The following is a 144179-nucleotide window of genomic DNA, read 5'->3' as shown; positions in this document are numbered from 1 at the left end:
ATTAAATTACCAATGACATTTTTTACAGAACTAGAATAGAAATATTTAAAATTTGTATGGAAACTCAGAATCAGATTGACTAGGAAGAGAAGGAGCTGACATCAATGTAGGCTGCTTCCCCACAAGGCTTTGTACCAAGAATGTTTCTTTCCATTTTTCCTTCCCTCTCGGACCATTTTTTTTTCTTAATTCTTACACCAGAAAGGGCTTTATCATTCTTTTGCTCACCCTTTGCTTTCCCCTGGCCTGGAAAGATAATGTTATTATTCACATAACTCAGGCCACTATAACGAAAGGTAGTCCAACTTCAGCCAGCCGTTGGATTTGCTACGATGCTGAGGACCCTATAGTTTTGCCCATCACAAACTTCTAGTTGATTTCTGATACCTCTGTTTCTCCCAAACAAGAGGTAAACACTTCACGGAGTTCCCATTGTGGCTCAGTGGTTAACCAATCTGACCAGGAACCATGAGGTTGCGTGTTCAATCCCTTGCCTTGCTCAGTTGGGTAAGGATCCGATCCAGCATTGCCATGAGCTGTGGTGTAGGTTGCAGACGTGGCTCAGATCCTGCATTGCTGTGGCTGTGGTATAGGCTGGCAGCTACAGCTCTGATTAGACCCCTAGCCTGGAAACCTCCATATGCTGCAGGTGCGGCCCTAGAAAAGACAAAAAGACACCCCCCCCCAAAAAAAAGAGGGAGAGAGAGATAAGCACTTCTGGGGAAGTGGAGACACAGTTACATGAAATACATAGGTCAGCTAGCTTAACGGTATCACTCAAGGTCAGCAGTTTATGTATGTAGGAGACTTAGCTTCCTCCACTGCCTTTTAAAAAAACTTGAGATGCCTCCTATGTACATTTTTTTTTTTTTTGGCTGTACCTGTGGCACGTGGGATTTCCCAGGCCAGCGATTGAACTCAAATCACAGTTCGCTGTAGTAACATTAAATCCTTAACCCACTGTGCCACAGGTGGAAGTCCTATTCATTATTCTTGATATTTTAGGAAAGCTACAATGTAAACTGGAAAATAAAATATGCATCTATGCCATAATATCCAAGAAGCATTTTAATCCAAGCTCCACTAAAAATCCTGACAAGAAGAGACATTGCATGATTTTAGAAAAATAAAAAAAAAAATGAAAGTCAATAGGAAAAAAATCCTGAATGTCAAATTATCACCAAAAGGTGGTGATGCTAGTGAAACTGCTTCTTGACCTAAACATGGAAGTTACAACAGGATTGACAGTACTCAACACTCAAGGAAATATCTGACACAGAGAACTACTTTTGTATTGTGGGCTTCGGTGGGCAAGGACTAGTACGCATTTTGAATACAGAGATGCTAACATAGTACTTGGAATAACAGTAGCTGCTCAAAAAGTATTTGTTATATTGGCATGGTCCTTTTATAATTAATGTAGTAAATTCTTGGCAGTTCATCTCTTACACAATATTTTGTACTTAGGTTATTATCTATGAGCATTTTGCACCCCATCCCCTAATCCTCAGTAGCACTTAAAACTAGAAAAATATTCAACTCTCCCACCTTCAATGCAAAGGATTGCATTTGTTTTGTTCAGTGCTGTGTCCTCAGTACCTAGGACAGTGCCTGGCACATAGGAGGTACCAATAAACATTCTTTTCATGACTGGATAAATGAATAGAAAACTATTTGATTCAGCTGTAAAAAAATATTTACTTTGCCTTATGTTAAAAAGAAAATATTAGTTTAAGAAGACATGAGATAATGCTATTGGAAGTGGAGGTGAAGGTGGGGGAGGGGATGTAAACAGAACCACACTCTCAGTTTCCTTGGAAGTCCATCATTTAGTTAACACCTAAATGGAAAAGTCAAGAAATGGCAATGTAAGCATTTTTCTTACATGACAGTAAATGCCAGATGGAAGCCAAAAGATCTGAATGAGATGCTGCTGGGGGTGGGGAGTATTAGGGCAAGGGGTGCCATTTTTCTTTATAAACCTTGTATTAGGTTTAAATGTTTTGAACAATGTATACAGATTGGTTGGATGATGTTTAAAAGTTAATGAATCAAAGATGACCTTGTTAGGATGCTTTATAAGATGTCATTAAATTCACAGATTGGTTTAATATTGTTAAATCTAGGCAACTTTATTTCGGTACTTTCTTTTTATTATTAAACTCTTTATTTTGAAATAGAGATTCACATGCAGTTCTAATAAATAATACAGAGAGATTTTGTGTACTTTTTACCTAGTTTCTTCTGATGATAACATCTTGCAAAACTATATTATGATGTCACAACCAGCATATTGACAGATAGAGTGGGGACACAGAACATTTCCATCACCGCAAGGATCCCTCATGTTGCCCTTTTATTGCTGCATTCTTCCCCCCAAGGAGAAGAATTCTCTGGCCCCTAACCCCACCCCATCCTTAACCCCTAGGAAACACAAATCTATTCTTCATGTGGGTAATTTTGTCATTTTAAGAATGTTATATATATAGAATCATAAATTATTTGACTTTGGCTTTGGGTCTTTTTCCCTTATCATAATTCTCTGGAGATTCATTCAGGTTAATGCATGGATCAGTAGTTTGTTTCTTGTTAATGCTGAATAATATTCTATGGTATGAATCTGCCATAGTTTGTTTAACCAGTCACTCACTGAATATCTTTCAGCTACTACAAAAAAGCTATTATGTATCTTCTTATATGGATTTTTGTGTAAACATAAGCTTTCATTTCTCAGATATAAATGCCCAGGAATGAGGTTTCTGGGTCACGTGGTAGTTGCATGTTTAGTTTTTATAGAAACTGCCAAACAGTTTCTCAGAATGGTATTACCATTTAACATTCTTTTTTTTTTTTTGGTCTTTTGTCTTTTTTTTTTGTGGTTGTTGTTGTTGTTGTTGCTATTTCTTGGGCCGCTCCGGCGGCATATGGAGGTTCCCAGGCTAGGGGTCGAATCGGAGCTGTAGCCACCGGCCTACGCCAGAGGCACAGCAACGCAGGATCCGAGCCGCGTCTGCAACCTACACCACAGCTCACGGCAACGCCGGATCGTTAACCCACTGAGCAAGGGCAGGGACCGAACCCGCAACCTCATGGTTCCTAGTCAGATTCGTTAACCACTGCGCCACGACGGGAACTCCCCATTTAACATTCTCACTAGCAGTGTACGAGTGATCCAGTTTCCCTGCATCCTTACCAGTCTTTGGTATTGTCACTATTTTTATTTTAGGCATTCTGATAGATGTGTAGTGGTTTTAATTTACATTTCTCTGATGGCCAAAGATGTGGAACATCTTTTCATGTGCTTATTTGCCATCTCTTTGGTGAGATCTCTCATGCCTTTTGTCCATTTTCTAATCAGGTTATTTTTGCTTTGTTGCCTTTTGATTTTTCTTTGTATATTTTAGACTTTTCCTTTGTCAGATATGTGGTTTACAAATATATTCTCCAGTCTATAGCTTGCCTTTTCATCCTCTTAATAGATTCTTCTGCACAGCAAAAGTTCTTAATTTTGAAAAGTCCAATTTTATCAACTTTTTAAAAATGGATTATATTTTTGGTGTTAAGTCTAAGAACACTGCCTAATCCTAGATCCTGCAAATTTTTTATTTTTTTTCCAAAAGCTTTATAGTGCTAAGTTTTACATTTAAGTCTATCATCTTTTTTAAGTTAATTTCTTTTTCAGCTGTGAGGTTGACGGTGGGGTTTGTGAGGGTTTTGCCAATGAACATCTGATTTCTCCAGCACTATTTGTTGAACAATCTATCTACTTCCACTGAATTTCTTTTGTACCTTTGTCAAAATCAGTTAGCTTTTTTGTGGGGGTTTACCTCTGGGTTCTGCACTCTGTTCCATTCACCTAAGTAACCAGCCAATAACACAGTCCTGATTACTGGGCAGTATTTTAAGTATCTGTATCTTGAATCTTGAAATCACATGGACTAATTCTTCCTTCTCTATTCTTCTTTCTCAAAATTGCTTTGGTTATTCTAGTTCCTTTGCATGTCCAGTTTCAGAATGATCTCAATTGGAGAAGAATTGATAGCTTTACCATGTTGAGTCTTCCAACCCACAAACGTAGTATGTATCTCCCTTTATTTAGATCTTCTTTGATTTCTTTCATCAGTGTTTGGTAGTTTTCAGCATTCAAATAGAGTAGATGTTTTGTTTGATTTATAACTATTTATTTTAGTGATTGTAAGTAATGTATTTTTTCCAGTTTTATAGAGGCATAATTGACAAGATTTATTTAAAGTATACAATATGATTATTTGATATAGGTATACACTGTGAAATAATTACCACAATTAACACATCTGTTGCCACACAGTTACCTTTTTGTGTGTGTATGTGGTAAGAAAGCTTAAAAATCTACTCTCAGCAAATTTAAAGTATATAATGCAGTGTTGTTAACTATAGTTAACTCACCCCAAAACTTATTCATCTTATAACTGGAAGTTTGTATCCTTTGACCACTTCCTCCTGTTGCCTAAACCCAAGCCCTTGGAAATCACTATTCCACTCTTTACTTCTCTGAGTGTGATTCTTTTTTAATTCCACAAATTGGTGAGATCATACAGTATTTGTCTTTGTCTGGCTTATTTCACTTAGCATAATATCCTCCAGATTTATCGATGTTGTTGCAAGTGGAGGATTTCCTTCTTTTTTATGGATAATTATATATAACATTTTCTTTGTCTATCCACAACACTTAGGTTGCTTCCTTATCTTGGCTATTGTGAGTAATGCTGCCACAACATGGGAGTAGAGATATCTCTTTAAGATACTGATTTCATTCCCTTCAGATATATACCCAGAAGTGGGACTGCTGAATCATACAGTAGGTCTGTCATAAATTTAATTTCAGTATTCTTGTGCCTTTGCTGGTGTATAGAAATACATTGATTTTTGTATTTATCTTTTATCCTGTTAACTTATTAAACTCACTCATTAGTATTAAGAGGGTTTGGGGCATTTCTGCATATTTTTTAGTATTGTCTGTATAGACAATCATGTCACCTGCAAACAGGGACAGTGCTATTTCTCCTTTCTCAGGCTGAGTGACTTTTATTTCCTTTTCTTACCTTATTGTACTATCTAGAACCTTCAGTACAATGTTCTGGCAAGAGTAGGCAATCTTGCCTTTTCCCTAATCTCAGGGGGATAAAGTATATAGTCTTTCCTCATTAAATATAATGTTAACTGTGCTTAAATTTTGGATCTTCCAGAAACAAAATATATTTTAAATTACCTAAGAGGGTAATTCCTTTCTCCTAAACCCTTGGGAAGGCACATTCTCAAGATTAAAATGTACTTGTTAGTGAAATTAATGGTATGCAACTATTTAATTATTAGTAAACAATATATATAAAATGAATATTTATTCAATTGATGTGTTAATACAAAAATCCCAGAGAGAGAGAGACAAAAGGAATAAGAATAATGGAAACAATGTACAAGATTATTGCTACTATTAATTAGCATATTACTTTGAGAACTTAATGCAGTTTGTGCTGACTGTGGATCTGGATGAGGTCTCTCTTTGCAGCTAGGAACAGTCCTCATAAGTGAGAAGAAACGCCTAGTAAGTAAAGCATAGCACCAAAAAAAGTATAATGTTCATTGTAGGTTTTCTCTAGATGTTCTTTAATGAGTTGAGGAAGTTCCCTTTTTTATAGCCATACCCATGACATATGGAAGTCCCCAGGCCGGGGGTTGAATCCAAGTTGCAGCTGAGACCCACATAGCTGCAGCAATGCCAGATCCTTTAGCCCACTGCACAGTGTCAGGGATTGAACCTACACCTCCATAGCGACCCGAACTGCACCATAGTGGGAACTCTGAGGAAGTTCCTTTACGTTGTTCTTTTTTCTGAGAATTTTATCATGAATGAGTGTCGAATTTTTATAAAATTTTTGTCGTCAAATACATACAATCTAAAATTTACCATTTCAAGCTTTTTAAAGTGTACCTTCCGTGTCGTACAGTGTACATTCACGATACCATTTTGCAGAGAGGGAAACAGAGGACTAGGGAGGGAGACCTTGTCCAAGGCCTCCTGGCGGGGGGGCAGAGGGGGAGAGTGGAGCTCTGCCCTCCACTACACCAGCACTCACACAGGTATATGAGCTCCCCCAGGAGGGGCCAGTCCCCAAGTCTGCCAGGGGTGAGGCTGGCAAGGATTTGCCCTGGGGCAGGCCAAGGGGCAAAAGAGAAGCAGAAACAACCTTCCAGTCCCCTATTTAAAAGCCTCTTCTAGCTTCCTGTCTCCAGGAGAAAGTCTTACCTCCTCAGGCTGCATCTAGGGTCCTTCAGCCTGACTCTTTTAAAAACATCAGCCAGGTCAACCCTTGCTCCAAACCCTAAAGTCCTGCACTTAGAATGGAACCCAAGCTCCACCTGCATCCTCGGTAATGAACAGTGCCCAAATGAGGCATGCTGTAGATACATTGACCTATCACATGTCATGGATAGATGGAGGGACAGATAGGTAAAGAAAGACACTCTGGTGAAGGGCTTATGGTTAAAGGTTTATTGATTATTATTTCGAAGCTTATGGTTAGTATTTGAAATTTCATATCTGTTACTATCTTGCCATCTATCAAACACACTTAAAAAGGGTAGATCCAACATGAAACCTTCCACACTGTGAAGGGGAAGAGATATGCTGTTGTGTATGTGTGTGTGAGAGCGAGGGAGACAGAGATAGAGACAGAGAGACAGAAGGAGAGAGACAGAGGCTGAGAGAGTACTGATCAGGACCTGCCCCTGGATGCACTCAGCCTGGTGCTGCCCACATCCAACACTTTCAACTCAGCCAAGGGGAAGGTGGGGGTGGGAAAGTGTCACTTCTCATTTCCTTTGACCAGCTCAAGAAGAAACAGAGCTCGGTATTCTGAGAGCCTCATAATTAAATGAATTAAAATGTTTTCCTTCACGGTGACTTTGCCAACTCCCGTCCACCTCTCCCTGGCCCTGTTCCCAGCAAGGGGATAGAGCTTGGGAGGACGCAGAATGACATGCTGTATGCTTCCAGAGCAATTAGCTTGTGCATCGTCATTTTGGGGAGAGATTTATGGCTGGCTCTTGGAGCATTCCAGCCTAGACCTCTGTAGCCCAGATTTGTCTGCTGGGGAAGTTCCTGGAAGCAGAGCCTTAATATTAATTCCAATTACAGTCAGATGAGAGCCCATTCATAAGGATTGCCTTCGATAGGCTCCTCTCATGCCACTCTGGCCTGACCTTGAGCTACCATTGCTGTCACTAGCCTTTGAGAGGGAGGAAACCACCCTGGGCACTGCTCAGGGTTCCCGGCAAGCTGAGAAGGCAGGCTATGGGGGTGCTGGGCTTTAAGGGGGAGAGCTGAGGATGCATGAGGAGGAAGAGTGTGAAGGACATCACATATCAGCATCTTTAGTTTGGGGACAGTCCCCAGTGCCCTCCCTAGATTCTTCTGGAAGGTTGGCAGTGCAGAGGCACTGCCTGGGCTCTGAGCTTTCTCAGGCCCTGGGACCACCTTTTGACCAGGTTTCTGAAGTAGACCCTCTAGTCCCAGAGCAGGGACCCAAGTCCTTGGTGGACCTAGGATTCACTGCAGCCACAATAAAGGGTCCCAGGTTGGGCAATGGGGATAGCCTACTGTCTGACTTCCAGTGCCTGCTTGCTGAGCTGCCCCTGAGGGGTCCTGGGTGAGTAGGGCTGTTGGTGACTGACACACACTCATTATCACATCTGAAGATGGATGTTCCTCATGGCATCAAGACCCCAAGGACTAAATATAAACTCAAGGAAGCAATTACCCGAGTATTGATTATGGATTAGGCTAATGACATTACTAATTACATCTAAAGATGTGTATCCATTGCACCAGACTGTTAATGGCTTGCATGAGGTATTAAGGTTGCTAACTGGGAAAAACAGCAGGTTTATCACCAGCTATAATTACAGGGTCCCTGGAGAAAGAACATGGCCAAAGCATGCAGCCTTCCTTTCTATGAACCCATCTTTCCAAGGACCCCCTTGGTGGAGGCCTCAAGAGCCACGTCCGCCATCCAAGACTGGAGTGAGTGCCCTGGGCAGCCAGTGAGTTGTGAACTGTGGCATGGGGCCCTCCTCCCTTGCAACTGTGGTGGCTCATAAGAGCAGGGTCTCAGCCCCTTCCTCTAGGACAGGAAAGTGGAGGATGCTTTGGGCTCCTCCAGCTATGGGATTTTCTAATGCTTTCTTTCTCTCTCTGCTGGGAGCACTTGTTCCCTTTCCCATCTCCACGCCTACCTATGCCTTACTTGCCTTTGGTTTCTACTTAGAGTCCTGGAAGCCTCCCCTGTGTTCCCCTGACTGGACCAAGCCCCTCTCTCAGCTCTCAGAGGGGCCCTCCTGAGTCCATCTTCTTCTCCCCTGAGCATCTGCTCAGTCTGAACAAATCTGATTGGATAAGAGTTAGGGGACCAGGTATAGTTCTAGTTATTTATGTGTTTAGGTTTTTAACAATGTCTGGGCATTCTATATACTTTGAGTATTATAGGATCCTACTTTTGAATAAAATCTTTTCCTCATTATATTTTCTTTTAAGTTATTCGTTTTAATTACTCAAAGACTACATGAATACATTTTTCATTAAAAATTCAGACCTTGTAGTCAGTCTCCCAAACCAATAGAAAGAAAGGCAAAAATAAACAAATTGGACCTAATCAAACTTATAAGCTTTTGCACAGCAAAGGAAACCATAAACGAAATGAAAGGACAACCTATGGACTGGGAGAAAATATTTGCAAATGATGCAGCTGATGAGGGCTGAATTTTTAAAATATCAAAACATATCATGCAACTCAATAACAAAAAAACACAAACAACCCAATCAAAAAATGGGCAGAAGACCTAAATAGACATTTCCCCAAAGACAACACACAGATAGCCGACAGGCACATAAAAAGATGCTCATCATCACTAATTATTAGAGAAATGCAAATCAAAACTAAAACGAAGTACCATCTCACACCAGGCATTAAAAAGTCTACAAATAAAAAATGCTGGAGAGGGTGTGGGGAAAAGGGAACCCTCCTGCCCTGTTGGTGGGAATGTAAACTGGTACAGCCACTGTGGAAAACAGTATGGAGGTTCCTCAAAAAACCAAATATAGAACTACCATATGATCCAGCAATCCCACTCCTGGGCATATATCCAGATAAAACTATAATTGAAAAAGATACATGCCCTCCCATGTTTATAGTAGCACTATTCACAATAGCCAAGACATGAAAACAACCTAAATGTCCATCAATAGATGAACAGATAGACACACACACACACACACACAATGGAATACTACTAAGCCATAAAATGAAATAATATCATTTGCAGCAACATGGGTGGACCTAGAGATTATCATACTAAGTAAGTCAGAAAGAAATTTACTTATATTACATATAATATCACTTACCTCTAAAATATGACACAAATGAACAGAAACAGACTTATAGACATAGAAAAGAAACTTATGGTTACCAAAAGGGAATGGGATAGAGGAGGGATAAATTAGGAGTTTGGGGTAAGCAGATAAAAACTACTACATATAAAACAGAGGAACAGAGTTCTCGTTATGGCACAGGGGAAATGAGTCCAACTAGGAACCATGAGGTTGCAGGTTCGATCCCTGGCCTTGCTCAGTGGGTTAAGGATCCAGCATTGCTGTGAGCTGTGGTGTAGGTTGCAGACGTGGTTCAGATCTGGCATTGCTGTGGCTGTGGTGTATGCTGGCAGCTGTAGCTCTGATTCAACCCTAGCCTGAGAACCTCCATATGCCGTGGGTGTGGCCCTAACAAGCAAATAAATAAATAAATTAATTAAATAAAATAGAGGAAAAACAAGGTCCTACTGTATAGCACAGGGAAATATATTCAACAACCTGTAATAAACTATTAAACCATGATGGAGAAGAATATGAAATGTATATTGCTGTACACTAGAAACTAACACAACACTATACATTAACTATACTTTAATGTAAAAAAAAAATACAGGAACCTGTATGGATACACACACACACACACACACACACACACACGCACAAAACCAAACCCTCAGATCTTATAGGTAAAGTTAGATCCCCTCTTTGCCACTATTTACAACTCCAGAGGGGGCACAGGTGTAGGTTGGTATGGATGTTTCCAGACCATTTGTGTGTCTGTGGACACACATTTGTACCTACAGAAATAAATGATGTTTTGCATGGTGGGTGGGTGTGCCTGTTGTATGGGTTTCTTGTCCCACATGCAGAACCAGACCAGAACAAAAAAGATGTGAGGACAATCTATCCTCACCACAGATTTTTTTTTTCACCGTGTTGATAAAGAATGAGAAATGATAGCACTGGACTATCATTAAAAATATTGTGGGACTTCCCCTTTTAGCTCACCAAGTTATAAACCCAACTAGTATCCATGAGGATGTGAGTTTGATCCCTGGCCTCACTCAGTGGGTTAAGGATCCGGCATTGCCATGAGTTGTGGTGTAAGTCGCAGACACAGTTCAGATCTGGCGTTGCTGTGGCTGTGGTTTAGGCCAGTAGGTGCAGCTCTGATTTAAGCCCTAGCCTGGGAACTTCCATACGGCACAGGGCAGCCCTAAAAAGCAAAAATAATAATAATAATAATAATAGTGTGGATGGTGACATAGTCCCAATTGATGAAACTAATTCAGGGATCACTACACAGCACTGCCAATAGTTAGCATTTCCCCCCTGCTGGAACACACACTGGAGTATTGGGGTACTGAGATCACAGGCTCCTGATTCTCCCTCCTTCTTCCCCCACTGAGGTTCTGCCCACTATAGGCCAGGACCCAAATCTTACTCTTCCCCGCAGTGGCGCCTAAATCGGCCTGATGTATGCAGTAGATGCTCAATGAATGCCTGTCAAGGACATGGAATGACTCCAAGGAGAGCCATGGGAGAACAAGCAGGCCCCAGCCAGTGGCACCAGTCAAGACGCTGGCACAGCCGAACAGGGACATCTGATAGAGGAGAGTCTATTTATAAAGGTGGAGGAGGGCAGAGAGCAGTAACCTCTTGAGGTGTGAAGGGATAAGGACAAGGTGTGGCCATCACCTTGGAGATGGGGTTTGATAGAAGCCAGACACTTGGTAGAGGGTGCCACCACCTGCGGCAACCTGATGGTGGAGGAATTGGGAGAAGAAATGCTCCCAGGTCACTCTCTGCTACCTGCTGGTGCCTCCTGATGTCTAAGTCCAGCAGGAGCCAGAGGCCAAGGAGCCTCAGGGGGACAGAGGTACAGGGGCAACATGTGTCACTTCTTTCCTTAGAGCCACCCATGGTGTGAGAGGAGGAGGGGGAAGGCTCTGTCCTTGACCACCCAACTGGCCTACAGCCCAAGTCTGAATGACATCAGGATCTCCAGGGTTCTCTACCTTTTCCCTCACGGCTGCCCAGCAGCAGTGGGGGATGGAAGCATACCTGGGCATTTGGCCAAGTGCAAGAGGGTGGGGAAACTGAAGCATACTCCTGTCCCTCTATAGCTAGTGACATTAGTCGGTGACATCCCAGGCTTGTCCTGCAGGTGGAGGGCGCCAAAAGTTCAAATAACTCACTGGGGAGGTGGGGTGAGGGATGGCGTCAACAGTAGAGGCTCTGCCAGGAACCCTCCTGCTGGTTTTGAAGGGGCCTCAGCAGAGGACAAGGCCTCATGCAGCTGTCTGAGGTTGTGACCCCAGCACTGAGCTCCGGGTCTGTGAACAGCTGGGCTGCTTCTGAGTGTGTGTGGAGTGACTGTGCCGAGGGGAGAGGCCAGGCCCCTGCATGTGGGGCTGCTTGGAAACTGCAGGTAAAGGGCATCCAGCTTTCAAGAGGTGCATCCTTTCAGCAGAAAGGCTGTGGAGACACTTCCCTTTCTCAGAGGAGGAGGACCCCACCCCACCTCCTGTCCTGTTTGGGCTGGAGATCAGCCCCCTCCTGTCTCCTGTAGCCCTGGCACCTCCCCTCCACCTGCAGGCCATTCTCCTCCTCTGCTGTCTCCAGCCTCTCCCCTCCACGCCACCTTCCACACAGGAGTCTCCAGAACAAAAGTCCAGACTCCACTCTGGAGCTATCCTTGCTCCCTCTGCCTCAGAATAAAGCACAGAGCTGGCCTAAGGGAGGGAGGAGACTGCTGGCATACCAGGGGGCTTGAGTATGCAGTGTGTCCTGTCATGTTGAGACGGTGGGCTGAGGCCGGGGAAGCTGAGGTGGTGGCCTCATAGCCCTGAGTGTCCCACCAGCCTTCGCACCTTGCCTCACTGCACTCCCTTCACTGTTTCTTCTTGTCCTTTCTGTCCCCTCCAGCTGCCAACCGCATCCTGCTATTTAGTAAAGTATGGTCCTATGGCCCTATCTCCCTTCACAGTCAAGGCATCCCCCACTTTCTCAAGGCCCCTCCTGAGATGTCACCATGGCCCCTACTTCCCTCTGACTGGCCACCTCTCTGCTTCCTGCAGAAAGAGGCCAGTGACCAGAGTGGCACTGATCCCTGAGGAAGGTTCCCGCAGGAACTGACTGCAGATGGTGCCCAGCTGTGCTCAAGCCCTGCACGTGGTTCTGAGCAGAAACTTTCATCTACAACCAACAGCTCTGGATGAGCAAGCAGAGGAGGCATTGCTAGGCTGGGTGGGGACTGAGTGCCAACATCTCTCTACACAGGGACACAAAGGCCCCAGGACAGCTTGTGGACATGGACTGCAACTATGCCCAGTATATTGTGAACAGTAACAAGGGCAGGACGAGTGCAAAGACCAGGAGGGAGGGCGCTTGTGTGAGTGGTTACAGGCTTCATTATGATGGTGCAAGCGCTCTCCTCTCAGCTGCCCCTGTAGGACCCGCCCCTCCCTTAAAGGACCCGCCCCACTGGCCTGGTCCTCTCACCCCCACAAGCCCCGCACTCCCCACCTCACTAACCTAGCTCTTGCCTGGGTGATGAAGAATTGGCAGGCTATGGAGGGGTTAGAAAGACCAAAATCCTGGATGCTGAGAAGCAGTGAGGAAAGGACGAGGGGTGTAGGGCCAGGGGTGAGTTTGGGGCTAGAAGGGAGGACAGGAGATCAGAGAATGAAAGCAGGGCCTATGCCAGGAGCCCTTTTATCCATTTCGAGAGAAATTATCAAGATTAGGATATAGCTGGCCACTATTTGCCAAGGTGAAGGGGCCTGAGGACTGCGGGGAGCTGTTTCTCCCTTTTGCGAAAGGCGAGCCATGACTAGAAAGAAAGGAAACAGCAGGGATGGGGCCTCAGCCAGGACTGCCCAGCCGGTACTCAACAGGAAGGAGCTTCCAGGCCTTCTGTATCCCATTACCTTACTCTGAAATACTCTGGTCCACCAATGGAGAGGAACCACAGTGGCCAGCTGTCACCCCAGGGAGGACCCCACCCTGCCCACTAGCCATCCACCTCCACAGCATCCCCAGGAACAGGCTCTGAGCTCTTCCCCATGTCACACCCTCCCACCCTCTAGTAGCCCTGGAATGACCACCCCTGGGAGCAGCAGTTCACAGGATTATGTTCTATGAATGAGTGACTCACAAAGTCCTTCCATCATGTACATGGGAAAAGGCTGCACCCCACCTCCCCTTTGCTCACTGTCCACATTTCTTCTTGATTTTTAATGCAGACTCACCAGATAAAAGGCTGAGAGGTTCTGCAGCAAATGAACATTTAACTGGAGGTCATGAAGTATTTCCTACATTTATTTGATCACTAAGTCCTTTCTCATCTAACACATTTTTGAAGAGCACTAACTAAAGTGCAGATCTGATCATGTCTTCAACACTCGAGTGTCTCCTTGGACCTGACCTTTCAGCCCCAGACGGGTACCCTGTTGGCCTTCGTCCTTCCTGCCTTGCCTCCACGACACAGGTCCTTTGCCTCACTTGTTCCCCAGGCCATCCCGAGCCCGGGCCTGACCTCTCAGCCCTGGTTCATCTCCAGGCCCATGGCCTGGCGTCCATGCACTCTTTAAGCAGCACATGTTTCATGCCTCCTTTGCCCTTGTTCCAGCCCTTCTCCAGCCCAGAGTGCCCTCTCCCATCTCTTCCTCATTCCATTCAATTCTAACTCATCAACGAAGTTGCAAATGCTGGCCTCCATGAAGCCTTCCTTGATCTCAGTCAGGATCACTCGCTCTAGATGGGTAATGTTTTTTGTTTTTTTTTTTATCCTCTTCTAGCCTTCAGCTGAGTGTTTGCCACATCCCTTGGAGAATCATCCTTGAGGGAGAATTCCAGAATTGGTTCGACTCTATAACCCCAATTCCATCCCCAGGATCTTGCCCAAGACTATTCTTAGTAATATTTCTGTCAGTCCATCAGTGTTGTTGGCATCATTTCTCCATTTCTCCCTTTTGCCTCTGGGAAGAGCCCCAAGAGGCCACGGGTTCCTTTCACAGGAGCACCAGGATTATGGTGTACTCATGTGCAAGCAGAGAGGAGTCATGTATATAAGAATAATGAATGTTGCTGATTAAGCCCAGGGGCTCCTTAGAACCATGCATTTAATAAAGTTTGGAGTCAGCTCTAGATGAGCCATCACTTAAGGCACCCATGAGACTGTACCAGTGTCAGTAGAGGGCTTGAGGGTCAGCACAGTGTGCTCCGTGACAGGTGGTGAGAAATGCAGATGGGAAGGAGATAAAAGACAATAAAATAAAGGAGTCTGAAAAGGACAGAGGAATCCTGATGTGTCCTCTGGTATTCAGACATTTTGGGGACATACAGGAGAGTGCTGGGACAATACAGCATGCCCTTTCCCAATGTCTTTCTGATGGTGCTACTCTGGCCAAGGTCAGTGGGGTGAACTGCGCTGCCTTGAGAAAGACTTTAGGGCAGGGCCAGGTCCCTACAGTGAGTGGCAAGGACAAGCAGGGCTAGTGCTGAAAGTGGTGCAGATCCCTTACAGCCCCATGGGCTAATGTGGGCTACATGGGAGCATCTGCCAACTGCAGGGAAGAAGTGCATTCGAGAAGTGTTGGAGGAGGTGAGGGCAGAGGAGGGTGGGCAGGGCTCTGCCTCCACCCACTCCCCACTCTAATCACTGGTCACAGACCCCCAATGGTCCTGCAAGCAGAGCTGTGTGTGTGGAGGTGCACCTTTCTGAAAATGAGCTTCTGAGCCCAGAGATCATCCCAGGCCTTGCTCCTCAGTGTGTGTCTTTAAAGCAGCCACATCATCGGTACCATGAACTCACCCAGCTCAGCCCTTCCAGACCAGGATCTGCATTTCCCCAGGAGCTCTGGGGGATTTGGGGCAAAGGTGTGAGAAGGGCCCACCTCAGGTGCTGTTTGGCCAATGTGACCTCCACATTCATCTGACAGGCTCCTTGAGATGCAAACCCATCTTAAGTATTTGGTTCTCTGCATTCCACCCAAACCACCATATATGTTGGCTTGAAACCTAGAGAAGTCGGTGCTCAACAAGGAAAAAAACAAAGTGAATGAAATATGGTAACAGAGATCAGGACTCTCTTAGGGTCTTAAAAACTGTGGTCACACCGATGGTGAGAAACTATGATCAGCTATTTGCACTGGCATCTCCACCGTAGGTCACTTGCCATTAGAACCAGAGCTGGACAGGAACCCAGGGCCCTCTTCTCTCAACTGGAGGAGACAGCAAGGCTTGGTTTACCCCTCCACCAGTGAGTGAAAATCTTGCTTGTTTCAGAGGCTTTGGAGAACATCGCCTGCCCATGTGACTGCATGCTCAGAGCTGCCAGCTACTGTCATGGTCCCATTATGCATGTTGGGATTCTGACCGGAAGAGTCACACTCCAGAGAGGCAGCTGTTCTCATCCGCAGGTGGAGTATCTGCCTGACGTCACTGGAGCTGGAGGCTGACAGTCCCCTGGACAGCCAGGGATGAGGGCGGTGGCCTTCCAACAGAGCCACCTGCCACAGCCTGACAGATTGACGCAAGGAAGGTGGAAACGGTCTGTTCCTGGCCTTGTCCGACCAGTGGAGGAGAATTGAGAAATGTGTCTGGCATTGGTGCCGCAGAAGAATACATAAACAGCCAACTCGCTTACTGGAAAAGAAATGAGCTAATATGCCAAGCCAGCCTGAATCTTAATGGGCAGGCCATGCAGTGGAGTGGGAAGGCCAGCAAAGGCCTGGTCTGTGCCCAGGATTGGGGGTGCTGAGTGCCTTCTACCTCAAGCCCTGCCCCAGGAACAGCAGAGCCCCTTAGAAAGGAGCAATGGTTCTGAACATGACTGTCTTTAGGCCAGGAGTCAACCTGGAAGGGTGAAACGTACCCAAGAAAAAATGAGGCTTAAAATGAGAGTGGTCAGCAGGAGCCCAGGCCGTGGTGACCCAGCCCACCTGCTACCCTTTGGGCAGGAATGAGCCAAGAAAGTTCTGATGACAATGAAGCCCACCTATGTACTTTGTGAAGAAGGCCTATCACTCTTTTTTCCTCTTTATACCAATAATATACATTATTCAAAAATAAATAAGCAAAAAAGAGATGGAAACCCACACGCAGACACAGAGGATGAGTGAACACTTCACCGTGGCCACTTAGACCTCTGTGTTTCTGACGAGCTCCTAGGTGATGCAGAGGCTGCTGGGCCAGGGACACACTTCAAGCAGCAAGGTTCTGCAGGAAGTTTTGAAAAATGCCTGAACATACATTTTTGTTCTAAAAATTTTCCATAGAGTACATACTATTTGTAACAAGACTCAATTACAACTTATTGTGACTCCTTTTCCATATCGAAAATATACTTCAATAATACATTTTAACGGCTATACAGAATTCCATCGTACATAAGTTCCAGAATTTATTTAACCAATCTCTTACTGTTGGACGCATGGGTTGTTTCAACCTTTTTTTCCTATTATAAATAGCACTTGTGACTAAACCTTATTATGCATCCTAAATGATTTCTTTAGAATTTCAATAAGTAAAGACATGCATACACTTGAGGTCTTCCATGAAGGTTACTAAACCACCTTCGAAAAAAGTTTACCAAAAAGCATAGCCTCCAGCAGTATACTAATCACTCCCATTCAAAACAATTCTCAGAGTTCCCATCATGGTGCAGGGGAAACAAATCCAACTAGGAACCATGAGGTTGTGGGTTCGATCCCTGGCCTCACTCAGTGGGTTAAGGATCTGGTGTTGCCGTGAGCTGTGGTGTAGGTCACAGACGCAGCTCAGATCTTGCATTGCTGTGGCTGTGGTGTAGGCCAGCAGCTACATCTCCAATTGGACCCTAGCTTGGGAACCTCCATATGCCGTGGGTGTGGACCTAAAAAGACAAAAAATAAATTAATTAATCAAATAAAATCAAAGAATTATCCAGTGAAGTAAAAATCAAATGATACTCCCAGGTTCCTGTCTCTGCTTTTGTTATGTCAGGAAAGTCATATCATTTCCTAATGGGAAAACACAGGCTCTCACTCCCTCATTTAATCCACATTTACTCACCACCTCCTATGAGGTGAGGCATTGTGATAGGCACCAGAAAGGCACAAACCAATGCAGTCACCATCCAGAAAAGAACAGAGACCCCATAAAAAATGGTCTGTTTTTAAAAAAAAAAAATTTTTTTTTGCTCTTTTTAGGGCCATGCCCATGGCATATGGAAGTTCCCAGGCTAGGGATAGAATCAGAGTTGCAGCTGCTGGCCTAAACCACAGTCACAGCAATGCCAGAGCAATGTCTACCACAGCAGCATCTTCAACCTTCACTGCAGCTCACGGCAACACCAGATCCTTAACTTACTGAGCAAGGCCATCGAAACTACATTCCCATGGACCCTAGTTGGTTTCATTGCTACAAGGCATAACGGGAACTCCTGTTTTCCTACTTTTTTTCCAAATACTCTAAGATCTCAAGAAGTTTACTTCCTCAGAAGGACCTACTGAGACTCTCTATTTGTTGCCTTAGATTTGCTGACAAGCAGGGCAGTGACCCACACACAGTCTCCATCCCAAGAAACCAGCCCAGTGGCTCGCCTATCCATTTTCTGCTCCTGCCGAACCTAGTTAGTGCCCCTCCCAAGAGTCCATCTCAGTCCTCTCCTGTCTCCACCATGCAGACTTTCTGCTCCTCTGATATCCTACATGCTCAGTTGGTGCATGTCACTGAGGTACCAGGCTGTGCTGGGACTGAGGGAGAAAGCTGTGCAAGGTGATAGGAGGCTGCTAGGGAGAGGGCTGGAGTGCCCAGAGCCATGTCCATCAGTTCTAGGGGAACTGGTGTGCATGGTGCTGATCCCAAATGCCTCAGGACCCAAAATGCACTTAGCATGCATGGACTGAGTCATCCTGTGCCACCTTGGATGCTGCACCAGTTCCCCTACCTGAGCGCCCTCAGGGCTGTGTAAGATGGGGAGGGCTGTTGCTGAGCTCTCTGAGAAGGAAAAACTGTACTGCCAAGGGAGGTGGCAATCCAGGTAGAGGCCATGAATTTAGGCCTGGAGTATGACAGGCACAAAGGGACACCCAGAAGTGGTCAGCCTTAGAAATGCCCTTAGTGGAGTTCCCGTCGTGGCGCAGTGGTTAACGAATCTGACTAGGAACCATGAGGTCGCGGGTTCGGTCCCTGCCCTTGCTCAGTGGGTTAACGATCCGGCATTGCCGTGATCTGTGGTGTAGGTTGCAGACGCGGCTCGGATCCCGCGTTGCTATGGCTCTGGCGTAGGCCGGTGGCTACAGCTCCGATTCAACCCCTAGTCTGGGAACCTCCATATGCCGCGGGAGCGGCCCAAGAAATAGCAACAACAACAACAACAAAGAACAACAACAAAAGACAAAAAAAAAGAAATGCCCTTAGATAAGGTCCCACCAAGAGGACTTGTCCCTGACATAGAGGGGAAGGGAGAGCAAGATGTCTAAGGTGAGGGACATTTCCCCTTGGGTATTAAAGGGGATAGAAAAAGCCACTTTGGGGAGTTCCCATTATGGCTCTGTGGTAATGAACCTGACTAGTATCCTTGAGGACATGGATTTGATCCCTGGCCTCGCTCAGTGGGTTAAAGATCTGGCATTGCTGTGGTTGTGGTGTAGGCTGGTAGCTCTAGCTCCAATTCAACCCCTAGCCTGAGAACTTCTGTATGCCACAGGTATAGCCCTAAAAAGAAAAAAAAAAAAAAAAAAAAAGCAGAAAGACATTCTCAGATAAAGGAAAACAGATAATTTGTCACCTCCAGATATACCATTAAAAACTGGCTAGGAATTCCCATCATGGCTCAGTGGTTAATGAACCCGACTAGTATCCATGAGGACACAGGTTCGATCCCTGGCCTTGCTCAGTGGGTTAAGGATCCAACATTGCCCATGAGCTGTGGTGTAGATCGAAGACACAGCTCAGATCCCAAGTTGCTGTGGCTGTGGTGTAGACCAGCAACTGTAGCTCTGATTTGACCCCTATCCTGGGAAGCTCCATATGCTATGGGTGAGGCCCTAAAAAGACAAAAGACAAAAAAATATTGGCTAAAAGATGATGTTAAAATATGGAAGAAATTATTGAAAAAAGGAATCATGGAACATCAGGAAGGAAGAAAAACAGAATAATCAGAAATATACAAAAAACAGACTATGCTTTTTCTCATGAGTTTTACAAATCATATTTAATGACTGAAATAAAAATTATAGCATTATCTGATGCTCAACTACAGTATATAAAATTAGAGAAGGTAAATGGACCTAAATGGAAGAAAGGTTTCCATATTTCACTTTAAGTGGTAAAACACTGATACCAGTACTCTGTAATAAGTCACACGTGTATATTGTGATATATAGAGCAACCAAAACCATTTCTTTTCACTATACAAAGAAATACATTCAAAAGCACTATAAATAGATGAAAATGAAATACTAAAAATTACACAAGTAACCAACAGGAAGACAATAAAGTAGAGACAGGAATGAGAACCAGAGAAAACAAACAGAAAACAAATAATAAAATGGCAAGCTTAAGTTTTAACATATCTATGATTACCTTAAATGTAAATGGTCTAAATACGCAAACACAGAGAGAGATAGAAGGAGTAGATACAAAAATAAAAACCCACAGTTCAACTATCTACTATTTAAAACACATACACACCTCACTTCAAATTCAATGACATAGGTAGACTGAAAATAAAGTGATAGAAAAAAATGTACCATATGAACATTAGTTTTAAAAAGCAAGAATAACTATGTTATCCAATTAAGTAAACTTCAGAGCAAAGATAATTACTAGAAAGAAAAGAGATGTCACATAATGAAGAAAGAATCAATCCACAAGGAAGTCATAAAAATTCTAAATATATATGCACTAAAGTCAATGCCTCAAAATACATGAAGTGAAAACTGATAGAGCTGAAAGGAAAAACAAAATATCAACAATTATAGGTGAGGATTTCAATACCTCCCTCTCAGCAACTGTTAGAACTACTAGACAGAAATCATTAAGGATACAGATATGAATAACAGAGTCAACCAATAGGATCTAACTGATAGTAATAGAATGCTCTATCCAACAACAGCAGAATATACCTGTTTTCAAACACCCATGGAGTAGTCACCAAACATACCATGTCCAGGGCCTCAAAACAAACCACAACAAATCTAAAACAACAGATATCATACAGATTATTTTCTCTGACCATAATATAATCAAACTAGAAATCAATAACATAAAAACAATAAGGGGGGATGGGGAGGGAGTGGGATGGATTGGGAGCTTGGGGTTAATGGATGAAAACTATTGCTTTTGGAATGGATTAGCGATGAGACCCTGCTGTGTAGAGCTGAGAACTATGTCTAGTCACTTATGACGGAGCATGATAATGGGAGAAAAAAGAATGTATACATGTATGTGTAACTGAGTCACCATGATGTACAGTAGAACAAAAAATTGTATTGGGGAAATAACAATAAATAAATAAATAAATAAATAAAGTTAAGGGGAAAAAAAAACAATAAGGAAATTTCTAAACATATGCAAGTTAACCAACCCAATTCTAAATAACCCATGGTCAAAGTTGAAATCCCAAAGGAAATTTTTAAAAATGTATGAATGTGAATGAAAGTAAAAATACAATATGTCAAAAATGTGAGATGCCACTAAAGCAGTCTAGAAGGGAAACTAATAGAGAAATGGCCTCAAAATCAATAATCTTGGAATCTAGTAAAGGAAGAGCAAGATAAACCTAAAGCAAAGCAGAAAATATAAGAGCAGAAATCAAAGAAATTTAAAACAGAAAAGCAATGAATAAATTAATAAAATAAAAATCTGATACTTCAAAAACATCAAAAAAAAAAACTCTAGTAAGACTGACATGGATAAAAAGAGAGAATACACAGATCACCAATATCAGAAAGAAAACAGGGAATTCACAGAAGATCCTTCAGCCATTAAAAGGTATTATGTAAGTCCACAAATAACAAGTGCTGGAGGGGTTGTGGAGAAAAGGGAACCCTCCTGCACTGCTGGTGGGAATGTAAACTGGTACAGCCACTATGGAGAACAGTTTGGAGATACCTTAGAAATCTATACATAGAACTTCCATATGACCCCGCAATCCCACTCTTGGGCATATATCCGGACAAAACTCTACTTAAAAGAGACACATGCACCCTCATGTTCATTGCAGCACTATTCACGATATCTAGGACATGGAAACAACCCAAATGTCCATCAACAGATTGGATTAGGATGATGTGGTATATACACACAATGGAATACTACCCAGCCATAAAAAGAACAAAATAATGCCATTTGCAGCAACATGGATGGAACTAGAGACTCTCATACTGACTGAAATGAGTCAGAAAGACAAAGACAAATACCATATGATATCACTTATAACTGGAATCTAAAATACAGCACAAATGAACATCTCCTCAGAAAAGAAAATCATGGACTTGGAGAATAGACTTGTGGCTGCCCGATGGGAGAGGGAGGGAGTGGGAGGGATCGGGAGCTTGGGGTTATCAGATACAACTTAGAATAGATTTACAAGGAGATCCTGCTGACAACTTAGAATAGATTTACAAGGAGATCCTGCTGAGTAGCGTTGAAAACTATGTCTAGATACTCATATTGCAACAGAACAAAGGATGGGGGAAAAAAATGTATACATGTAAGGATAACTTGATCCCCTTGCTGTACAGTGGGGAAAAAAAAAAGGTATTATGGAGTTCCCTGGTGGCTCATTGGGTTAAAGGTTGGCATGGTCAGGGCTGTGGCTTGGGTTTGATCCCTGGCCTGGGAACTTCAGCATGCTGCAGGTGTGACCAAAAAAAAAAAAAAAATACTATGACCAACTTTAGGCTCATAAATTCAACAATTTAGAAAAAAATGAGTCAAAGAAGAAGTTTTGATGTAAAATTTTAAAAATACATAGAATTGCGTGAAGAAAAAATACTCCATATCAAAATATGTGAGATGAACCTAAGCAGTACTAAAGGGAAACTTATAGCACTAAATGCTTATATTAAAGTGGAGAAAAGCCTCATTTTGCAAATGAATGAAAACCAAAACTGCCAAAACCCAAAAAAGATGAAACGTGTAATTTGTATCCTACAACAAATAACAAAATTGAGCTTTAAATTTGTAATTTTAAATATCCTGAATAAGAAATCTCCAGGCCCTGACAGTCTCACTGAAGAATTCTCCTAAATATTTAAAATAGGAATAACACAATTTTATACAATATCGTCAAAAAAATACAAGAACCAGTTTTCAAATCATTTTATGAGGCCAGTACTACCATATAAAACCAGATAAAACCAGTATACAGAAAGAAAACTGTAGACTAATAGCTATCATAAATTTAGACACAAAATTCCTCAACTGATTTTTAGCAGATCAAGTCTAGCAACATTAGCAAGTGGGATTTATTCCAAGTATGCAACGTCATCAATTACACCGACAAATTAAAGAGGGAAAATAACATGATCTTATCAGGTGATGCAGGAAAAGCATTTGACAAACCCAACATCCATCCATTAAAAACAAAATCCCCAAACTCTCATCACATTAGGAATGGAGAGGAATTACTTCAACTTGATAAAGAACATCTTTATCATACACAACTACAATCACACTTAATGGTGAAAGATTCTTTTCCTTAATATATTCACTCTCACCACTCTTATTTAACACTAGAAGCACTAGCTATTGCAATGAGGAAAGAAAAAGAAATAAAGGCATACCAATTGGAAAGAAAGAGATAAACTGTCCCTATCTGCAGATCATATGATTGTCTACATCGAAAATCCCAAGAAACCTACCAAAAAAAAAAAAAAATCAAGAACTAAGGAATGAGTTTAGCAATAACTAATATCCTTTATCTCAGGATATAAGATCAATGCACAAAAAGTAATTGTACTTCTATATACTAACAATGAACAACTGGAAAATGAATTTCAAAATGCAATACCATTTATAATTGCTCCAAAGAAATACTTAAGCAGGAGTTCCCGTCGTGGCTCAGTGGTTAACGAATCCGACTAGGAACCATGAGGTTGCAGGTTCGGTCCCTGCCCTTGCTCAGTGGGTTAACGATCCGGCGTTGCCGTGAGCTGTGGTGTAGGTTGCAGACGCGGCTCGGATCCTGCGTTGCTGTGGCTCTGGCATAGGCCGGTGGCTACAGCTCCGATTCGACCCCTAGCCTGGGAACCTCCATATGCCGCAAAAGCGACCCAAAGAAATAGCAAAAAAAAAAAAAAAAAAAAAGAAAGAAAGAAAGAAAAAAAAAGAAATACTTAAGCATAGACTTAACAAAATATGTACAGAATCTATACGCTAAAAATTACAAAATATTGATGGAAAAATCAAAGAACACCTAAATAAATGTGGAGACATTACTGTGTTCATGGACTGAAACACTCACCATTGTAAAGATGTCATTTCTCTCCAGATTGATTTATAGGTTTAATGCAATTCCTATCAAATTCTCAGCAAGATTTTTTATAGGCATAAACAAGCTTATTCTAAAATTTACATGGAAAGACATAGGTCTCAGAACATCTAAAATAATCTTGACGAACAAAAATAAAGTAGGAAGAATCACTTTACCTGATACTAAAGTTTTACTCTATATGCAGTAATCACAGCTGTGTGGTATTGGTGGATGGACAGCCACTTAAATCAATGGCACAGAATTGGGAACCCAGAAGCAGACTGACGAATATAATCAACTTACTCTTTGACAAAGGTACAAGAGCAATTCAAGAAGGAAGAATCACTTTTTCAACAAATGGTGCTGGTGTAACTGGATATCTATAGTAAAAATTAATCTCCATTGAAAAATGAAGTTTTACAAAAATTAACTCAAAATGGATCCTGGACTCAAAAGTAAAATGAACACCTATAAAAATTTTAGGAAAAAATAAAGGAGAAAATCTCCATGGTCTATGGTGAGGCAAAGATTTTAGACTTTGCACAAAAACACAATTGATAAATTGGACCTTATCAAAATAGAAAAATTCTTGCTCCGTGAAACAAGTTAGAACTAAAACATTAGAGAAAGGTTCCCTGGTGGCTCGGCAGGTTAAGGATCTGCCACTGTCACTGCTGTGGCTCCAGTTGCTGCTGTGGCATGGGTTCAAGCCCTGACCCCAGAACTCCTGCATGCTGTGGGCATGGCCAATAAATAAAATAAAATTAAATTTAAATTAAATTAAATATTAGAGAAGAATAATAGTAAAATGGTGTGCAAGACAGTGATCTGAGATACTTCTTGAGAAGAGGTTCTTAATATTCATTAACTTTAGCCTTTTAATTAGAAAAACAAGTTAAAATACAAAGAAAAAGAAATAAAATTGCTTTTATTTGTAAATGCTATAATGGTGTACACAGAAAGCCCAAAAGAACCCACAGATAAATTGTTAAATGAATAAATGATTTTAGCAAAGTTGCTAGTTAAAAGATCAATATAGAAGTGACAGTTGCATTGTTATATATCTGTAACAAACATGATTTTAAGTTTTTAAGGGACATCACATACAAAATTTTAAAAAAATCAAATACATAGGAATAGGGAATTCCATGGTAGCCTAATGGTTAAGGACTGGGCTCTGTCATTGCTGTAGTGTAGGTTCAACCCCTGGCCTAGGAATTTACACATGCTGCTAGTGCAGAGCGAAAAAAATACACACACACACACACACACACACACACACACACACAAAAGGAATAAATCTAACTGAATGTGTGCTGAAGCCCTATACAGAAACACAGCACCTACGTAACTGGAGGGATATAGCATTTCCTTAGACTGGAGGATTTAATACAGCAAAGATGTTAATCACCCCCACACTGATCTACAGATTCAATGCAATCAATTGCATCCAAAATCCCACTAGGGTTTTTAGAGGGATTTGACAAACTAATTCTAAAAATATTTAGAATGGAAATGAAATGGCCCCCAGATAGCTAAAATGTGCTTTCAGAAGACAAAAAAAGATGAGGGGACTTGTTTACCAAATATCAGTGAAAATCATACGGTCTTGGTATAAGGATAGACAAAAAGATTAGAGGAACAGAAGAGAGAGGCCAGAGACAGACCCATGCACCCACAGGCACTTGATTTTAGTTGCCTTTGTAGCCAGAGAACAAAGGATGGGGTTTCCAATAAATGACCCTGGGACAGCTAGATATACAGATGGGAAAAAAAAACAATGCTTGACTCCTACTTCATATCATACATAAAAATCAATTTTAGGTGTATTGAAGATAATATAGGAGAATGACTTGGGTGGTGGGGAAAAACCTCTTAAACAGGATACTAAAAGCACTAACCATAAAGAAATATTGCTAAGTGTTGGACTATATTAAAATTAAAAATGTCTGTTCATCAAAAGATACCACTAAGAGAGTGAAAAAGTAACCCACGAACTGGGAGAATATATTTACAATACATATAAACAAACAAATTACTTTTATTCTCTCTATATAACCTACTGATCAATAAAGAAAAGACAGGCAAATCAAAAGAAAAACAGCCTAGAAAATCAAACACAGAATTCATAAAAAGGATATGCCAGCATTTAGTATACACATGCATAACTGCTCAATCTTATCAGTAGTCAGGGATATGCAAATTCACACCTTTCAAGCCACCATTACACATTCAAGGAAATGGTTAAAATTTAAAAGACTGACAATATCAAGTGTTGGCAAGACTGTGGAGAACACGGCAGGTACTCACACTACTATTTTTGTACAAATATTTTGGAAAACAGATGGCATCATTGACTAAAGTTTAATATAAACACATCCTATAATCCAGAAATGTCACTCTTAGATATATTCCCAAAATAAATATGTGGTCATGTTTCTCAAGAATCTTGTACTAGAATGGTCACAGCACCGTTATTCATAATAACCAAAGACTGAAGACAAGCCAAAGGTTTACCAACATTAGAATGGCTTGATCATGATAGACTCATTCCATAAATTATTATACAACAGTGAAAATAAATAAATTACAGCCTCAGGCAATAATGTGAATGAATCTCACAGGCAAAATTCCGAGTGTAAAAAGTGAGATATATGATAGTTCATACTGTATGACATTTTTTTTTTTTTTGTCTTTTTGCTATTTCTTGGGCCACTCCCACGGCATATGGAGGTTCCCAGGCTAGGGGTCAAATCGGAGCTGTAGCCACCGGCCTACGCCAGAGCCACAGCAACGCAGGATCCGAGCCACGTCTGCAACCTACACCACAGCTCACGCAACGCCGGATCGTTAACCCACTGAGCAAGGGCAGGGATCGAACCCACAACCTCATGGTTCCTAGTCGGATTCGTTAACCACTGTGCCACGACGGGAACTCCTGTATGACATTTTTAACACGACATTGATGAAAATAATACATATCAAATCCTGAGGAATGCCCCTGAAGAGTACTTCCAACCCTAGATTTATAATCTTTAATGTTATCTATCTCTAAAAAATAGAGTCCAAATGAGGAGGTTAATAAAAATAAAAAATAATAAGAGTGTTCTCTTGTGGTGGAGCAGGTTAAGGATCTGTCTCTGCTCACTGCTGTGGCATGGGTTTGATCCCTGACATGAGAATTTCCACCTGCCATGAGTATGGCCAAAACAAAGAATAAATCTCTAGATGAGAAGAAGGAAATAATCAAGATGAGAATGAGCATTAATGAAATAGAAACTAAAGATAAAAAGAAAGGATCAACCAAATGGCAAAGGTAGTGCTTTGAATTTACTAATAAAAATAAACAAACCTCTAGAACAAATTACCTAAAGAATGAAAAGAGAAAATATTAGCCTATAGGAACTCAAGGGAATATAATTTTATTTTTATTTTTTTGGCCACACCCAAAGCACGTGGAAGTTCCTGGGCCAGGAATCAAACCTGAGCCACAGAAGCAACCCAAGCCATTGCAGGGACAATGCCAGATCCATAACCCATTGTGCCACAAGGGAACTCCCAAGAGGATATAATTTTAAATATAACAGAAAAATATTTAAAGATAACTATAGGGAGTTCCCTGGTGACTCAGCTGGTTAAGGATCCAGCTTGTCACATCACTGCTGTGGCTCGGGTCACTGTTGTGGCACAGGTTTGATCCCTGGCCCAGGAACCCCCACATGCTGTGGGAAAGGCCAAGAAAAGAAAGATAACTATAATCATTATTATGCCAATGCATTTGAAAACATTTACAAAATGGACAAAAACTTGAAGAAACAAAAATTTTTAGTCTCACGAAAAGATAGAAAATAGGAATATACCTCAAACATTGAGGATTCAAAAATCTACTCAGGGGAGTTCCTGTCATGGCACAGTGGTTAACAAATCCGACTAGGAACCATGAGGTTGCGGGTTTGATCCCTGGCCTCACTCGGTGGGTTAAGGATCCAGCGTTGCTTTGAGCTGTGGTGTAGATCGCAGGTGCGGCTCAGATCTGGTGTTGCTGTGGCTGTGGCGTAGGCCGGCGGCTACAGCTCTGATTCAACCCCTAGCCTGGGAACCTCCATATGCCCTGGGTTTGGCCCTAGAAAAGGCAAAAAAAAAAAAATCTAGTCAGGACCAACAAAAACAAAATCAGATCCAGAGAGCCACACAGCTGTATTCATCCGATGCTTTCTGACATAATCTCCTCTCAGTTTGTGGACAAGGGGACTGTGCCTCCACTTGCACTAGAAGACAGACCTAACCATAATGCCCAGGGTCTCCCTGGGCAGAGGCCCCCAGCTGGACCTCCTCCTCCAGCACTCTTGGCTTTGTTTCTCATATTGCAAACTCATATTCCTGCCACCAAGGGAGGTAGTGAGGCAACCATTCACCCACTTGGGGAACCACCAGCCACACCCAATATCTCCACTGTCTCATACTGCTCTCCCTATGAAGCGGCAAATTAGCAAATCTGAAGGACATCCTTTCATCCGTTGTCCTCTCGTTGGCTCTGATGGCCACCTCATTCGGCCCCTTCTCCCCTCCTGCTGTCCATGTCCCCTGACTCCATCCACCGGGACACCTGGCTCTCCCCTCCACTGCCCCCCAGCTGCCCTCAGCCTCAGCCCTTCTCGCTCTGGGCACTCCCAGGGTCTCTGGACCTTCAGTGTCCAACTCACTAGGAACCTTCCAATCACAGTGACCCCAGCCTAGGCTCCTGCACTTCTGTCTCACCTAATCAAGAACACCTTCTGTTCCATGGATCCAGCACAGAGCTGGTCAGGGCCCCTGAAGGAGCAGATGCCATTTATCTACCTCTGGACACCCAAGCTTAAGTGGTGACCTTGGGCAGGCCTTTGCCTCTTCCCAACACCTGTTGGGTCCCCAAGTCCTTGATCTCACCTGCTCCATGCCTCCCCGTCCCCCACTGCAGCCATCTTAAGGGACTTTGATGCCTGGCCTTGATCACCAGAAGCCTCCTGGCTGACCTCTGCCTCCCCCACCCATTGTCCTTGGGTACAGCCTCAGGACTTTTCAGAAGTCCAATCTGACCCAATGGGCCCCCTGGATCAAACTTATCCATGGCTCCACACTATGCAAGAGTCCAGTTTAAGCTCCTGGGCAAGTCTGTCCCCCTCTGAGCCTGGCCTGCTTTCCTGGCCTCTCCTCTTACACCCACACCCTGCCTTCTGGCAGGAGGACCAACCATCCCAGTTAGGTACCAGATGGAGTGCATTTCTGGCCCATGGAACTTTTGTTGCTAAAACCAGGGAAGTCTCAGTCAGAGTGACAAGCTGTTCACCCTGTGCCTGCCATTGTCCCTGCCTCCTGGTCTTGTGCTGGCTGTTTCCCCCACCTGGATCACCCTCTTCCCCTCAAGACCAGCTCATCCCACTCCAGGACGCACTCAGGGGAGCCTGCTGTCCCCCACCCCATCCCCTTCCCTGTGGGGCGGGGCTCCTGTGTGCTCCCACTGTCCTGAGAACTTGATGCCTTATCCTGTAGGCTCTGGCTCCCAGGAGAAGGGACCATAGTTTATAACACTGCATCCCCCATCCAGTTAGTGCCTGCGGGCATGGGGAGGCATTTGCTTACGGCTTAATAAGCATGAAAGATGGATTTGGTGTATCTTTGACCTCAGCCCTTGGCCTCTCATGAGGGAAGCAGAAGCATGGAGAACCTGGTAAAGCTCAGGGCCTGATTCTCATGACTCACATCCACCTACGGAGAGGGGGACGTGGCAAGAGGGGCTGCACAGATGCCCCCTGGAGGCAGCTCTTAGGCTGGGCTGTGAATGCAACTGCCGCCCCCCAGAACCCGGGAAAGAGTGAGGCTCAGGGAGGGGCCCTGATGCCTTAAGGGTCAGCCCTGAGTCCCTGGGTGTGGAACAGATGCACAGAGCCTTTGGAAACTCAGCTCTAGGAGGGAGGTGTAGGTGGCATAGGAGGGACCAGGGTGACCCCAGATTCCGCTGTCCTCTGACATGAGGCTGCCTCCAGAATCCTGAAGGATTCGGGGCTTCTGTCCCTGCCATGGCCCCAGTCACCACTGTTTCTGGCTGCTCCAGGGTCACTTCCAGCTGTTACCACTTAAGCAGGGACAAAGGCGGAGAAAGCAGGTGAAAGAGCTGCCCCATGAACTTCTGAGGGTGATTGTGGGCCAGGATCAGACCAGTTCCCAGGCGATGGCCACCAAAGTGGCTGAAGGGGCCACCACGCTGGCAGTGGGGACTCTCAGACTCACATTGGCTAGGGCCACAGATGGCTTACCAGGCCCTTGGGGCTTGCCTGGGGCTAGGCAGGCTGCAGGTAACACTGTGGGAGGACCAGTTGAAGGAGCATGGGTGGGCCCTAGGAGGCTGGCCATGAAGCATGATGCTATCATGTGGAGAGGAAGATAGAAGGGGATCCAGGGAGGACAATCTGGAGCAGGATGCTTCAGGCCCTCAGAGTCCTGCAAACTTGCCCTGCCCTGGGCAGTCTGCCTCAGTGCCTCCAAAAACGAATACAGGGAACCACTGGCTCCTGGGTGGGGCTGGCAGCTCTATAAGCCCCCTGCTGCTCCACAGGCCTCCTGGGCTTCTTTGGCCTTTCCACCTGGCCCCTCACCCTGGGAGGCAGGCGGTGTCCCCAGTTGGCCCTCCTTGTACCCTGAGCAGGGGCATGCCCTTCCCCCCACACTCCCATCCCCATCATAGCCCTTCTGCTACCTGCACAGTCCCCAACCTCTGCACCTCTCCTTTGCCAGTTCACAACCCTTCTCCCCCAAGAACCCCAGCCCCACGAGGACAGAGAGGTAGCTGACCAACACCTGGATCCCTAGACCAGGATCCAGCACGGGGGTGCTCAGTAGGTGTTCGTTGGATGAACAAATATATTTTCCTACTTAATTCCAATAGGGCTATCCCATCTGTTTTGTTTGTTTTTCATAACTGGCTGGGGGGTTCTGATCACCTTCCTATCTGTAGTACTCAGGGTTCTCCTGAGGAATAGAACCAATGGGAGGTATGTATAATAGGAGCCTGATTATGAGGAGCTGGCTCCTATGACTACAAAGACTAAGAAGCCCTGGGATCTGCAAGCTGGAGATGCAGGAAAGCCAGTGGTATGATTCCAGTCTGTATCCAAGGCCTAAGACACGGAGAGCTGATGGTGTAAGCCCTAGTCCAAGGACAGAAGAAAACCAATGTCCCAGCTCAATCTGCAGGCAGGAAAGGAACAAAGCCTCCCTCCACTTTTTGCTCTATGCAGGCTTCAAATGATTATACAAGGCCCACCCATGTGGGAAGAGCAATCTGCTTTACTCGGTCTACCAGTTAAAATCTTAATCTCTTCCATAAACACACTCATAGGCCTACCCAGGAATGATGTTTAATTTGAGTGCCCCATGGCCCAGTCAAGTTGACACATAAAATAGGCCTCCACAATATCTTACTTCTCCATATCTCATACTCCTGCCTGGTCAAGTGTCCCAGTGAACTGTCTGTCCTGTTGAGAGAGGCTGTCAGAACTTCAGGCACATTGTCAACCAAAAGGACCCCCCTCCACCAACTAAATGCCAGTCACAGATTATACAGGCTCATGTGGCCCTAGGAGGACAGTGCTGAGAGGGTAGGTTGCACAACTCACTAGCACAGAGCTGCAATTTGAACCCTGGTCCAGCCCGCTTAAGGCCAAAGCTCCCAACCACTGGTCCACTGACTCTCAAGGGGCATGCCAGCCTGGGGCTTCCCTGGTCACCTGATGACACCAGGGTAGGTGCTTCAGAGCCCTGCATGTGACAGAAGTGATATACATCCAAGGGACTCTAACCCACCTCTTGAAATCCAGTAGCTAGTGGCTTTTATATACATATAAATATTTATATATATATGTATATATATACACACACACATATATATACACACACACACACACACACCTTTATTTATTAATGAATTTGTGGCAACTTACAAATAACACAAACATAGGAAAACTGAACATCACAGCTAGACAATGGCTGTGTTTGTGTGTGTGAGTGTTTATATAACCATATCACACAAACGCCGATTTGTTCGCACATGTAGGCACATGTGTGTGTTTCATCCACACACCCACACAGGTCTGCCTAGTCTTCTAGAAATGGAGCAGGCACAGCCTTCTGACCATCAGCCTCTGACTCGCCTTGCATTTGGAAAATGTATTTGATGGGAAGGTCCAGGAAAAGAAAATGGCAGTACGAGGCTTCAATGATTTCTTAAGGACATGTTGCTAAATGATTTAATCCCTTCCTGAGACACTGCCCATGAATTGATGACCTCTGCTTTTCCTTTCTCCAGTCTGATGAGCAATGGCTTTTCTGACAGGCCAGTAAATTTCCCCCATTGCTTCTGTAAAGGAAATTTTTTTAAAAGATGATGAGGGGGAAGTGCTTTACTGCCAAGCACTCTGCACCCTGCCCCCTTTCTTCTCAGAGCATAAAGCTACAGTGGAAGGAAGGACAAGCCGGTGGCCGTGCTCCCAGGATGAGCCAAGTCCCGTTAAATTGAAACAAATGAAGGCGACTTCCAGATGGTGACTCACACACAAAGGAGGCAGGAGACAAGGGGACGGCTGGCTGCCTTCCGGAACTGCACCCAGGCTCGGCAGTGAGGCCAGAAAGGAGCACCTCCCAGCCTCTCATCCACCCAGAGCACCCTGAACCCCACATTCACATCTGAAGGGGTGGAGGAGGTCCCAGGGGGACCAGAAGGGAACCTCACTCTCCTGCCAGAGCCTGTCATTCCAACAATCACATTAATCTGACAACCATCTACCATGCCTCAATGTGGGCCAGCCTGTGCCAGGGACACCTCTACCAGGAAGTCCTCCAAGATGCAAGCCAAGGAAGTCTGTGCCAAGGCCTGGAGATCAGCAGTCCATGAGGGAAGGCTTGTGGGGAGGGGGACAGGGCATGATCCGTGAGACTGACCTTGGCCAACGCACCCCAAGGGGAGGGTGCAATGGGCAGGAGGCTAAGATGGTGGGTGCCAGGGTCTAGGGAAGGGACGAGCTAGGAGGGGTCTTGCTCAGAGCCTGTGACTCAGCCCCTCCCTCCCTGTCTTTGTACAAAACCCTTCAAGTGCTCCCACCCCATCTGTAGGGAATCCTCCAGGGCTCACCCAGTGCAAATCAGGGTAGAGGGCCACGCCGGACTGCAGTGGGACCTCCCTTCTCAGGTGTGGGTGAGTTCTACTGTAGCTGCCCTCCCAGAGCTGTCAGGAGCTAACCCACCTGGTCCTTCGGATCCTAGGATGACTCTCTGTGTCCCCAACCCTTGGCCAGGGGCTGACTTGCCCTCTGGGGCCTGAGAGGGAATAAAGCATGATGCAGTGTCTAGGCCTCCATTCCACAAGACTTGGCCCCTGAGACCAGACAGGCTCAACTGGCCTCCCAACACAGGGTGGGAAACTGAAATAGGACAGGGACAATCCCCTTTCACAGGCAAAATCAGGGCCATGATTCAAGGAGCAAACAATCTGAATCTCTAAGAAAAAAAGTACAATTAGAAGGAAAACAAACTGAAAATATTTCTATCAAATATAACTAGTTTTGTAATACATAAAAAATTCCCTCAAATTTTAATGAATTCAGCAAGTCCTTGATGGATAAAGGCACGATGGGTCTGAAACAGATAGTTTACAAGAATGAAACACAAATAGCAAAAGAAAAGATGAGAACAGAAACTAGAGCAGATGTCCAACCACAGAGCAAAGAAATTCTGATCGAGAGCGATACCAAGTTAATGTCTTGGAGTTCCCACTGTGGTGCAACAGGATCAGTGGTGTCTCTGCAGTGCCAGAATACAAGTTCAATCCCTGGCCCAGCACATTGGGTTAAGGAGCCAGTGTTGCCACAGCTGTGGTATAGATCGCAGCTGAGGCTCGGATATGATCCCTGACCCAGGAACTCTACATGCCATGGGGTGGCCAATAAAGGAAAAAAAAATGATGTCTTAATGCCAAACCCAGCAGTGACAAGTCTGAGGTTCAGGGACAAGCATCTGGGGTGATGGTCCAGTAACTGGCCCATCCTTCAGGCTGACCCGACATATTACATACATTCAAATGCTCCTCCTCTAGTGCTCTAATTCTACTTTAGGGTGATTACCCTGTGGAAATGATTTAAGAGAAGGGAAAAACTCTGTGCACTAACAGTCTCACTGTCTTCATCAGGGGAAAAGAAAATAGGGACAATCTACCTCCAGCAAGCGGTAGGAAGGCCACTGCCAGGCATGAGCTCATGTCAAGCCCAAGGCTTCTCTTTCTGGCACAAGGTTAGTGAGCAAAGCACAACACAGATGTGCCTCCTGTCACCTCCGGTACAGCCAAGAACTAAAAGCAGTGACAACTGATAAGGGGCAGAGTGAGGGTTATTCACGCTCACTTGCAACGCTCTGTGGATGTCTAGTGTCCATGTCATATGACACGCCATAAAGGTGTGTGCTTCTTGACACCTGCTCCCTGGTAGCCAATCCTAAGGCCATCTGTCCCACTCCTTCCCAGTCCACAAGCTACACCCATCCTGCACAGAGAATCCTTCAAGGACACAATCACTGCCAATCACTATTTATGACCGACCTCCTTCCAAAAAAGATGTCCCACAATCAGCAATAATGGGAGAAAATGTACAAAAGTTGAGCCAACAGGCTGATTCAATAAAGAGAGAGACCAGGTGCTCTATCAGAAAACCAGGCCAGGGAAAGTATGTCTGGAGTAAAGCATAAAACTCGGCATTGAGGAGTTCCTGTCGTGGCTCAGTGGTTAACGAATCCAACTAGGAACCATGAGGTTGCGGGTTCGATCTCTGGGCTTGCTCAGTGGGTTAAGGATCCGGCATTGCCGTGAGCTGTGGTGTAGGTTGCAGACTCGGCTCGGATCCTGTGTTGCGGTGGCTCTGGTGTAGGCCGGCGGCCACAGCTCTGATTGGACCCCTAGCCTGGGAACTTCCATATGCCACAGGAGCGGCCCAAGAAATGGCAAAAAGATAAACAAACAAACAAAACTTGGCATTGAGCTTCCTGGAAGCCAAGGTAAAAAGGGAAACAGGATATATTATAATCCTCATTATCCAGAACAAGCATCCATAATCACTTATTGGGAAAAGTCAGTGTTTCCCCAGCCCACTCCACAAGACCCATTACTGTGGGTTTGCTCATTTAAAGGGCCTAAAAATACCCATGGGTCTCCAGTGGTTTCCTGGCTAACATAGGGATGTTCTCCATGTGACCTGTCCTTACCCCAGTCTCATCAAAATGCCTTGTTAAGGTCTGGTTCTCTGACATATTTCTTTCTTTCTTTTCTTTTTTTTTTTTTTTTGTCTTTTTAGGGCTGCACCTATGGAGGTTCCCAAACTAGGGGTCAAATTGGAGCTGTGGCCACTGGCCACAGCCACAGCCACAGCAACGCCAGATCTGAGCCACATCTGCAACCTACACCTCAGCTCCCTGCAATGCTGGATCCTTAACCCACTGAGCAAGGCCAGGGATCAAACCCACAACCTCATGGTTCCTAGTCAAATTCATTTCCTCAGCACCATGACAGGAACTCCCTGACACATTTCTGTGGGAACACCGTCATGTAATCAGGATAGGTCCCTTACTTTCTGGATTAATCCAAAAGTGAATAGTGACAGAAATGAGGGGCAGTCTTGGCCACCAACCCTGGTTCCCTGACACAGCCTTGTTTTTCCTTCTGTGATAGGTAGTAAATGACAGACCAGAAAGTAGTGCTTGGGCTCCTGGGCCAGGAGGTGAGGGGATACCTGCCTCTCAGGGTAACTGGTCCCTTCTGGGGCACAGAAAATCTTGCTGTCATGTGGCCCAGAGGACTCAGGCAGCAACAGGAAGGAGGGGCTGCCAGCCCTCCAAGCTTTCCCCCAAGGTCTCAGCAAGCAATGGCTGGTAGGTCATAGGGATCCAGCTCTTCTAAGGAAGTCGACCCCGCCCCACACTGATACCCCTTTCCTCTCACAGCACAGCCTTACAGAGGGAGGGGCAGGGGCCTGAACAGACTTGGCTTCAATCCCAGCCCCACTTCTGGGTCAGCACTGTCATCAGGGGCGGGTCACCTGGATGGGTCACGGAACCTCCTGGAGCCCTGTTTCCTCCTGTGCCACCAGGGGCGTGATGGAGCATAACCTGCGAGATTGTTTTAGGGAATCAATGCTCTGTAAAGCTCCTGGCACTTCGTTGGCTCTCAACACGTGGTAAGGGTATTTCTTCTAAGTGCCTAGGTTCCATTCTGAGCCACAGAGTGAGCAATCACCCCGTCTCTTGTTTCAGGCCCTGGGCTCACAGAAGCATTAAGCAGGAAAGGGAGAGAAGACACAAGAGGACCGGAATGGAACTTGGGAGGTGGACAGGTTCATGGAGGGAATTAATGACAATGTGGCCGAGTCATCACCCACCTCACCACAATCACCTCCATGTCCAAGGCCCCACCACTTCTCTGTCCAACTGGCAGCTACTCTGTATGATCGGATAGCAGGGCTGTGGAATAGCCTGAAGCCAGTGTGATATGTCTGGGGACCTTCAGCCCATATGCAGATCCAGGCTCTAAGGAAGCCCCAGGGGATGGCTAACATCGCTCAGCAGCTCCTTCCCAACAGCTCCACTGGCAAAAGCCACAGAGTGCTGCCAGAGAGTGCAAGGAGCGAGGCAGCCAGGCCAGAGGGAATTCCACTCGCTCACAGAGAGGATCATGTAGGACGGGCCCTGGAGCCGTGCCCTGGCCGCTGTGATGCTCCCAGTGAAGTTCTTCACTCCCCACAGAACCCCCTCCCGCACCATCCTCACCTTCAATCTCTAGGCCCTGCCTGGCTGGGAAAACTCAGCCCCTCAACTCAGCCCCGGACCCTGAGCACCACCCCACCCCTGTCCTGCCCCACACCCTCGCTGCTCCCCCAGCTGCAACTCATACTCATCCCCAGAGGCCTGTCCCCACATCCTCAGATGGCATGATACCAAGGTGCCTGAGGTCAGTCCTGAGTGCAGAAGTTGGGGGTGCAGGGAAACCAAGGAGCAAGGTCACCCCAGCACCCCCATATCTACTTCCTGGAACATTTCACCCCATCTCCCCTCTCATCCAGACTCCCAATATCTGTGAGGACACACTCTGGACAATCCTGGGGAGAGAACCCAGGGGAATTAACACAACACTTTGATTCTGATTACAGCTTATTACCATAATGGAGAGAATTTTTGGCCTCTCCCCAACTTCCCTCTCTTCTTAAAATCTTCAATTACAAGCCTAACCTTGATGGAAAATGGCCATTGTCTGGAATCTTCTCCAAAGTACTGATTCCTCATTGCTGAGTGCTTTTTTTTTTTTCTAAACAGATAAAGACTCTCAGTGATTCTGAATAAAATCAGAGCCAAGGACCTCAAAGCACTGAAGGAGAGCGGCCACAAGACACTCTGGCGAGGCCTTCCCCATGGCTGCCCCACCCCCTGCAATGGGCACTGATGTGGGTGGTGGAGGGTCTCTGGGGCCCGTCCAGCCTGGAGAGAAGCCGTGAGCCCAGGAGCAGCGTGGTCATCCAGGGAGCCAGGCCCGGCTGCCAGCAAAACAGCTGAAGTCTTGAGGAAACTTCCTGATTGCATTAACTAGGTGGCACCACCAGGATATAATCAAATCTCCCTGGAGGATGTGGCTTCCAGAAGGGCTACTGCACACACGTGGCAGATTTGAGGCAACCAGGGCCCGACAGTGCAGGAGGGAAGTCCGGTGCTGGGGACCCAGGGCCACCCCACCTGGGATCAAGGAGAGTACGGAGCCAGCAAGCAGTGCCGGTTGCCAAGTCCCATGAAGCAGCCTTTCCCAGTGGTCATGTGTGTAGACACTTGGGATGCAAAAGCCCAGTTACCTGTTCAGCGGCCCAACATCATAGGCCCTCCAAGTTTTATAGGTAAGGAGGGCTGCCTAGAAAACCTGTGTGCTGCAGAGGGTATGCATCTGAGTCACCCCTTCTATCAGGGCCCCCTGCTCAGGGCAATGAGCTCTGGACTCTCTTTGCAGCTCTTCCAGCTCCCCCATCCCAGCTCCAGCCTGCCGGCACCTCAGTGGGACAGGACCAATCACACCTGCTTCTCAGGACTATTGTGAAAACCTGGCACAAAGATTGTATGATGTAGGGCTGTGGGTGTAAGCCTCGGAGCTCCGGGGCTGAGGCCAACTGTGGTGCTGCCACCTAGTGGTTAAGAGACCTTGGCCGATCTACTTAACCTCCCTGGGGTCAGAATCCTCATCCGTGAAATGGGGATAGGATTGTCTTGAGGTCTGAAATAACAGAATGCATGTAAAGACCTAAACACAGAGCCCAGAGAAAGCACCCAGTATATGACAGTGGCTGTTGCTGACTGTTATTAAAAAGAGAAAACAAGACCATTTCCACTGGAGTTAGTGGCTGGGGCTGGGATGAAAAGGGATGGGGAGATGATCTCAAGTCTACTTCTTCATTTTGCAGTTTCAGCACCACAGTAGGACACAATTCCTACTAACCCAATCCCAGAAGATAAAGGCATACACCCAAGGCCAACATCCTATAACGATGCTTCCTATTTTCTTCTCTAAGAACACTTATTATAAAAGTTCCCAGGGCAAAGCCTCCTCCACTGTTGGTGGGAATGTAAGTTGGTATGGCCAATATGGAAAACAGTTATAAAGGTTCCTCAGAAAACTAAATATAGAACTACCATATGATCCAGCAATCCCATCCTTGGCATAAACCCAGACAAACTCTCAAAAAGATACATGTACCCATGAGTTAATGCAGCACTATTCACAATAGGTAAGATATGGAAACAACCTAAAAGTCCCTCGACAGAGGAATGGATTAAGAAGATGTGATACATACATGCAGTGGAATACTACTCAGCCATAAAAAGGAACAAAAATGCCATTTGTAGCAACATGAATGCAACTAGAGATTCTCATAGTAAGTGAAGTAAGCCAAAAGGAGAAAGACAAAAGCCATAGGACATCACTTATATGTGGAATCTAAAATATGGCACAAATGAACCTATCTACAAAACAGAAACAGACACAGATATAGAGAACAGACTTATGGATGCCAGGGGGAATGGGGAGGGAGTGGGATGGACTGGAGTTTGGGGTTAGTAGATGCAAACTATTACATTTAGCATGGATAAGCAATAAAGTCCTACTGTATAACACAGGGAACTATACCTGATCTCTTGGGACAGAGATGGAAGATAATATAAGAAAGTGAATGTATATATGGGTCACTTTGCTGTACAGCAGAAATCAGCAGAACATTATGAATCAAATATATTTTCATTAAAAAAAAAGAGAAAAAAAAACCAAAGTTCCCAGGGAAGGTAACTCCACATTCCTATGTCCTGACTATGGTGAGAAAGTACATATGAGAATTTCTGGACATAGATTTGTTGGACAAATGCACAAATGCAGGGAGGAAGGAACACACACGTAGAGATCAGGACACAGACCTACCGATGTGCACAGGGGCAGCACATCGTGGGCCTCTGTACCCAGCAGGACTCCTAGCTCCCGTCCTGGGCCAGCCTCGTCCCGCCCTCTGTCCCCCTTCACCCCTCCTGTGGCCTCCTGCCCTGGGGCTCCCGCCCTTCCCTGACACCCACAGCTTCCTGTGTCTGCTCCCAAGATCCTGGAGCCTCATCCTGAATGCATGTCCACCTCAGCAGTTCTGGGAGAGGGCACATGTCCTGCTTGCCTGTGCACAGCAGCGAGGGCTCAGCTCTGGAGCCTGAGTGCAGATCCAGCTCCGCCATGTGGCCTCTCTGTGCCGCTGTCTCCTTGTCCTTCTGTGAGTCCTGGACTCACTGAGGAGCCTGGGCTTGGCACAGGCTGGGTAGCTGCACTTGACACGAGAGGCCTGGCATTCACTCAGCACCCAGGGAATGTGTGGTGACTAAGGAGCACCTTGTTTCTTCAAAGAGGAAAGGAAGAAAAGAGGACCAGAGATGGCTGAGATGGGGACTTGAGTGTGGCCCTGAAGGATGGACAAGCAGGCAGGGGAGGGTACAATTCAAGGTTTGGAGACAAGAGGGCATAGGGGTGTGTGTATACATACGTGTGTGTGCATGTGTGCCCACACGCATGCATGCGATTGTGCGGGAAGAGGGCTCAGAGTGCACTGTGAGTCTCATAGAACAAGATCTCTCCAGGACGCCATGCTAGGCCCTGGGGAGACCTTGACAGCAAAATGCACACAGCGGTCCACCTTCCCAGAGCTGAGAAGCCTAGTCAGCTCTGTACCTCAGGGGAGCCCAGGGTGCTGAGGGGCTTATGGGGCCCCCCTGGATGGACCCAAGGAGACTCCTGGTAGTGTCTCTGTTAAATGGGAAGGTAAGTGGGCACAGGGAAAAGGGCTGGGCTGGGGGAAAACCAGATGGAAACAGGGATGCCCTTGATCTGGTTACTAACCTCTGTACACTCCAGAGCCTCACCAGTAAATGGGGTGACCAACTCTGCTTCTAGAACGAGGGCTGAGAGGAATTCCTGCAGAGCACCTGAAACTGGGCTCAGTGCATGGAAAGTTCTCCATTAATTCTGGCTGTGATAATGAGGATGGAGATAGCAATGCAGGGCAGAGCATGGTCCATCCTAGAAGGTCCACACCAGGAAGCCACAGGGAAGCCCAGAGGCAGAACCCTTACACCATGAAGAGCTGAATGCTGATGACAATCAGAATGTCGAGCCACGGGGGCAGGTCTCAGCAACACCAATATCAGGACTAAGAAGCATTGTAAGAGAGAGATCTAAGTATTAAAATTAAGTGGTTAGGAGTTCCTGTTGTGGCTCAGTGGTTAATGAACCTGCCTCGTATCCATGAGGACGTGGGTTCGATCCCTGTCCTCGCTCATTGGGTTGAGGATCTGGCATTGCTGTGGCTGTGGTGTAGGCCGGCGGCTACAGCTCCAATTCAACCCCTAGCCTGGGAATCTCCATATGCTGTGGGCACGCCCTAAAAAGACAAAAAACTAACAAATAAATAAATTTTTAAAATGAAGTAGATAAGTCAAGATTACTTAGAGGTGTACCCTTCCATGATTATAACCACAGAAAAATATTCAGGCTTGGGGAAAAAAAAAAAAGCATAGAAGAGTCTAAGAAATTTCAGGACATGGCCTCGGGAGTTGAGAATTTTCTTTTTCCCAAACCTGCAGCAGCAGGTGCTGCTTGTACCCAGGATGGTCTTGGAGGTCCCTTGATTTCAAATGCTGTGTCTCACCTAGCATTTCTCTTACCTGACTCAGAGAGCCTGCAGGTATGAGGCATCCAGACCTCAGAGAATATCTGGGTGGGGACAGTGGCAGGAGAAGCCCCCAACCAGCTGTCTGCGTGTTCTGAGGGGTCCTCAGAGGCCTGAAGGCAGCATTTCACCCAGCCCTGCCCCTCTCCACTCCCTCACCCCTGCTTCCTGGGACCATCCCCAAATTAACCACCTGCTCACAAGCCTTTTAAGTTTTCCCTCTTTTTCTACGTTTAAAGATTTCATCTATCTGGAATTTATTTTACATCATAGTGTAAGGAGTGGCTTTATGCTTTTTCAGTGGACCAACTAGTTGTCCCAACCATGCTTGTTGAATAACCCATCTCTCTCCAACTTCAGTGGTCCCTTGAAATGGCAACGTCATTGCCTTAAGCCCGCTCATCCACACTCCATGGCCTCATTCTAGGGTTTCTCTTCTGACTCTTGAGCACAGTCCACTCAGTAGCCTCCTTCTCAAAGGTCAGCCTCAGCCCAGGTGCCAAGATTCCCTCCCGGCAGCCTGTGCATTTCTCGTGCCTCTTATTTTCATTCCCTCCTCCGACTGCTCCCTCTATCTTCTCAGTCACACTCTCTCCGCCTCCCCTGAAGCCTGGGACTGCCTTGCTCCAGCCCGCAGCACTGCTCTTTTCTTACTATAAGTCTTTCTTCCCCAAACACAACCCCCATGATGCATCTGAAACATGGCTTCTCTCCTGGGCACCAAATGCCTGGTGCCAACTGCCTTCTTGGCATCTCCTCTTGACTTCTCAAACTCCAACCCACGTGCAAGCACATACACTCACAGACACATCCATGAAAACACACACATGTGTGCACATTCATGCACCCTGCACACACTGTGTACGCCGCACACACACACACACACACACACACACACACGGTTATGCTAAAAAATCTATTTTATGTAGAAGAACCTCTGGCTCAAAGATATGTCCAAAGTCACACAACTACTGAGTGGCAGAACTCAGGTCTCTATACTTTGAGCTCAACTCTAGGTGTTTTTTAACAGCAGATTTACAAAAATACAGAGTTCCAAATATTGGCGAAATAAAATGAGACACGCTTTGCAGTCAGCCCAGTGCCTGGACGTTAAATAAGCTCTAAATAAGCTCAAACCGTCGTGATTAATAAGGATTATTCTCACTGTCAGCGGTAGACAGGATCACCCTTCCCTCGCAGTCAGGCGGAGGCCCGCCTGCCGTCCCTCTACATTTGCTTGTCTATGGCGCCCCCTCCTGGCCTCTGCGTGTAGCTCCCCGGGATGAAGGCGGCGAGCGGAGCCCAAGGACAGCCTGAGCTCTCTTACCCCTAAGACGTCGAAACCTGTCCACGTCGGAAACGGTCCTCCTCCTCCTCTCCCCAAGTCGTGAGAGGAAGAAAGTCGCCCGCTCTTCTGGGAGCTGGGGGCGTCCTCCATCTGAACACAAAAACGCGCACTTTCACTTACGGACACGCGGCGCACTCTGACCTTCTCGCACGCACGCACGCACGCTCACACGCACGCACACCTGTGCACTCAAACTCTTTCACCTGTGTGGCCCCATTCACTAACAGGAAGGCACACAGTATCAAGGCTATGATGACCGCGTGGGTTTATATTACAAACGGGAAAAACGAGGCCTCAGAAGACAATACACTGTGTTCAGTCCAGTTCCATAGGGTTTGTTGCCCCGGCAGCAGGGCCAAATGTTAGGGCGACAGGAAACATGACACTCTGGTCCATTCCCGAGCCCCGCAGGCTGGCTGCAGTCGTGGAGGACCCTGGAGAACCCTGCGGCCTCGGTCAGTCACAGTTGAGAACCTTGTCCAGGACCTTCACATCCAGGGGAGGAAGCAGGTGTCTCCATAAACATGCAGTGAAGTGTTAGGACAGATCAGATGGGCAGTAAAGTGCTAGAAGAGATCTGGATGGACGCCTGTGTGGAGCCCACGGGGAACCAGAATGCCAGTGGTCAGGGGCTGGTAGAGGTCACTCTAGACCTGAGCTCGAACAACAAATGCCATTGGTAGTCGAGGAACAATAGGGCACAGTGCGTGCACACGCAGGGGTGCTGAGGCTTGGGTGGGAGGAAAAGTACTGGGATAAACAAGATGGTAAACTAAGCTCCTTTCTGGCAATCCCCATCCCTATGGAGGCACCCAGGGAGGGTAGCAGCTACAGTCACTGACACTGGGCCAGGCCCCTCTTAACAGCTCTGTCAGTTGTTATGCCCCCCACCCCAGCCAAGCTTTAAATACTAGGATTCCCATTTTACAGTTAAGGACTGAGGCACAAGAAGGTTTAGTAACCTGCTTAAGGCCATGTGACTTAATGGCCGAGGCAGGATTTGAAACAGGCAGAGTAGCTCCAAAATCCATGACTTTTTTTTCAATTGGAATAAAATATACATAACATAAAACATACCATTTGAACCATTTTTAAGTGTCCTGTTTAGTGGTATTAAGTACAGTCACAGTGTTGTGCAAATATCACCACCATCCATCTCCAGAACTTTTTCACCTTCCCAGACTGAAACTCTAAAAGCATGAAACAATTCCCCATTCTCATTCCCCAAGGCCCTGGCAACCACTGTCCTATTTTCTGTCCCTTTGAATTTGCTTTTTTTCTAGGTGCCTCATATAAGTGGAATCAAACAGTATTTGCCCTTTTGTGTCTGGCTTATTTTACTAAATGTAATCTCTCAAGGTTCATCCATTTTATAGCATATGTTGGAATTTTCTTCCTTTTTTAAGGCTAAATAATATTCTGTTACATGGATACACCACATTCGTTTAATCCATTTATCCACTGTTGGACAATTAGGTTGCTTCTAATTTGGGGCTATTGGGAATAAAGCTGCTGTGACTACGAGTTTGCAGATATCTGCTCAAGTCCCTGCTTTCAGAAAGTCCACATTATCCCTGCTAGAACCACCATGCTGGAGTTGGCTCTCATAAGCCTCAGAGAGATGTGAATCAGTTTGGGAGAGCAGAGGAGGAACCCCACCAGAGAAGAGATGGGGCTTTCTAGACACCTTGGTGTCAGAGCAGCAGCACCCCCAGGAGGCCTCCTGGAACTATCACAGGAGCCTGTGTTCCTCTCCCTCCCTGCTAGGACCACCTCCACACTGTGAGGAGCTCAGGCCAGGTGGGAGAGCAATAAGATCCATCACAAAGAAAGGACGTAGACAGTGTTTCAGTTGCAATAGCAGAGGTAGGACCCCCCGCCCAACCCAGGTGAAATGCACCCCACCCTGCAACTCCCACAGACAATGCTCACTGGGCTCTGAGACAAGGGAGTGCTTAACCGGCAAGACACAACGAGAGCAAATGAAAAGGTGCCAGTCCTGGACCACAGGCACCTGTCCTCTCCCCACTCCACCCCTTCAGCCTAAGCAGAGAAACATCTTGATGCATTAAAAAATGCACTAGCTCCAGAGCTTTCAGCAGACAAAGCAAATGAGGCTATTACAAAACAGAAGAACAGATCAGAATCTAACTCACTTTTCCAGAAAGATTTGCACCCAACAGAGAACATATGTTCTTGTCAAGCTCCTGCAGAGCATTTGGAAAGGTTGATGGGTGAGCAAGGGGACCTCAGCACCTTTCACAGATCACATTCTTTCACCAGGACAACTAGAAGCAGTGAGAAGGTAATGTTAAAATGCATGTTGGAAACAAAATTAATTTCCGGGTGGGAACTCTAAAATGTTAGGATCTGAATAGCAATAAGGTATTCATATAAAAATTATGGAATTCAACAAAATTGGGGTTTAGGGGGAAATCTATATCCTCAAACAAATTTGTAATAAATAGGACAAAACAGGAAAAAAGAGAAAGGCAACTTGGGTTTAGGAGAAAATAAAAGATAAAATAAAAAACTCTTTAGAAACAGACTACAGACTGTCTCTGACTTACAATCGTTCAACTGAATGATTTTTTAACTTTATGACAGTGTGAAAATGATATGCATCTTGTAGAAAAGTACTTTAGATTTTGAATTTTGCTCTTTTCCTGGGCTGGTGAAACGCAGTATGACACTCTCTGTCGTGCTGGGCAACAGCACCCAGTCAGCCATGTGAGCACAAGGGTAAACAATTGATAACTTACAACCTAGACAACCATTCTGTTTTTACTTTCAGTACAGAACTCATTATATGAGTAATTTATTCATCTCTTTATTATAAAATAGCCTTTGTGTTAGATGATTATGCCCTACTGTAGACTAAATGTTCTGAGCATGTTTAAGGTAGGCTAGGCTAAGCTATGATGTTTGGGAGGTTAGATGTATTAAATGCACTGTTGACTTATGATATTTTCAACTTAGAATGAGTTTTTCAGGATGTGACACCATCGTAAGTTGAGTAAGACCTGTACAATAAGACCATGACCTATCAAAACCTGTGCATATGGCCAAAGAAGGGGCTTTTTTATAGCCTTAAATAGATATATGCCCATATGCTTAGGGAGTTCCCATCATGGCTCAGTGGAAACAAATCCGACTAGTATTCATGAGGACTCGGATTTGATACCTGGCCTCACTCAGTGGGTTAAGGATCCGGTGTTGCCATGAGCTATGGTGTAGTTCACAAACGTGGCTCAGGTTCCGAGTTACTGTGGCTGTGGTGGAGGCCCGGCAGCTACAGCTCAGATTCAACCCCTAGCCTGGGAACCTCCATATGCTGCAGGTACAGCCCTAGAAAGAAAAAAAAAAAAAAGATATATGTACATATACTTAAATATAAGAAAGATGTAACTGAGCTTTTTTGAAAAAAAGGAATAAGAATAAACTTGTTTAATTTTAACACAATAATAAAAGTAGACTTTATAAATATAACCCCAAATGAGTTCTTTGAAAAGACCATTAAAATAACAAAACTTTGGAAAATCAAGGAAAAGTAAAGTGGGAAAAAGTACAAAGTTAAAAACGTGAGATTAAAAAAAAAGTGATATGGGGAGTTTCTGTTGTGCCTCAGTGGAAATGAGCCTGAATAGTATCCATGAGGATGCAGGTTTGATCTCTGGCCCTGTGGGTTAAGTATCCGGTGTTGCCATGAGCTGTGGTGTAGGTCACAGATGCAGCTCGGATCCTGTGTTGCTGTGGCTGTGGCATAGGCCCGCAGCCACAGCTCTGATTTGATCCCTAGCCTGGGAACTTCCAGATTTTTAGGGGATGTGGCCCTTAAAAGAAAATGTGTCATATTAGGGAAAAAATTTATAATATTTATAAACAACCACAGAAATTATACCCAGAATATATAAGGAGGTTTTACAAAATCAGTATGGCGAAAAACCTAACAGAAATATGAAAAAAGAATATGCACAAATTATAGAAGATATGAAAATGGCCAATAAACACTTGAAAAGATGGTAAAGCCCTCAGTTATTTAATAAAAATGCAAATTTAAACAATAATGACATAGTCCTCGTACCCACCAGACTGGCCAAAATTAAAAGCATTGAACACATGCATCACTGGCAGGAATCGGAAATGGGAAAATTCTGGGGTGTTTTTTTTTTTTTTTCAGATATTTCCTCTTATCTGTTGATCTTTTCCTCTCCTTCTGGCACTCAGATAAATATGAGCGCTTTCCCTTCTCACCTCCATCCCCCCTTAATTCCCCATCTCCTTAGACCCCTCCTCATCTTCTAAAAGTGCCCCCGACCAGATCCTCATTCACTCTTTTGTTCTTCTGCCCTTTATCTTCCCTATCGAGTTCATCATTTTGGCACTTACATTGTTCATACCCATTATCCCCAGCTGGTTCTTCTTCATAACCGCCTCATCTAGCCTCATCTTTCCAATATCCTCCTGAGGCTATTTATTATGCACATGTAAAATGCCTTTCCTGCCTTGTCTATTTATCTGCTCCCTCTGGTGTTCAGTTTGTGGTCTTCTCCTCTCGGAGTTTACCCTTCTCACGTGTCTCATCTGGGCCACTCACTTTCCCTGACGAAGGTCAGCCACCTTAGCTGGTCAGGTACCCTGGGTGGGTGGGGGAAGGAGCAGGGAGCCTTAGCCCCAGGCAGCGCCTTCCTGGTAAGTTAAGGGAAAGTGGGCAGGGCGCTTCTCCAGGCAAAGTGTAGGGTGAGGTTACCTGGCTCAGTGTCCCTTTTGGCTCATCCTCATAGGTCTACTCTGGCCTCAAGGAACTTCCCTGTCCTTTCAGCACTGGCGCTCTCTCCAGGGGCTGTCAACCTGCATTGTAATTGACTGTCCCCTGGGACAGGGAGGTGCTAAACCACTGTGGCATTGCCAGGATGCCTGTGTCTGTTACTGGATCTGTTCCTCATGAGAGCAGTGTGGGTGCCAGGGCGGTGTGTGTAGGAGAGGAGCTGGTCCAGCCTGGCCCTGGGTAGGCTAAGCGGCCACTTCCACTCTGGAATGTGCTTCCCCTCCCCTCCCCACCCCACCCCACTGGGCTCTGCTTCCCTGGGGATTTCTCGTGGGTTTTCAACTTCACTGAGCTCTATCTGTAATTATTCCTTTTGTGGCACCTCCAAGGTTTGGGTTCATAGACTAGAGCCAGGAGCCCATATTAATTAAGCACCTTATTAGGAACAAAAAGCGAAATTTCAAAACAAAAATCACACCAGATATTTCCATGGATGAAGAAAATAGATACATGCAGACATTGCCTGCATGAATATTACACCCTTCCCAGGGGCGTTGTGGCAACATCTTCTAAACACCTGAGAGACTGAGCATGAAATGTCATGGGGGCATCCCATGACAAGACAGTGTAGACTCACCTGTTTCTGCTCCTTCCCCCTACATGTGACTAAATGTGCTGGAAATAATCTGACAGACAATTGTCAAAGGAATATGTAAGGTGGAAAGAGGAAGGCAGAGTGGCTGGGAAGAAGGGGACTTGAGGAATGACACTGCACTGAGTTTTATTTCATCTTCCATTGTCTTAATTCCTTTGGGCTGCTGTAACAAAAATACCATACACTGAGTGGCTTAGACAACAGAAATTTCTTTCGTACTGTTCTGGAGGCTAAGTCCAAGTTCAAGGCACTGGCAGAAGGTACGGGGAGAGAAGAAGAGAGACTAGGCAAAGAGATCTTAGACTTGACACCAAAAGTATAGTACATAAAAGGAAAAAAGGATAAATTGCACCATATTCCATCAAAATTAAATTTTTTTCATTTTGCAAAAGATCCTGTTAAGATAATGAAAAGACAAAAAAAAAAAAAAAGGAAAGAAAGAAAAGACAAATAACGGATAGGATAAAATGTTGTCAAATCACATACCTAACAAAGAATTTATGAAGAGCTCTCTGAAGTCAACATTAAGTAAACAAAATTGAAAATGTGCAAGAGATTTGAATAGATATTTGACCAAAGAGAATATATAGATGGCAAATAAACACCTGAAAGGATGGGCAATATCATTAATCATTAGGGAAGTGAGAATCAGAAACACAATGAATTATAACTACACACCTACTAGAATGGCTTAAAAAAAAAAAAGTGTTACCAAATGTTCATGTTCATACATTGCTGGAGAGAATGTAAAATGATACAGCCTCTGGAAAAGTTTGGCAGTTCCTTTTAGAACTAAAAATAGGCTTACAATTTGACCCAGAAAATGCAATCTTGGGCATTTACACTGGAGAAATGAAAGTTATTTTTACACAGAATCTTACACATGTATGTTCATAGCAGCTTTGTTTTAGCCCCAAACTTGAAACTACTTAAATGTCCTTCAATGGTGAATGCTCAACAAACTAGATATTATGGAATACTACCTAGCATGAAAAAGGAAGAGACTATTGTCACTTGCAACAGTTTGGATGAACTCAAGGAAACTATGCTGAATGAAATAAGCTGATTTTAAAAGGACACGTACTATATGATTCCATAAAGTTGTGAAATAACACAATCATAGAGATGGAAAACAAATAATTGGGAGGGGATGGGGCAGGGTGAGGGGAACGAGGCTCTGAAGCGGTAGCATGAGGAAGCTGTGTAGAGGTGGTGCTGTGATGTATCCTAATTGTGTTGGAAGTACAATAAACTACACATGATAATATTGCACAGAGTAACACACACAAACACACACACAAATGAATACATGACTAACTCATGAAATCTGAATAGGTTATGTGGGTTTTACTAAGGTCAATTTCCTGATTTTGGTTTTCTATTACAGTTCTGCCAGATGTTCACATTGGCGGAAGCTGGGTAAATGGCACAAGAAACCTCCCTGTACATGTTTTGGCAATTTCCTGTGAATCTATAATTATTTCAAAATGAAGCTTTTTTTTTTTTTTTCCCCCTTTAGGGCCTCACCTGTGGCATATGGAAGTTCCCAGGCTAGGGGTCAAATTGGAGCTACAGCTGCCAGCCTACACCACAGCCATAGCAATGCATGATCCAAGCTGCATCTGCAACCTACACCACAGCTTACAGCAATGCCAAATCCTCAAACCCACATCCTCATGGATACTACTTGCGTTCATAACCTGCTAAGCCACAACGGGAACTCCCTCCTAACTTGTAATTCTAATTCACTTCTGCTGTAACCACCTGCCTTTTTTTCTAAATCCTACCCCTTGTAACCCCAATGCTACTGGTTGCCACATCAATTATTCATTCCTAAACTCATCCCAGCCTGTTTCTTCAATCTTGCCTTCTCCATTGACTCTTTACAAATAGTCATGGGCAGCCTATTCCATTGAAAACAAAACAAAACAAAAACCCCATAACTTGATATACAGCTGCCAGCCTACACCACAGCCGCAGCAACTGGGATCTGAGCCATATATGTGACCTACGTGGCAATGCTGGATCCTTAACCCACTGAGTGAGGTCAGGGATCAAAACCGTATCCTCAGAGACACAGTGTTGTCCCTAATCTGTTGAGCCACAATGGGAACTCCCTACTTGAGGCCTTTAAAATCAAATAACAGCAGGAGATTTGGAACAGGACACCATGATTCAAAGTAACACTGAGCTGGTGATGAGTTTCACCATTTTCATTTCCCAGTATCTCACTGTTATCCTTACTCTAGGCAGCCTGAACTTGGAGGCGGGTGGAAGTTCAGAGAGCACCCAGGTTCTGACTGAGAAGTAAAGTGTCTCCTAACACCCAGAGAGGGTGCAAGAAATTCCCCTCTTCTCTAGTTCATTTTCTCCTGCCTCAGCCCCCTGCAGCCCACAAGCATACCCTTTTCTGCTAGATGGAGCATGATCCGAGTAGGGTGGATTTGGGTTTTTTTTAAATGATTGTTTTCTTACTCTTGACTCTTCTACCCCGTAATGGTAAGGAAAATGCAGCATCTTGTCTAAAAAAGGAGAGCCCAGGGGACTGAAAAGTACCAGGAAACTATGGAGTGGAAGGAGTTCTGAATCGAGACCTCCAAAAGTTGTTAATGTGCTCTAAGACACGGGGAAAGACAGGCTACCCTCTTTGTTTACGTCAGTCACGTGACTGGCTTCTGTGCACTGGACCTGCTCAGCTTTCGGTCAAGTGACCATGTCAGCAGGATCATTCGGGTTATCTTGGGTGCTGGTCTGCGCATGTGGGTTGGATGAGGTGATGTTGTGTGAGGTGTATGAAAATACTGAACTAATGGAAAGAATGCTGGACCTGGCTGTGTTTCATCTTGATCCCTTCTCCTAGATGATTCTACCCACTGCGAGGGAGGTGTTGATGTCTTTCAGGAGTGTATTTAAGGCCCAGAAAGTTTTATCAATTCAAGCTTCAGAGAGTATTCCTAACCACCTCCCTGGTCTAAAGCATAAAAACAGTATCTAGTGTTAACTAGCTATTATACTAACAGGCAAAACATGTGAAATAAGATATAAAATGTCCATTAGGGTCAATGATCAAAGAACATAACATATAATAGACAAAACCCCAAAAATAACTATATACATTTCTCCAAAATTTTACCTTAAAGCCAAGGATTCAAGTTAATATTTTTCCCCCTTTTGGAAGGCTCATCATGAAGGTGGTAGAATAAGTAATTATCAAACAATCAACACTAATGAAAACTACTAAGCCAAAATTAACAAGAAAATATTTTAATGATATTTTTGTAGCACAAAATTAAACTGAGAGAGGAATGTGAGAGAATCTAGAAAACCATAAATTATATTGCTTTATTTGACATAACCTAGATGCTGAGGAGGAACAGGTGTCCTATCAACAGTCTCCATTTCTCTCCTCAAAGGCACAGTCTGGGTTCTACAGTCAACAAAGAGGTCATATTTGGGCTCCAGTTCCGTCCTGTTATTTACAAGTACTACAATATATGAAACCATTCATCACTGCAGACTCAAATGACAGTCTATCTGTCTGGAGCTCACATCGACTGCTCCCCAGACCCCTTCAGACTGGACTTCTGATTTCTTTTTTCCTTCTGACCCTGAATTCGGAAGAGTTTCTTCCTGAGATCCTTCTGTCGCTTCAGTTTCTCTTCTTCCTCCTTCTGCTTCACTTTGAAGTGTTCTTTGTTGTGTAGATGCCGTTGCTCCTTGGCCTTCTTCATCTTCTGACTATGCACTGTACTCAGAGCATCCAGCAGCGCAAGGATCTGACAAGGGTAAAACCCAGTGAGCATCAGAATATTCTCACAGTTATAGCATGCTTTCCATCTAAGTTTCAGGAGGCCTAAACACCACAGCTGACTGCATCAAAACTAGGACCAATTCATGATCCAAATGAATATCAACCTAGTGAAAATTTATTCCGAACTAGGAAGTTATAATTTGCATGGAAATACAAATAGGAGCATATTTACTTGGCAAAATACTTAAATAATGGCCTTGACCACAAAACCATCTTTGTTACTCTGGGTACTATGTACAGCTAAGAGTGATTTGCCAGCTGTGTGCCTATTATTCCCCATTAAAACGTATAAGGCAGAACATGACTAAACAAAAGGGAAATGGACTCTGGCCTTTCTTCTAACTTCAGATCTAGTGCCTTGAATAAGTCTGGCCTTTATCTTTTCCTGATGAAAAATGAGAATGCAGTAGAAATGCCAAGTGTATTACTGAAAACATTATTTTCACTTCTAAAAGCAATGTGCTGGAAGCCATCCCTTGACAGTACCTTCCTTTCATGAGGCTCCCGTATGACGGCTGGTCTCAGTCTGTCCTTTGGAGTCTTGCCTGCCTTTGCTTGGGTCTTGGGCTTGCTCTTAAATGGCAGGGCCTTCTGCAAAGCTTTTGGAATATGCAGTGAATTAAAATGTTTCTTTTGCCTTATAATTGGCTGGAAAAGAAAAAGAAAAAGAAAACAAAGACTGTGAAATATCTAAATTATCATCTAGTGCATTAAAACTCACATAAAATCTTCTCAATGGATTGATTTTTCCACAAGATTAGTAACATCAGAGTTTCCAATAGATCATCATCAGAAATGAGGACTCAGTCATTCATCAAATATAAATTGCCTTGATGAGCATGCATAGATAGCCACAGCCAAAACAAAGGAATATAAAGAATATACATATTTACAATTCTTCCAAGAAATCAACTGTGCACATTTCTGTAGTATGGACAATGGGGTCTCAACAGAGCAGATGAAAAGATCCAAAATTTCTACTAATGGAAAATGAAGGCCTTATGTTGGGGGACTGAAATGGTTTTTTTCTAGCCTAATCTAGCTTTTCATCTTGACTATCAACCTCTCTGGATTTAAGGACATGGTTCTTTCTCCAGGCAGCAACCAAAGTGTCCCCATCCCTGATTCTCATTAAGAAGTTTAACTTCATTCTATTTTTAGTAGAAGGCTAGCTGAGAAAAAGATTTAAATGACAAATGAATGCAAAACTCCTCTACATTCAGTTTTCAAGCTAACCAAATTCTATGCTTAATTGAGATGACCAAAATTTTTAACTGTCTCAGAAGCAGTTCAAAGTTTTGCCCTAAACCTTTTCCAAGGTTGACAACTATATAAATATTTCTTCTATACCCTTAAATTTATTGTTAAAGACATCACCCTCTCAATATTCTCTGTTTAAGAAACTTTTGAAAGAACTCAGAGAAATCTCTTTTTCAAAAAAAGAGTAAGCACCACATACTAGACAATAGGTACTCTGTCCTGAAGTATACAGTGTGTGTGTGTGTGTGTGTGTGTGTGTATTTTGGTGTTCTTGTCTTTTTAGGGCTGTACCTACGGCATGTGCAGGTTCCCAGGCTAGAGGTCAACTCAGAGCTATAGCCACTGGCCTACACCACAGCTCACGCAATGCCAGATCCTTAACCCACAGAGCGAGGCCAGGAATCGAACCCATGTCATCATGGATGCTAGTTGGGTTCACTAACCGTTGAGCCATGATGGGAACTCCAAAGTATATTTTAAGAGAAATTCATGGCAATATGATCCAAATTTTATTAACTGCTTTACAGAAAAACTAATTCGTGGAAAACTTCCATTTCTAGCAGAATGGAAGACTGAAACCCTGAACTACCCTCTTATTACAAAACAATTAAATCTTCTGCATTAACAAATCTTTTCAAATGCATTGTTAAGCTGTGAATGAAATAATGGAAGTTCTCAGAGGCCAAAATCTGAATGAAAATGATATTTGAGACAGGAACAGAGAACTTAAAAAAGACTAGGAGTTCCTGCTGTGGCACAGTGAGTTAAGGATCTGGTGTTGCTGCAGCTGTGGTGAGGAACTCTGTCACTCAGTCACTCAGAGTTGGTCTCTGGCCCAGGAAATCTCCACATGTCACAGATGGGCCCGAAAAAAAGGAGAAAAAAATACTAGGAGTGCCTGGCGGTTCAGCAGGTTAAGGATCACAGCAGTGGTGTCACTGCTGTGGTTCTGGTTACTGCAATGGGGCGGATACAATCCCTGGCCCAGGAACTTGTACATGCTGCAGATGCAGCCAAAAAAAAACCCCCCACCGATGAGGCCAACTACTGGAAACGATGTGGAACAGCTAGAAAACTAATAAGCTGTTGGAGCCTAACCTGGTATGAGCTCTGAATACTACAACCATCACACACTGCTGTTGAACACATGTACCCTGGCAATCCCACCCACAAGGATCTACATAACAGAAGTGTGTGCACATGTATGCCAAACAAGTTGCATATAACTGTTCAGGGCAGCTCTCATGATAGCCTAAACCTGGAAATACTGTCCCTTGATGGATAAACTGACACTGTCATACAATGAAATTCTACTCAACAATAACAAAAAATAAATGTCTGCTATATACTAGAACATGAATGAATCTCATAATACTGAAGGAAAGAAATCAGGCAAAATACTATATATTTTATAAAACTCAAAAAAAGGTGGAAGGAATTTACACGTCAGGAACTAAGATGATGGCTGGTTTGAAATGGAGGTGGGATAGTGAGTGACTGACTGGGAGAGGTCACAAGAGGGCTTCTTTTGTGCTAGTAATTCTCTTGCTTGATCCAGGTGATGGCAACTTTTATGTACTAAAATTCATTGAGTTGTATATACTTTTGATTTGTGTGTGAATTTCTGTATGTTAACATTTCAATAAAAAGCTTATTAAAACTTTCAAGAAAACACATACTTCCACATTGTTTCAATAAGAATTAGCACATTAATGTTTTTAAAAGTAATATGTGTATATGGTACAAAAAAAATAGTCTGAGGTGAAGACCACCACTTTTCCTGTGTTCCTTCCAAAATAGTCTACGAATATACGACATGTTTATTCAAATTTAATGTTAGACTTTCTACTTGAAAATTCAAACCATGAGAATATTACAGCATATCTTCTGGATGACACTATCTATAGAGCACATGTGTGACTATACCTTATACAGAGAATCTTTGTTGGGTTTTAGTTTGATGCCATGGACAAGCCGGAGTTGACCAGTTGTCCGCATTCCTGACCAGGTGTCTTTCTCACCAACTGGTTTCAACAAAGATGTTACAGGGTTATAGAAGGCTGGAACGGAGACAGGATACCAAGTTCTCATGAAGACAATATCTGGAAAGAGAAGAAATTTACATTAACACTTTCTTCCCTCCCACCCCTTTTAAGGCCACATCTGCAGCATATGGAAGTTCCCAGGCTAGGGGTTGAATTGGAGCTGTAGCTGCCGGCCTATGCCACAGCCCTAGCAACTCGGGTGCAGTTTTCGGCAACGCCGTATCCTTAACCCACTGAGCAAGGCCAGGCGTCAAACCCACATCCCTATGGATACTAATTGGGTTCTTAACCCACTCAGCCACAATGGGAGCTCCATATTAACATTTTCAAAAGATTCATATTCATCTCAGTAAATAAGAGAACAAAATACTGACCCCAAACTTCTCCAGCTAGATGCAAAGTATTTGAAGAGAGACTTTGCCCAGTGAACTACTCTTTCATTGGGTGTGTCAATCATATCCACACCCATAAAACTTTCACTGGGTGAATCACATGGCTCTAGACACAGCATGACTTGGCATAATACCCAAGATGCTCCAACTAGGGAGAGCTATAGCTGACTCCTGTTTCTAAAGACTTAAAACTGCCACCTGTACTTCATACTGGCTAGAAGCCAATAGTGAATGGTAACACAACGTTAAAAACACACCACAAAGGATATTTACCACTCATCAGCAATTTATCCTCAAAGGTGGCCCGGAAAGCTCCTTCTGGAGCCCTGAGTGCCTTCTTGATCTGTCCCCTTATTCCACTGACAGTTCGAATCACAGCACCTTCAAATTTGGCCACTTCCAAGGCAGAATTAAACATTCCCTATAAGTATATATATAAAAGAAAACAAATATACATACAAAGTTAGATATTTTACCTCTCAGTTCATAAATATATCCTTGGTTAAAAAACAAAAAAAATAATTCATTGGAATTACTAGGTCAAAAGGAATACAATTCTATTTTCCCTCAAATAAAATATTAATCAAGATTCTATTGTAGGCACTAACATGCTCATCACTACCTTTGTAGAAAAGAAGATCAAAAAGATATTTATTGGACTGAAGTGGCCCCGATGGCCTTTGCCATCATCTCACAAAGCTGGACTACAGCTCTTATCCTATTACTTAGGTGTACACACTCAGAAAATAAAGAGAGCTGGATAAATGCTGATGGTAGTATTCCCTTATAAGAACATTTCGTGATCGATCATCTTAACTCTGTGTTTTTAATGGAAACATCCCCTGCTAAAGAAATTTTCAGTAGGTGTTGCCCAAACTACCCTTCTATGATATACTGCATTAACAGAGTGTCCATTTCTCTGTACCCTTGCCAACAAGTACTTCTGCAAATTGCTTTGTCTATTTTTCTAATGATCTGTTTGAAAATGCTATGATTTTCCCCTCTCTTAATACAAACCGAAAAGGTAGGAAACAAAACCCAGTGAATAGGATTACATATTTTCAATATTAGCTCTGCAACAGCCTCATATGGGAGTAAAAAGTAATAGCCTCAATCACCAAATATCTCTATTTTACTTCACCTAAAGATTTCTGAACATATTAAGTAACACAGAGACTAATATATAGAAGTAAACTAAAAATATCAAAGACTAAGATTATGAAAGATTTCAAGCACTTTTCAGACTTATCTCTTAGACCTATATTAGAATTCATTACTCCTTTAACAACATATTAAATACGTGAATACACAGATATACAGACCTTAATGAATGAAGTGTTCTTGAAAATTTTATATGGAAAGCCAGTTAGCTTTAATTTCTTCACAATTTTTATAGATTTATCCAGATCAAGGACAACTCCTGTGGCAGCTATCCGGAAATCAGGCTAAAAAGGAATCCCCAAAATCTGATACAGGAATACTATCAGCAGGAGAAAAACTTATTTCTCTCTAATGCAATAAATTACCAAAGTGCATTTCACTTACAATCACATAAGAAAAATGAGAATATCTGAACATGCAAAACAGTATTTTAACAAAATCTATTTGATAGTATAATACTGTAATACTATTATACTATACTACTGTCTGAGGGTGATTTCATAGTAACACAGTTTCACAATGATGCATGAATGAAAAGGAATATGAAAATCTGGTTACAATGTTTGAGAAATTAAATTTTAGACATTCAGGGTGGATTCCAATTGCTCATTATTCAGTTTTCTGTTAAATGGAGCCAATAAAACCTGCTCTGATTGGTCAAATGAAGACTGTGTGAACATACTTTGCTAAACCAGCATTACTGGTGGTAGTCTTATGTCTAGTAGTACCTGATGTATATACCACAACTTAGCAGAGTGCTAAGCTCATAGTGAGCACTGCTAAAATATTTTTAGCATGTCCATAAAAACATAAAAATACAGAAATGTCATCAGTACCATTAAAATTCTTTTACTTCCTTCTTCTCCACTCCCATACTTTACTTAAAAAGACGTACGAATATTGAAAGCAAAGAGAAGTTTACTACAAATACTAAAAATGAGTAATTTTCAACTTAAAGTTTCAGGTACATATTCCATATTCAAGACATATTTCTGAAACTCAGTCTATAAAATAAAACATCCAAGATAGTTACCATTATGCCACTGACAGACTGTATTGCCAAGAACCCAGTACCCTGTGGAGTGATAGGACCTTAAAGAAAAAAAAAAAAAAAAAAAAGAAAGAAATACATTGAACCATACATTCTGGATTCCATTTTATATATAGACTCCAATCCAAAAAAGAAAAATCTTATGAACTGGGATTTCATAAAAGGAAAAAAGCAAAACTATAATGATAAAAGCTTAAAAGGTTTAGGAGTTCCTGTCGTGGCTCAGCGGTAAGGAACCCGACTAGTATCCATAAGATGCAGTTTTGACCCCTGGCCCTGCTCAGTGGGTTAGGGATCTGGTTGCCGTGAGCTGCAGTGTAGGTTGACTGTTACAGCTCTGATTTGACCCCTAACCTGGGAACTTCCGTATGCCACAGGTATAGCTCTAAAAAGACCAAAAAAAAAAAGAAAGAAAGAAAGAAAGAAAGAAAAGAAGAGCCTTAAATTAACCTACGAGCAAGTTTATTCTAATTCCTTTTTACCCCAAAAGGTTGCTCCACAATGCATGTGCTGTGGGGTGTATTTCAGAAGCCTCTGTCTTCCATTGTGGTCTTCAATATAATAAAGCGGGATAGTCTGGAACCGCCTCCACCCAACAGAAAAAATGATTGGATCTCGGGACTTGAGGATTTTTTTATACCAACGATGTTTCTTCAGACGCATCTGAGGGGAAAGGGATCTCAGTAAGATTACTGGTGCCAAGTACGTCCAAAGAACCTCAATTATTAAGCACGCAGCAAAGGGCACCTACCTGTACATATCCAACATTGCCTTCACTATTGCCCAAACCACCCAAAATAATTGGGTAATGGGGGTCAAAGTTAAGCACGAATTCACAGGGTACATTTTCTATCTCAATTCGAACATACATCCCAGGTCGAAAACCCTCATACTGAACTCTGGCTTCATCATCTTGATCTTCAAATTCCGCCCGATTAATCTATATATAAAAGGGGGAAAAATTAAAAACCCATAATGCTGTTGTCATCAATAAATATAAGATTACCATTTTCAAAAAAGAGCAATTTCTAAACAGAGGAACCATGTATAGAACCCATATTCAGTCTTTTATCACAGCTCTGCACTGTTTAATATGGTAGGCCAACATGGCTATTTAAATTGAAATTTATTAAAATTAAATGTAATTGTAACAATTCAGCCTCTCAGTCACATCAGCCACACTTCAGGTGGTCAGTATCAACATGCTGGCTAGTGGACAAGGTATAGGACAGCAGAGATACATACTTCCACTATCACAGGAAGTTCAACTGGGCAGCTGTTATAGATTATCCATGCCTCTATTTAATGCCAAACTTTACTTGCATACTAGATCATCCACTCTTGTTGGCCTTTATACCAACAAATCTTGCCTGTTATTTCTCTCATCTTAAAATCTTTTGATTCTACTTCCTCTCACTATTGCCTCATTCCTCTGCTTATCTTTGAAGCAAAATGCCAGAGAAGTCTTCTATCATCTGGCTCCAGTTACTCTGCTCCTATTCTCTTAAATACCCTAAAATTGGACCTTAACCAACGCTCCACTGAGATGCTTGCCAAAGTCACTACAGGCCTCCACATTCCTAATCCAGTGGTCCATTCTGTCTTCACTGCAATTATCAGCAGGATTTGAAACTATCACTTCCTTCTACAGTGGTTTCCAGCAGAGCTAGTGTTTTCTTGGATTTCCTCTATCTCATGAGCACTGCTCAGTCCCTACTCCTTCTTCCTCCTCTCTGCCCAGCCTGTTGGAGCATCCAGTGTCAGTCCTGGTCCTCTCCTCTCCTGTCTCTACACTCACTCTCCAGGTCATTCCATTCACCTCATAGCTGTAAATAGCATCCAGATGTTGAGGACTCCATATTTAGGTCCCTGGCCCCAACAGCTCTCCAGAACTCCTCACTGACCACTTGACACGTCTCTTGTCTGAAAGATACCTCAAACCTAAAAGATCCAGGAGTTCCAGTTGTGGCTCAGTGGTAATGAACCAGACTAGTATCCATGAGGACATGGCCCCGCTCATTGGGTTAAGGATCCAGTGTTGCCATGAGCGGTGGTATAGGTTGCAAACACGGCTCAGATCCAGCATTGCTGTGGCTGTGCTCTGCAGCTCTGGCAGCTGCAGCTCTGATCAGATCCCTAGCCTAGGAACTTTTGTATGCTGTGTGTTCGGCCCTAAAAAAAAAAAACACCAAAAAAAGCAAAAAAAAAAAAAAAAACCACCAAAAAACCCCTAACAGATCCAAACTTCATCTTTCCAGATAGACTGACATCAATGAAAGGCTTTCCCATCTCATTTATAACAACCCAATCCTTCCAGTAAGCCATCCTTAGTTCCCCTCTCACATTCAATTCACCAAGTAATCCTATTTATCTTCTTTTTAAATGCAGTATATCCAGAATTTGACTCTTTCTTCTCACCACTACAACACCCCCACCCCCTCCTCAGTGTAAGTCACCTTTATCTTACTGAACTCTTACCAGGGTAACCCTTTCAAAGGTAAGCAGATCATGCATGTCTCTCCTCAACTCAACATGACCCCCCTCCTCCTCCCCACTCATTCAGAGTAAAAAATTCAAAGTTCTGTACAATGCCCACAAGGTTCTAGGTGAGTTTAAACTGCAAATGGCCCAAAGCAAAGACTTCAGAACCAAACTTACATTTCCTAGTTGCTTCTATCAAAGGTCAGTACACACCTGGAGTCACTAAGTTAATGATTGACCAGCAGATACTTCTTAGATTAGATGAAGGCCTAGGGTGAGCAAACCCTGTCAACTGCATTTCCACAAATCATACACTTAATTTGCATAAGACATATTAAGATATGCTCCAGCTTACAGGGCTTCTTGGTGGACCCATTTGTCAAAGCACAACTCAAACACTCGCCATCAAACTGTGTACACATCTTTGTGTTTCCTTCAGAGTGAGTTCATCAACACATACAGATGCTCAGCATCCCCAGACAGCAGGGCCAGACATCTCCCTTTCAGCATTCAACAGGCTCCCTCTACCTCTGCATCTGACCTCACCTTCAAAGTATCCTCTGAACTCTGACCAAAGTGAGTTTTCAGAAAACCTTCTCCAGAGCACTGGTATGTGCATAAGCCACATAGGCCAAGAATCACATGTCCATTCAAATTATTCAGTGAGGGTTTCAGGAAGCAATAATAAGAATACTAAGGCAATGCATGCATGCATGGAAAACACACTTTCTCAGATCACTACACTGTTAGACCCTCAAAAATGGTGGCTGCGTCTCAGCCATTTCTGCTTCCTTAATATTTAATGCTTGGTACAAAATAGACACTAGTATTTTTCTGGTGAATGTCTGACTGAAGAAACAACTGGATGAGTGCATGAATAAACACACCCATCTGCATCTCGCTCTAGGAAACCAAACAAGAGGCCCAGAAGCAGATCAGGGAGCAGAGATATAAACAGTTATGTATTCACACCACATTACAGCTTGGAGATGAGGCTGACGACAAGAACTGAGTTTCCTCACCTGTGCTTGTTTCTGCATTTCTCCTTTAAGATCATCAAAGTATGTGCTTTCTCCTTCATCATACTCTGCATCAAACATCTCCTTCAATTTTCTCTTTTTATCTAAATGCTTTTTTTTGGCACTTTCCTCTGCGCTGGGGTCAACTTCTTCTTTAACTTCTTCCTCTACATCTTCAACCTTAGATTTTCCGAAGAGAAAATTTTGTAAAAATTTGTGGATACCTTTTTTTAAACATTAAGGCAGATTTTAAAAGTTCTATTTGGATTGAGCTGCAATAATCTTAGTTATGATCATCATGAAAGCAAAACAGCCCTTAGCTCTAAATTATATGTATTGCAACAAGAGACATTTATTTAGACATCTGCATTACAATTAACTGCCATTCCTTAATATGGCTGGGAATACCAAACATGAATAAAGATAACAGCAAGTGTCCCCAACCCAGATAATGTTCTAAAGAAATATTAGGGTGAACAGAGAATTCTTTTTTTTTTTTTTTTAAATGGCACTTAAATTTAAGAAGAGGAGAATGACAGCAAAACTAAATGACTAGAAACCACTGTGGCACAATGGGTTAAGAATCAACTGTAGCAGCTTGGGTTACTGTGGAGGCACATGTTTGATCCTTGGCCCAGGCTCAGTGGGTTAAAGGATCCAGCACTCCTGCAGCTGTGCCATAGGTCATAGCTGTGGCTCAGATTCAATGCCTGGCCCAAAAACTTCCATATGCCATGGGCGTGGCCATAAAAAAATAAAAATTTAAAAAATTAAACTAAATGACCAAAATTCCCAGTGTCTGAAGAATCATAACAAGTAGAGGTAGAAGGTATTACCCCCAAAATCAAGAACAACAAATAAACCAATAGCTTTTGATCTGTCCTCACCCTCTTTATTTTTAGGAAGGAATTCATCTAGTCTGTAATCTCCATAGATAACCAGTAAGATTTGCATTTCTCAATATGGGGCCTTTTGCAAAACATACTGACCACAGATCAAAGACAAGTGGCTGAGAGCCAGCCACAGTCACGTCATACCTCAGCATCCGGGTCTGATTTTCCCTTGTGCACGTCCCCTGTTTCCAGGTCTTCAAAGTCACCATAGAGCTCCTCTGGGAAAAGAATATCCAAACAACGCCTCTGTAAGTAGGGCCTGCCTGTGACACTCCAGTACCACCCAGAACCAGGTAGACTGTGTGCTCTGCATCTCAAACTCATTTTTACTGTTCTTAATGCAATGCACCCCTGAAGAATCTTCCAATACACAGGCTTCTTTTTCTTGTTACATTGTCAGTATTTCATCACCTGTTTATTAGGTTTTAAGTAAATGAAGCCAATCCACTTTTCTACACTTCAAAATTCCACTTAGCCAAGAGCTATATATATAGGTGATGCACATTCTGTAGCAGAGATGCCCACAGAGGTGGCATGCATAGCGCTTTAGATGAGTCATCAAACTAACGGTTCAAAGAATGACTTGAGAAGCCGTGGCATGATAACAGCACATGTGAAAAAGAATCTCAATAGTAAGATTAACACAGCACAACCATGTGACATACCTGAGTAAAATCTTAGATTACCAAAAATACAGCATTTAAAGTAATACTGGTGTCCAAAACAATGCCAAGCCCATAAGAAGGGATCATTTATTTGTTTTTAGAGCTCTAAGTTTTGTATCCTATCCTTAAAAGACACAGACAAGATAAAACTCCTTTGGGAAGCAACATTTAGAAGGGTATCAAAAGGTATGCTGTGGTGCAGTTTCTGCTGTGGTGCTGTGGATTAAGAATCCAAGCAAAAGAGATGCCCCCAGAATAAGCAAACTACCCCATAAGCCAAGATAACTTTCCCTGACCTAGGCACACCAGGTGGCACAGCCGAGAGAAGCTCCTCTGTTTCCTGACACAGTACCAGCAGGGCCAACAGCACCAGATAAACCAAGCAGACCAGAACAGTGCCACAAAGGCTCTGAAATTGTCATTGGAACCACAGCCCTTGAAGTGGACCAGTACCTGTACACTAAACCTAAATAGGAAGAGTGCATGTTAAAATTCTAAAATTACATAGGACCCAGGGTCTCCAAACAAAATATGTGGATACAACAGAAAAGCACCTGTCATGCCTAGAACCAGGAAAATCACTGTTTGAATGTGTAAAGACTGAAAACAACACTGAAATCCATCAGATGTTGGAACTACCTGACTAGTACCTTAAAGTAACCATTATAAATAAAATTACAAAAGGAAAAAAAAATTCTTCAACAAGCAACTACAAATCTTACAGCAACAACCAAAAAAATTGAAAACCTCAGGAAACTTGAGGCCACATAAAGAATTCATTCAGTCTGAACTGAATGAAAAAACAAAACAAAACAGCCTAAAAAGAAATGAACAGAGCCTCAAGGACCCATAGGATAGACACAAAAAAACAAATATCTGTTTTGTTTCTGAGACTCTGTCATCAGAGTCTCACAAGTTTGTGGTTAAAAGAAATAATGACTAAAGATTCTCAAATTTGGTGAAAAACATTAATTTGCAGGTTCAAGAAGCTGAGAAAATCTCACAATAAACCCCCCAAAATTCACACCAATTAAACTTCTGAAAACTACAAACAAAAAATACCTTGAAAGTAGCCATAAAGAGATGGCAGAATACCTATAGAGGCACACAAATTACAATGACAGCCTATGAAATCACAGACGCCAGCAGGAAATGGCATATTTTTCATTTTAAAATTTTTTGGGAGTTCCTGTCATGGCTCAGTGGTTAACGAACTCGACTAGTATCCATGAAGATGCGGGTTTGATCCCTGACCTTGCTCAGTGAGTTAAGGATCTGGCACTGCTGTGAGCTGTGGTGTAGATTGCAGATCCAGCTCGGATCCTGTGTTGCTGTGGCTGTGGCGTAGGCCAGCAGCTGTAGCTATGATTCGACCCCTAGCCTGAGAACCTTCATATGCCACATGTGCGGCCCTTAAAAAAAAAAGACAAAAAAAAAAAAAAAAAAAAGGCATTTTAATCAGTTGTGAAAAGAACAAATAGTATTGGAAAGAACTTGGCAGCCATGTAGAAAAAAATATCTAGGCCTCCCACTCCCACTAAAATAAGTAGTAGAAGGGAGTTCCCGTTGCGGCTCAGTGGTTAATGACCAGTATCCATGAGGATGCAGGTTTGATCCCTGCCCTCACTCAGTGGGTGAAGAATCCAGTACTGCTGTGAGCTGTGGTGTAGGTCACAGACGTGGCTCAAATCTGGCATTGCTGTGGCTGTGCTGTAGGCCAGCAGCTGCAGCTCCGGTCCGACCGCTAGCCTGGGAAATTCCATATGCCATAGGTGCAGCCCTAAAAAGAAAAAAGAAAAAAGAAATAAAATAAGTAGTAGATACATCAGTGATTAGAATGTAAAAGAAAAATGGGAATCAGGCAGTACAAAAAAAAAACAAAAGTTTTTTTTCTCTCTTTTTTTTTTTTCACAAAAGACCTTTTTAAGACAAATCCCAAAAGGCATTTAAGGCAAAACTAATAAATCTAACCTCATTAAAAAAATTCACAGAAAACAAAAAGACAACTTACAGAATGGGAGAAAATAGTTTCAAACGATGAAACAGACAAGGGCTTAATCTCTAGAATATATAAACAACTTATACAACCCAACAGCAAAAAAGCCAATCAACCAATGGAAAAATGGGCAAAAGACCTGAATAGACATTTCTCCAAAGAAGATATACAGATGGCCAACAAACACATGAAAAAATGCTCAACATCGCTGATTATAAGAGAAATGCAAATCAAAACTACCATGAGATACCACCTCACACCAGTCAGAATGGCCATCATTAATAAGTCCACAAATAACAAGTGCTGGAGGGGTTGTGGAGAAAAGGGAACCCTCCTGCACTGCTGGTGGGAATGTAAACTGGTACAGCCACTATGGAGAACAGTTTGGAGATACCTTAGAAATCTATACATAGAACTTCCATTTGACCTCGCAATCCCACTCTTGGGCATATATCCGGACAAAACTCTACTTAAAAGAGACACATGCACCTGCATGTTCATTGCAGCTCTATTCACAATAGCCAAGACATGGAAACAACCCAAATGTCCATCAACAGAATGGATTCGGAAGATGTGGTATATATACACAATGGAATACTACTCAGCCATAAAAAAGGAATGACATAATGCCATTTGCAGCAACATGGATGGAACTAGAGACTCTCATACTGACTGAAATGAGTCAGAAAGACAAAGACAAATACCATATGATAACTTATAACTGGAATCTAAAATACAGCACAAATGAACATCTCCACAGAAAAGAAAATCATGGACTTGGGGAATAGACTTGTGGCTGCCTGATGGGAGGGGGAGGGAGTGGGAGGGATGGGGAGCTTGGGGTTATCAGATACAACTTGGAACAGATTTACAAGGAGATCCTGCTGAGTAGCATTGAGAACTATGTCTAGATACTCATATTGCAACAGAACAAAGGGTGGGAAAAAAATGTATACATGTAAGAGTAACTTGATCCCCATGCTGTACAGCAGGGAAAAAAAAAGACGTCAAAAAAAATTCACATAAAAGAATCATAAAGTTAAAATACAAGTATTAAAATAAGTGAGTAAATGTGGCTGGCACCTCATATCACAAATGGCTAATTTCTCTAATATATCAAAAATGAAAAAAATATCAACAATAACCCAATAGAAAAACAGGTAAAGCATATGCAAAGACAGGATGGAAGGAAATACAAATGGCCCCTTAACACACAGAAAGGTGCTCAAATTGACAGAGATCCAAGATTTTGTTAGCAATTTGTTCATTAATTGTGACCAATGTACTGTCTGTATGTAACATGATCATAACAGGGCAAACTGAGTGTGAAGTTTATGGGAACTCTGCACTATATTTGCAACTTCCCTCTAAATCTAAATGATTATAACCTTCTTTTAAAAAATTAGGCAAAAGACTTAAATGTATACCTCACAAAGGAAGATACTAAATTGGCCAACATGCACATGAAAAGATAACAATGTCATCATCAACAATGTCATCAATTAAAGCCATAATGATACTATTTCATACCCACTAGGGCATGAGCTGAAATTGTCCTCCCCTGCTGGAGAGACAGGATGATCCTCCCACCCAAAACTGGGTTTAGATATTGAGCCAGACAACACACACATGAATCAAAAGTATATGGAATGATTCATAATTCACACTGTGAGATTTTTAAGGGAGAGTAGGGCAGACTTCCAAGCTAATTGAAACACAGTTTGGGAGAGAAGGGAGGGAAGGGAGAATAGCATGGGTTGTTAAGGCTGGTTAGGAGGTGGGGCTTCGATGAAGGCATGAGGGTATGTGATTTGAACTTTCTTCTGGTGCCAAAAGAGGAGCACTTGTTTTTTTTTTTTTTATCAGCTTGCTCAGATGTAGGATATAAAGGTGGACAGGAATGGGGCTTAAGAGCTGTCATCAGTCAAATATTAAAAATGAAGTGAGACTATATAAGTTTCTTACAAAGTTGGGTGTCCATCTACCCACCCCATAGCTCTTATCATTCTACTCCAAGGTGTTACCAAGGAGAAATGGAAACCAAATTCCACAAAAAAGACCTATACATGAATGTTCAGAGCAGCCTTAATTGTAATAGTCAAAAACTGGAAACGACCTAAATGGCCATCAAGAGAGAAAAATGGATAAACAACTGTGGCATATCTGTGCAACAGACTACTCAGCAATAAGAAGAAACAAACTATTATACAAATTAATCTCAAAAACAGTATGTTAAGTAAAAGAATCTACAGATAGAAGACAGGGTGTTTTATCATGCAATTCTAATCTACATTGAGAGAAAGCAGATCATTGGTTGTGCTGGGCTGCTGTGATGGTAGGAGTAGGAACTTACTGCAAAGGACCATGAGGGTGCATTCTATGGTGACAGAGATACTTTATGTCCTGATTGTAATGGCAGTACATGAGCATATATAATTGTCCAAACTAGCCAAACTATATTCTCAAAACAAGTATATTTAATTGTATGTAAAATATATCTCAACAAGGTTTATTAAAAAGTGAAAATATTATATTGAGAAAAAGAACACAGACACTAAAGAATATATACTGTCAGACTACTTTTCTATGAAGTCCAAGGCCAGGCAAAATAAATCTAGTGATAGAAATCCAAAAGTGGCTGCCTGGGGTAGGGCTTGGAGCTGACTGCAAAGGGCACAAACATTTTGGGGGTGATGGAAATGTTCTTATTCTTATTTTGGATAACAGATATAGTTGCATATAATTGTCAAAATATATCAAGTTGATGGAATTCCCACTGTGGCACAGTGGAAAACTGTGGAGGCCCAGTGCAGTGGGTTAAAGAATTGGCACTGCTGCGGCTGTGGTATAGGTCTCAGCTGCAGCTTGGATTCAGTCCCTGGCCCAGCCATAAAATTAAAGAAAAATATGTATGTATGTATGTGTGTATACATGTGTGTATGTGTGTGCATAAAGTTGAACATTAAACTATACTTTAATTTCTTTAAATGCTTTCCTTAAAAACAAACCCCCAAAATTTCCTTTTCTAATCCTACAACCGACAAACAGAAGTAAAAGGAAAAATCAAACCTCATTAATTTTTGTTGTTGTTGTTGGCACCTGAGGCACATGGAAGTTCCTATGCCAGGGATTGAATCCAAACCACAGATGCGACCTATGCCACAGCCGCAGCAATGACAGACTTAACCCACTACATCAGGCCTGAGATTGGAATCTGGGCCTCAGCAGCAACCCAAGCTGCTCTAGAGACATAACCCACTGTACCAGAGAGAGAACTCCCAAAAGCTTCATTAATTTCATCAACCCAAGCTGCTCTAGAGACATAACCCACTGTACCAGAGAGAGAACTCCCAAAGCTTCATTAATTTTTTTAACCAGTAGAATGAAAAATAAATTCAGGAGTTCCCGTCATGGCTCAGTGGAAACGAATCAGGCCTGAGATTGGAATCTGGGCCTCAGCAGCAACCCAAGCTGCTCTAGAGACTTAACCCACTGTACCAGAGAGAGAACTCCCAAAGCTTCATTAATTTTTTTAACCAGTAGAATGAAAAATTCAGGAGTTCCCGTCATGGCTCAGTGGAAACGAATCTGACTAGTATTCATGAGGAGGCAGGTTTGAACTCTGGCCTCACTCAGTGAGTTAAGGATCCAGCATTGCCACGAGCTGTGGTGTAGATCACAGATGCAGCTTGGATCTGGAGTTGCAGTGGCTGTGGCGTAGGCCAGAGGCTGCAGCTCCAATTTGACCCCTAGCCTGGGAAACTCCATATGCCACAGGTGCGGCCCAAAAAAACCCCAAAAAATTAAAAATGAAAAATAAATAAATAAATAAATAAATTCAAAAGTTATGGATCTAACAAAATAGGTAACTTGCAAATCTATCTAAAAAAGAAAAAGAAAAAAAGGGACAATGCTAGAAATGAGAAAGTGCAAATAACAGATGAGAGCTTTATTCTATTATAAATTCAAAATTTCAGTGAAAAAGTCAAAAATATTATGAAGAATGGCCACGAAAATGTTAAAACATAAACACAAAAACTATAACCACCACTGTAAGAAAACCAAAGTTCTGACCAATGATCATAGTAGAGACTGAAAAAGTTTCTTAGGAAGCCTTTACATATACATGCATATCTGCCAAAAAGGCTTAACTAAATCTAATCATGGCACCTAAACAAGAATTACTTTCTATTTTTAATAAATGCATACATTTTATGGAAAGCTTCCCAATCTTCTTCAACACCCATATCTAATAAGTCAATTAATCTGAAGGAGAAAACAAGATCGTTATGAAAGGAGGAACTATAATTTAATTCCTAAGAGAGTTCCCGAAAGCATTTCACAACTGAACTAATATTTTTGGCTTGACCATTAAAGATATGGAAGAAAATAAGATAGAAATAAAACAGTCTGAAAAATACAGCTCTTTACTTACCATCTTCTGCTAAGATCTTGGCTGCATCTTTATCCTCTTCCCACTTCCCAGTCACAAAGCAATCTCTGATACTGTTCATAACCTTATACAGAAAAGTCAGTGCTTAGTTGACAGGCTCCCATCATTCAACAAATAACTGCTTTTAGAAGTAGTAGGTAACAACTGGTCTTCAAATACTTTTCAAAACAGTTCTGTGGATAGTTTCATTCCAAGTGAGCCTATGAAATAACTTTATCTTTGATGTAGACAATATAACAACAGAGATAAAAACATAAGTATCACAACATTAACCATGGATAGGGAAAATACTGTTAGCCCACTGATTTTTACTTATAAACAGGTATTTACTAATTCGTTAAACCAGATGTATCTTGGCTGTCTGAAAACTTAATTTCTCTAGCCAATGATAATACTCTGACAAAGATAAAATGTCTTGTATAAGCACAATAGTGCAGAGGCCTGATGAGGCTCCCAGTCCTAGATCTGTCAGATCATCCAGTGTATACATGCAGTGGGTGTTCTCAAATACACACTAAAACTTGTACAAGACTTTGTTTCAGAATGTTTTCCAGGGAACCTGACCTAAAACAGCACACATCACTCACTGCTAAAGCCTCAAAAACACATATAAAAATCTTCACATAGGTCCTGGCTTTCAATTACATTTTGATCATGATTCATATTTTTCATACATGATTTCACTCTCAAAAGTAGCCTTGAAGCTAGCATGATTACACTGGATACAAAAGTAAATTTGCTCATTTACTCACTCCTTCATGCCTATAATCCTTCACTAAATATTTACTGTACATCTACTCTATGCCAAGAAGCTTCACAGCACTGAATGGCAAATTGTTTCAAGAAGATCCTTGTTTTCATGAAGTTTAACAATTGACTTAAGGGAACTAGGGACCAGATAAGTTTTTAAAAATAGACCCTCTGTGACAGAAACACTCAAATTTAGAAGGGAACTAATAAAGGGCATCCATTAAAAACCCAAAGCTAACATCATACCTCATGGTGAAAGACTGAGAGCTTTCCCCCTAAGATCAGGAATAAGACAAGGATGTCTTCTCTCACCATTTCTATTCAACATTGTAATGAACACTCTAGTCAGTTATTAGGTAAGAAACTGAAATAAAAGGCATCCAATTTAGTAAGAAAAACCATTTCTTTTTTTTTTTTTTTTTGTCTTTTGTCTTTTTGTTGTTGTTGTTGTTGCTATTTCTTGGGCCGCTCCCACGGCATATGGGAGGTTCCCAGGCTAGGGGTCGAATCGGAGCTGTAGCCACTAGCCTACGCCAGAGCACAGCAACGCGGGATCCGAGCCGCGTCTGCAACCTACACCACAGCTCACGGCAACGCCGGATCGTTAACCCACTGAGCAAGGGCAGGGACCGAACCCGCAACCTCATGGTTCCTAGTCGGATTCGTTAACCACTGCGCCACGACGGGAACTCCAGAAAAACCATTTCTATTCACAGGTGATATGATCTTGTACATAGAAAATCCTAAGAAATCTACTGAAAAAGTATCAGGATAAATGAGTTCAGCAAGGTTGCAAGATACTAGATCAACAGACAACAATAAATTTATTTCTATACACTAGCAATGAACAATCCAAAAATTAAGTTCAGAAAACAACTCCTTTTAATAGCATCAAAAAGGATACAATACTAGGAATAAATCCAACAAAAGAAGTGCAAAGCTTATGCTCTTATAACTACAAAACATTCTTGAAAGAGAGGTCCTAAGTAAATGCAAACAGATTAGAAGACTTGGTATCATTAAGATATCAATCAATACTACCCAAAATTCAGATACAATGCAATTTCTATCAGAATCCCAGTTGGTTTCTTTGTAGAAATGGAAAAGTAGATTTTAAAATAAAGAAAATCCAAGGGATCCAGAAAAGACAAATCTTTAAAAAGAACAAAGTTAGGGGATACACACTTCTTGATTTCAAAACTTACTACAAAGCAGTCATAATCAAAATATTATGGTACTAGCATAAAGATAAATGGAATCAATGGAATATAATTTAAGAGTCCATAAATAAACTCATATATCTATGGTCAAGTGATTTTCACCCAGGGTGCCAAGACAAGACACTGGGGGAAAAGAACAGACTTTTCAACAAATGGTGCTAGAACAACTGGATATCCACACGCAAAAGAATGAAGTTTATCTCATCTCACATTAAATACAAAAATTTAACTCAAAATGTTTCAAAAATCTAAATATAAGAGCTAAACTATAAAACTCTCACACAAAACCATAAATCTTCGTGATTTTAGATTTGGCAATGGTTTCTTGGATTTGATACTAAATACACAAATGACAACAAAAATATAGAGAAATTGGACTTAATCAAAATAATTTATTTATTCATTCATTTATTTATTTTGCCTTTTAGGGCCACACCCATGGCATATGGAGGTTCCCAGGCTAGGGGTCTAATTGGAGCTGTAGCTGCTAGCCTACACCACAGCTCACGGCAACGCCAGATCCTTAACCCACTGAGCAAGGCCAGGGTTTGAACACGCAACCTCATGGTTCCTAGTCAGATTTGTTTCCACTATACCATGATGGGAACTCCAAGGACCTAATCAAAATTTAAAACTTTGTGCTTCAAAGGGCACAGAAAAGATAGCCTAAAGAATGGGAAAAAAAATACCTGCAAACCATATGTCTGATAACAGATTTGGATTCAAATATAAAAACAACTTACGCTCAATGACAAAAAGACAAATAACCCAATTTTTTAAATAAGCAAACAATATGAATAGGGATTTCTTCAAATAATGTATACAAATGGCCAAAAGGCATATGAAACGATGGCTAACATCATTAGCCATCAAGGAAAAAGGCAAGTCAAAATTACAATGAGATTATTATTTCACACATCCTAGAATGGTTATAACAATAAAAAAAACAACAACAAAAATAGGCAATAACAAGTTTTGGTGATGTTACTCCAATGTAGAGAAATCAGACACTATATACACTGCTGGTTGGAATGCAAAATGGTGTATTCACTTTTGAAAGTGAAAAAGGAGAACACATAAAGAAAAAAATAGGAGTTCCCGTCGTGGCGCAGTGGTCAACCAATCCGACTAGGAACCATGAGGTTGCGGGTTCGGTCCCTGCCCTTGCTCAGTGGGTTAACAATCCAGTGTTGCCGTGAGCTGTGGTATAGGTTGCAGACGCGGCTCCGATCCCGTGTTGCTGTGGCTCTGGTGTAGGCTAGTGGCTACAGCTCCGATTCGACTCCTAGCCTGGGAACCTCCCGTATGCCACGGGAGCGGCCCAAGAAATAGCAAAAAGACAAAAAAAAAAAAAAAAAAAGAAAAAGAAAAAAACAACTGTTTTCAGCAATCATACTAACAGAAGCATGTAATGCTATTCTGACACCTCTGTGTATAACTAGTATAAAATAAATGAGTACTTAGACACTTCTAATTTAATCATCTTCTGGTTCAAATAAGGATTAACTCTTCAGTGGAAAAACAGATATATAAACTGTAAGACAAAAAGGTTAAGGAAAAACTCCATAGTCCTGAATCTAAATTGAAAATGTATATATGAATTCCTCCAGCTCTGGTCAATGAAAAGACTTTAAAAAAATGACCAACCCATAGCGATGAGTATTCCTAGGCCTAGACTGTGATTCTGAAATACCATTTTGTACTAAGAAAAATCAGGACTACGGCTCCTTCTACATCTGGCATCAGAAATGTACAAGATGATGCTGGAACATCCTATCATATCAGATAGCAACAAAGCAATCAAGGACCACCAGAATCATGTCAAAAGAACTCAATAGCCAATCTGAAGAGACTCCCACTAGCCACAGATGAGATACATATGATCATCAGTAAGGATAACAAGTACAGTGGAAGGAAACACATCAACTATATTTAAATCCATCAGTTAAAAAAAAAAAAAAAAAAAGTCACCTTTGAGAATCATTCACAAAACTGATAAAAAGAATCAAGCATTTATACTGCTTCTATGGAACTGAGCAACTAAACAGTAGGTGAGAAGTTGTTTCTCTTGATAGAATGAACTATTCCAGCTAATAAGTACAGAGAAATTTGAAATACCACAATTTTACATCCTTACTAAATTAATTAATTGAGGTATTGAGCATCAATAGCTAACATCACAGGTGATTTTATGTGTCTCCTAATGAAAAAAACACTGCTACCTAGCAAGCAGTCTTGCCAAAAATTAAAAAAACAACCCCCCCCAAAAAAACCTAAATCTAATCAAACTTCTATATATGTGCTGTCCAAAGGGGAGCTACAAGCACATGGCTATTTAAATTCTAATTAATTAAAGTTAAATAAAACAAAATCAAAATTTTAGTTCTGTCTCGCAACATTTAAAGTGCTCGATAGCCATAAAAGACTGTTTATTATGAATCATCTCCATCATCACAGGCAACTCTATTGGTATTGCTCTGTACCAATTTATAGAAATATAGAGAGGAGTGGAGTCTGACAAACTGCACATGGGGATGCAACACAACCCAGGAAATCCAGAATGTGAGAAGCTCAATACATCAACTACTTGGTTTCTTCAACAAGTGAAAAGATAAGGGAGAAAAAAAAGAAAGAGATGGGTGGAGGTGAATACTATAGATTAAGAGATTTGAAAGGCATAGAGAAAAACAACAACAGCCTGGTAAAGCTAAACTTTGGTGTTTATTGACGCATACTTAGAAGATGAAATTATAAGGAAAAGAAGGAAATGATGGTGGTTCCTTCTGCAGGGAGAAGACTCTCACCGGGGTGGACACATGGTGGTCACAGAGACACTCACCATTAATCTATTAAGTTAAACAAAATATTTCTATGTGGGTTTCTCTAACCTGTATTAAATTTGACCCCAAAAATGGTTACATAAAATCTCACTATGTGCTACCCAGTGAATTAAAATAGATAATATGACAGTGATTGGGCCTCCCTGAGGATGACATTTCAGGTAAACTGAATGATCAAAAGAAGCCAGCCTTGGGAAGATCAGAAGAACATTCCAGAAGAAAAAACATAAGGTAAGAGATTAAACCTGGCAAATTTGAAAACTGAATGAATCCTCCAGTGTGACTAGAAAATGATGAGCAGAGGAAGAAAATTTACCAGTGTCATGGATTTCTGTTTGCTTAACAATAGTAGAAATTATATATGTTAACTCAGGGACACAAGGTATCTCCCAATTATAAAACATCGAATATCTCAAATGTATGAAAACTTATGTGCAATGCTTCAAAATAAAGATTAACAATACCATTTACACTAAGAGTTGAACATTCTCCTTTTCTCCACATCATATGTACATGGTCTGACTAAGCTCATAACATATCACTGCTTAGGATGCATTAAACATTCACTCCAATATGTGGAGAATTGTCCTGTTATGTTATAAAAATAAGAAGCTAATAACCAGTAGGCAATATTGAAATCACATAATCTCCTTTTAGAACAATTACCTCTCTCATAAGTCAAATATACTATTCATATTCAGCCTTACCTCCTCTAAATCCCAATCATGGGGTGCCTCCACATGAAATCTGGAGCAGTCCAAAGAGTCAGCCTTGTGCTTACACTCTCTGGCAGGCTGGCTGACATGAAACAACCCTCCAAGCTCTTCTCCGGTATCACCATCTTCTTCTTCATTATCCTCTGTCACTAGAGACCACCATGATGGAAAAGTGAGATCAAATCTACCCACTCTAGGACTGAGGAACTGTTTGCAGTAGGAATGGTTGTGCATGAGCACATCAGCCACAGACACAGACAGGTCAGGGAACTACTACTCAACATGACTGGTGGACTTGTGCCCTCCTGCAAGGCAGCAGCCAAGTGTCCATTGAGAAGGGAGAATACTGGGGGCTGGGGCAGAGCACAGACATTGAAACAGATCTTCCAATGATCATAAAGAGCTTCTCTTGAAGAGTGCTGAGTCTAATCACTAAGAGTACTTAGACAAAACCTGAATGGAAATCAGTAAACACCAATGCCCGACTGAATACTCCTAGCTCATATATACTCCTTGGCCTTGTTCTAATCATATAGTAAATACGGGCCAGTATATTAGGTTCAGCACTTTATTTTTTGCATTAATCATTCAAGCTCTCTCCAAAAAGAACACATAGACACACTTAACAAAATATAAAATCAGAGACGGACAAAAGGAAAAAACAGAATGAGTTATAAGGAGCACTCATTCTCAGAAAGGAAAAAACACTCCTACAAGCAGAATTATTTTTCTGGTACAAAATTCTACAAAAAAATTCTCATGAAGGACTTTCTATAGGGGGTACAAAATGACATAATGGAGAGTATTCACATCAAAAGTTTTATGACAAAGCCATAAATCTACTTCATATGACTGATTTAAGTCCTCATGAACTGATGATTAAAAACATCTGCCAAATATAAACTGTGATAGCAGGGACTGTCTTATGGATGTCGGAAGTACCACCCAAATCCTCCAACCAATTTCCTCATCCCCTTTTCAGAAAATAGTCTAAGTGTTTCTAGATCTAAACCAGAGCTCTTTTACCTGTCCCATAAATGAGCTTTCGAAGGTTTGGAGTTGCCTGTTGCTGCCTCAGAAAGGCCTCAGCTGCCTTCCTGGAAAGGTCTTCCTTCCACTTGAGGGCACCTGAAGGACCAACAACACACCAGTTAAGTCTGTTCATCTGTCCTCTCTGCTTCAGGCTTATTCATCCTAAAATCCTTTTATGAGGTGTAATATTTGAACAGTTTATAAAATCGCCAAAACAGCAGGATCCCAAATGTAAACATTCTACTTGTAGAACATTTTCAATGCCACATTTATAATGGCAGTTAAATTAAATTTAAGCGTACCTGAAGTTTCTGTGGAATAATTATTTTCTTCCTTGTAATCTTCTTCCTCTTTGAGTAAGTCTTCTATATCACTGGTCTCATCAACTAGGTTCTCTGACCCTAATTTCTGACCACTGACCACTTGAGAAGGCTTTGGAAACTTTTTCCTAATAACCTCTTCATTTTCTGAATCCTCCTCTCTACTGAGAGAGGAGTTTTCTTCAGATTCGTCTTCAGATGCAAATGCCTCTTCAGCTGTGCAATGACCCGAATCTGATGTAGTAAGGGTTGCCTTTTTCACTGTCAAAGACTTCTCCAAATTCAGCCTATTGCTCAAATCATTAGTTTCTAAGAGTCCTGGCTTACTACCTTTTCTAACAGCCTTAGATTCTAAAATATCCTCCTCTTCTTCTGCAGTGGAATCCTCTTCTTCACTGCTTTCATCAGCTTCCTCTGCTTCTTCTTCCACTGAGCTCCTCTCAAGGTCATCATCACTATCGGCAAATGCTGGCAAATCTACCTCAATATCTTCCTCCATCTCAAGTTTTTGCCGTTTGATACCTTTACCAGGCACATATTGTTTATCAGTCATTTCAGCATCTTCCTCTTCTTCTTCATCATCACTAGAGCTATTTTCCAATTTGTCACTTTCAGACATTTCTTCATCATCTTCATCATCACTATCTCCAGATTCATCCTCTTCATCCCCAAAAATGGCTTTCCGACGCACTCGACCAGTTTTCAAATCCATTTGCTTTTCCTCTTTTGGCATCCACACCCTATATTACCAAGAAAATGCAAAGTAATTTGATTTGTACAATAATTGGCTAATCCAGAAATGGCAAGTCAATAAATGTGAAAAGTAATAGAAATAATGTCAAGGAAAGATTTTAAATAACATAGCATTGAAAGGAACAATTTAATAAATACTGATTCCCTAATACCACTATTCAGAAAAAACTTACAAAGAGAATAAAGAAATAATCTTTTTAAAAAATCTAATTTTAGAAAGAAACTGCTTAAATGGAAGTGAAGGTTTAATAGATATTTTAGAAGACCCATCATTTCCAAGCTTGAAACAGATAACCCTCAGAAAAATGGTTGACTCCAGGTCCAAGACAGTGAAAGTAGGCATTGAAAAGAATAATGACAAGAATGGGATAATAACAAATGAAATTTTTTAAAAAAAAGTCCATCAGTCAACAGTGACACTAAAATAGAGGGGTGGAAGTGAAAACTCTTTGTTAAAGAATGCCAGCTAACAAATTGTGAAGGAATATCAGATTAAGAATATTGCCATTTTGAAATCACAAAGGCAATACTTGAGTTCCTGTTGTGGCTCAGCAGTAACAAACCTGACCAGTATCCATGAGGATGCGGGTTCGATCCCTGGCCTGGCACAGTGGGTTAAGGATCTGGCACTGCCATGAGCTGTGGTATAGGTCACAGACACAGCTTGAATTCTGAGTTGCTGTGGCTGAAGGCCAGCAGCTGTAACTCCGATTCGACCCCTAGCCTAGAAACTTCCATATGCCACAGGTGTGGCCCTAAAAAGAAAAAAAAGAAAAAAAAATATTTTAAAGGCAAAACTTGATAAAGAAGAATCACCAATATGCCAAAACTAAGGGGAAAAAAAAAAAAAAACAAACTATCAAGGTATTTAATGCAGTAGTATTATAATAAAACTGAAAAAAATACAATTAGAAAAATACTGAAAACAGTACTAAAAGAGAATGGAAATTGTGAGCATTTCCTTTTTCTACACAGAAAAAGGAAATGCAAGAAATAGAAAATGCTCACAATATAGATATAAAAATTTTGGAGTTCCCGTCGTGGCGCAGTGGTTAACGAATCCGACTAGGAACCATGAGGTCGCGGGTTCGGTCCCTGCCCTTGCTCAGTGGGTTAACGATCCGGCGTTGCCGTGAGCTGTGGTGTAGGTTGCAGACGCGGCTCGGATCACGCGTTGCTGTGGCTCTGGCGTAGGCCAGTGGCTACAGCTCCGATTCGACCCCTAGCCTGGGAACCTCCATATGCCGCGGAAGTGGCCCAAGAGATAGCAACAACAACAACAACAACAAAAAGACAAAAGACAAAAAAAAAAAAAAAAAAAAAATTTTACATGTATTATGACTGTAACTAGGTTAGAGTATCCATGTACAAGGATGATTAGAGGAATATTCAAAAATGAAAAGTTATTAACACTGATCATAATAACAGGGATCTTTCAGTGACATTTCTTATCTGCCAGGCATCATGCTAAATACTTTATATGCAGTATTGTATTTAATCATCAGAACTCCTGTCTTAGGAAATTAAGGCCTAGAGAGAGTGATTTCCCTGAGCTATTAGGTCTATTACACTTAATTACCATGCTATACCATCTGCTAGTTAAAGGGCAGCAGATAAATTTTTCCAAAAATTTTTCCTTGTGTTTGTATAGACTTATAATAAATTACAAACTAGATAACGCAATCATTTTCAAAATAATTTTTACTGGAAGTTGTAAATAACTACAATAAAACCAAAACACCCACTATGTATAGGTATGCAACCTCCAAACTCAGACTGAAGATAATTCACACAAGCCAGAGATTAGTAGACATCACAGGAAATATTACAACACACTCTAAGTAAAAACTATAGAGACAAAATATGTGGCTTCCAGACAGCCACCTAAACAAGTTCCCTGACTCTGCTTGTTATTTTGGCTGTTAAAATAAAGCCAAGCGGCCTCAGGACTCCTAAGAAACAAAAGAAACCTATAGAAGGTTTCATGATATTTATGGGATATTCTAAGTCTGTTAAAAACTGAATCCTGTATATTATTTCAAGAAAATACTTCCATGTAATATCACATAAGTGAAGAGCCCTCAGACACACATGCAAGTACAAAGCAAAGCAAAAAACTCAAAACCTGGACTGAATCCCACCAAAATGTTTTATGACAGCAGAATGATTTACATATAATCTTACATAATATAGTATTTTTTAATAAAAAATAGAAAAGTAGCAAACTTACCCTTGATTATCTATATCCTCTGACCCCAGTGGTTTGGAATCAGAAAAAAGTGTCACTCTACTGGAAGCCATCTTGGCATCAATAGTGGAATGGGTGGAAATGAGACTCTGGACCAGTTCATGAGTGGGCCTCACCTCCTCCTGTCAAGGCCAACAAAAAAGGGGAAGTGAGGAACACACAAGGGTTCTGAAGAAAAACACTAATTTCAGTCAGTTTCTCAAAATTACCCTAAACACAGTTACTGAGAACATTTCTTACTACCTCAAAAAAAAAACTAAAAAGAATTCTTAAAACAAAACCTAAAATTGACCTGTTTTCATTAAACTTTTCCTAAATTCACAAGAATATATAATCTGATAACCTAAATACTGAGTTGCCAATGCTACAGAAAGCATTTACAGAAAAGTCTCATTTTAGAATAAAGAAATAAAAATCTGGAATTATTTTTTTTAAATGTTAACTTTTGATAAAAAAATTGTACTTCAAGGAGTGTATGCATAAAAAGATCCCTCCCATCCCAGTGAGTGAAACTGCACGTGTAAGGGCTGGCTCTAGCACTGCTCAAAATCAGAGGAAACTGGGAGTGAGCCCTATAGCCCTCCAAGGACTGGTTCAGTAAGGAAAGTTTATCTATACAATGAAATTATCATACAGCCATAAAAACTGAAACAGCTCTACAAATACTAACAGGGAAAAACGGAATCACATACTCTTTAGCGTCTCCCCAAAAGTGCAAAAGTATTTATAGTTGGATTCTATGTAACAAATACTACTTCTATCACTTTCTCTCACACACAAATACCATATACATGGTATTTACATATAATATATAATAATCTAAATATATAATATAATCTAGATAAATAAGTACATATCTTTAGAGAGAAGCAGAAAAAAAGGCAGTGACCCAGAAAGCTTGAAAACATATCAATTTTATACAACGAGAAATGGGAAAAGAGGCACCAAACTGCTTCCAAAGCTCACACAGGAAGATATGGGATTCCCTGTGTGTCTTGGCAGCAGGGAGGTATGCAGGACATGACTTTTCTTTCTGTTTGGTGCAATTAAGTATTCCTGTACATTTATGATATGCATTGCGGCCTTTATCATACAAATGAATAAAAAGCTTCAGTAAATAAAAGCTGACTACACCAATTCCCATGACCTCTCTCTCACCGATTCCTGGAAGCCATGGCTGCCCCCAAGGTCGACATAAACAGCGTCTTTGTCATACAGCACACCACCAACTCCAGAGAGAGGTGCATACACCAACTTCTCCTTCTCATTTAAACAGCGCTTCTTTTGTTGTTCAGGAAGTGCACAGGGGTCGGGGAGGAAACTGACATCACTTACAGCAAAATCTCCTACACCTGGAAAACAGACATAGGGAGATGGCTTTAGCTAACAAGTGACTGTTAGCAGAAATGGTCCACAGTTGGAAGACTTCGACCACTACAAGGGCACTGTGTGACACTAGCACTGTGCCTCTCTGGCCAAACGCCACCATCAAAGCAGAGGTTGATCAACTCAATACTTTTGCCAGCCAACACAGAGCTGAGTTAAGTCTTAAAACCTCCAGCAAGGTGGCTCTATCTCACTCGCCCCAATTTTCCTGAGAAATCAAGTCATCCCAAGAGTTCTACAAATATAGTAAATTTTACAACCAAAATATACCTGGTATATGGATTTGGCTTTTATTTTTCAAGTGTGCTCCTCTTAAATAACCATACAGAGACACCTTTCGGTCACACTTGATATTTGTTCGAATATCTTCAGGGTTTGTCAAATCTTCCATCCTAGAAAAATAAAACTGAATTATATCACAGAAGTGAATGTCAAAGTTCTTATTATTTCTCTTCACATTTCAATGATTCTTCACATTCAATAGTTCACTAAACATATTCTTGAGAAAATATAGAAATACGGAAGCACAGTCCACTATCTACCACAGGGAAAGGAGCAAACATATGATCCTCCCTTAGGCTCTACAAGATATACATTCCATAATAAGCGAGACACCAGAAATGAGAAATGGCATGCACCTGGGGCTGAGAAAAAAATAGAGAACATATCCAGAAAAACCCTGTATGGAAGAAGATTAAGCTTTGATCTGAGTTTTTCAGTGTGGCTTGGATTCTGGCAGGTGGAGAAAGGGTTTTCCAGGCTGAGAAAAAAATATGAAAAAAGCATAAAGTAAGGAAAGCACAGGACACATGTGAGTGACTAAAGCACCATGCGCCAAAGACAGCATCATTGAAAATTAAGGATAAAAAAGCAGGATGGAGGCACATTCCGTAGCCTTAAATATTTCAAAATCCTCACATTTTTCTACACATTTCACACTTAATTTACTCCTGAAGCATCTGTAAGTAATGATGCAAAAAAAGGAGATATTTTCCATCAACTACATCTGTCTCTCCAACATTCAAAAACAAGACAAAATAAGCTTTATTACTGTTCTTTTTCTAATTTTTTTAGCTTTGAAACATATGGGTCAGGAAGAAAAAGTTTACATTCACTTTTTACCTGTCTGCCAGGATATAAGGGTGAGAAGTTTGCCATGTAAGAGGCCTAAACTTCATAACTGTAATAAAACGGCCCAGATTGTGAATTTCTTGGTTTTGATATTCTCCGTGTACCATTCCAGAAAGGTAAAACAGCTTGGCACCCTAAATATTAAGAATAAAAAAATTAAATTTTCAATTAAATCCTTATCGATACTGCATCAAAATAAAAGCCTCTAAATAAAAAGTAATCCTGGAGTTCCCCTCATGGCTCAGTGGTTAATGAACCCGACTAGCATCCATGAGGATGTGGGTTCAATACATGGCCTTGCTCAGTGGGTTAAAGATCTGGCGTTGCCAAGAGCTGCAATGTAGGCTACAGGTGCAGCTTAGATCTGATGTTGCTGTGGCTGTGGTGTAGGTGGCAGCTACAGCTCCGATTGGCCCCCTACCCTGGGAACTCCATATGCCGTGGGTGAGGCCCTAAAAAGACAAGGAAAATAAATAAACAAACAAGCAAACAAATAAATAAAAATAAAAAGTAATCCTAAGAAAGGGAGACTTCTAGCAACCCACTGCACCAATGTTTCCAAAACTTCTCAGGCTTCTTTCAGGACTCATCTTATTAGGGCTTTGGAGGGACAGAATTGCAAATATATTCAGTTTCAAGTCAAGCAGCGGTATCTGTCTGGAGTATGGCACAGAAGGAACAGTGAAGCTCCTGGGCATAGAAAAAATTCTATGCCCGATGGGACATGGCAGCATGGGGAAGAGGAAGAAGTGGCAGTATGAGTGCACTGGTCCTGTAACAAGGAACAACTTTGGACAAATTCTGTTAAACCACAAATCCAAAATACTTAGAACCAGACACTGTCTAGTGCTAGGGGATGCAGAGACCAATGAGACACACTAAGAAGCCCAGAATAAACACCATTTCAAGGAGATACTCCAGGGACTATGAACAGATATATTAAGAAAACGAAGGAGGTGATCCTGTAGAGATATTTGTTAATCTCTCCTACTCATTTCATTTTTAAAGGATTATAGTGTTAGTACTCAATAATTAATTCTCTTCCTACCGGGTAGACTTCTGTCCAGAACCTGTGTTTCAGTCGCTTCTTTGTCTTCTTCAGTTGCTTATTATACTTGAAGGAATCTAGGTGAGTGAGAACGCCCATAATTTTAGGAAAGCCATGTACTTGACAGATGTTTAGAAACTCAAATGTTTCCATTTCAAACCCAAAGCTGGCATCTATAAGCATCAGAACCTAAAAACAGAAGACACAATTTCTCAAGGAAGCTACTCAAAATAGACCATTACCAAACTCTGGCTCATTAGCCAAATCTGGCCTATCACTTGTTTTATAACTCAAGTTCAGCTGGAATGCAGCCACACTGACCTGTTTAAACATTGCCTACAGCTGCTCTTATGCTTCCACGGAAAAATTACACAACTGTAACAGAATCTGGGACCCACAAAGCCTAAAAATATCTACTATCTGGCCCTTTACAGAAAAAGTTTTCTAACTCCTGCTCTAGACTAAAGAAAATGCTACCCTTTGACTTGCTCCAAAAGGCAACCTTGAGACAATATCAACCACAATTCAAATGTGAATATAGGAGTTCCCATTGTGTCTCAGCAGAAACGAATGTGACTAGCATCCATGAGGACACAGGTTTGATCCTTGGCCTTGCTCAGTGGGTTAAGGATCCAGCGTTACCGTGAGCTGTGGTGTGGGTTGCAGATGTGGCTCGGATTCCACGTTGCTGTGGCTACAGCTCCAATTCAACCTCTAGACTGGGAACCTCCATATGCAGCCGCAAGTGCTGCCTTAAAAAGACAAAAGAAAAAAAGAAAAAAGAATGTGAATATGTAAAAAGTAAGACAGGAAAGGATGAGTTACCTAATTTAGCCCTTACCTGAAAAGTTTCTCCCTTCAGGAAATAAAGCTTTTTGTAAGGTATTTTTAAGCCAAATAAAAGATCTCTAACAAGGAAACAAAATAACAGATCTCTGACATCCAAAAAACAGGACATGGTATTCCATGAAAAACATCAAAAACATAAAGAAAACCAAACATTTTTGTTTCACTCTCCTCAGGAAAAAAAAAAACATTTTCCACTGGGAAGTATGAAGAAGGAAAGCTCAACCTTACAAGTCAATTTGTTACCTGCAATTATTCAAAAACTAAAAAATGGCTACCAGTTTAGAATTGAGTCAAAGGATAGTTATGGACAGCAATCTATAAGAAAATACAAGTTTTTTTTTTTTTAATTTATACTCTCCAAACATATAAAACAATTTCATACTTGCAACAATTTCATACTTGACTCCTGGAGACATAAGATATCTCTGTCTTCATCTTTTTGCAGCTAACTAAAAAAAAATATTTTTAATTAAAAAAAAAAAGTTAGGAGTTTCCATTGTGGTACAGCAGAAACAACTGGCTAGGAACCATGAGGTTGCGGGTTCGATCCCTGGCCTCGCTCAATGGTTTAAGGATCCAGCGTTGCCATGAGCTGTGGTGTAGGCGGCTAGCTATAGCTCTGACTGGACCCCTAGCCTGGGAACCTCCATATGGTGTGGCCCTAAAAAGACCAAAAAAAAAAAAAAGTGATTAACAGATGTACAATTTCCATATGCTGAGTACTATCCAGATTTTCTATTATAAACTCTGACAACTTCTCAAGGGTAATCCATGTACTTATTTTATCATAATCATTAAGAACAGAGTTTCTTTCATTGCAGCACTATTTATAATAGACAAGATATGGAAACAACCTAAATGTCCATATACAGATAAATGGAGTAAGATGACGTGGTAATATATGGAAACTATGCAGCCATAAAAAAGAATGAAATCATGTCATTCACAGCAACATGGATGCAACTAGAGATTCTCATACTAAGTGAAATAAATCAGAAAGAGAAGGACAAATTCCGCTTATACATGGAATCTAAAATATGGCACAAATGAACCTATCTATAAGACAGAAACAGACTCACAGACATGGAAAACAGACTTGTGGCTGTCAAGGGGGAGAGGGGAGGGAGTGGGATTTGGAGGTTAAAAGATGTAAACTACCACACTTGGAATGGACAGACAATAAGGTCCTACTAGATAGCACAGGGAACTATACACAATCACCTGAGACAGACCATGGTGAAAAATAATATTTAAAAAAAAATGTATATATGACCTAGACCCTTAACTAAACAGCAGAAACTGGCACAACACTGTAAATCAACTATGCTTTAATAAATTTTTTATTTTAAAAAAAAGGAAAAAAAAAGAACAGAGTTTCTGGCACTATCAAGAGCATAATTCCCTTGCTATACAGCAGAAATTGACTGAACATTGTCAATCAACTATAATAGAAAAAATAAAAATCTTAAAAAATAAAAAAGAGAGCATAGTTCCCACATTCAGACAAACTGCTTAACTTCTGGGAGCCTCAATTTCATCACATATAAACTGGAGATAAATTGTAGAAAACCTGTTAGCAAAGTGTCTAGTGAGAGTCCAAGAAATAGTACTATTATATATTTGTATGTATGTATGCATTATCTTAGGAGCTTTTGTTAACTACATTTATTACAAGTATTCTCTGTCCAGTAGTTTGCTTTTAGATTTCAGAATACATTTCATTATGCACATTCTATTTTTATTATAACAATTATTATCCATCATCAATTCAAAAATCCTGATGAGACCATTCTTTTTAATAATCTTAAACCTTTCTTCCCTCCAACATGGGATAAAAATAACCTACCACACTGCTGTAATTCCCCATCAGAAACACATGCTGCCCCAATGACTTACCAAATCTGCTACTTTAGCAAGATCAATCATCATGTTAATGTCACACCCACATTCAATAATGGTGAGTCTACGTTTTTTACCTAGAAGTGAAAAGATGAAAATCTTATTTAAAAAAAACTTTGGGAGTTCCTGTCATGCCTCAGTAATAACAAATCCAACTAGTATCCATGAGGATATAGGTGTGATCCCTGGCCTCGCTCAGTGGGTTAAGGAGCTGGTATTGCCATGAGCTGTGGTATAGGTCACAGAGGCTGTGCAGATCCCATATTGTTGTGGCATAGGCCAGCAGCTGCAGCTCCGATTCAACCCCTAGCCTGGAAATTCCCACACATTGCAGGTGCAGCCCTAAAAAGCAAAAAAATTAAAATAAAAAAAATTTAAACCTTGGAAAAATCCATTAACTCCAATTATTATTTTTAATTGCATCTAGTAAAGCACCTTAAATACAAGAATATACCAGAAGTTCATTTTTATAGAAGAAAACTGATCAAATAAATAAATTCCACTTTAGTTTTCTTGCCATGTTCTCTAATTTAAAAATAATACCAAAAGTCTACCCATATGGGAGTTCTCTTGTGGTACAGTGGGTTAAGGATCCGGCATTGTCACTGAATCAGCTTAGGTCATGTTGTGGCAAAGGTTCAATCCCTGGCCTGGGAACTTCCACATGTCAGGGGTGCAGCCGGGTAAAATTCAAGTGGAATGATATCTGTGATCCTGCTATTCAGTGGGCCAACACTTTTATCTCTATCAAAGTTTTCCTTATTCTCACTACAGCTAAGAAACCCTCAAACCTAGTGGAACAGAATGTTCATAGAACAAACATTATTCTAAATTAAGCTAAAAGAAATCAGTCAAAATGGTGAGAATGCCTTAAAGAAAAAGCCTCACTCCACCTATATTATTGGTAATAAGAGATTCTACCATTGTCATTTGGGAATCTGTTTCATCTTCCCTGAGACTTTAGAAAGGTCACCATTTCCAGAGCAGTCAACTTCTCACAGGAAAAAGAGAGGAAAAACCCCCTCACTTCCACAAGAAGGTAGCTTCATGAGGAAAGCAGGTGCGCCTGCTGCACAGCAGGTACTCACTCTCTGTTAAATGAAGTCGCTCACCATGACCAAGCCGGCCTGCCCAGGCCTGCCAAGCCTTTCAAGGGAGCACAGCTGGCAAATCCATGTAGCAGTCAGAATAAGGTATACATCTACACCATTATTATCTCTGGGAATCTGTCCTTTTCTGAAGCTACAGCCACCTTAGTAAAAGTACAAGATTGGTAACATGAAGTGACAATACGACTTCAACATTTACCAGTCAAGAAAATGTTCCACCAAGTCATACATGTGCCTCAGACAACAACACCTGCCATGTCAGTCTATGACAGCACCTCCTCCTACCTGACACAATTGTTACAGGGCCTCTGATCTCTGTCAGCTTCTGCCTGGTAAAGTTCCGAATGAGGCACTGGATCAAAGTGCTCTTTCCAACTTTTGGAGGCCCCATCACCACTACCACTATTGGTGGTGGCTCTAGTGGAGTTCGATCAACCACTGGAATGTGATGTTTTTTTGTTTTCAAATCCTGAGTCCTATTCGTTAAAAAAAAAAAAAAAAAAAAAGTAAATTCACTTTCAAAATATTTTAAAAGGTATCACCCCTAGAAGCCAAGACTTTAAAGAGAGTAGAACTGACAATATGTTAATATAATTAACTTGTTAACTTCTGACCCCAATCCAAATAATCACTTCAGTAAATACACATAACTGACTTTAACAGTACAGTGCTGAAAACTATACACACCTTAAATCTGATTGCTTTATTAGTTGATATTAGTCATTTAAAAGAAAACAAAAGGCAAACATGGAGGCGTGTATCATAATAAATAAGAACAGAGGCTTTGGAGTTAAATTTGGCTCTCCTACTAAGAGAATTTAATTCAATAATGTTTAAAGTACACTGCCTTTAAAGTATATATAATAAGAACTCATCAAATAGAGCTATTTAATACTACATATTACAATTATATGAAACATTTCCAGAAAATAACATAAGTACACCTGTTCCCTTAAGTGTTTACAAACAAACAAATTCTATAAAGAAACATTCATAAGCTTTACTCTTGGGCAAAAACAGTGAATCAATGTGTATATGCTGGAGGCAGAGTAGCTTCCTTAGGAAAGACTGCTCATGTGTTAGAAAAAGAAATATGGCATGCATCTCCACATCCTTCAGAAATGGAACAGACTGATGAAGTCAAATATTTGGAGAGGCCCATACTATTAAAAAGGGATAAATGGAAGAGCCACTAGACTCCAGCTAAATATACCTGTGAAAGGATCTTGCCATCCGCACAGCAGACTGGACAGCAAAAGCTTTGGGGTTTCGTTTCCGGGCATCTTCCTCATCTCCAAGTTGAAGATCCTGCAGATGCCGTTTCTTCTTCTTTTCAGCTTTGGGCCCACTGTTTTTCTTTCTGTGTTTCTTCTGGTCCTTAGTCTCCATAGTGGCTTTTACCAATTCACAAGTAACTCTAACCTATATTGAATGGAGTGAGGGCCCGGGAAGCACTTTACAATCCAGAAAATACTGAGAAAAACAGTAAATTTCACTTACTTCTTTATGAAGAGTTATGTATTTGTTTACCCCACAGAAGTGGAAACTACTTAATATTATCTCCAATTTCACTTCTCTCCATTATGTTGTAAACTAGTTACCTCTGCTTGGGTTACTTTTTATTTGTCTTAAATGTCTACATCAGCACTGTCCATTTCTACAATGATGGAAATATTCTGTATCTTTCAACATAGTAGCCACCAGCCACATGTAGGTACTGAGAACTTAAAATGTACCTAGTGAAACTGAAAATTTTAATTTCTAATTTACTTAATTTTAATTATTTCAATTCTAAACATAAATTGCCATGACTAGTGGTTACTAACTCCACCCTAAATATCAGTTGGACTAATGAAGTGGCTTCCAAATTTACGCTATTTATAATATGTATAAATACTGAATTGTTGAATATGTAAAAATTGTAAGTTATAGTAATCAACTATATACATTTAAAAAACAATGATAGCTACATGTGTGAGACATGACTGACTCTGGGTGATGCCTGGATACTACATGGATTTGCAGAAACCTGTACAATGATTTCTGAGAGTCCCAGAACTCATGACGCGTAAACTGGGAACAAGCAGATTAGAGAGTTTTTTAGTAAATCAGGTAGCATACAATCTAAGCACTTGCTTTAAAAAGGGGGGTGGGGCCACTTCATTCGTTTAAGGTAATGAATTAATTTCAATTCAATAAATATTTGTATCTGGAGTTCCGGCTGTGGCACAGTAGGATCCAACACTGCCGCAACTGCAGCTCAGATTCAACCCCTGTCCCGGAAACTTCCATATGTCGAGGGTGCGGTCATTAAACAAATAAATAAATATTTGTATCTGCCTATAATGCAGACACTGTGCACTAGAGAAGGCTACCGCTATGATCTGAACTAGTGGAGCAAATCCAAACTAATGTCTTCTGTGCCAAGCTGTAAAGGGCCAAATCAAAAGGCTCACAACTATTGGAGGTCAGTCACAGATTTCCCAGGGACGCACACTAGCGGAAGTAGAAAGTTCACATATACCAGCATAATGTCAAAAAACACTAGCCTGGAGTTAGGAGAGCTGGGTTCTAGGAACGCTTTGACTAAAGAGTTGTATGATTAATAGCAGTATGAGACATTATTTTTTCTTCTCTACTCTATTTTGGTCCTGAAATTGTACTGATATTTTTCTCCTATTTTTCGGAGGAGTTGGTGAGGAAAGTACAACTTGGAGTCAGCCTATCTGCTCAGTGTGACACCTGCTAAGACTACCCCGCCAAGAAACGACCTCTCACCTCTCCCTGCCACCTCCCCTCCCGGTCCCGGAATTCATCCACTACTTCTCTGACAGGTACGAAATATGTGTGTCTGGGGCATGAGGCGCTCCTCGGGAGCAGAGACTTTCCAGGAGAGCCGAGAGAGGACCTTACCACGCGGGGAACTCGCAACGCCCCCGGAACCCCAGCCCCCAGGACCCCTTCGCCGCCCCACCCCAGCCGCGGCCGTTACCTGGCTCACAACTGCTCCTGTTCCTCACGCCCGCATGGACAGCACCGGAAACGGAAATGCACCCTACCAGGCGACTCTACACGCCGACGGGAAACAAGGAGGCAAAAAGAAAGAGAACAGCGGAGGGACGATTTTTCAGAGGAAAGCCGAAAAGGAGGCTCGTGATTGGCTGAGGGCAACGCAGGAAACGCCTCCACGCAGCTCTCCCCCCAGGAGTCCCGCGTCTCTCTCCTCGCTGCCGCGGGGCGCTGCGGCGCTGGGTCTCGGAGTCCCTAGCTCCTCACAAGCCGAGTTCACTTGGAGGTGGTGCTGACGGTGCGGTCCGGCTCTCGTTCTTTGGTTTGGTACAAAAGCCAGAAATAATATTCTGGTCACCCTGAGGTCACTGCGCCTGTCTACTGAAAGCCCCAGGCGCCACGTCCGACTGGCCTAATAGAAGAGCACTCGGTTGTGGGTCGCACAGGTTGGTCAGCCTGCTCATCCTTAGAGATGACAAAGCTGGAGATTTCTCGGACGTCTTTAGTGCTAGGACTCTCTTGCTGGGACAAACAGACTCTGAGGGCAGGGATAGACCCTGACCCAGTATGAAATGCTTTGGCCTTTCTCTGTTACTGGAAAAAGAGATTTCGCTGGGGGATGCACTTCTCGCAGTTTTCTTGGAGCACAACTTTGCCTTCCCAGGGCTCTGCCCATTCCTACCTCTCAGGGGAGCTGGGGTGCCCTACTACCTAGACAGCTAGGTACATTTTAAGAAATTGAATCTCCCTCTTGGAGGTTTTCTTTTCAGTATCCCACCATGATCATACCCGAGGATCAGTTCGTCTACCTCACAAAACTAGGGTCACCCGTACTTCATGCCTTTTCACAGCAGACTTGTATTTTTCTCAGCATCCCACAGGTATTCCCTTTGTGTACACTCTACGCTCTGGGCCGTGCTTGGGAGGCTGCTGTACAGGACACACACTTCCCTCATCTGTGAAGAGCTTGAATTTTGTGCCACCCTCCAGCACTATTCCTCTCACTTCCTGGAGATTTCACTATTCAGGTACATAATCCAAACCTCTTGGCTCCATGAATTCCACTCTTATCCTCTGCCTTATTTCAGACTCTCACATTCTCTGTGATCATATCCTTGACTTTATCCAGTCCATGGAGTGGAACTCCAGAAACATCTCACTCTAACCACCACCTGCTTTCTTTACAGGTTACTCCCTCTTAATGGTTGAAATTAAGACTTCATAACCCTGGAGTTCCCCTTGTGGCTCAGTGGATTAAGGTTGCAGATGGTGCTCAGATCTGGCATTGCCCTGGCTGTGGTGTAGCTTGCAGCTACAGCTCTGATTGGACCCCTAGCCTGGGAACTTCCATATGTTGCAGGTGTGCCATTTAAAAAAAAAAAAAAAAAAGACTTTTTAACCCTACCCACCCCTCCAATCTGAATCATACCACCTTCTTCCTTTGATAACTTCTCCCTCCATAGTAAACTAGCTAAACTTCACAGTCAATCATCATCACAGTGTCTTGCATGCGTCCTCAACTCCCTCACCTTCCTGTCACGTCATCATACATGCTTGGTAAAATGAGAACCCTGAATAAACCCAGTTGCCTATCTACTCCATGCTACAGCAATGCAGCTAAACATGGCTGGAGGAAAACCCAGAACCATGCTGATCGCCCTCATTTCTGAAATAGTTCTGACTTTGCCTCGTGTGTGCCATTCTTCCAAATGAGTATTCATATCTCCTCTTCTCTCTTCAATCCTGCCCATCACCTCTCCTTTCCTTGCTTCCTACCTCACTAATGGAAATAGAGACACTCACCCCCAAAGATTTCCACCCACCACATCCATCCTAGTCCCTCTCTGCTGCCTGCCTCTTACTGGGGATGAACTACCACTGTGCCTACCTAAAGGAATTCTGTAATTCAGTGCTTGATCCCATCATACCTTACTACTACAGCCAGTCTATTCTCTCCCCATCATCACCACTTTTTACTGGACTAGTCCCATCATACAGCATGCAGTTATTTCCCCATCTTCAAAACAAACTACTCTTGGGAGTTCCCATTGTGGCTCAGTGAGTTAAGAACCTGACTAGTCTCCGTGAGGATCCAGGTTAAATTCCTGGCTTCACTCAGTGGGTTCAGGATCCGCGGTGCGCAAGCTGTGGTTTAGGTCACAGATGAGGTTCAGATCCCGCATTGCTGTGGCTGTGGTGTAGGCCAGCAGCTGCAGCTCCAATTCAATACCTAGCCTGGTAACTTCCATATACCACAGGTGCAGCGGTAAAAAAGTTTTAAAAAAAGACCTCTTGATCCCATTTCCTATACCTTTCCTCTGCTCCCCTCCTATTCTCCCTTTGATCCACTTTACTCCCAGAATACCACCTACCACCCTGGCTGCTCCTTCTCTGTGGCCTTTGCTGGTTCTTCCACTCCTGCCTGACCCCATAAAGTGAAAGCCCACAGGGCTCACCCTTTGATCTTTTTCTCTTCTGTGTCCATACTTATTACTTTGGTGATTTCATTCTGCCTTTTAATTTCATATGTCATCTGTATCAGTTATCAATTCATTGTAACTGCTGCAAAGCCATCTAGCATTGCCTACTGTGCAAAAATGGAGTTAGGCCCTTTAAATATTTTTCCATTGACACTAGTGTGATGTTAGGTTTTGTCAATAGTGGGTGATGGAGAGACTTTGCAGGAGGAAGCAGTCTTTCTTCCTGGTTCTGTTTGGCTTCCTGGACAGGCATCTGCACATGAGTAACCTTCTCCAGGACCAGCTCCTCTGGTATGTGGTGGCCAGCAGAGTCCAGTGGCCAGTAGTGCCCACTCCCAGCACTTTTGTCATGGAGTGACTCTCCTGAGACACCACACCTTTCCCCAGCAACTAGAGAGGGATTTCCCACAAATTCCAGTGGTGCAGCACAAGTGAGACACCTCCCTGACACTGGTGGGCCATGGCCATACCCCTTCAATGAGGTTGGGATCTCAGCTGGTGGGGATGGGAGGGTGGAGGGTGAGGGGAGAATTTCTTCCTGGGCTCTCCCTCTCCACCCTGGATAGTGGCTGCTTCTCACATCTGCTATTCTTAGACTCTTTAGAGTTCTGTCTACTTCTCACTAAGTCCATGGCTCATTGCTCCACTTCCCTTTGAGTTAATAATTCTTGGTTGTTGTTTTTTTTTTCTCGCACATGTAAGTCAATAATCTTATACTCCCCTTTTATCATTTGTTGTAACTTTCTTAAAACAGGAAATTTCATAGGCCATGATATGTCACCAATGACATTGTACAAAATACATTATAGAAAGAGATTGTTTACACATTAGCAATAGTGATGTGGATGATTTATTTTGGAACCCACTACTACAAATTCACTAATGGGGAATTAAAGGCCAAAAATATGCCGATTTGTAACAAAACACTGCAGAATAAACCAAATATTTCTCACCATTCGAAACAAAACAATAACAGTATTTGCTAAGCAGTAAAAAATAGCTTTCACATTTTGCATATGAAAGACACTTTACATTTCATCTCATTTATTTCTCACAAACCACTACCAGTAAGCTGTATTTTTATTTACCAGTTTATTACTAAGGAAAATAAGGCAAAGAGAGCTTTAGTAGCTGGTGATTACGTAACAACGTCAGAATCAAGATTTAAACCAGACAGTGTGACACTAAGGCTAACACAGGAGAAATGAGAAACTAAGATTTCTCAAGAAAATATTGCAAGTACACTGAAAACTAAGCATCTGTGTTACAACTATTTCTGTAGTAAGTATCAGAAAATAGAATCCAAACTGGATTAGGCAAAAGGAAAATGGATTAGTTAACAGATCTGATAGGCCCAAGAATATAAATAACTTCAAGAATAGCTTGATTGGAGTGGGGGATAAATTAGGAGTTCAGGATTAACATATTACACACTACTATATATAAAATAGATAAGCAACAAGGACTTACTATATAGCACAGCAAACTATACCCAATATTTTGTAACAACCTATAAGGGAAAAGAATCTGGAAAAATATATTCATATTATATATAATATATGTAATATATATCCATATTTTTTTTCAGGTACACATGAAACCAACACAACATTGTAAATCAACTATACTTCAATTTAAAAAATTTAAAATTATAGCTTGATTTAAGGGCAAACATAATGGCACCTCTCTCTATTTGCAGTTATGTTTTTCTTTATCATGGATTCTGTATTTAGGCTTCATTTGGTATCAGGATGGCTCTCGGCAACATTTTACAAGGTAAAATTCCAAAGAGGAAAGGGAAAGAGAGAGAAGATGGCAGGAGAGAGAAGAGGGGAAAGAGATACTTCCACATAAGTCCTAGCATGTAACTGCTGAATTGTTGTAAAAAACCATCCTGTGGTTGGAGTTCCTGTTGTGGCACAGCAGAAATGAATCCAACTAGTATCCATGAGGATGCAAGTGTGATCCCAGGCCTTGCTCAGTGGGTTGGGGGTCTGGCATTGCCATGATCTGTGGTATAGGTCGCAGATGAGGCTTAGATCCCAAGTGTGGGCTGTGTCTGCAGTGTGGGCTGGCAGCTGTAGCTCCGATTAGACCCCTAGCCTGGGAACTTCCATATCCCACACAAGCAGCCCTAAAAAAGCAAAAAACAACAACAGCAAAACAAACAAACAAAAAACATACTGTCGTAATTCTTAGTTTTGTTTTTTGTTTGTTTTGGGGGGACTTCTGGCTTATTTGTTTGGCCACATCTGTGGCAGGCAGAAGTTCTCAAGCCAGCAAGCCAGGGACTGAAGCAAACCCCAACCACAGCAGTGGCCTGAACCACAGCACTGACAATACCATATCCTTAACCAACTGAGCCACAGGGAACTCCAATAATTCTTAATATAAACCTTTTCTGTTCAAATCACTGTGTGGTTTCTCTTTCCCTATGGGGCCCTGGTCAATACAGTATCATTTGCCAACAACAACTAAATTTGTATCAATGACTCAGACCTTCTCTCCTGAACTCCAGCCACCTCCCTGACATTTGGACATCTAATAAACATCTCTTATGTAACATGCCCTAATGGTCTCTCTCAAACCTGCTACCCAGATTTTATCTCAATTGATGACATTTTGTCCATAACACTGATTAGGCCAAATGTCTTGGACACAATCTTGTCTCCTCTCTTTTTCTTATTGAAGTATAGTTAATTTACAATGTTGATTAGTTTCAAGTGTACAGAAAAGTGATTGTAATATATAAATATATTACATATAATATATTACTGCATATAATACATACAGTACTATACAGTAGACTCCTCATTGTTTCTCTATTTTATATTCAGGAGTGTGTATATGTTAATCCAAAACTCCTAATTTATCCCTCTCCCTCCTTTCTCCTTTGGTAACCATAAGTTTTCTTCAATGTCTATGAGTCTGTTTCTGTTTTGTAAATAAGTTCATTTGTATCATATTTTAGATTCCATATATAAATGACATCATATAATATCTGTCTTTCTCTTACTTACTTAACTTAATGTGATCATCTCTAAATCCATGCATGTTGTGGCAAATGGCATTATTTCATTCTTTTTGTAGCTGAGTAATATTCCATGATATTGCCACATCTTTATCCACTTATCTATCAATGGACATTTAGGTTGCTTCCATGTCTTGGCTATTATAAACGGTGCTGCAGTGAACACTGGGGTGCACATATCTTTTCAATTATAGTTTTGTCCAGGAGTGGGACTGCAGAATCATATGGTAACTCTATTTTTATTTTTTCAAGGAACCTCCATACTGCTCTCCATGGTGGCTGCATCAATTTACATTCCCACCAACAGCAGAGGAGGGTTCCTTTTTCTTTTTTTTTTCTTTTTTTTTTTTTTTTTTTGTCTTTTGTCTTTTTGTTGTTGTTGTTATTGTTGCTATTTCTTGGGCCGCTCCCGCGGCATATGGAGGTTCCCAGGCTAGGGGTTGAATCGGAGCTGTAGCCACCGGCCTACACCAGAGCCACAGCAACGCGGGATCCGAGCCGCGTCTGCAACCTACACCACAGCTCACGGCAACGCCGGTTCGTTAACCCACTGAGCAAGGGCAGGGACCGAACCCGCAACCTCATGGTTCTTAGTCGGATTCGTTAACCACTGCGCCACAACGGGAACTCCTGGGGTTCCTTTTTCTCCACACCCTCTCCAGCATTTACTACTTATAGACTTTTTGATGATGGCCATTCTTACTGGTGTGAGATGGTACCTCATTTGTAGTTTTGATTTTCATTTCTCTAATAATTAGTAATATTGAGCATCTTTTCATGTGTCTATTGGCCATCTGTATGTCTTCTTTGGAGAAATGTCAAAAGGTGTTCTGTATATTTTTTTTATTGGATTGTTATCTCCTCTCTTTTTCTATCCTCCATACCCAACCTATCAGGAAATTCCTGTTTATCCTACCTTTTAAATATAACCAGAATCCAATCACTTATCACCATCTCCAATACTCCCACTCTGGGATGAGCCCCATCTACCACATATGGGTTACTGCATAACCTCTTAGTCTTCCTGCACCCACCCTTATGCTTGCACAATCACTTCACAAGGCAGCAGCCAGAGTGATCCTGTTAAAACATAAGACACTGTTGGCGATTTAAATTGGTATAAACACTTTGGAAAATGGTTTGACATAGATATTACTCCTGAGTATACACCTACTCTATAAGCCAGTGACAGAAATATATACTGAAAGACATATACAAGAATGTTCATAGCATTGTCCTAAAGTCCATCAATAAAAGCATGAATGAACTGTAATATATTCAGACAATGGAATAATATATAACAATGTAAATAAGCTACCATGAGCAACATAGATGATTATTAGCCAAAGAAGCCAGATAAAAAGAACATGTTGTATGATTATATTTATATAAAGTTTGAAACTAGGCAAAATTAACATATGGCAATAGAAGCCAAAATAATTTTTAGAGGAGATGTATAATTGGTAGGGGCCATGGGGACAGCCTCTGGAATGCAAGTGATGTTCTATTTCCCCATCTGGTGCTAATTGATGTGTGTGTTTATAAATATTTATTGGGCAATACATGTGTACTTTGAGCGCTTTCTGAATGTATATTTAATTTTTAAGTTTATAAAACAACGTGTAATATCATGTCATTCCTCTGCTCAAAACTTTTTAATGACATCCATTTCATTGCAGGGAAAAAAACCCAAATCTTTGCAGTAACCTCCCAGTTTTGCAGACTTTGGTTTGGTGCCCCCTTCTCAGACCTCACTGAGATGCGGGCATGTTCCTGCCTTTGAATCTTTGCATTACTTTGTCCCTCTTCCTCCAGATATTCATGTAGCTAATTCCTTCAACTCTTTTAAGTTTTTGCTCAACTGTCCCCTCTGTGAAGGCTTTTGTGACTCCCCACCTTCACTCCCCAGCTCTCCCAGTGCTATTCACCTGATCTATTTTTCATGGCATTTATCACTTTTTAAACATACATTCATGTACTTAACTATCTCTCTCTGCTGAAAGCAAAAATTTGTCTGTTTTATTCACTGACACATCCCAAGTGGCTAGAACAGTGTCTGGAATATATAATACCTATTTGTCAAATAATGAATGGATTTGAAAAGAAAATGTGGAGGCATCTTCTGACATTGTTGCAGTGATCCCCACCCACTGATATTTACACTTTTGAATTTGTCCTTGAATGTGAAGCCAGACCTACCGACTTGCTTCTAATGAATGGAATCTAGCAAAAGTGATGAGATGTCACTTCCATGGTTAAGTTATAAATGACTAACTTCTTTCCTTTGGGTATACCTTCTACTGCCATCTCAGCTTGCACACTTTCAAGAAGCAAGCTACATGTGGGTTGGCTCAAATGATAAGGAACTGAAGGGTTCCTCTCAGTGAGGGACTGAGGCCCTCAGGCTAACAGCCTGCACAGACGTGACTCCTGCCAACAACCACAGTGATTGAGCCTGGAAGCTGATCTTTCCCTAGGAGAGCTTTGAGATGGTTGTAGCCAGGACGGCAATCTGTGAGAGACCCTGGGCCAGAGGCACCCAAATAAGCTGTGCCCAGATCCTGACCTACAGAAACTATGAGTGTTGTGAGCCACTAAGTTTGGGGGTGATTTGTTACATAGCAATAAACAACTAATATAGAAAAAGAAAAGATGAAACAAACAATATTGATAGAAAGAAGTCAGAGAAAAACAATGAATGTTTATTAAACACCTACAGTTTAACAGGCACTTGCAGGTGCTTTTAATATGTTATTTTAAAAATGGGCATGGAGGCAGGGGCAAGATGGTGGAGGAGTAAGATGTGGTGCTCACCTTCTACAACAAAAACATCAAAAAAGCTCATCTACATGTAGAAAGATTCACACAGAACATATACTGAACACTGGCAGAAGACCTGAGACCTCCAAAAAGGGAAAGAAATCCTCCACATAGTTGGGTAGAAAAAAAAAAAAAAGAGGGCGAGAAAGAGAAGATTTAAAAAAAAAAAAAAAAAAGGAAATCAGGATGGGACCAGCACTCCTGAGCTGAGAGGGAGCCATGAAAGAGAAAGGAATCTGTATCCTGGGAGGCCACCTAACTGACCCAGAGACTAGCTGGGACAGAGAGGGAACCTCAAAGCCTCCAAGAAAAAGCACAACAGCTGAACTGAGGAAGACAAAGCAGAAAGAGAGCTGCACAGACCATCGGTACCACTGCCTGGGACACCATACCTGAGACACTCAGGAGAGGGCTGGGCACTGAGACTCAGGCTTTGAAAGTCAGTTCCAGGGAGAGGACTGGGGTTGGCTGTGTGGAGACAGCCTGAGGGGGCTAGGGAGCAGTGCGCCACAGGTTGGGGAGCTAAGCACCACAGCTGAGAGAGTGCATGAGGAGTCCCGGGCCGCAGGAGAAACAAGATGCCATTGTTGGGGCACTCAAGAGATGGAATGGCAGGCCCACGGTAGGAACATCTTTCTCTGCAGACACAAGGGCTCTTGGGTGGCAGGGTGCCTCTTGCATGGGCTGTGGGGGTGGATGTAAACCATCACAGCCATCTTGAACTCCTGAGGTGGGCATGGCTGGCCACCAGAAGGCATCCCACAAACAGGCACCACCTTTGGCTCCAGTCACCTCAGGGGTCGCCAACGAGGAGGGCCCTGCAATCAAGAGCCACCTGTTGCCGTCACTCCCCTGGGAATGCAAATGCCCCTCCACTGCTGCTGCCAAAGGCTCTGGGCACCACCTCCACTTCCATGAGGGTCACTGACACTGCAACCAGGAGCAGCCTGTGCCCCCACCTCCCTGTGAATCCTTGTCATTGTCAAGGGCCTGGCAACTAGGCAGAGGCTACAGGCCCTGCCATTGCCTCCATCTCCTTGGAAGCACGTGCAGGCAGTACACCAGCATACCCCCATCAAGGCGATAACAGCTTGCATCCAAAACAAAAGCAGGCTTCACACCAAAAAATAAAAAATAAAAATAAAAAATAGTGAGCCTTCACAAGCTACCCAGGGATGCTCCAGCATATAGCACATAAACAGCACTCCAAGACTACAGTAGATAATTGTTTTAAAAAATATATAAGCATAGATGAGGAAGTATAGGAACCATTTGCAGTTAAAATAATAGAATTCCCCTGAAGGAGCAATGAAACTGACCTTTGCAGTCTAACGGACAAAAAGGAGGTAATAAAAAACTGAAGGAACTAAAAATGAATATCAATATAATGCAGATTACTTTTGACCTAAACCACAGCTCACGGCAACACCAGATCCTTAAGCCACTGAGCAAGGCCAGGGATTGAAACTGCATCCTTATAGATGCTAGTTGGGTTCCTTACTGCTGAGCCATGATGGGAACTCCTGTTAACTTTTTTTTTTTTTTTTCGTCTTTTTGTCTTTTTCTAGGGCTGCAGACTCTGCATATGGTGGTTCCCAGGCTAGGGATCTAATAGGAACTGTAGCCACTGGCCTATGCCAGAGCCACAGCAATGTGGGATCTGAGCTGCGTCTGAGACCTACACCACAGCTCACAGCAATGCCAGATCCTTAACCCACTGAGAGAGGCCAGGGCTTGAACCTGCAATCTCATGGTTCCTAGTCGGATTCGTTAACCACTAAGCCACGACAGGAACTCCTCCTGTTAACTTTTTTATAAAAGTCATTCTAACAGGTGTGAGGTGATACACCATTGTGGTTTTGATTTGATTTTCCTTGATGATTAGTAATGTTGACCACCTTTTTATGTACTTGGCCATTTGTATGTATTTGTTGGAGAAATGTCTATTCAGTTCCTCTGCCCATTTTAAAATTGGTTTGGGGATTTTTTTTTTTTTTTTTTTTTTTTTTTGCCATTGTGTTAAATGAGTTCCCGACATACTTTGGATATCAACCCTTTACCAGATATGTGATTTGTAAATATTTTCCCCCTTTTCACAGGTTGCCATTTCATTTTCTTTTGTCGTGCAGAAGCTTTTTAGCTTGATGTAGTCCTATTTGTTGATTTTTGCTTTTGTTGCTTGTACTTCAGGTGTTATATCAAAAAAAAAAAATCATTGCCAATGTTAAGGAGCTCTTTCTCTATATATCCTGGGAGTTTTATAGTTTCATGTCTTACATTTAGACTTTAATCCATTTTAATTTTTGTAAGTGGTGTAAGATAGTGGTCCAATTCCGTTGTATAAAGTATACTTTGATTCCTTTCTCTTTGTGTCTATTATAGTTTTTGTTTTGTGATTACCAGGAGGCTTACTTGAAACATCTGACTGACATAAATTTAAGCTAAAAACAACTTACTTCCATTACATACAGATGCTATACTTTTTAAGCCCCCCATTTTATGATGTTGATGTCAATTTACATATTTTAATATTGTATATCCACTTTATTATTTTAGCTATAGCTATTTTCAATGCTTTTGTCCTTTAAGCTTTTTACTGGAGTTAAGTGGTTATAGTGTTAGAATATTCTAAGTCTGACTTACAATGCTTACATTTACCACTGTGTTGTATATTTCCACATTACTAGTTAGCAACCTTTTGATTCTGCTTGATAACTCCTTTCAGCATTTCTTGTAGAAGAGGTCAAATGATGATGAATACCCTCAGCTTTTGTTTGGAAAATTATCCTACACCACAGCAATGTAGGATCCTAGCTGCATCTGCAACCACAGCTCATGGCAATGCCGGATACTTAACCCAGTGAGCAAGGCCAGGGATTGAACCCGCATTCTCATGAATACTAGTTGGGTTCATTATCACTGAGCCACAACAGGAACTCCCCTGCCTTCATTTCTGAAGGACAATTTTGCTGGATAAATTATTCTTTTTTTTTTTTTTTTTCTTTTGGCTGTGGCATGTGTAAGTTCCCAAGCCAGGGAGCAAATCCTTGCTACATCAGCAACACAAGCTGCTACAGTGACAATGCTGGATCCCACTGCACCACAAGAAAACTCCCACGGCTGAAGTATTCTTGACCGGCAGTTTTTCTTTCAGCACTTTGAATATATCATCCTACTCACTCTCGGCCTGCAAGGTTTCTGTTGAAAAATCCACTGATAACTTTATTAGGGTTCCCTTGTATGAGAGAAAACTTTTTCTCTTGCTTTTTAAATTCTTTGTCTTTAATTTTTGCCAGTTTTATTATACTGTGTCTTGGAAAAGACTATTTTAGATAGAAATTATGGGGTGGACCTAATGGCTTCATGTATTTGGACGTCCAATTCTCTTTATTGGTTTGGGAAGTTAGCCATTATTTCTTTAAATAAGCTTTCAGTCCCTTTCTCTTCCTTCTCCTGGGACTCCAGTGATGCATACATTGTTTTACTTAATGGTGTCTCATTAGTCCCACAGTCTTTCATTCCTTTTCACTCATTTTTCATTTTGCTTCTCTGATAAATTTCAAGTGACAATTTTTTGAACTCACCCTTTCTTTCTTTATGGCCCCATCTACTGGTGAAGCTATTATTCTTCAGACACAATGTTACTTAGCTAAAATTTTGTGGGGTTTTTTATGTTTTCTCTTTGTTGAGCTTCTTATTTTGATTCTGTACCATTTTTCTGATTTCATTAAATTCTTTTTTTTTTTTTTTTTTTTTGTTGTTGTTATTTCTTGGGCCGCTCCCGCGGCATATGGAGGTTCCCAGGCTAGGGGTTGAATCGGAGCTGTAGCCTCCGGCCTACGCCAGAGCCACAGCAACGCGGGATCCGAGCCGCGTCTGCAACCTACACCACAGCTCACGGCAACACCAGATCCTTAACCCACTGAGCAAGGGCAGGGACCGAACCCGCAACCTCATGGTTCCTAGTCGGATTCGTTAACCACTGCGCCACGACGGGAACTCCTGATTTCATTAAATTCTTAATATATGTTCTCTCGCATACTTTGAACAGTTATGTTGAATCCTTTAACAGGCATCAGGCAATTGATGAATCTATTTCTTTGGGATCAGTTGCTGTAAGTTTATTGTGTTCCTTTGGTGTTGTCACATTTTCCTAATTTTTCATGGTCCCTATATCCATGCATAGGTGTCTGTGCATATGAACATGAAGTCACCTCTTCCAGACATTATGGACTGAATTTAGGAAGGAAAGACCATCACACACCTCTAGCCAGAGCCTGTGCATCAGCCAATGCGCCTACAGTTGGCCCAGGCCCTTGCCAGAATGTTCTGTGATGCAGGTCTAGCAGTGCAGGGTGCCAAGTGCTGGAGTGTGTGGCAGCTCTGTTGTGTGTGTGTAGGGGGGTGATGTCTCACTGGCTCAGGCCTTGCAGTCCAGGGCCTTGACAACTATGTAGTCCTTGATGAGTGCTGTTGGGGTCTACAGTGGCTGTAAGGACTGATATGATTCTCAGCAGCACCTCCAGGACTAGCAGCTGGGCACCAAGGCAGGCAGCAGGGGTGACCAGAGGCAGTGTTATGCGTACACTCAGCTCCGGGAGACAGCTGTAGTTGCTTGTGAAGTGGCAGGAGTTGGCTGCAGATACACACATAGTAGTGAGGACCAGGGCCAGCAAGGGCCTGGGCCAACTGTAGGCACATGGGCTGATGCACAGGCTCTGGCTAGAGGTGTGTATTCCTCTGGCTGTAGGATCCTCCTGCAGGCACATGCATGGCAGTGAGGCCAATGAAGGGAGTCAAGCCAGGAACACGTAGGTGCACAGCTGGAGGGGTAGCTGTAGGTGAGCCCAGTGGTGCAGACCAGTGATGAGAGGGCTAAATCTGGGCTTAGCAGCAGTTAAGGAAGCCCTGTTGCTGTGCACACCCGTGGCTGCAGGTTATTGCCACAGGAACATAGCAGTGGATGTTGGTGACAGAGTTCAGGCCAGCGGAGTACAGGTGCAGAGCTGATAGCGGGGCTAGCTGCTGCTGAGCCCAGTGATCCAGGCCAGTGACATGAGCTATGGCTGCATCCAGGTCCACAAGTGTTTTGGGGACCTTTGCCATCTTGGTGCTGTAACTTGAGAGTTTTGTCTGTTTCATTTTCAAATAACTCCTAATCAACTGTAAGACTAACTTATATCTATTGATTGAATGAATATATTTAGAATTTACTTGCTTGGAGTTCCCATCGTGGCACAGTGGTTAACGAATCTGACTAGGAACCATGAGGTTGCAGGTTCGATCCCTGGCCTTGCTCAGTGGGTTAAGGATCTGGTGTTGCCGTGAGCTGTGGTGTAGGTTGCAGATGCAGCTCGGATCCCAAGTTGCTGTGGCTGTGGTGTAGGCCGGCGGCTACAGCTCCGATTAGACCCCTAGCCTGGGAACCTCCATATGCCGCGGGAGCAGCCCTAGAAAAGGCAAATAAATAAATAAATAGAATTTACTTGCTTATCTTATCTAAGCCCTACAACTCTATAAAGTAGATACTGCTAAACTAAGGTTTTCAGTGGTTAAATTGCCCTATCTACACTCACAAAAATATTAAGAAGTAGAATCTGGACATGTACTAAAGACATAACTCCAAAGTCCACGCTTGAACAGTGTGCTTTACTACAGACTACCAACACCCCATAGACCCAGCTCTTACCAGACAGCCTTTAACCCTTCTCAATCACATTCAAGGATGTTACTTCCTGCCATATATAGGTGCAGAAAGATCTGGAATTGAGGCCTATATATTTTACTGCACATGTCTGGGTATTTACACAGGGAGCTTTCCTCAAAGAAAGTGACAAATGCAACCACAGCTTATCCCTTGCTCCATTCTAGTCCTTATCCCCTCTCCTCTGCACTCTCCACTTTACCCTGAAACACAGACCCTAGCCTATCCTCAAAGGCCTTTATTTGAAGGTAGGTCTAGGGCAGGCACTATTATGGACATGAATTAAAACATTAATGGACCCAATTGAGAGGCATTTGGAGAAATTTTGGATCCTACCTACTGTAAGCCTATTTCAACTCTTTCTCTCTGACTGCCAAATTCTACAGAATCCAAAAGTGCAAACTTCCTTTCCAGTTCTCTGTCCCAAACCAGGTCTCCAAAAGACAAAGGCTAGAGCTTCAGGAGGCTGGAGACAACATTGAACTGCACAAGAGCCAAGAAGAGGGCTGCACCTTCCCTTCCCAGTGTCATCAGAAGCCCAGTTCATCACACTTCTGGATTCAGTACCCATTAGCCTCTATGATCCCTCCTTTAGGGCTCCCCCCAATAATCTCTTCTAAGGACATGGTTTAGAAATGGGCTGTAATTACACTCTGAGTCTATACTACCATAAACAAATATATATCACAAATATAAATTTCCTTTACAAATATAGGTAAAATAGTTAAAGCTGAAAACAGAGGCCAACAATTAAAGAGTGTCATATCTATGATTACCAGGGTTTCTCCTGGGTTGCAAAATACGTTAAACTGGAAAAATTACACAAATATTAAACAAAAATAGAAAAAATCCAAAAAAGAAATACAATCCAAAGAAGACCTCTCCTCTCAGAGTTAACATTAAGTGCCAACTTACTTTTTTACAAAGGGTATGAGGCTGTGTGACTATCATTTTCAATGAGTATATAGTGAAGATCTTTATTTGGTAAATATATTTTAATAATATAAAGTGTCTCCCTTATGCCCGTGATGATAATATAGTCAAGAGGTTCACAAATTCAAAAACATCTAGACATAAATAAGAAATATATGGAGTCCATTCAAAAGAAAATATTCAACTTTACTGAACAATAGTTTAAAAGATTTGAGTAATAAGAGGTACAAATCATTTTCCTGAATAAGAAGATGGATTATTTATGGCACAACATTCCAAATAAAATTTCAACAAAGTTACAAATTTTCACATTTTTTTGTTCTGTTGCTAGAACAAATTAAATTTTATGTGGAATAATGGGAAGAGCCAAATATTTTGTGAAAATGCAGACTAATGCTTACCTGAAGATATGTCTTTTAATAGCTGTAATAATCTAAATATTTTAGTTCTGAGTCAGGAAGAAAACATGTAAAGTCCTAAGATTGTGTTAGAATTTAGTATGTGATAATGGTAGTGTTTCAAAGTGGAGAGAAATGGGCCTATTTAATAAATGGTGCTGGGATAACTGGCTATCATAACTGGCTATCTCTCTAGACAGCATTCTAAGAATAGAGGTTTACCTCCCATACTACAATGAGTACATTTTTGTGTGGATTCTTTTTTCTTCTTTTGTCTTTTTAGGGCTGCACTCACAGCATATGGAAGTTCTCAGGCTGGGGTCCAATCAGAGCTTCAGCTGCCAGCCTATACCACAGCAATGTGGGATCCAAGCCACATTTGCAACCTACACCACAGCTCACAGCAATGCCGGATTCTTAACCCACTGAACAAGGCCAGGGATCAAACCCATGTCTTCATGGATACTAGTCAGGTTCTCAACCCGCTGACACAACAGAAACTCCTGTGTGGATTCTTAATCGAAATAAAAATTTAAACTATCAAAGTATTCAAAAATTATGAGAACTTCATAATTTTAATGTTGCGAATGCATGTACAGACAAAATATGATTGTTTGAATTTATGAAATCTGAACTTCAAAAAAAATCCTTCCATAGGCACATTTTAGAGTACACTCCAAAAGAATGAGAAAGTATATTATGTTGATATGCTAATATAAAGTGGAAAAAAGCAATTATGTATATCTTTCATTGTTGCTGTAAAAAGAGGTAAAATATGTATATTTAGACTCATATTACAAAGAGCACATAAGCCAAGAAAGTACTGTAATAATCTTTTATGACCAGTATTATAAAATGATAAGCACATCAATTAAAATGAGGCTAAAGGCATGAACCAATATTAAGAAACTGAAGAACAATCAATAAATAGCATTAAATTGCTCAACATGTCTAGAAAATCAACCTAAGAAATATTTCATTATGGCATATAAATAAGGCTGGAAAAAACTGTAGATTAGGATCCAATGTGGGAATGGGTAGAACTCACAATTCTAACCTTCGGATGGGAGTAACATTCGTACAGACTTTCTGGGGTCAATTTCACCAGAACTAAAAATGAACTCACCTTATAATTCAGAAAATACACTTTTAGAAAGATTCTAAGAAGAAAACTCAGACCAGTGGAGAAAGACATATGTTCAAAAGCATTCCTCTGAAATGTTACTTATGATAGTAAAAATAATGGAAGCCACCTAAGTGAGCATTGATGGGGTATAGGTAAAATAGTATTGATCCATAAGATGGATTTCTATGTAGTCATTAAAAATGATCATGCAACAGCAGAAAAAGTGGAAAAATCTTAACCACACATTGTAAAGTAAAATATAGAGTTTATAATACATATATTATCCTAATACTGTGTATCCAAAAAGAATGTTGAAATATAAGAAGCCAAACCAAACCAACCTAAACACCACAGATAAAACTATAACCCACAACAGTATTTTTTTCCACTAATTTTCTCATATATGTAAAACTGAAGAATACATCTGAGAGTAAATCTATAATTCCTGTGGTATATTATATAAACATACTTTATTTGTATTTTCTGAGCATTATTTTTCATCATTACCTAATATACTAACTGCACAATGTTTCATGGTTAAAGTTCTTCAGTTTTCCACAGTGTTTGACTGCTCTTCAAAAGCTACTGATGAAATGTTTTTCATCACTATCACTAACATTACCAATTTTAAAACTCTTGGATATACTTTTATAGGAATTTTTGTAACACTTTTAATATAGTAACATAGACTATGCGAACCACCAAATCAAGTGAAAAAAACTGCAAAACCATAAATAGTATAGTTGTTTATCCATAGCCTATTAAAAATAAGATTTCTCTTCAGTAGCAATTATAAATACAGCCTGCCAATCACTGGGCATGCCTGCTTTAAAATTATCTATTTCCAGGCCAAAGAATATGGAAAGCTCCATGTGGTGCAGTGGATTAAGGATCTGGCATTGCTGTGGTTGTGGTGCAAGTCATAGCTGTGGTACGAGTTTGATCCCTTGCCTGGGAACTTCCACATGCTGCAGGTGTGGCCAAAAAAATAAATATCTGGAAATGGCATGTACGATTTTGCATGTAATACAGGACTTTATTGATATTTTGATAGTATTCCCTTTTTTTGGGGGGGGGGCTATATCCATGGCATGAGGAAGTTCCTAGACCATAGATCAAACCCACACCACAGCAGTGACAATGCCAGATATTTAATTTGCTGAGCCACCAGGGAACTCCCTGAGAATATTCTGGATGGGTAAATTCAAATGCACCCAAACTAAACTTCCAGCATATTATAAATTCTCTATGTAATAAGTATATAAGGATTAAAATACATGGCAAAATTGGAGTTCTTGTGGCTGAGTGGAAATGAATCTGACTGGTATCCATGAGGACGCAGGTTCAATCCCTGGCCTTGCTCAGTGGGTTAAGGATCCGCACTGCCGTGAGCTGTGGTATAGATCACAGATATAGCTTGGATCTGGCATTGCTGTGGCTGTGGCATTGGCCAGCGGCCACAGCTCTGATTCCACCCCTAGCCTGGGATCCTCCATATGCTGCAGGTATGGTCCTAAAAAGACAAAAAAAAAAAAAAAAAAAAAGAAAAGAAAGAAAAAAGAAATAAAATTCATGGCAAAAGCCCAGGATACATGCTAAATAAAAAGCTATTTCAGGGGAGGTAACTACTTGGGGGAGAGACTGAAGAACAGTCATCTTTTATACTCCAAAGAGTATGCTCTCTTTTCCCAATATGGACTCTGATATAATCAATCCAGTCCTAGGAAAACTTGGAAGTTAAATTACCCCAATGGGCAGCAGTCATGGCTGCCACACTTCTCCAAGTTCCTTTTCTATTTTAAGGAACATAATCAAAGACTATCAAGAGCAAAGCATGTTTTCATTTGGGACTTCGAGGAGTTCTGAACCACTCTTCTTATCCTTTATGAACTTGATCTTCATTTGGGGCATTAGACAACAGAGAACAACTCTGTGTCTACTCTTTCAGGTGGGGATAACCAGCCCTATTTTGTAGATGAGGATATTGAGCCCAGAAAGTATCAACCATTCCATACTATGAACTCCAGACATGCTAGGAAGGAGCATGCAAGATACTAAGCATCCCTTCTCTACCTCCCCAAGAATCTGAGGGGAATGAGCTCTCAAACAGTGGTGTCTAAGAATAGATATCAGCTCCTCATTGTCTGAAAGAGGAGCCTGAGTATGAGAGGAGGGGCAGGCTGGGAAAAGGGCAGCTTAGTTCCTCAGATAAAAGGAAGGGATGTGAGATCATGCAGTTGTTAGTCACTGAGGGGCTATGAAGATTCAGTAAAAACAACTGCTCCCCCATTAGAGCAGTTCTCACTGGGCTCTAGTAACACTTGCTTCCATCCTTTGCCCCTTAAGGAGTTAGAATGGTAATGGCTTCCTGGTGATTAGTCTCCAGATGCTTCAATATCCCTCGGAACAGTAGTTTCTGGCCCAAACCACTAAAATAAGTTTGCCATTAAAATCTTTTTAGGAGTTCCTGTCATGGCTCAGTAGTTAACGAATCCCACTAGGAACCATGAGGTTTCGCATTCGATCCCTGGCCTTGCTCAGTGGGTTAACAATCTGGCGTTGCTATGAGCTGTGGTGTAAGTCGCAGACGTGGCTTGGATCCCGCATTGCTGTGGTTCTGGCGCAAGCCGGTGGCTATAGCTCCGATTAGACCCCTAGCCTGGGAACCTCCATATGCCCCAGGAGTGGCCCTAGAAAAAGCAAAAAGACAAAAGAAAACCCAAGAAACAAAAAACACAACTGAAACTCAATGAAAATAAGAGGAATTCAACAAGATAAGCCTTTCCAGAAAAAAAAGAAAAGAAAAAAAAAAAAAAAACCCCAAACAGATGAAGTAGGTTCAGGGCAATTACAGCCGCAGCCTCCAGTTGGGGGCAATAAATAGGGGCAGCGGCCGAGGACATCTAAGACACCCATGGGGTGAAACCTCCCAGAGGCTATGGTTCTACCTTTCCCTGACAAATACGGGAGAGCTATGAAGTAATAGGGCATAGGCAAGGAGAGGCCAAATTCAAGTCAGAAAATGGGCCCAATTCCCAAAAAACATGTTACACACATATATAAACTGCACACACACACAATATCCAAATGGCTAATTCCCTTCACTCTTGGCCTCCCCAGTGAGGTCTTTCCCTCTCCACACTACATAAATTCAAGCCATCTTTCTGACAACATTTCCTCTTTTACTTACATTTTAAATAACACATCACCATGTGTTCTCTTGATATGGCTGCTAGTAGTAACAAGGACGTCATGGTGACTTCTCAATAAAAAAAAAATCTAGCATGGGTTCTCACTGACCTATCTGGTAACAAAGGGTCATTCCTAGATGAATACAAATGTGGGACCAGGAAGAAATATTATCAACTAGAGTAAATGACAATTCTGTGCTCACAAGAATAGGTTATACCACTACAAAAATGTAGAAAAGTTGCAACAGCCACTATAATTTTTAATTGGGGGGGGCGCCCATGGCACATGGAATTCCCAGGGCAGGGATCAAACTCATGCCATAGCAGCAATATGAGCAGTGGCAATGCCAGATTCTTAACCTGTTAGCCAGCAGGGATCTCCTTATATAATTTTAAAGTATATAATAAAAGTTATGTCATATCAAGCCAACAAGAAAAACGATGAATTAATTAAACAATGCAGGGAGAAGTGGAAGAACAGAGAGCTGCAAACCTCACACAACATATAACAAGAAACACCAGGGAACCATTGTGGCTCAGTGGAAACGAATCTGACTAGTATCCATGAGGACACAGGTTCAATTCCTGGCCTTGCTCAGTGGGTTAAGGATCCAGCGTTGCTGTGAGCTGTGGTGTAGGCCAGTGGCTACAGCTCTGATTTGCCCCCTCATTTGGGATCCTCCATATGCCATGAGTGCAGCCCTAAAAAAAAGAAAAAGAAACACCAGTATGGTTATATAAATAATTTAACATTTAACGTATCTGTTTCATACATGTCAAAGGAGTCAGGCCTGCCACAGTGCTCAGTTCTAAAAGGAACTTACTTATGACAACACAAAGCAGAATGAAGCGGAAACACTTAACTTTCAACTAGTACAGTAACTTTATTTCTAATATTGAGCCTTTACATAGGAATTACAGAAATTAAAAAAAACACTGTGCTGCTCATTCTCTAATAGTTCCACCCAGACCTTTTCCTCTACCTCCTTGGTGCCCACTTGGGCTCACCTGCAGATGGTATCTGGTTGCGTTCCAACAACTTGGTGCCATAATTTTGGTAGTGACAATACCTCCTCTATGATGTGGCCCCTCCCCCATTAGAGCAGTTCTCACTGGGCTCTAGTAACACTTGCTTCCATCCTTTGCCCCTTAAGGAGTTAGAATGGTAATGGCTTCCTGGTGATTAGTCTCCAGATGCTTCAATATCCCCCGGAACAGTAGTTTCTGGCCCAAACCACTAAAATAAGTTTGCCATTAAAATCTTTTTAGGAGTTCCCGTCATGGCTCAGTGGTTAACGAATCCGACTAGGAACCATGAGGTTGCAGGTTCGATCCCTGGCCTTGCTCAGTGGGTTAAGGATCTGGCATTGCCATGAGTTGTGGTGTAGGTTGCAGATGCGGCTCGAATCCTACGTTGCTGTGGCTCTGGTGTAGGCCAGTGGCTATAGCTCCGATTAGACCCCTAGCCTGGGAATCTCCATATGCTGCAGGAGTGGCCCAAGAAATGGCAAAAAGACAAAAAAAAAAAAAAAAAAAAAAAAAAAAATCTTTTTAGTTGGAGTAGAATCCTGTTTTTTACCAGAATCATGGCTATGGTTCAGCCATCCCTATATTAACGTGTCAGAAGAAATAATCCTTCCCTAAAATTTCTGTATAGGAAAGAATTAGTCTCTATTATGGGGGAATGCCTTCAGCTCTAAATAACAGACATCTCTAAGAATAAATAAAAAGCCACTAGTGCCACAGTATTACAAAGTCCTAATAGACAGTAGGTCCAGATACACTTGTACACCTCAGTGATGTCACCTCTGAGCCAGATTTTTCCCCATCTTGTGTACTGTTATCTTTAGGCTACTGCCCTTTAGGGCCATATACTATAATCTAGTATAACATACAAACATGGAAAAGGCCAGCAGAAGATAATCTCTTATGTCATAACAGTATTTTACCACTGAGATCTTTCCCCAAAGCACTCCAGAATATTTTCCAAATATGTCATTGCTCACATGTACATCCCAACAAAATCATTCAAATAGAATTTTCTTTTTTTTTTTTTTTAAGGGCTGCACCTACAGCATATGGAAGTTCTCAGGCTAGGGGCTGAATCAGAGCTGCAGCTGCCAGTCTACACCACAGCCACAGCAATGTGGGATCCGGGCTGCATCTGTGACCTACACCATAGCTCATGGCAACACCAGAGCCTTAACCCACTTGAGTGAGGCTAGGGATCAAACCTGCATCCTCATTGATACTACTCAGGTTCATAACCCATGGAGCCACAACTGGAACTCCCTAAAATAGTATCTTCATAATTAACTTGGACTAACCTGGATTTATTCCTAAGTCATCTGGAGGAAGGATGCACAAAGAGACAAAACAGGGTCCAGCAAGTAAGAAGCAGGGAATGGCTATTTAGTGGGCACCGTCTCTCGGAACTGCCTATCAACGTGTTCCAAGGAGGTAAAGGAAACAGCAGGACAAAGGAGAGACAGTATATTATGGTCTATCAAATTAAATACAAATACACAATTCCCGGGTTATATACAACTTGGGTTTCACACATGACTAAACAGATACAGCAATGAAGCATCAAAAGTATGACAGAGGCATTTCATTACATACCACTACTTTTTATTTGTAGAATACAGTGAGTATTGATGCTCATAACTGATGTTAACCTTTGCAAAATTGATATAAATATCATTGTTATTTATATTACTGACTGACCCAAGGCAGCTGAATAACCTCATAAAAATTGTTTGGCTTTTTTATGGAAGTAGAAGCTCAGTAATGATAGCCATACTAACTCATGTATGCCAACAAAGTCAGAGAAAATGTGTGATGTGATATGCTCATAAAATAGCACATACTGGCCACAATAGAGACTCCAGTAGTGTTTAGAATAGGAGTTATACAGAGGTAGTGAAACCTCACAAAAACATTGTTTGGCTTCTTTAATGAACAGACCATTCAGTAATAATGGCCAGAGTCATTTATGTCAGGAAATGAGAGAAAGGGTATGTAGCTTCTACTTTAAATTTTCCAAATGTATTGTCATATATACACAGTGGTGTGCTACTGTAAATATTTGACAACAGGTTCTCTGAGAAGAAAAAAACACTAATTTACAGAATCTGACAATTTCCATGGTGCAAATATTCCTACTAAAGCCAAGGTACTGGCAGTGATAGCAGTTAATGTAGAGTTGGGAAGTAACATATTATTATACAGTATTCACCATGCACATTCAACAAGACAAAAAACCTAAAAAAACAAAGATAATAGCAAAATACTGTAAAATAATTAGGTAGTGATGAGGGTTGAGTACTTATTACCTTTGTTTTTAATATAATGGTAAGTTTAATTTTTAACTGGAGACTGTTTTAACAACTGGCTCACAAAATTCCTGAAAGTTTAACAATCAGCAGTACTTGCAAGTCACTATGAGCTTATTGTAGCATACTACTGTGTGTTGATATGTGTATATAAATATATATACATATATATACATATATAATTACAGCAACCTATAAAGACAGTGGTGGTATCTAGAGTGAGAAATAATAACATAAACCATAAAAGTTACCTAAGGGTTCAGATTTTTTTCTTCACAAGCATGTTGGGCTCTAATATACAAATTAAGCATAACTCAAATTTCTGTTATATTAGCATACTCACATAAGGCTGGCAAACATCAAGGACTCTTCACATAAATGTTTAATGCTGTTGTCATTTAACTTTTTTAAACTTCAGATTCCACTGTGAATATAAGTGACTCTCATTCATTATATTTACAATAAAATTTTGGTATGACATCCAGAATATGACAGGACACAACATAAATTCTAGACAAAGACTTTTACCACATTACTTAAGTGAATTTCCCCTCAATATAAATTTTCTGATGAAAACGTTTAATTTTCCTTAAAAGCTTTCACATATTCAAAGCATTAATAAGGTTTTATTCTAGTACTAGTTATCTAAAGTACAAACCCTCACTTTTTAGTAATTTGTGGCATTCCTTGGGTTTCATTAATCTCATTTTAAAAATCTGTATAATGAATTTGGAAGAGTAGATGAAGGCTTCTGAACATTCAGGATGCTGAAAGAGCTTTAACCCTTGTGTGAATTCTCTGATGTTTAGTGAGTACTGACCTCTGACTAAAGGTTTTCCCACATCCATTACACTCATAGGGTTTCTCCCCTGTGTGAGTTCTCTGATGTTTGGTGAGAGCTGATTTCTCACAGAAGGTTTTCCCACACTCATTACATTTATAAGGTTTCTCTCCAGTGTGAGTTCTTTGATGTACAATGAGATTTGACTTCACACAGAAGGATTTCCCACATTCGTTACATATAAAGGGTTTCTCTCCTGTGTGTGTTCTCTGATGTACAGTTAGGGCTGACCTGTGGCAGAAGGATTTTCCACATGCATTACATTCATAGGGTTTCTCCCCTGTGTGTGTTCTCTGATGTTCAGTGAGGTTTGACTTCACACAGAATGTTTTTCCACACTGCTTACATTCATAGGGTTTTTCTCCTGTATGTGTTCGCTGATGGTTGGTAAGATGTGGTTTCTGACAAAAGGATTTCCCACATTCAGTACATTCATAGGGTTTCTCTCCTGTGTGTGTTCTCTGATGTTGAGTGAGGTTTGACTTCTCCCAGAATGTTTTCCCACATTCACCACATTCGAAGGTTTTTTCTCCTGAGTGAGCTCTTCGAAGTTGGGTGAGATGTGACTTCTTGTTGAAAGTATTTCCATTTTCATTGTGCTCATAAGGTTTTACCCCCATGTGTACTATCTGATGTTTAAACAGGGCTGACTTTTCCCAAGGTTTGTGACTTACTTTATATTCATGGGGAATCTTTCTTGGGTAAGTTCCCTGATGGATAACGAAAGTTGAATTCTCACAGAAAATTTGCCCATATTCATTATATTCATAAGGACAGTCCCTTGTAAGAGCTCTCTGATGTCCCATTCTTAAATCCATATAGAAGGACTTCCCACAAATACTGCATTCATATGGCTCCATTTCCAAATGTGTTCTCTGAGATAAATTGAGCTTTAAACTTTGGATGAAGGTTCTTCCACATTCATTATATTTACAGAGTGTCTCTCCTATCTGAGCTTTCTTATTTGTGAAAAATGCTGCCTCTGCCTCCCCATGGAAGCCTTGTCCATTTTCATTATACTCAAAAGGCTGGTCAAAAATTGGCTGAGTGAGATCCTGGCTGTGATTGAGGACATTTCTTTTTTGATTATATTTATAAGATTTCCCTCCAGTAGGAGTTTTCTCATGCCTAATATCAAGGAGCAATTTCTCATATACATTAAACTCATCAGGCTTCTTTCCAGAATAGTTCTTTTTACTACTAATTAAGCCTGAAATATTTTTCAAACTCATTTCACATGAGTCACATATCTTGTATAGAACATTTCTTGAAGGAACAAAGTCTGTACCTAGATTGAAAGTTTTCCTTACTCTATCACCACTCTCTGTACTTAATGTTTTGTTGGTGGTGAAAGCAAGTTGCCAAAAATGTTCATCTTGATTTTCCTGGCTGCTCTCTATCAGGTCATCAACTTTCCAGTCTTCTAGAAATGAGAAGAATAACCACATCTTATAAGCCAAGTACATTTTTAATCATTGGACTTTTACACAAACACCCTATTACATAGGCAATTCTTGTGCAAGCCCAGTTTCCTGGTATTAAACTACACCCAAGTATACATTTTCCTGATCCTCTGGTTTGAGTGGAAAATAAACCCATGCTGCAGTGGAAACAGGGAAAGGAAACTGGCAATGACATTTAATATCTTATAAACATAACCTTCAAAACTGGACAGAAAAGGGTGAAATAAAATTCAAAGCACAAGGAACTGGAGCGTGGCTGATTCAGAAACTGGGAAATTGAAAGAATGGGGTTGGCCCAACAGAGACATTAAACACTGAATAAACTGACACTGAGGATTAGTAGAAAAGGGCTTTCAGAGGATGAACTGTTTGGTGGAGACAGAACAGAGTGTAGTCCTAATCCCGTCACACACTGATTACCAGAGTAGGAAGTAATCCTACTCTATTAGGAATCTATCCTACTAGATTACTTGCTTCCACTCTACGCATCAACACCAAACCAAAGTTTTGAAAATACCAACTTCCTCAGATTCAGAAGAACAGTCTAATATCCCAGGATCTAGTTTTTCCTTTAATTCACAAGGAATAATTATTTTTTAAAAAATGCTGTAAAAGAAGCAGGCTAGAGCAGGTGAAATGAACTCAAGACATGGTGAGCAAGGGATGGTTATTTTCTGAAAGTTGTTCATTTATGGAGCAACTCCAAGAACTAGATGAGTTCAACAAGGGTTTTTTTTTGGGGGGGGGAGGAGGTTGTTTGTTTGTTTTTTAAGGAAAACAGACTGTATGAGAAAAATATTAGAAGAAGAATTCAGTCTGACAGAAGCAGACCATGCTTTCTTGTCCTTATCTTCCCACAGCTTGATTACAGTGGTAAGACACTAATATGCATACCGCCACTCCTCTTTTTCCCATTTGATATATTGACATTAAAACAAATTTCTGAAAGCAATGATTTCCTCATATTTTAAGGGATAATGCTTTACCCCACACCCTAACCCTCTATCTAGCTATGATTCACAACAACATAAATGCCCAACAGGAAATACAAAACAGATGAGGGACAGACCATCTCTACAAAATGACCAGGTTCATTTTATTTTCTCACTGCTGTTAATAAAGTTGTCTCAACCATCAAGTCACACATTTCTTTACTTCAATCTGCTGGCTTGCTTCTCCCAAAACAATTTCATTTATGAAGCAACAGACCTTTAAATCTGCTTTTCTACCTAGGTTTATCTTTTACTCCAAGTTTTCTGCTTTCGTATTAGCCTTGTCTGTGGATTTTACTTACTTGTGAGACACATACAATCACATTTCTCTACATTACTCTGAGACCTTCAACAAACTTCACTGTAAAAAAATTTGGGAGTTCCCATCATGGCTCAGTGACTAACGAACCTGACTAGTGTCCATGAGAACGCAGGTTTGATCCCTGTCCTTGCTCAGTGGGTTGAGGATCTGACATCGCCATGAGCTGTGGTGTAGGTCACAGACATGGCTCAGATCCCATGTTGCTGTGGCTATGGTGCAGGCCGGTGGCTACAGCTCTGATTTGACCCCTAGCCTGGGAACTTCCATATGTTGCTAGTGTGACACAAAAAAGAAATATAAAACAAAAAAATCTAAAACAGTCCTGAGCCCACTGCTCCAAAGACTAAGTGATAATAGTTATTATTTTTGCAAACACAAATCAAAACAAAAACTGGATTCACATGAAGAGTTCAAATCATAATACCACAAGTCTACTAAAAAATATCTGTGCAACTCTAGCTGGATTTCTCATAAATGGCTTACTTCCAATAACATATTTTTCACTAAATTAGCTACACTTCAGCCTTGGCTCTCCTGGGACATGGACATCCTTCACGAAATGCTACTTACCTTAATTTAAAACAACAAACTACAAAAATGATAGTAAAAGAACAAAAGCCAACAAACTACAACATCCCTACCATTTTCAGCCTTCACTTGCTGCCTTTAGAAGTTACTATCTGTATAACTGCCTGCAATATGAAACAAATTCACTGCTCAATGCTCTATCCTTTGTCATGACCACAGTCTAACTCTTGGCAGATGCTGCCAAAATCCCATTTCCATTGACCCTGTTGAGAAGACAGTACATTAATGATTCTTAAAAAGCAATGTGGAAGTTCCTGTTGTGGCTCTGACTGGCCTCGTTCAGTGGGTTACAGGTTCAATCCCTGGCCTCGCTCAGTGGGTTAAGGATCTGGCATTGCCATGAACTGTGGTGTAGGTAGCAGAGGTGGCTCGGATCTGGCACTGCTGTGGCTGTGGTATAGGCCAGCAGCTGCAGCTACAATTCCACCCCTATCCTGGGAACTTCCATATGCAGAGGGTGCCACCCTAACAGAAAAGAAAAAATAAGAAAAAAGCGATGTGCATATGAATTATTTCCAACATGACATGATAAGGACAAAATATAGAAATGTACATTCAGGAAAAGTACTATAGAATGCTTTCTGAATGGATAAAAAAAGAGTGCTCTCTTGGAGTTCCCATCGTGGCTCAGTGGTTAACAAATCCGACTAGGAACCATGAGGTTGCAAGTTCGATCCCTGGCCTTGCTCAGTGGGTTAAGGATCCAGCGTTGCCGTGAGCTGTGGTGTAGGTTGCAGACGCAGCTTGGATCCCGCATTGCTGTGGCTCTGGCATCAGCAGGTGGCTACAGCTCCGACTGGACCCCTAGCCTGGGAACCTCCATATGCCACAGGAAGCAGCCCTAGAAAAGGCAAAAAGACAAAAAAAAAAAAAAAAAAAAAAAAAAAAAGAGTGCTCTCTTCTAAACTTGGCTCCACGGTTTCTCAACAGAGTAATTATTAAAATATCAGAATTAGGAGAAGTATGAAAGGGCCTTCTCCTTGGGAAAACAAAATCTCAATAAGGAAAGAAACCCTAAGCCACAGTCATATGATCAGGTTTAAGTTTTGAGGACATAGCCTCTAGTGGGTTAGGGTTACAAAACATGGACTATTTAAGTTACAGCAAAAAAAACCTGAGCTCTAACTTAAAATAAGTGAAAAAATAACAATAAGCCATTATTATACACCATAAAATGTTTAAACACTTCACATGTACAATTTTAATTACATGTAACAAAAGTAAGTTATAAAAAAAAGAGGAAACATTTATAAGTGAAATATAAGATATAGGGTGTATGAGGTTTAGTATAAACTCTGAAGAGCAGAAACAATGACACTGAGATATGCAAAATAGGACCACCATTGTGAAAGTCAATGAAAAGAGACTTTAGTTTCATTTATGAATAAAGAACAACTAAACAACAAGGTCCTACTGTATAGCACATGGAACAATATTCAATATTCTGTAATAAACTATAATGGAAAAGAAAATGAAAAAGAATGTACATATATGTGTAACTAAATCACTTTGGTATACAGCAGAAATTAACACACTGTAAATCAACTAAGCTTCAATTAAATAAATAAATAAGGAAAAACTTTGTCAGGCTAGTGTAAGATAAAATGGTTAAAAAATAAATAAAAACCAATTAGGGGAGTTCCCGTCATGGCGCAGTGGTTAACGAATCCGACTAGGAACCATGAGGTCGGGGGTTCGGTCCCTGCCCTTGCTCAGTGGGTTAACGATCCGGCGTTGCCGTGAGCTGTGGTGTAGGTTGCAGACGCGGCTCGGATCCCGCGTTGCTGTGGCTCTGGCGTAGGCCGGTGGCTACAGCTCCGATTCAACCCCTACCCTGGGAACCTCCATATGCCGCAGAAGCGGCCCAAGAGATAGCAGCAACAATAACAACAACAACAACAAAAAGACAAAAAGACAAAAAAAAAAAAAAAAAAAAATTAGGAATTAGACAAAGTCAGAAATCACAGAACACAGACCCAGTTACTGTTTTGAAAGATATCAGTGAAAAGTGAGAGAATGAAGAGATGTGGAAAGTGGTTTAAGAAAGGAAAACAAGGAGTTCCTGTCGTGGCTCAGTGGTTAACGAATCCGACTAGGAACCATGAGGTTGCGGCTTCAACCCCTGGCCTTGCTCAGTGGGTTGGGGATCCAGTATTGCCATGAGCTGTGGTGTAGGCTGCACACTCGGCTCAGGTCCCCAAGTTGCAGTGGCTGTGGCATAGGCCGGTGGCTACAGCTCCGACTGGATCCCTAGCCTGGGAACCTCCATGTGCCGAGGGAGCGGCCCAAGAAATGGCAAAAAGACAAAAAAAAAAAAAAAAAAAAAAAAAGAAAGGAAAACAAGACACATATGAAGAGACTTGTAACAGGTGATAACAGGTTCAGTACACTGACCCCAAGGTTGCCATTTAAAGTATTAATGGATGGTTAAAAGTTATTAAAATATCTTATTTGACCCCTGGGAAATCAGGCTCTCTAATTTTCACGTGGCTCAGACTGTTCCTCCCAACTTCCTCTAATGATGAGATTTAATGGATTTACATGCCCTGTAAAAGTGGTGTTGTCCCAGGACTACCTCTCTCAGTTACACAAAACCACTCTCTAGAAAAGACCTCAGCAAACTATAGCTGCAAGGCAGTGGTCCTAGAACTAAGAATTTTTTTTATGTTTTTAGAGGGAAAAAAGATGGAAGAGGCAGTAGAGAGGAGTGAGGGAGAAGAAACAGGAGGAACAGGTGAGAGGAGGAGAAGAGTAGCAGCAGCAATGGAGAGCCCATGTAGCCCACTAAGCCTAAAATATTTATTATCTGGTCTTTTATAAAAAGTCTGCCAATCTCTAATCTAGGAGACTTCATCTATCCCAATCGTTAACCCAACCTAAAGCCGATGCCTTTCAAATGAATACTTCTTCTGGCCTCAACCATGTACTTCATACAATGTATATCAAACTTCCTATTCAATCCCAGATTCTTCTTTTCTGAGACTCAATCCCAGTAATCTCAATCTCGTGTCCAAACGTAAAACTTACAGTAACTTCCCTAGACTCTTTCTTCCAAACTTTCCCTGTCTCTGTAAATGGTACCCTAAGTTATCAGGCGCTTGAGACAAATCACTGGAATGATATTTGACTCTTCTCTTTCTCTCATACTCTATATTCAACCCAAGAGCAAATCCTCGTGGCCTCATCCTCAAGATATACGTACAAATCTACTATCTCAGTACTTACAACATAGCTTTAGCCACCACCTTCTCCTCGAGTACATGATAGTGTCCTAACCAGTATTCCTTCCTTGCTCATGCCTAAGCACCATCTACCTACCACATGTTCACTACATAGAAGTCAGAGACATCATTTTAAACTGTAAATCAGATCTGACCGCCCAACCTGATTTATATTTACTCAAAAAAGCCTGAGGATTTCCCACACCACTCAAAATAAAAGTAATGTATTTACCATGGTCCATGCCACTTCCAATGACCATCATGTCCTGTAAATCTCCCCCATGCCCACTCACCTCCAGCCACACTGACATCTTTGCCACTCTTCAAACACTCTGAAGTACACCTTCCTGAGTTCAGTACCTGATGTTCCCTCTGCATGGAATACTCAGAATCCAGAGAGCTCACACTTTAATTCATTAGAGACTCATCTCTACTGTGGAATTCCTCAAAAAGGTTTTCTCTTGACCTCTGTACCAAACAGCACATGCCATCATTCATCAGCCCCCTTTCCACTGCTTTATCTCTTCACAGTACTTACCACCATGCAACACCATGTGTATATATACATGCACCTGTATCTACATATACACACACATGTATGCTTTTTGTCCCTCACTATGATACACAGTCTGTGATAACAGGACACTCTTTTAGCTACCTACAAACATAACTGGATCATAGTGGGTGTTCAGCACATTTTGCTAAATGAATATATACAAGTATTGCATGAATACATATCATTTAACAAAAGATGTCCAAAATAACAAAGGGAAAGTGAAAAATTTTTAAAGGATAAACAAAGAAAAATTATCTAAGATGAAGCCAAATGAGTTTAGATTATGGTTGTAGATAAATCACTCTAAAATATCAAAGAACAAAGAAAAGCATTTATGAGTGAAAGTGACATATGGAGTAATGTGATTAAGGTAATAAATGGATGTGGGCCAACTTAATCCTCCAAAGGTCTGGGATTAATAAAGGAAATCTCAGGAAAAAAAAATGTCAAAGTTGATAAACTGTAAATTGATAGCCTAACATCTCATTTTTCTGGCTTCCATCTGCCTGTGAACTCACTAACTCACCTGAGCGGCATTGTTTTGGGAATTTCTCCGCTAATATCCAGGGCTCTTCTCCTTGCTCGATCTTAAAGATCACTTCTGGCTTAGTAATGCAATTCCCTGCAGAGAAAATAACACAGGACTATGGCTTTACAGCCTGGCTTCAGGGATTCTGAAAAAATGTTGGGGAAGAAAGGTACAACTTCAGGAGCTACCTAAAGAAGGTGTCTGAATGAACCAACCTCTGAGGAGGTAAGAACACAGCATTCTTTATAATGGCCAAAAGGGAAAGGTCATCTTAGTGTCTTGAACCTCTATCAGAAATTCCACAGGGAGTTCTTAGGTTTCATCAACTAAGGCATGCTACTAGTAATCAAATGGAAAAACATTCTTACCTACTGAGACGAGGTGGCTGTAATTTTCCAGGATCACATCTCTGTATAGTATCTTCTGAGCAGGATCCAGCAGGTACCACTCTTCCTGGGTGAAGTCCACACACACATCTTTGAATGACACCTGTTCCTGTAAGAGTATATTCCTTTCTATATGAGGTTGTCAGAGCTATATGAGTAGAAAATATTTAAAAGAATTAATCTCTTTAGAGTTTACTAGTAAAAACTGATATAAAGAATTGTCTTCTCTTATGCTATACTAGTAGGATAAAAGTACTAACACTTGGGCAAAGTGAGTTTCTACTAAGGGCCTGGAACTGTCCTAGTTGCTACAAATATTAATCTTAATAAAGAGACATACATTGATACTTAGATACTGTATGAGCTAGCAGTATGTACAAAGCAGATTGGAGTTATTCTTTCATATTATCTTTTATTATAAAGTTAACTCTCACTAAGGAAGTAAAACTTTCAGTTATTAAAATGGATAGAGGGACTGAAATTAATATGGTACAGGTCCTAATGAAGCTCAACACATGACTGAAGTGACCAGTACGGCATTCTCTCTGACCAAAGAGAAAAGGATGAATCCTCTCTGCTAAAAGAGATAATTTTTTTGGAGCCCCCACCAATTTTTGTGTTGTTTAATAGAATGTTCAGCACCCAATAAAAAAAAGTTCATGTTATATGAATAGACACAAACCAAGGAGGAAAAAAGACAATAAAAGGAGACTCAGATATTGGAATAAACAAGCACTTCAAAATGAATTATGGTTAATATGTTCTATTCTAGCTCACGTGAAACATTGGCCTGGATAGACCACAGCCCAGGCCACAAAACACACCTTAACAAACTTAAAACAACAGCTATCATACAAAATATATTCTCAGACCACAATGGGATAAATAGAAATCAATAAGCAAGAGACAGCTGAAAAATCCCCCAAATACTTGAAAATTAAACAACCTAACTTACAAATACGCTATAGGTCAAAGAAGTCATTTCAAAAGAAATCTGAAAATATTTTAAATGAAATGGAGTAAAATGAAAATACCATGTATCAAAATTTGTAGAAAGCAATGAAAGCAGTGCATAGAGGGAAATTTATAGCATCAAATGTACATATCAGGTAAGATTTTAAATCAATAACCTAAGCTTCCATCTTAGTAAACTAAATAAAAAAGGCAAATTAAGCCTAAAGCAAGGAAGATAGGGGAAATAATGAAAATAAGAAGCTGAAAATGTGAAACAGAGAAAGTCAATGAAACAGAAATTTGCTTCTTTGAAAAGATCAATAAAATTAATAAAGAGAAAAAGAAAAAAGAAGCAAATTGCAAATCTCAGAAATGAAATATAGGTTGATACTGCTAATCCTAATGACATTTTAAAAATAATACAAACAATTCTATTCCTGAAAAATTGGTAACATAGATGAAATAGACATATTACTTAAAAAACATAGCTACCAAATTCACATAAAGAGAAAGAGATAACAAAAAAACCACAGCCATAGTTAAAACAGGAGTTCCAGTCATGGCGCAGCAGAAACAAATCCAACTAGGAACCATGTTGTGGGTTCGATCCCTGGCCTCGCTCAGTGGGTTAAGAATCTGGCATTGCTGTGAGCTGTGGTGTAGGCTGCAGACACAGCTTAGATCTGGCATTGCTGTAGCCCTGGCACAGGCCAGCAGCTACAGCTGTGATTAGACCCCCTAGCCTGGGAACCTGCATATGCCGCAGGTGAGGCCCTAAAAAAGACAAAAGACCCAAAAAAAAAAAAAAATAGTTAAAACACTTCCAAAATAGAAAACACCAAGCCCAGACTGTGTCACTGGTTATTATTTCAAACATTTAAAGAAAAAATAATAACAATTGTCCATAATCTTCTCTGAGAAATAACACTTCCAAACTCATTATATGAGGCCAACATTAATACCAAAGCTAGATAAAGACATTATGAGAAAAATAAAGTCCAATATCTCTCAATAACATACATAGATACAAAAATCCTCAAATACTTGCAAATCGTATCTGACAATGCATAAAAAGAAATATAAACCACAACCAAGTGGAATTTATTGCAGCTGTGGAAGGCTGGGTCAACAATTAAAAAAAAAAAGCATCAATATACTCCAACACATCAATAAGCCAAAGAAGAAAAGCCATATGATCGTATCAATTAATGAGGAAAAAGCAATGAACAAAATCCAACTGTCATTCATGATACAAACTCTCAGCACACTAGACATAGTGGGGAACTTTCTCAACTTGATGAAGAAGCTGACATCATACTTAACGCTAAGAGATTGGACACTTTTCCCCTAAGTACAAGAACAGGGCAAAGATGTGCTATCTCAATACTCTTATTCAAGTCTTAGCTAGTGTAAAAAAAAAAACCTAAAACAAGACAATGAAAGTAAACAAACAGAAAACTGAAAGAAAAGGTATATGATTAGGAAAAAAAATAAAACTGTCTTTATTTGAAATTAACATGACTGTCTATGTAGAAAATACCAGGAATTCCCATTTTGGCTCAGTGGTTTAAGACCTCAACATGGTGTCTGTGAGGATATTGTGGGTTTAATCCTTCAACATAGTGTCTGTGAGGATACTGTGGGTTCAATCCCTGACCTCACTCAGTGGGTTAAGGATCCAGAACTGCTGCAAGTTGCTGTAGCAGTATATAGGTCACAGATGCAGCTCGGACCTGATGTTGCTGTGGCCGTGGCATAGGCCAGCAGCTGCAGCTCCGATTTGACCTCTAGCCTGGGAAATTCCATATGCTGCATGTGTGACCCTAAGAAGAAAAAAAAAAAAAAAAAAAAAAAAAAAAAAAACTCCTGAAGTAATAAGCAAAATATAGCAACATCAAAGGATACAAAGTCAATATCAAAAAGTCAACTGTTGGGAGTTCCCATCATGGCTCAGTGGTTAATGAACCCAACTAGTACCCACGAAGACGTGGGTTTGATCCCTGGCCTGGCTCAGTGGGTTAAGGATCCGGAGTTGCCGTGAGCTGTGGTGTAGGTAGCAGACAAAGCTTGGATCCTGCATTGCTGTGGCTGTGGTGTAGGCCAGCGGCTACAGCTCCAATTTAGACCCCTAGCCTGGGAACACACATGCCACAGGTGCAGCCCTAAAAATTGGAAGAAAAAAAAAAAATCAGGGAGTTCCCGTCGTGGCGCAGTGGTTAACGAATCCGACTAGGAACCATGAGGTTACGGGTTCGGTCCCTGCCCTTGCTCAGTGGGTTAACGATCCGGCGTTGCCGTGAGCTGTGGTGTAGGTTGCAGATGCGGCTCGGATCCCGAGTTGCTGTGGCTCTGGCGTAGGCCGGTGGCTACAGCTCCGTTTCGACCCCTGGCCTGGGAACCTCCATATGCCTCGGGAGTGGCCCAAGAAATAGCAACAACAACAACAAAAAATAAATAAATAAATAATCATTAAAAAAAAAAAAATCAACACTTTTCCCATATCAGAATAAACAACTGGGATTTCATTTTTTTGAATAAAAAAAAACTATTTACTACACCACCACCACCAAAAAAAAAAAAAAAAAAAAAAAACTCAAGTATAAATCCAACACACTCTATTATAAGGATATGCAGTAAAGCAAAAACGATGGAATAAACCAAATATCTAAGTAAATGGAGAGATATTCCATAGTTCAATCAGAAGACTCAGTATTGTTAACATGTCAATTCCTTCCAACTTAACCTATAAATTCAATGCAATTCAAGTAAAAATCCAAACTGTTTTGAAGATATTGACAAAATGATTCTAAAGGTTATATACAAAGGTGAAGGACCAATGTAGCATGGAAGAAGGAAAAACAGGATTCATATTACCTGATTTCAAGACTTATACAAAGCTACAAATAACCAAGACAATACATTACTGGTGAAAGAGACACACAGAACAATGGAAGAACAGAGGGTCCAAGAGCAGAACCACTGAAATACAGTCAACTAATTTTTTTTGTAATTGAGGTATAGTTGATGTACCATACTATTTAAGTTTCAGGTGTACAACACAGTGATATATACTTGTTAAAGATTCCATTTATAGTTGTATAAGATTGGCTATATTCCTGTTTTGTACAATGTATCTTTGTAGCTTATTTATTTTACACATAGCAGTTTGTGCCTCTTAATCCCCTTCCCCTACCTTGCCCCTCTCCCTCCCCTCTCTCCATGGTAATTACTAGTTTGTTCTCTGTATCTGTGAATTTGTATTCACTGTTTCATTTAGTCAACTGATTTTTGACAAAGGTACAATGGCATTTAAATGGAGAGAAATAGTCTTTTAACAAATGATGCTTGAACGACTGTGCATCTATGCAAAAAAAAGGAACCAGAACTGCTGCAAGTTGCTGTAGCAGTATATAGGTCACAGATGCAGCTCGGACCTGATGTTGCTGTGGGTGTGGCCCTAAAGAGAAAAAAAAAAAAGGCCAGAAACCTAAGAGTATAATGGACAGAAGATATGAACAAATAGTTCAAAGAAATATAAATACAAGAGACTTTTTAGATACATGGAAAAATATTCAGCCTCACTCATAGTTGAGAAAATTACAGATGTAAACTATATGAAATACCACTTTTAACCTATTAGTTGCCAAAATCCAAAAGCAAACCACATACTTCTATGGAAGAAGCTGTAGAGAAATAAAGTACTCTCACGCAGAGCTAAGAGAAATATGAAATGATACTACAATCCCATCAAACAGATCAAGTTTATCAACTGCATTCAACCCTTTGACATGGCAATCTCACTTGTGGGAATTCATCTGATAAAATAATGTGGACAAGGTTAGGTTATTCATTAAAACATGGTTTGGAGTAGCAAAACAATGGAAATAGTTAATAACAGTTTAATATATGGAACGTTCACAATTGAATGATAATGTGATTATAACAAAGAAAGAAGCAATCCATGTTCTATTACAAAAAGATCCCTGGGACAGAATGGAAAAGAAAAGGAAAAAAATGGAAAATTGTGTATACACTGATTTAGTATGGTTCCCTGAGCAGCAGAATTACCTTCACCTGGAAGCTGATTAGAAATGCAGACTCCAGGGCTCCACCCAGCTCTACTATATCAAAATCTAAATTTTAACACGTTGCCAGGGATGTACAAATGCATTTATGTTTAAAAAGCCTTAAGAATATACATTCTCTTTTAAATAAAGGCTAGGGGCACATATATTTTAAGTGAATAATGAAACACTAGGACAAACAAGAAGTAGATACCTATAGTAGGGTGACAATACACTTCAGTTTGTCTGGAATTGTTCCATTACATGCCAGTTGTCCCAGCATAACTGTTAATAAAACTCTTCCACTGTCAGAGAGAGTGGCACAGTTTAGACATGAAACAAATGTCAGTCTACCTGGAGGAAGCACCAAGTATGGAGAGGATGGGGTATGAATTTTTACTTACATTTTTTTGTATCACTTTCTAAAAATTATATTAATATATTAACAATTTAAAAAATACACATATTTTAAAAAGACAAAACTAGTCTGGAAAAATAGGTATGCTGAGAAGGGCAGTGGGCTAAGCAATGGATGAGCAATAAACCCAGGGATAAGCACTGTTGGGGCAAAAGGCAAAGACTTCACAAGGGATAGATGTTACGAAAAGGAGACCTAGGAGGGTAGTGTCACAGACAATAGGGGAAACTTTCAAACAAAGAGACTATGGATAATAGTATCAAATGCTGCAAAAGGGTCAAGACAAAGACAAAGACAAAAACTGGATGTGACTACAATTTGGTGGCCTTTTCCAGAATAGATTGAGGTGAGTGGTGGTAAAGGAGCAAGAATGCATGTATTAGGTTGAAATTTAAATGGAAATGCAGAACAAAAGCCAAGACTATCTGCTACTCAAGCTAGAAATACAAATGAGCTGATACAAGGTTTTATAAACCTTTAGAAACTTGAGAAAACCAATTTTAAGACAGAGTGGAAATAAAAACTCACCTGGGATTTGCTCATTTTTCACTCTTAATGGAGGAGGGAGAGCTGAGGGAGAAGGAAGGAAGAAGAAAGTAAGAACTTGGCTTGCTTTGTAGTTCCTGGATTTACCTGCCTACACAGCTTCACATACAAGATACTTACGTGTCCATGTGTAGCTCCGATATATGTTGAACTTATACATGATACTTTTCACTGAGTGAATGTATACATTTGTTTCTTATTGATTTATTACCAATTTAGGTTCTGTGGCACAGAAAAATTAAAAACATGAAAAGATGAGTTTAACATATAACAGTAATCTAAAGAAGGGAACACTATGGATTTGTCAAAACTGGTACTGTGGGGGGGGGTAAATACCTCAAACCATATTGCTTATCTTTTTTATCTACTAACACCATTAATCCTATGAGGTCAGATAATCCAAGAAATATCTGAAAAAGGGGAAGGGGGTGTTTAAGGCAAGATAAATTTTTTTAAAAAACTTTGCTCTTACAAGTTTCAAGAGGGTCTTTTTTAAAAAAAACTTTGACCTAACTGTGACAAAATGGGCAGTAGCCCAGGAATCTGCAGACCTGATTTTCAACCTTGGTTTTGCCACTAACGAATGCATGATCTTAGCCAGTCACCTTCTCGGCCTCAATTACTTTTTTTCATTTTTCAAATAAGAAGCAGATAACCCAAAAAGATCCTTCCTGCACTACCATCCTGTGCGTCTGCCAGGTCTACAAGGAGAGGAGGAATCTCAGCATGTCTCTAGACACCATCAACAATAGGACACTGAGGGCAGCTCACTTCAGGAAATGAGCGAATGGAGAAGGAGGGGAGCAGGAGGAGGTAGGGACAGATAATGACAGAATTTCCTTAGCTATGGCTGGTGAGCCTTTCAACCTGACCATGACTTCACAAATTCTCCAAAGAGGTGACATTTCCTCTGTAGCCTGCGTGCCCACCCCTCTCAGCTCCAGCTCACCTCTCTCTTCTTAAATCTGTCCCAGACCTTCCACCGCCACACAGCCTTCGATGGCTTCAGGATACTGTGTCATGATTATACATAACAAATAACAAATGAATACATAATAAATAACTTGGGATTTGGGTGATGTTAGAGCCAGGAAAAGGCCTTGGTGGCTAGCCGGTCCAGCTCTTTCCAATTCCATTTCACAAACGTGTTAACTAAAGAATGGAGGCCCTTAGAGACTGGTCCAAGCTCCAACCGCATGTGTTAAATACACCACAAATAAATACAACAAGCGCTCAAAGCTACACAATGCGGCAAACATTCGTGATATCCACCTTTTAAGGGTAAGCAAACCAAGTCTCCCATCAGCTACTAGTGCTGAGGAACTCATTTACCCCCCTGCCTGGAGCACTCCTTCTCCCCCAACTTGCGTTCTACCCCCGTAAGCCCAGCGCACCAGAAACGCATATGCTCACGTCACTACGTGACGCGCACGCATCCACGTTGCGCACGCGCACTCGCTCTTACGCGCACCCCTCACCCTTCCCCGTGGGCCCAGTGCACACGTCACGCAGGCGCTCTCCCCTAGGCAACCCCGCTCCCTCCCCACGGGTACAGCGCACACGTCACGCACGCGCACTCCCCATCCCGCGGCCACACCACGGCGCCGCCTGCTCTACTTAGGGGCTGGGCACCTGCAGACCGAACGAGACCGAGCGCCTGCTTGTGGCGCAAGACTCCGGCCCTTCTAAGGCAGAGAGCCCCCGCCCTCTGTCCCTTCAGTTCTGGGGGCGCCGCAGACTCCTTGGGTCCCGCCTGTGTTCGCGGTGCTCCAACCCCTCACCCGGCACCGCCGCCTCCGCCGGCTCGTTGAGCCGCGCGGGGTCCTCTTGGCCCTCGTCCCCACCCTCTGGGGCTCACCCGCAGCTCCCTCGCCGCGTGAACGTGGAGGCCAGGGATTGTTTCCCACGAGGGGATGGAGGCCGGGGAAGGACGAGCCGGGAGAAGGAGGCGGGGATGCACATGCGCAGAGGGAGGGAGCGGTGCGGCTCGAGGGAGCGCTAGCTGCGAGCTGGAGTTTGGCTCCTGGCAGCTTGGGTTGGAAAAGTGGATTTACCTTTAGAAGTCGATGCCTCACTCATAAATTGCAAAAGTAATCTGATAGTAGTACAGTACCTAGCTAACGGTTTTTATGAGGATTAAAGGCGTTTACATTGTAAAAGCGCCTAAAAGATTATCTTTTCCCAGTATACACCATGCCCACTCCTTTAGAAATCAGCTGCAAGAGTCTAAGTACTGCCTTGTTGACTGAATTGAGACACAGATATACTCACTCCTGCTGTCTGGACCCTGGATTCTGGACCCTAGATTCAGAGATGTACATCAAATATACTGTGCGTTTTAGTATAGACGACAAATCAATGAAAGTAAAGTTGTGCTTGAACTTCACTTATGAACGTAGACAGATGTTACTTTAGTTTTGATAAATTTATCGCCTAGCAGTTTAGGCAATAAATTTATGTAAACTATATGTCTGTGACCAGCGTAGTTATTCTCTGGGATGACGAAAACAAGCTGGCAATTCGGTATTAATAGTAAAAACTGTCCATATGTCAGAAACTGTTAATACACCAAACTTAAAGAAGAAAGCGCATTCTCATCTCTCGAAACTAACCATGCTTTTTCTTGAACCAAAAATACATTTTTTAATGTGGGCATCCTCATGACACGTTTAGCGCAGTATAATCATATGGACATTATTTTATAATGAATTCTTTTTTCTTTTGGGGGGCATATGGAAGTCCAGGGCCAGGGATCAGATCCCAGCCACAGGTGCAACCTACACTGCAGCTGTGGAAACGACAGATCATTTAATCCACTGTGCGCGGCAAGGGATCCAGCCTGCGTTCTGGCTCTGCAGAGACTCCACCAATCCCCTGATGCCACAACAGAAATTCCTATGGTGAACTTTTTATAAAAGAATATGTAATTAACTCTTCTAGTCAATGTCATTTAAATTGTTTTAATAAATTCAAATTTTCCAAAGAGTTGCAAAAAATAGTTCCCATATATTATACACCCAGCTTTCCCAAATGTTAACATTTTACATAACCATAGTACATTTGCCAAAGATAAGAAAGTGACATGGGTACAATTTTGTTAACTACAGAGTTTATTCAGAGTTCATCAGTACTTCCACTAATGCCCTTTTACTAGTCCACAGGATACCACAGTACATTTAGTAATCATGTGTTTGTTCTCCAATCTCGATCTTCCCTTGTCTTTCATTACCTTCACATGTTTGAAGAATAGTGGTCGGATATTTTGAAGAATGTCCTTGAGTTTGAGTTTGATGTTTTCTCCTGATTGGACTGAGGTTTTCATTTGGAGGAAGATTACTACAGATAGTATGAGTCCTACCTGTATATGAGGGACACGTTATCAACTTACATTAATCTTGGTTACTTGGTTAAGATGGTGTCTGACAGGTTTCTCTGCTATAGTTAGGATTTTCCTTTTCCAGTCTACACTTAAAAGTGGGTTCCTAAGGCAGGAGACCTAAATAGGCATTTCACCTAAGAGGATATACAGATAGCCAGCAGGCACATTAAAAAGTGCACAACATCGCTAATTATTAGAGAAATGCAAATCAAAACTACAATGAGGTACCACCTCACACCAGTTAGTGTAGCCATCATTAACAAGTCAACAAATAACAAATGCTGGAGAGGGTGTGGAGAAAAGGGAACCCTCCTACACTGTTGGTGGGAATGTAAATTGGTACAACCACTATGGAAAACAGTATGGAAATACTGCAGAAAACTAAATATAGAACTACCATATGACCCAGCAATCCCACTCCTGGGCATGTATCCAGACAAAACTTTCCTTGAAAAAGATACATCCACACATATGTTTACTGCAACACTATTCAGAATAGCCAAGACATGGAAATAACCTAAATGCCCATTGACAGAAGAAGGGATTAGGAAGATGTGGTACATACATACGATGGAATACAACTCAGCTATAAAAAAAAAAAAATTATGCCATTTGCAGCAATGTGGATGCAACAAGAGATTCTTATACTAAATGAAGTAAGTCAGAAAGAGAAAGGTGCAGCCCTAAAAATTGGAAGAAAAAAAAAAATCAGGGAGTTCCCGTCGTGGCGCAGTGGTTAACGAATCTGACTAGGAACCATGAGGTTTCGGGTTCGGTCCCTGCCCTTGCTCAGTGGGTTAACGATCCGGCGTTGCCGTGAGCTGTCGTGTAGGTTGCAGACGCGGCTCGGATCCCGCGTTGCTGTGGCTCTGGTGTAGGCCGGTGGCTACAGCTCCGATTCAACCCCTAGCCTGGGAACCTCCATATGCCGCGGGAGCAGCCCAAGAAATAGCAACAACAACAACAACAAAAAGACAAAAGACAAAAAAAAAAAAAAAAAAAAAAGAAAGAAAGAGAAAGACAAACACTGTGTGATATCACTTACACGTGGAATCTAAAATATGGCACAGATGAACCTATCTACAAAACAGAGACAGACTCATGGACATAGAGAACAGACTTGTAGTTGCCAAGGCAAAGGGAGGAGGAAGTAGTATGACTGGGAGTTTGGGGTTGGTAGATGCAAGCTATTACACTTAGAATGGGTAATTAATGAGGTCCTACTATACAGCATAGGGAACTATATCCAATCTCTTGGGGTAGAACATGATGGAAGATAGCATGAGAAAAAGAATGTGTTTATATATATGACTGGATCGCTACACTGTACAGCAGAAACACAACACATAAATCAACTATACTCTAATAAAAATATAATTTTAAAATGTTGTATTTTCCTATAAGGAAAAGTTTTCATTTCCCATGTTTATTACATCATTTATTTATATAAGTGTGCATTCATGGATATTTATTTTATTCAAAACCATGGTTATTCAACTCATCTTTCTCACCCAGCTGCCTCTGATCTGTTGTCTGTTCTATAATTTTATCCTTTTTAGAATGTCTAATGGACTTATATGTATCTCTTGGGTTTGGCTTTTTTCACTGAGCAAAATTCACTTAAGAATTTGTTCATTTTCTTGCTTTTTCCTTTTTTTTGTCAGGTTTTCATTCAATACTATTATGTAATTATGTTGCTCAAATTATTCTAACTTTGGGCATTGAGAGCTGTAATAGGTTAGCTTTTGGATCTTCTTAACATATCCTAATCATTAAAAAAAAAAACAAAAAAACACTTCCTCTTGGACGCTGTAAGATGCTCCTAGCTCATCTTACATATTCTTGGCCCCAGACCTAGAATCAGCCATTTTTCTAAGAAGACTCGTTCCTTTTATTAGGAAAATCAAGCTCTAGGTGTGCTTACTAGATACTGGCTGTAACTGTTTCTAGAGCTGAGAAATATATGTATGCTTACTAATCCATGTTAGTCATCTATATCATAATATCTACATTTATATATGTCTGTGTATATATATACACACATATATGTACATATACATTAATATATATTTAAATGAATATGAGTTCATGGGAGTTTCCTTGTGGCTCAGTAGGTTGGGAAACCAGCATTTCACTGCAGCAGCTCAGGCTGCTGCTCTGACTCAGGGTCCATCCCTGGCTCAGCAATTTTTACATGCCCTCGGAGTGGCCAAAAAAAAAAAAAAAGAAAGAATATGAGTTCACATGGGTATCTCCTCCTCCATCAAGTGTTCATTCTAGCCTTCCCACCTAACCTTTCCTTATTTTTAACTTCATACTTAGACTTTGAGATACCTAGCTACAATATATTTACTTATTCTTTTAGCCCTAATATACATGCAGTTTCAGGATTGCTAACCCCTGTGAGAACTATAGTGTTTACATAGAATTCTTTTCGTTTTCAATGTTATAGTAGCATAGCAGCCAGTCAAAAAGTTGATTCACAAAGTTATTTAGGGCAGCTCCTTCCCTCTCCCCCTTTTTTCATTCAGATTACATGGTGCATACATTTGTAAAAACAGAGTGGCTTGTCACAGTCTGCATTCCATCCATACCCTGTTTGATTTTACTTTTTTGAATAGAGTTAGGTTCTCTCCTGGTGGTATACAGCTCTGTGGGTTTTGATAAATGCATCATCACTCTACCATGCACAACTGTTAGTTACAGCCCATGGCACCCACTGATCTATTCTCTGACCTATAATTTAGTCTTTTTCACAATGTCAAATACATGGAATGGTATAAAGGTTCCGGCTGTGGCTGTGATGTAAGTCGGCAGCTGCAGCTCTGATTTGAGCCCTAGTCTGGAAGCTTCCATCTGTTGCAGGTGCAAAGAAGAAGAAGAAAAACAAGAAGAACAAGAAGAAAAACACTGAAAATACAAAGTACTGCTATGGATATTGAGAAACAGGAGTTTTCATTCATTGCTGGTGGGAATACAAAATAATGCAGGCACTTTAGATAACAGTTTTAAAATTTCTTATAAATTGAACATACATTTACCACGCAATCAGCAATCCAACTCCTATGTGAATTGAAAATTTATGTCAACATTAAAGGCTCAACACAAATGTTTATACTATCTTCAATCATAAACACCCCAACTGGAAACAACTCAGATAACCTTCAACAGGGAAATGGACAAACTATGGAACATCTAGAAGGATCTGGCTTTAGACTGTGCCTCCCATTTGATCCCTGGCCCAGGAACTCCTTATGCTGTGGGGTGGCCAAAAAAAAAGAAAAGAGGCCAAACCCAAAGCTGCATATTGTGCCATTAAGTATGGTATTAGCTGTATGTTTTCATAGGTGCCCTTTATCAGGCTGAGGAAGTTTCCTTTTATTCCTAGCTTATTGAGAACTTTGTGAAAGGGTGTTGAATTTTGTCATTGCTTTTTCTGAGATGACTTGCATCATCTGTTGAGATGATCGTGTGGTTTTTGATATTTATATTTTTGATATGATATATGATATCATTTGATTATTAAATGTTAAACCAACCTTGAATTCCTGAGGAAAATTTTATCATGATATATATTTTTTGTATGTTGTGTAAGATTTAGTTTGCTATCATTTTGTTGGGAATTATTGTGCATATATTCATAAGAGATACTTTTCTTTTGTCTTAGTTTTTTTTGTCATGCCTTTGGTTTTGTTAGCATAATACAGACCACATGAAATGAGTTGGGAGATGTACCAATCCTCTTCTATTTTTTTTTGGAAGTGTTTGTGAAGAATTGTTATTAATTCTTCTATAAATGTTTGGTAGAATTCATAGTGAAACATCTGGGCCTAGGCTTTTCTTCCTGACAGTTATTGATTAGTGGCTTGAACTCTTTACATATTGCAAGTCTATTCAGAGTGTCCATTTATTCCTCTGTCAATCTGGGTCCATTGTGTTTTTCCAGGAATTTTCACATTTATATGAAGATATCTAATTTATTGGTGTACTATTGTTTATACCATTTTATAGCACTTATCATCTTTTTAAAATTTGTTTCTATAAGATAGATAGTAAATTTTATACTCTTTTCTTTATTTCTTGTGGCATGTGGAAGTTCCAGGGTCTGGGATCCAAATATACTCTTTTATGTCTCATTCCAGTAATTTGAGTCTCCCCTCTCTCCCTCCTTGCCCCCTGCCAGTCTATCTAGCTAAAGGTTTGTCAGTTTTGTTGATCTTTTCAAAGAACCAGATTTTTGTTTCATTGATCTTCTCTAATATTTTTTCTGTCTTTATTAATTTGTACTCATGTTTTATTATCAATTCTTTCTGTATGCTTCAAATTTATTTTGCTCTTGCTTCTTAAATGTCTTAATTTGAAAGGTTGAGTTATTGATTTTATATCCATTGAGGAGCCTACCCAGAGTTGCCTCATCAGAACAAAAGAAAATATCACCAAGGAAATTCCCAGGGTTTCAGAAGCACCGTGTCAGAAACCAGTGTCAAAGACCAAATAGAACAAAAATGTTTCTAGTGTTCTTATTACTTAAGAATGTCTAATTATTTTAGGATCCCTGTACTAGCAACTGGGCAGAGACCAATATTTATTTTCCATTATCTTACAGGCCCAAATAAACTGGTCTCATGATGCAGCCCAAGCGATCTTGATAAATTAGTCTAATTGACTTTCTTCTTGCCTTTAACTAGCACTTTATTTAGTTACTCCTAGATTTATGAGCATTTTTTCTGTGTGGAGGAGTTGTTATATAATAATTTCGTATGTATATATTTTCGAATTTTTCAAATATATTGAGTCTAGAATAGGGGTAAAGAGAGAAAGGATAAAGTCCTAGATTGTTCTTGAAACCCAAGTTGTTGTTTTGTGCCCAAGAAGTTCAACCTGATGACATTTAGGATGAATTCTTAGGGCCAAAGTAACCTGCTATCCTATGGTACAGGCTCAAAGATATATGCCTGTCTCCTTGCCTGGTGGCCAAGATTAGTACAGGATAACAAGGCATTCTCCTCTCAACAAGGATGGAAGCTCTTCTCTGAACTGAAGTAAATGAGTCTCTTAGTTATCTATTACTATGTAACAAATAACCAAAACATTTTTGTATTAAAACAACAATAAGGAGTTCTTGCTGTGGCTCTGAGTTACGAACCTGATGTAATAATAATGTAGGATATTGTCTTCTAATTGGCAACGTAATTGAGTCTCTAGTAAGCCATTCCACCTTTCAAATTAGGCCAGCTGTTTCTGGGTAACAAAGTATGTTGTCAGACCAGTTAATTCCGTGGCCCTGAGACTTTGCTGTGAAATGAGTTTCTTGACCGGATGCAATGCTATGGGATGATAAGGCATTCTTTGAGACCACAAGGGGTGGTGCTGACAGAAGCATTACAAATAGGGAAGGAAAATCCGTATCCAGAATATGTGTCCATTCCAGTAAGAATGAATCTCTGCCCCTTGCATGATGAAAAAAGTCAGATATAATCAATGTGCTGGGAGGAGGCTTGCTGGTCTTTGGGAATGATGGTGCCATATCAAGACTTAGTGTTGATGTCTGTTGTTGCTGACTGATTAGCATTACCTAATTAGCAAGTCAGACTTGGTAAGGAAGGTCCATATTGCTGAGCCCATGTATAGTGTCTCTCCCTGCTACCATAGCCACTTTATTCATGGGCTTATTGAGGCCATGATTACTATGGTAGATGGAGAAACAGACTTGCCAACATCCCAGAGCATACAATTTTTTCCACCTGATAAAGAGTGTCTTTTATAGCAGGTGGCCTTTGGTGGTCACTATAAATCCACGAATTGTGAAAGATCTGAGACTTTCATCTTACTTTCAAGCTAAGAAGTTAGTCTGCTATATAAATATAACACTGTGACAGGATAACTCAGCTGAAAGAAGAGTAAAATCACAGATTTACATTCTCTCTCTCTCTCTCTCTCTCTCACACACCACACACACACACACACACACACAGAAAACTCAAGGTCTCTGGGCAGAGATAAAGACATTTTATTACCCCTTGCTTTTTCTGGAAGCCAGAGTAGCTTCATAGCATTGATTCCCTGAACTCCAGTTCCCACGGGGCAACACAGTAAAGGCCAGCTGGTGCCTATATATGCAGTACAGTGCATTATAAAGGAGAAATCCTGAAATTAGAAACTGATGTTATATAGGATGACCAGTGTCTTTCAGGGGTGCAGGGAAGTGTCTTTTCCCAGGAATGTAAGGAAATCTTCTCTGGGAGGGCAAGGAGAAGTCTTTTTCTTTATTACCATGGATTGTCCCCAGGGAAGGAGATGCTGCTAAGCTTTATCATCTTGAAATTTCTCCTTATACAGACATTTAAAATTGGTTGTAAATGCCTTTGCTCAGAGGATGCAGACTATGAAAAATGTGATATTTGTGGAGAACTGCCTCCCACCCAAATCTACCCAGACTTTTGGACTCTGATGAATTTTCCCATGTGAATTTCAGTCTTTATTTTTATTTATTTTTTATTATTTTTTGTCTTTTGTCCTTTTAGGGCCACACCTGCAGCATATGGAGATTTCCAGGCTAGGGGTCTAATCAGAGCTATAGCCACCGGCCTATGTCAGAGCCATAGCAACGTCAGATCCAAGCTGCGTCTGAGACCTACACCACAGCTCATGGCAATGCTGGATCCTTAACCCACTGAGCAAGGCCAGGGACCGAACCTGCAACCTCATGGTTCCTAGTCGGATTTGTTAACCACTGAGCCATGATGGGAACTCCCCAAATTTCACTCTTATTAATCTGGCCAGTACTAGCTGGCACCAAATCTGTTCAGTGTTTCTCATGCACAACATAATTAAGATTATTGTCAACAGGACTCTAAGCAGCAGGATGAGGACGACCTAAAGTACTGACCCCAGCCATGATCCTAAGGGTCATGATTCTAGCCAGCTTCACAAATCTCATGAATCCCTGGGGTCTACTTTCAAACCAAGTTTGAAGGAAAATTCTGTATTGAACTTTATACTGGCTCAAGGCAGTAATCCAGGATATATTAGCAATCACACAGACACCACCTTGGTATGCAAGGAGAAGGTCAACAACGATTCTGCCATTCATAATAACCCTGATCAGTGATGAGGCTGACTGGCTGGCCTTCCAAGTCTGAAGTGGTATCATTATTTCACATTTTCTAGTGGAATTATTCCCATTAGATAATACTACCCATATCAGTTAACCCTCTGATCTCACCCAAATAACCAAAGGTAGTTTGGTTCTCCATAGTCATCTGAGACCTACATGATCTACTAAAGGTGTTTTCTTAAACACTTGATGTTGTAACTACCTCCAAGTCTCAAATTACCATGTTTGGGGAGGGAGGTATTTCCACAGAAGTAAAACCCAGAGGGCTTACATGGTGCCTTGGAAGCAACTGTTGTTTACAACTGTTGTTTACAACTGTTGGGACCTCCCCAGGTGGGACCCACATCAGTCAGATTGCATTGATTGACAGTGCCTCCAGTGTGGCCTTAAGATCAGAGTAATTGAGTTCAGGCCTTGTTTTTAGAAGGATAACCTAAGAGAAGTCGTTTCAATCCATCTATCTTTTTTTTTAGCTGCCGCACTTGCGGCATATGGAGGTTCCAAGGCTAGGGACTGAATCGGAGTTGTAGTTGCTGGCCTACACCGAAGCCACAACAACATGGGATCAGAGCCGAGTCTGTGACCTATACCAGAGGTCATGGAAATGCTGAATCCTTAACCCACTGATCGAGGCCAGGGATTGAAACTGCATCCTCATGGATACTAGTCAACTTTGTTTCCTCTGAGCCATGACAGGAACTCCTCAATATGATGACATTTTTTCAGGTTGCTGATCAACTGACTCCAGCCACACAAATCCATTTTATGAATTTGGCTTTCTGGGCTATTTCCAGTTTAACAATCTGCACTTTTTCATGGCAAAAGGTACCCAACACAGACCCATAATCTCTTATCTCCCTCACCTCTTTTTTTTTTTTTTTTGGTCCTTTGTCTTTTTAGGATCCTTAACCCACTGAGCGAGGCCAGGGCAATGTGCCAGGAGTGGGCAGGGAGGCCATTCTCCTTGTGATGTGGGCTTGCCACCGAGAACAAATAAATCATCTTTTGGCAGAAATCACAAGTGTGGCATGAAGCAGTAGCTTCTTCATTAGTAATAGTCTTTTCCTTTATGCCCAGGCTGTGGAGGTGGACATGTCATCATACTCAACGATTGTGGCAACCTGGCTGGTGCAGGCTGATTCTGGCTGATCTCATCAGAGAACAAACTGTTCTTGTGGGCATATTCATTAATGAGTCAAACAGTTTCATCATTACTCATAATTTGTTTCCATTCTCTTCATGGCCCTCAAGAGCATTTCTTTATAATAGTAAAAAAAAAAAAAAGTCGACATCTTGCACACATTTCGAGCCACCGTAAGCACTTTCAATCTGTATTGCTGGTTAAGTTTGTTTGGAGGCTTCCAGTGGACACTGTTGAGTTTCAGTCTAGCCAGAGCATTAGCAAACGAGGCCCAAGCAGTCAAAGAACCATCTGTGAGATGAGACCCCCAAAGGGCTAGTGACTCTGGTTTTATTTTAGGCAGCACAGTAGATGATAAAATTTCTGCACATGGATAGCTACCAATTTCTCACATAAATTCTGCTGCTGCATTTTCTAATATACATATATATATTTGACAAGTGAAGGTTTCTTTTTTTTTTTTTTTTTGGTTGCTTTGTACCATATCAGTCATGGGCTTCAAGTTGTCTCATCCCCAAAATGGACATATGAGGCTGGAGAATCACCAGGCCCCTAAGGGTTAGGCATTCAGTTTTGATAACAGCTCAGTAACTGTGGTAGCCATGCCAATACCCCAAGTCCAAGACCATAAAGAATATTAATACCTTTATCAGAGGCTCTAGTGGGCAAATTCATTTGTCTCAGAGACTTGTTCTGTCTCCAATTTCCAAAGAATGCAACAAGGGAAGGTGAACTCATGCTAAGCCATGATCCAAACACTGGTGGCTAATGTTAGGTGACCCGATCCCACTAACAGTCTTCTCTACCTGCTGCTCTTCACCTGTGAGATAACACCCTCTGGTATTTACCAGACAGGGAATTTCTGCTTTCAAGTTTATTCCTTTGTGATCAAAGAAGACACTGTACAATTTCAGTCACTTAAAAGTTGATGAGGCTTGTTTTATGACTCATTATGGTCTCCCACAGTTCACTGTTTCTTTGGTACTTGAAAAAAAATTATATTCTGTTGATCTGGGGTGAAGTGCTCTGTATATGTCACTTTGGTTCTGTTGATTGTGTTGTTCAGCTCTTCTATATTCTTACTGATATACTGTTTAATAGTCCTAAGAGTATGGTGTTAGAGTCTTGACCTATAATTGCAGATTTGTCTATTTTTTCTTTCATCTCTATCAGTTTGTACTTCATGTGTTTTGAGGCTCTGAGGTTTGTTGTGAACACATTTAGGATGTCTTCCTGGTGGAATGATCCCTTTATCATTGTTATTGTGTCGTTATGTCTTTGTCTTTAATAATTTTCTGTGCTCTGAAGTTTACTTTATATGATAATTAATAAAGGCACTCCTGCTTTATTTGATTAACATTTACATGATATATATTTTCATTTTTTAACATTTTTTTTTCTTTTTTGGCTGCTCCGCAGCATGTGGAGCTCCCAGCCAGGGATTAAATCTGAGCCACACCTGTGGCCTACACTGAAGCTGTGGCAAGGCCAGATCCTTTAACCCACTGTGCCAGGCTGGGATCAAACCCACGTCCTGGCACTGCCGATCCCATTGGGCCACATCAGGAACTTCTAGTTGGACATTTTATTTTATTTATTTATTTATTTTTTTTTTTTTTTCAGGGCCGCACACGCGGCATATGGAGGCTCCCAGGCTAGGGGTCTAATTGGAGCTGTAGCTGCCAGCCTACGCCACACCCACAGTAACCCCAGATCCAAGCCACATCTGCAACCTACACCACAGCTCACGGCAACGCTGGATGCTTAACCCACTGAGCAAGGCCAGGGATCAAACCTGCCACCTCATGGGTCCTAGTCGGATTCGTTTCTGCTGCACCACGACAGGAACTCATTGTTGGACATTTTAAAATACACTCTGCTGATCTGTTGTGTTTACACTATTTACATTTAACTTAATCAATAATATGTTAGGGCTTAAGTATTTTTATAATTTTTGCTTTGATTTTAAAATTTAAGAAATACATTAGTACAAGGATAATTATATTTACGTGTCTTTTTACCTAATTCTGATGTTTTTCGGTCCTCTCTGCAGTTTCAGGCCTTTTGCTATAATTCTTTTCTGCTTATGTATCTTCCTTTAGTCATTGTTTTGGAGTAGGTTTGCTATTGACACATTCTACTAATTACACTTCATCTAACAATGTTTCAATTATCTCCCCTTACTTTATGAAATGTACATATTTCCTTCTGGCCTGCATAGTTTCAGATGGAACATTTCCTGTCATTTAAATTGCTATTTCCTTCAAATAATGTCTTCTCCCTGTCTGCCTTCAAGATTTTTTTCCTTTTTCTTCAGTTTTTAGAAGTTTTATTATGCTGTATCTTGTGTGGATTTATTTGGGCTTATTTTGTTTGGGATTTGCTCAGCTTCTTGGGTGTTTATGGTTTAAACTTTTTTTTTGGCCAAATTGAATTTGTGAAAGTTGCAGCCATTATTTTTCTTTTCTTTTCTTTTCCTTTCTTTCCTTCTTTCTTTAATTCTTTCTTTGCCACACCTGAGGCAAATAGAGATTCCCAGGCTAGGGGTCGAATAGGATCTGTAGCATCCGACCTACACCACAGCCACAGCAATGTCAGATCTGAGCCGCATCTGCAAACTACACCACAGCTCGAGGCAATGCTGGATCCTTAACCCACTGAGCGAGGCCAGGGATGGAACCTGCATCTTCATGGATACTAGTCAGATTGGTTTCTGCTGTGCCACGATGGGAACTCCCATTATTCCTTCAAATACTTTTTCAGTTCCATTTTCTCCTCTCCTTCAGGGATATTAGCTCCTTTTTTTTTTTTTTTTTTCTTTTGCTTTTTGCTTTTTTGCTTGCCGCCCCTGCAGCATATGGATGTTCTCAGGCTAGGGGTCCAATCGGAGCTGCAGCTGCAGGCCTGCATCACAGCCACAGGCATCCCAGAGCCAAGCCATGTCTGTGACCTACACCACTGTTCACAGCTCACTGCAATGCCAGATCCTTTAACCCACTGAGTGAAGCCAGGGATTGAACCCACATCCTCATGGATACTTTAATGGGAACTCCGATATTAGCCCTTTTATTGTTATCTCACAGGTCCCCAAGTTTCTATTCATTTTTTTAAAGTCAATTTTCTCTCTGTTCTTTGCATTGAGTGAGTTCTATTGATCTGCCCTCAAATTCATTGATCCTCTCCTCTTTCATTTCTACTCTACTATTGATCCCATCTAGCCATCAAAAAAAAAAAAAAAAAAATCAGTTATCGTGGGAGTTCCTGTCCTGGCTCATCTGAAACAAATCTGACTAGTGTCCACGAGAACGCAGGTTTGATCCCCGACCTCACTCAGTGGGTTAAGGTTCCAGTGTTGCTGTGAACTGTGGTGTAGTTCGCAGACTCAGCTCGGATCTGGCATTGCTGTGGCCCCTAGCCTGGGAACTTCCATATGCCGCAAGCTTCCATATGTCTAAAAAGACAAAAACAAACAAACAAACAAACGAAATTCAGTTATTGGGTTTTTTTCAGTTCTCTGATTTCTGTTTTGTTTTCCTTCCTTCCTCGCTAACTTCTGCTTGCTTAGATTTTTCTATTTTTTCATTTGTTTCAGGCATATTTGTAAATTTGATGGTAGTTGTTTTAAAATCTCAGCCAGACTATTCCAACTCTAATTCATTTCAGTATTGGTATCTGTCTTTTTTACTCAAGTTGTTATTGTCCTAGATTTTGGTATGGTTAGTGATTTACCATTATATCTTGGAAATTTTGTATATTATATTTTAGGACTCTAGAACCTTGCTTAATTTTCTTATTTATTCATCTATTTTCTATTTTTCAGCTGCCCTCGTGGCATATGGAAGTTTCTGGGCCAGAGATCAAATCCAGGCCAGAGCTGCAATCTATTGCTGTAGCAATACCAGATCCTTAAGGCAGCCCTGGAATGAACTGTTGCCTCCAGAGAGACAAGCCACAGCAATGCCAGATTCAAGCTGCATCTACAACCTAAGCCACAGCTTATGACAATGCCCAATCCTTAACTCACTGAGCGAGGCCAGGGATCAAACACTCATCCTCACAGACACTGTATCAGGTTTTTAATGCACTGAGCCACAACGGGAACCCCTAATTTTCTTTTTTAAAAGGCAGTCCCCTTGTTTAGTTGTAGCATGAAAGGTGGTTGAGAGTATATGTTGGGCTTCTTGCTAGGCCTTACTGATACTACCCTGGAAAAAGTGGAGTTGCCTTGCTGTAGATGGGTGGGATACATGGTCAGCCCCTGCCTCAGTCTCATTGACATCTCCCTTGTAAAAGTGAGACATTGTTTCACACCATCTCATTGTCTCCAGTTGGGTATGTAAGTGTGGCTCTCTGGAGGACCTTGCTGACACCAGGGGAGCAAGGAATCTTGGTACTTGCCTTCTACTTGTAATTCTGCTTCTCTCATGTAGAGTTGTAGAGGCTCAGCTTCTGCTGTGCCACCTGACACTAAAGAGGGGGAGCTGAGTGTTGACTAGCTCTCCCTTGCACAACCTTGCTCTGCCTCATCATTGCCAGTGAGGGTAGAAGCTTAGCTGCTCGCTGGGCTCCCCTGACATTAGATGGTTAAAGTCATCAAAATGTTGACCAGCTCAACCATATATTGCCTTATTTAATCTCATTGCTGCTGGGTAGCTAAGTAGGTTCAGCTACCCACTGGGCCTCATCTGCACCAAAGATGGCAAGTAGAGTGCTGAGTTGTACTCTCATTGATGGCAGGTAGGGGTGGAGGCTTAGCTCACCACTGGACTCTTCTTCCACCATTACCTTGGTAGAGGAATCAAAACACCAGGTGAGAGATGAAAAAGAAGCTCTTGGCTCAGCCCCACTGACACTAATGTGGTAGGTTATAGGTTAATCAAAGCACCTTCTGCTTCTTGTTGATTGGCAATGGAAGATCAACTCCCTTCTTGTGTTGTCAACATCACCCAGCAGGGGAATTTGAAACACCGCCTTCTTCCACCAGGAAGGGAATGGGGGGTTACTGGTGGAATCAGAGCACCACCATCTGCTACAACACAGCAGGGGGTGGAAAATGGGTTCTGTTGGGCCACTCTTTCCTTTTTCTTTTGGAGAGGGAAAAGGCTTGTTTGTTGTTTGTTTTGTTTTTGGTCTGTTGTGGGCTTCTGCAGTACTCTGTCTGAGATA

General features: G+C 41.4%; 2 protein-coding genes across 5 annotated transcripts; both read right to left on the bottom strand.

The window, feature by feature from the left end:
* On the bottom strand, window positions 51190–121099 carry BMS1 (BMS1, ribosome biogenesis factor). The gene is made up of 24 exons (XM_005670994.3): window positions 121006–121099; window positions 89462–89537; window positions 87683–87891; window positions 86755–86945; window positions 85358–85437; window positions 82613–82801; window positions 81556–81698; window positions 80704–80825; window positions 80206–80399; window positions 79030–79169; window positions 76029–76786; window positions 75721–75822; window positions 74686–74843; window positions 69151–69232; window positions 62199–62272; window positions 61165–61341; window positions 58413–58601; window positions 58144–58324; window positions 57644–57702; window positions 56772–56894; window positions 55723–55870; window positions 54939–55114; window positions 52239–52400; window positions 51190–51717 (listed from the first exon to the last, which is right to left on the bottom strand). Exons 3-24 carry the CDS (start codon window positions 87856–87858, stop codon window positions 51487–51489), a joined length of 3855 nt encoding a protein of 1284 aa, XP_005671051.2. The 5' UTR covers window positions 87859–87891; window positions 89462–89537; window positions 121006–121099; the 3' UTR covers window positions 51190–51486.
* On the bottom strand, window positions 111640–129339 carry ZNF248 (zinc finger protein 248). Of its 4 annotated transcripts, XM_005670987.3 has the most exons (7): window positions 129235–129332; window positions 128326–128389; window positions 127497–127598; window positions 127359–127400; window positions 121377–121503; window positions 121006–121101; window positions 111643–114760 (listed from the first exon to the last, which is right to left on the bottom strand). In XM_005670987.3, exons 4-7 carry the CDS (start codon window positions 127371–127373, stop codon window positions 113256–113258), a joined length of 1743 nt encoding a protein of 580 aa, XP_005671044.3. In that variant the 5' UTR covers window positions 127374–127400; window positions 127497–127598; window positions 128326–128389; window positions 129235–129332; the 3' UTR covers window positions 111643–113255. The 4 variants fall into 4 exon arrangements, with proteins under 4 accessions (XP_020928032.1, XP_005671044.3, XP_020928033.1 ...); XM_021072373.1 differs by lacking the exon at window positions 128326–128389 and having other exon boundaries at window positions 111640–114760; window positions 129235–129339; XM_021072374.1 differs by lacking the exons at window positions 128326–128389; window positions 129235–129332 and adding an exon at window positions 128649–129088.

The sequence above is a fragment of the Sus scrofa genome, chromosome 14 (assembly GCF_000003025.6).
Source record: "Sus scrofa isolate TJ Tabasco breed Duroc chromosome 14, Sscrofa11.1, whole genome shotgun sequence".
Classification (NCBI taxonomy): Eukaryota; Metazoa; Chordata; class Mammalia; order Artiodactyla; family Suidae; genus Sus; species Sus scrofa.
The sequence above is the reverse complement of the archived record's forward strand: the minus strand, read 5'-3'. Positions and strand labels throughout refer to the sequence as shown.

What these genes read in the sequence shown, in the direction of transcription:
- BMS1 (XM_005670994.3), bottom strand. Translation starts at nt 87,858, where the DNA reads ATGGAGACTAAGGACCAGAAGAAACACAGAAAGAAAAACAGTGGGCCC. An exon ending in TTATTCCACAGAAACTTCAG is followed by an intron (nt 75,823 to 76,028) that starts GTACGCTTAAAT and finishes TTGGTCCTTCAG; the next exon opens with GTGCCCTCAAGTGGAAGGAA. An exon ending in AGTCTGTCAGTGGCATAATG is followed by an intron (nt 56,895 to 57,643) that starts GTAACTATCTTG and finishes ATTCCTTTTTAG; the next exon opens with CCTGATTTCCGGATAGCTGC.
- ZNF248 (XM_021072373.1), bottom strand. An exon ending in CAGCCACCTCGTCTCAGTAG is followed by an intron (nt 121,102 to 121,376) that starts GTAAGAATGTTT and finishes TTTTCTCTGCAG; the next exon opens with GGAATTGCATTACTAAGCCA. An exon ending in CCCAAAACAATGCCGCTCAG is followed by an intron (nt 114,761 to 121,005) that starts GTGAGTTAGTGA and finishes TCTCATTTCTAG; the next exon opens with AAGACTGGAAAGTTGATGAC.